Source organism: Arachis hypogaea, chromosome 2 (genome assembly GCF_003086295.3).
Source record: "Arachis hypogaea cultivar Tifrunner chromosome 2, arahy.Tifrunner.gnm2.J5K5, whole genome shotgun sequence".
Taxonomy (NCBI): Eukaryota; Viridiplantae; Streptophyta; class Magnoliopsida; order Fabales; family Fabaceae; genus Arachis; species Arachis hypogaea.
In genome coordinates, this window is record NC_092037.1 from 17,517,462 (window position 1) to 17,659,257 (window position 141,796).

The 141,796-nt window shown below is 38.4% G+C and overlaps 10 protein-coding genes, 3 long non-coding RNA genes, 1 other non-coding gene and 7 pseudogenes across 23 annotated transcripts; 11 read left to right on the top strand and 10 right to left on the bottom strand.

The window, feature by feature from the left end:
- The first annotated feature begins 10,110 nt into the window (after positions 1–10,110).
- LOC112740261 (small ribosomal subunit protein uS2-like) lies at positions 10,111–11,536 on the top strand (annotated as a pseudogene).
- A 7,281-nt stretch (positions 11,537–18,817) lies between these two features.
- LOC112740358 (uncharacterized) lies at positions 18,818–23,160 on the top strand (annotated as a pseudogene).
- Positions 23,161–23,288: 128 nt separating this feature from the next.
- Positions 23,289–24,160, top strand: LOC112740414 (germin-like protein subfamily 1 member 7). The gene is made up of 2 exons (XM_072215892.1): positions 23,289–23,416; positions 23,541–24,160. Exons 1-2 carry the CDS (start codon positions 23,329–23,331, stop codon positions 24,035–24,037), a joined length of 585 nt encoding a protein of 194 aa, XP_072071993.1. The 5' UTR covers positions 23,289–23,328; the 3' UTR covers positions 24,038–24,160.
- Positions 24,161–24,266: 106 nt separating this feature from the next.
- Positions 24,267–27,047, bottom strand: LOC112740371 (probable UDP-N-acetylglucosamine--peptide N-acetylglucosaminyltransferase SEC). 4 transcript variants are annotated; one of them, XM_072215900.1, is made up of 7 exons: positions 26,786–27,047; positions 26,244–26,285; positions 25,560–25,931; positions 25,151–25,256; positions 24,900–25,046; positions 24,685–24,797; positions 24,267–24,577 (listed from the first exon to the last, which is right to left on the bottom strand). In XM_072215900.1, the coding sequence occupies exons 3-6, from the start codon at positions 25,636–25,638 to the stop codon at positions 24,791–24,793; spliced, it is 339 nt and encodes a 112-aa protein (XP_072072001.1). In that variant the 5' UTR covers positions 25,639–25,931; positions 26,244–26,285; positions 26,786–27,047; the 3' UTR covers positions 24,267–24,577; positions 24,685–24,790. The 4 variants fall into 4 exon arrangements, 3 of the variants coding, with proteins under 3 accessions (XP_072072001.1, XP_072072003.1, XP_072071998.1); XM_072215902.1 differs by lacking the exon at positions 26,244–26,285; XM_072215897.1 differs by having other exon boundaries at positions 26,244–27,047.
- A 1,997-nt stretch (positions 27,048–29,044) lies between these two features.
- LOC112722585 (uncharacterized) lies at positions 29,045–30,470 on the top strand. Its single transcript, XR_011871701.1, has 2 exons — positions 29,045–29,438; positions 29,679–30,470. It is a non-coding gene; the product is annotated as an uncharacterized lncRNA (long non-coding RNA).
- An 825-nt stretch (positions 30,471–31,295) lies between these two features.
- Positions 31,296–32,847, bottom strand: LOC112740424 (uncharacterized). Its single transcript, XR_003171150.3, has 2 exons — positions 32,290–32,847; positions 31,296–31,809 (listed from the first exon to the last, which is right to left on the bottom strand). It is a non-coding gene; the product is annotated as an uncharacterized lncRNA (long non-coding RNA).
- A 1,256-nt stretch (positions 32,848–34,103) lies between these two features.
- Positions 34,104–36,459, top strand: LOC112722593 (O-fucosyltransferase 8-like; annotated as a pseudogene).
- A 389-nt stretch (positions 36,460–36,848) lies between these two features.
- On the bottom strand, positions 36,849–42,015 carry LOC112740430 (nucleobase-ascorbate transporter 2-like; annotated as a pseudogene).
- Positions 42,016–43,468: 1,453 nt separating this feature from the next.
- Positions 43,469–44,773, bottom strand: LOC112722601 (delta(3,5)-Delta(2,4)-dienoyl-CoA isomerase, peroxisomal-like). The gene has a single exon (XM_072215910.1). It carries the CDS (start codon positions 44,222–44,224, stop codon positions 43,667–43,669), a length of 558 nt encoding a protein of 185 aa, XP_072072011.1. The 5' UTR covers positions 44,225–44,773; the 3' UTR covers positions 43,469–43,666.
- An 806-nt stretch (positions 44,774–45,579) lies between these two features.
- LOC112740438 (receptor-like protein 51) lies at positions 45,580–47,867 on the bottom strand. The gene has a single exon (XM_025789148.3). It carries the CDS (start codon positions 47,559–47,561, stop codon positions 46,824–46,826), a length of 738 nt encoding a protein of 245 aa, XP_025644933.1. The 5' UTR covers positions 47,562–47,867; the 3' UTR covers positions 45,580–46,823.
- Positions 47,560–50,962, top strand: LOC140176665 (uncharacterized). Its single transcript, XM_072208200.1, has 8 exons — positions 47,560–47,576; positions 47,624–47,803; positions 48,405–48,786; positions 49,501–49,579; positions 49,660–49,721; positions 49,901–50,134; positions 50,565–50,607; positions 50,707–50,962. Exons 1-6 carry the CDS (start codon positions 47,560–47,562, stop codon positions 50,051–50,053), a joined length of 873 nt encoding a protein of 290 aa, XP_072064301.1. The 3' UTR covers positions 50,054–50,134; positions 50,565–50,607; positions 50,707–50,962.
- LOC112765223 (small nucleolar RNA snoR2/U65) lies at positions 49,318–49,428 on the top strand (annotated as a pseudogene).
- A 403-nt stretch (positions 50,963–51,365) lies between the features above and the next one.
- LOC112740450 (methionine S-methyltransferase-like) lies at positions 51,366–53,559 on the bottom strand. 4 transcript variants are annotated; one of them, XM_072215913.1, is made up of 4 exons: positions 53,089–53,559; positions 52,558–52,660; positions 52,407–52,483; positions 51,366–51,980 (listed from the first exon to the last, which is right to left on the bottom strand). In XM_072215913.1, the coding sequence occupies exons 2-4, from the start codon at positions 52,652–52,654 to the stop codon at positions 51,921–51,923; spliced, it is 234 nt and encodes a 77-aa protein (XP_072072014.1). In that variant the 5' UTR covers positions 52,655–52,660; positions 53,089–53,559; the 3' UTR covers positions 51,366–51,920. The 4 variants fall into 4 exon arrangements, 2 of the variants coding, with proteins under 2 accessions (XP_072072014.1, XP_072072013.1); XM_072215912.1 differs by having other exon boundaries at positions 52,558–52,719; positions 53,089–53,507; XR_011871706.1 differs by lacking the exon at positions 52,407–52,483.
- Positions 53,560–54,019: 460 nt separating this feature from the next.
- On the top strand, positions 54,020–57,289 carry LOC112740466 (2-carboxy-D-arabinitol-1-phosphatase-like; annotated as a pseudogene).
- A 5,552-nt stretch (positions 57,290–62,841) lies between these two features.
- On the top strand, positions 62,842–64,398 carry LOC112740475 (uncharacterized). Its single transcript, XR_003171187.2, has 4 exons — positions 62,842–63,360; positions 63,899–63,981; positions 64,088–64,163; positions 64,260–64,398. It is a non-coding gene; the product is annotated as an uncharacterized lncRNA (long non-coding RNA).
- Positions 64,399–65,896: 1,498 nt separating this feature from the next.
- On the bottom strand, positions 65,897–67,287 carry LOC112722611 (DEAD-box ATP-dependent RNA helicase 39-like). Of its 2 annotated transcripts, none has more exons than XM_072211155.1 (4): positions 67,148–67,287; positions 66,722–66,851; positions 66,560–66,607; positions 65,897–66,426 (listed from the first exon to the last, which is right to left on the bottom strand). In XM_072211155.1, exons 1-4 carry the CDS (start codon positions 67,192–67,194, stop codon positions 66,418–66,420), a joined length of 234 nt encoding a protein of 77 aa, XP_072067256.1. In that variant the 5' UTR covers positions 67,195–67,287; the 3' UTR covers positions 65,897–66,417. The 2 variants fall into 2 exon arrangements, with proteins under 2 accessions (XP_072067256.1, XP_072067255.1); XM_072211154.1 differs by having other exon boundaries at positions 66,544–66,607.
- On the bottom strand, positions 67,199–68,846 carry LOC140173123 (DEAD-box ATP-dependent RNA helicase 39-like; annotated as a pseudogene).
- Positions 68,847–70,438: 1,592 nt separating this feature from the next.
- Positions 70,439–72,094, top strand: LOC112740482 (receptor-like protein 51). Its single transcript, XM_025789171.3, has one exon. It carries the CDS (start codon positions 70,456–70,458, stop codon positions 71,548–71,550), a length of 1,095 nt encoding a protein of 364 aa, XP_025644956.1. The 5' UTR covers positions 70,439–70,455; the 3' UTR covers positions 71,551–72,094.
- A 1,333-nt stretch (positions 72,095–73,427) lies between these two features.
- Positions 73,428–102,810, top strand: LOC140178699 (uncharacterized). 2 transcript variants are annotated; one of them, XM_072215930.1, is made up of 3 exons: positions 73,428–73,594; positions 74,002–74,298; positions 102,199–102,810. In XM_072215930.1, the coding sequence occupies exons 1-3, from the start codon at positions 73,507–73,509 to the stop codon at positions 102,279–102,281; spliced, it is 468 nt and encodes a 155-aa protein (XP_072072031.1). In that variant the 5' UTR covers positions 73,428–73,506; the 3' UTR covers positions 102,282–102,810. The 2 variants fall into 2 exon arrangements, with proteins under 2 accessions (XP_072072031.1, XP_072072029.1); XM_072215928.1 differs by lacking the exon at positions 102,199–102,810 and adding an exon at positions 92,340–92,952.
- On the bottom strand, positions 74,440–77,915 carry LOC112722619 (small ribosomal subunit protein uS2-like). Of its 2 annotated transcripts, none has more exons than XM_072215923.1 (5): positions 77,571–77,915; positions 75,755–76,017; positions 75,426–75,610; positions 74,964–75,189; positions 74,440–74,749 (listed from the first exon to the last, which is right to left on the bottom strand). In XM_072215923.1, exons 3-5 carry the CDS (start codon positions 75,558–75,560, stop codon positions 74,673–74,675), a joined length of 438 nt encoding a protein of 145 aa, XP_072072024.1. In that variant the 5' UTR covers positions 75,561–75,610; positions 75,755–76,017; positions 77,571–77,915; the 3' UTR covers positions 74,440–74,672. The 2 variants fall into 2 exon arrangements, with proteins under 2 accessions (XP_072072024.1, XP_072072021.1); XM_072215920.1 differs by having other exon boundaries at positions 75,426–75,614; positions 77,571–77,901.
- An 18,407-nt stretch (positions 102,811–121,217) lies between the features above and the next one.
- On the bottom strand, positions 121,218–121,325 carry LOC112762833 (small nucleolar RNA R71). Its single transcript, XR_003182771.1, has one exon. It is a non-coding gene; the product is annotated as a small nucleolar RNA R71 (small nucleolar RNA).
- Positions 121,326–141,796: the final 20,471 nt, after the last annotated feature.

The window sequence follows — 141,796 nt, forward strand, 5'->3', positions numbered from 1 at the left end:
AGTCATGGGAGAAGGAGAGATTCATCTCCAAGAGCCACCAAGACCACTTCTATGATGTTGTGGCAAAGAAGAAGGTGATCCCCGAGGTCCCTTTCAAGCTCAAAAAGAATGAGTATCCGGAAATCCAACATGAAATCCAAAGAAGAGGTTGGGAAGTCATAACCAACCCCATGCAACAAGTTGGAATATTGATGGTTCAAGAGTTCTATGCAAATGCATGGATCACTAGGAACCATGATCAAAGTATGAACCCGAATCCAAAGAACTATCTCACAATGGTTCGGGGGAAATACTTAGATTTCAGTCCGGAAAATGTGAGGTTGGCATTCCATCTACCCATGATGCAAGGTGATGAACGCCCCTACACAAGAAGGGTCAACTTTAATCAAAGGTTGGACCAAGTCCTAATGGACATTTGTGTGGAAGGCGCCCAATGGAGAATAGACTCCAAAGGCAAACCAATCCAACTAAGAAGACTGGACCTCAAGCCTGTAGCTAGAGGATGGTTGGAGTTCATCCAAAGATCCATCATCCCTACAAGCAACCGATCTGAAGTTACTGTGGATCGGGCCATCATGATTCATAGCATCATGATTGGAGAGGAAGTGGAAGTTCATGAAGTCATATCCAATGAACTCTACAAAATAGCCGACAAGCCTTCATACATGGCACGGCCAGCCTTCCCCCACCTCATATGCCATTTATGCTACTCAGCTGGAGTTATCATAGATGGAGATGTCTCCATTGAAGAAGACAAGCCCATCACAAAGAAGAGGATGGAGCAAACAAGAGAAGTTCCTCACAGCCCTCAAGAAGAACATGAGGAAGTTCATCATCAACAAATGCCTCAAGGAATGCACTTTCCTCCCAACAACTATTGGGAGCAACTTAGTACCTCTTTGGAAGACTTGAGCCATAATGTTGAACAATTAAGGGTGGAACACCATGAACACGCCCTCACTCTCCAAGAAATAAGAGAAGATCAAAGAGCAATGAGGGAGGAGCAACAAAGGCAAGGAAGGGACATAGAAGAGTTGAAGAACATCATTGGTCCTTCAAGAAGAAGACGCCACTAAAGGTGGATTCATTCCTTGTTCTTTATTTCTTCTTGTTTTCGGTTTTTAAGTATTGTGTTTATCTATGTTTTTGTGTTTCTACTTCATGATCATTAGTGTGTAACCATGCCTTAAAGCAATGAATAAAATCCATTAGTCCTTCACCTCTCTTAAATGAAAAAATGTTTTAATTCAAAAGAACAAGAAGTACATAATTTTCAAAATTATTAGTAAATTTAATTTAATTAGATTGATGTGGTGGCAATAATTTTTGTTTTCTGAATGAATGCTTGAACAGTGCATATTTTTGATCTTGTTGTTTATGAGTGTTAAAATTGTTGGCTCTTGAAAGAATGATGAACAAAGAGAAATGCTATTGATGATCTGAAAAACATCATGAAATTGATTCTTGAAGCAAGAAAAAGCAGTGAAAAAAAAAAGTGGCGAAAATTTTAGAAAGAAAAAGCAAGGATCCAAGGCTTTGAGCATCAATGGATAGGAGGGCCCAAGGAAATAAAATCCAGGCCTAAGCGGCTAAAACAAGCTGTCCCTAACCATGTGCTTGTGTCATGAAGGTCCAAGTGAAAAGCTTGAGACTGAATGGTTAAAGTCGTGATCCAAAGCTAAAGAGTGTGCTCAAGAGCTCTGGACACCACTAACTGGGGACTTTAGCAAAGCTGAGTCACAATCTGAAAAGGTTCACCCAGTTATGTGTCTGTGGCATTTGTGTATCTGGTGGTAATACTGGAAGACAAAGTGCTTAGGGCCACAGCCAAGACTCATAAAGTAGCTGTGTTCAAGAATCAACATGCTTAACTAAGAAAGTCAATAACACTATCTGAAATTCTAAGTTCCTAGAGAAGCCAATCACTCTGAACTTCAAAGGAAAAAGTGAGATGCCAAAACTATTCAGAAACAAAAAGCTACAAGTCCCGCTCATGTAATTAAATTAATATTTATTGATATTTTGGACTTTATAGTATATTCTCTTCTTTTTATCCTATTTGATTTTCAGTTGCTTGGGGACAAGCAACAATTTAAGTTTGGTGTTGTGATGAGCGGATAATTTATACGCTTTTTGGCATTGTTTTTATATAGTTTTTAGTAAGTTTGAGCTACTTTTAGGGATATTTTCATTAGTTTTTATGTTAAATTCACATTTCTGGACTTTACTATGAGTTTGTGTGTTTTTCTGTGATTTCAGGTAAATTCTGACTGAAATTGAGGGATTTGAGCAAAACTCTGAAGAAGGCTGACAAAAGGACTGCTGATGCTGTTGGAATCTGACCTCCCTGCACTCGAAATGGATTTTCTGGAGCTACAGAACTCCAATTGGCGCGCTCTCAACGGCGTTGGAAAGTAGACATCCAGGGCTTTCCAGCAATATATAATAGTCCATACTTTATTCGAAGAATGACGACGTAACTTGGCGTTAAACGCCAAGTTCATGCTGCTGTCTGGAGTTAAACGCCAGAAAAACGTCATGATCCGGAGTTGAACGCCCAAAACACGTCATAACCTGGAGTTTGACGCCAAGAAATGCCTCTACTCGTGGATTGATCAAGCTCAGCCCAAGCATACACCAAGTGGGCCCCGGAAGTGGATTTATGCATCAATTACTTACTCATGTAAACCCTAGTAGCTAGTCTAGTATATATAGGACATTTATCTATTGTATTAGACATCTTTGGTCTCAGTTTTGTTTTATTCTTCATCTTAGGAGATCATTGATCACGTTAGGGAGGCTGGCCATTCGGCCATGCCTGAACCTCTTTTACTTATGTATTTTCAACAGTGGAGTTTCTGCACACCATAGATTAAGGGTGTGGAGCTCTGCTGTACCTCAAGTATTAATGAAATTCTATTATCTTTTATTCAAATCTCTCTTATTCTTATTCCAAGATATTCATTCGTACCCAAGAACATGATGAATGTTATGAGTCAGATTACCCTCATTATCATTCTCACTTATGAACGCGTGTGATTGACAACCACTTCCGTTCTACATGAAACAGAGATTGAATGCGTATCTCTTAGATTCCCCAACAGAATCTTCGTGGTATAAGCTAGATAGATGGCGGCATTTATGAGGATCCGGAAAGTCTCACCTTGTCTGTGGTATTCCGAGTAGGATCTTGGGAATCTGGAAAGTCTAACCTTGTCTGTGGTATTCCGAGTAGGATTCCGGTAATGAATGACTGTGACGTGCTTCAAACTTGTAACCTGCTGGGCGTTAGTGACAGACGCAAAAGAGGGATTCTATTCCAGTAGGGGAGGGAACCAACCGGTGATTAGCCGTACTGTGACAGAGTGCGTGAGCATTAGTTTTCACTGTGAGGATGGGATGTAGCCATCAGCCATGGGTGATGCCTCCAGACGATTAGCCGTGCGACTGATAACCGCATAGGATCATTTTCCCGAGAGGATGAAAGTAGCCACAGTTGATGGTGAACCCCTATACAAAGCTTGCCATGGAAAGGAGTAAGAAGGATTGAGTAGAAGCAGTAGGAGAGCAGGCGTCCTTGGGCTCTGCAGCATCTCCATCCGCTTATCTGAAATTCCCACCAATGAATCTGCATAAGTATTCTATCCCTTTTATTATTCCTTTTTATTATTTATTCCAATAATCACAATTCCCCTTTAATCTGCCTAACTGAGATTTGCAAGGTGACCATAGCTTGCTTCATACCAACAATCTCTGTGGGATCGACCCTTACTCACGTAAGGTTTATTACTTGGACAACCCAGTACACTTGCTGGTTAGTTGAACGGAGTTGTGTCCACTCGTGCCAATTTCTAAAATCCAATTACAATGAATATGATCACAATTTCGTCCACCAATGACCACCTTTGTGTTCAAAATAGCTTATTATCATAATTTTATGATAGAGCTTATGAAAGCATTTTTATGTTTGGTTGATTTTTCATATTCCTTGTTCCCAGGTATTTACATAATTATTGTTGATATCGAAAACCCGCAGGACATCATTGTTCAGTCTGCTAGGCCATATGGTCAGAGAGCTGTCCTTAAGTTTGCATAATACACTAGTGCGAATGCAATTGCTGGAAGGCACACTCCTGGAACATTCACTAATCAAATGCAAACATCCTATAACGAGCCTCGTCTACTCATTCTGACTGATCCAAGGACTGATCATCAGGTGCCACTTATGTTATTCACTTGTTTCACTATTAACTGTCAATATGTTTTTTTGTAGGAGTTTGAAATTCTGTTATTAATTGATCTCGTCTTGGGTTTGTTTTTCTTCTTTTTTTCAAAAAAAATATGTGCAGCCCATTAAGGAAGGTGCTCTTGGAAATATTCTGACTATTGCCTTCTGTGACACCGATTCTCCGATGTGCTATGTTGATGTTGGCATTCCTGCCAATAACAAGGGGAAGCACAATATTGGTTGTCTATTTTGGTTATTAGCAAGGATGGTTCTGCAGATGAAGGGTACTATTCGTCTGGGGCTTAAGTGGGACGTGATGGTAAACTAATTTTTTCTCTTAACGGATTGAACTATTATTATTTTGTAGCACTTTTAGATTTATTGTGTTTCCCAATGTCTGCATTGTAAGTGTCTGATCTCGTATGCACTTATTTAGAACAATCTTTCTTGCTGTACATACAGGTGTAAAAAATTTCATATTTTAACAAAAGATAGTAGTCTTATTATGTGGTTTCCTTTGAACCTTAGTTAAATTTGTCAACTTTTCATGTGTAGGTGGATTTATTCTTCTATAGAGAACCTGAAGAGGCCAAGCAACAAGAGGAGGAGGAATTACCAGCTGCCCCAGAATATGCCGTTCAAGATTTTGGTGCTGCTGGCATTGCCGGCTTCCCCGCAGCTGATGGGGAATGGGGGGCTGTTACAGCTGAACAATCCTGGACTGAACCAGTTCCTCAGCAACCCATTACAGCTGCTCCTGCTAACTGGGCCCCAAACGCCGGTATGAATAATTATTTTCACTCTGAATCTGTTAAATTTGATGCAACATAATTGTCGTATTTACTTCTAATATGTACTAGTCAAATAATTCTAGGTTGTTGTGTTGAATCATTCTCCCTCGATATATAAGAAAATCTGTGCGCCTTAACATAGTTCTGTCGAAAACTATGATGGCAATTTATTTGACCCAAGTTCTTTTGTATCCGCAGCTACAGGTGATTGGGAGCCAGTTCCAGCTCCACAGGCATCCGTTCCCGCACCTGGAGGTGTTGCTCCCACTGGCTGGGACTAGGCATCGAGTTTGGAATTTTGTTTCAATGTTTTCCTTACTTCCTGAGCAATTTTCCTTCCAGGATTATTTCTTTAGGAAATATACATATTTAGTATTTTGTAGTCTTAGTATTGAGTTTTAAAATTTTGTTGACGTATCGATGGATGCTTGTTTAGTTTCAACAATTTAAGAGGATTCGTAATGGAAGTTTGAGCAGTTAATTGACAACGACATGCTACTTTTTGCTAGGCATGGCAAAAATCCCCGGTGGGGCGGGTACCCGCAGGGATTTACCCGTCGGGGAGCAGGTATGGGGGGTAATTTTCACCCGCGGGGACGGGGGACGGGGCCCCGTATAATAAACGGGGCGGGTGCGGGGTAGAGGTCCCCGCCCTGTGGAGACCCGTTAAATCTCTGTTTGTATGAAAAGACAAAAATGCCCTGATATATATATATATATATATGTGAGCCACTCTCATTTGAACATAACCTAACCCTAGCCGTCGTGCTTCAGAGAGAGACAGAGAGCGAGAACTGAGCTGAGACCTGAGACTCTCGTCTCCACTCCTCCTCAAACCCTTAGACCCTCGTGCCTCCTTCCTGCTGACCACTGACCGCCGACCGCCGACCGTCACCGGCGCCATCCACCCTCTAGTCTCTCAGCGCCGCCTCCCACCCCAGACTCAGCAACGTCGTCGTCTTTTCCTGGTCGTGGTCGTCATCTTCTCTTGTTCGCATTGCCAGTCTTCGCTGGACGCTAGTCTTCCTTCCCCTTTTCTCCATCAGGTTCAGGTAAGTCAGCCCTGGTCTTCGCTGGTCTTCTATCTGCTTTTCTGTATTTAGATTTCTGAATTAGGGTAACGAATTTGGGTGTTCTGAATTAGTGAAATTCCTATTAATTTGAATTTTTGTGTTTTGAATTTCTGAATTTTTGAGTTTTGAGTTGCTGAATTTCTAATTAGGTTACTGAATTTCTAAATTTCTGATTAGGTTAATTAATTTCTGATTTGGTTAACGAATTTCTGAATTTCTGATTAGGTTAATGATTTTCTGACTATGAATTTCTGGATTCTGGTTGTGTAATTTATATTTCTGAGTTAGGTTGATATGAATTTGATTTCTGATTCTGATTAATATTTCTGAGTTAATATTGAGTTAATCTAAAGTTAGGTTAATCTGATTCTGATTATGAATTTTTGGTTGTGTAATTTATATTTCTGAGTTAATATTCTGAATTGGACTAATTTTTTGGGTCGTCCTAATTTTCAAAACTATGCCTCATAGTTTGTCGGTGCCATGTTTGTTTCTGCATAAAAGTTTATTATGCTAAGTCCAAATGGTTTCATTCTTTTTAAAAGTCATTGCAAAATAATTTGATAAACAATATTTGCATTTTTATTCCAGTGAAGAGTTGTTCCTATTTAAATATTTGATTACATTAGATATGATATTGAGTGGTGATTATTGTCTTGGCAGTTAAGTCTGAATGAATTAGGCCAAATAAATATATAAGAGCGAGGCACATAATATAATTTAAAAGGGATTGGAGTATTCGACATTATATATATATATATATATATATATATATATATATATATATATATATATATATATATATATATATATATATATATATATAAAGCTTAGAAGAAGGATAGAAACAGAATATAATCGAATTGGTTAATGACTTAGACTCTAACCTACTACCTTGCTTTCAGTTCCTTTATTCTTTGATCTGTTTCACTATATAAATAAAGGTTAGAAGAAGGATAGAAACAGAATATAACCAAATTGGTTAATGACTTAGACTCTAATTTACTACCCTGCTTCCAGTTCCTTTATTCTTTGATCTGTTTCACTAGACCAAACAGTTTTAACTAATATCATATTCATATCTAAGTAGTGTTATTTGAATAGTTTGGAGAGCTCAATTTTAATTTATAATTTATAATTTATATTTTTGAGTTAGGTTAACGAGATTCTAATTCATGATTTATATTTTAGATTAATATGATTTTGATTCATGATTTATTTTTCATGATTTATAAAATGTCTTCTTCGGATGCATTGAGTAATACTCTTGAGAAGAATGCTCCATCGGAAGAACCTATAGGCACTAATATTCAAACTACGCAAGAAGCTCCTTAATCTCAACCTCAAGAACCCCCAACGGATACCGCAACTACTAATGAAGGAACGACAAACTCTACAAGTGGTGTTCGAAAGAGGAAGTTAACCTCCAAAGTGTGGAATCACTTCAAGATTGTAGAAATCAAGGGAAAATTAAAGGTTGAATGTAATTATTGCAAATCGAAGCTACTTGGTGACCCAAAACAAGGCACTTTGCACTTATGTGATCACTTCAAAAGCTGCAAGATCCGCACCACTAGGGATATAAGACAATGTATGATGAAGACAACTCCAACAACTAGTGGAGAATCAGTTGTGGTTGGTGCATATACCTTTGACCAAGAAAATACAAGGAAAGAGTTATCAGTTATGGTTTGTCTTCACAAGTATCCGCTATCTATTGTGGACCACATTGGGCTTCAACGATTTTGCAATGCTTTGCACCCTCTCTTCAAGATGATTACTCGCAACACTTTAAAGAGTGACATCTTGAAGCTCTACAACGATGAGAGATCGAAGACAATGAATGTCCTTGAGCGTAATAAAAGTCGAGTTGCAATTACGACTGATATGTGGACAGCAAGCAACCAAAACAAAGGTTATATGGCTATTACGGCTTATTACATTGATGATTCTTGAAAATTGCAAAGCTGTCTTGTAATGTAATAATATTATCATTATAGGTTCTTCCGAATGTTTATATAATTGCAAAGCTGGTTATAATTGTACTAAATTGTCATTACAGGTTTATATATGTGCCGGCTCCACACACGGCTGAGGTACATTCAGAGGTTCTTGTGGATTGTTTGATGGATTGGAATCTTGATAGGAAGGTATCCACTTTGACTGTTGATAATTGTAGTACTAATGACGTTATGATTGAGAATATTTTGACTAAAATGTCACATAGAAACTTTATCTTGGGTGGTAAATTATTTCACATGCGATGTTGTGCGCATATATTAAATTTGATTGTCAAGGGTGGGTTACAACTTATTTCACTTGCTATTGAAAGGGTGAGGGATATTGTTCATTATTGGACTGCAACACTTAAAAGAGAAGAAAAATTTAAGGAAACATGTGCGCAACTTAAAATACCCTGCACAAAAAATCTTTGTCTTGATTGTAAAACTAGGTGGAATTCAACAATTTTGATACTTGAAGTTGCAATTATGTATAGAGATGTATTTGAAATATTGTCATTGCGGGAGATTCAATATAAATCTTTGCCTAGTGAAAAGGATTGGGATATGGCGGATGAGATTTTTTAAAGATTGAGGGTATTTTTTGATGTGACTGAATTGTTTTCTGGAACAACTTATCCTACATCAAATCTTTATTTTCCTAAGGTTTGTGTGATTAAGTTGGCTTTGATGGAGTGGAAAAATTGTGGAAATGAGATAATTGAAATAATGGCTACTAGTATGATAACTAAGTTTGAAAAGTATTGGGGTGTGATTAATACAGTTATGGCTATTGGGACTCTTTTGGATCCTAGGTACAAGATGTATTTATTGAATTTCTTTTTTCGTAAAATATATGGTGAGACAGAGGCATGTGTTGTAATTGGTCAAATGAAAAGGGTAGTGCAAGATTTAGTTTTAGAATATGCAACAAAAGGAAGAGAGAGAGACCAAGCTGCTCAATTAGATATGCCGCCACCACCATCAATTCCTTCAAGTTCAAAGGGGAGGAAGTTCAGTCATGAAGATTGGCAAGCTGATTTTGCTGCACATGTAAGTGACAAATCCGCATTTATTGATACAAAGAGCGAGTTGGATTATTATCTTGAAGAGAGACCGGTACCACAAACTGAACATGATTTTGATATCTTAAATTGGTGGAAGTCAAATGGAGCGAAGTTTCCTACTTTGCAAGCTATTGCTAGGGATTTTTTGGTGATTCTTATCTCTACCGTTGCCTCTGAATCTTCATTTAGTACGGATGGTTGATTTGTTACGCCACATTGTAGTAGGTTGAGTTTGGACACATTAGAGGCTCTAATGTGTAATCAAGATTGGCTTTGGAATGAACTTGGCACTACAACTAACATAGGATTTGAGTGCTACACAATTCATAACATTGAAGGAGATGTTGACGTAAGTAAACTATTAAATTACATATAAGACACTACGTTTTTATATTATTGACTTATTGAGTTATTATATGATTTTAACTTTAAATTGTTTTCATGTCAATGTAGGATTCAAGTAAGTCGGAATCTACCATCACTACCATTATGGGATGAAAGGAACATTGAGATGGTGGAATTATGTTTTTATGATGTCATGAACTTTATTTTGTTGTTTATGAATATGGTTGGTTGTTTATGTAATATTTGGTTGTTTATGGATATGTTTGGATGTTTATGTTTGTTGTTATTACTATTTAAGTCTTTAAAGACTATGGATATTATGTTTGTAATGACAATTGAAGATTATCTTTGATTTTCTCTAATTTTTTTCATTTTTTTTCAATTTTTACTAATTTTTACAAAAATCTGCGGATATCCGCGGAGACACAGGTCCCCAGCGAATACGTGGTCTTCGTTACCCGTCATGGGGATGGGGCGGGGATGGGGACAGATATTGGGATGCCCCCCGCCCCATGGGGACCCGTTGCCATCCCTAAACATGCTTACGAGGAGGAAGAAGAGGGCATTGGTGTCATTTCACAACAAAACTAGGGTTTAGAGAAACAGAAACGGATCCCCTTAAAATACCCTTCACTCCAAATAACTAGTTCATTTGATACTGCGGCTGCTACGTGTTGGAGCTTCCATTCTCTCCAAATATCTCAAGAGCGCAAATCTGCACCGCAACCATGGCCACTTCTGCCGCCGCCACAACTGCCGCATCGCCACGCCAGCTGTCGCAGAAGGAGCAGGACATCCAGATGATGCTTGCTGCTGAGGTCCACCTCGGAACCAAAAATTGCGACTTCCAGATGGAACGCTACGTCTTCAAACGATGAAATGATGGTCAGTCTTTGTGATCTTTTTTGTTTCTCCTTTTGGATTTTAAGTCTGAATATTATTGAAGAGTGTGTTGATTATGGCGAGTTTGAAGGGTTTTTTGCAAAATGTTATATCTTTTCAGTCTCAAATTGTTTATTCTGATATGGATTTTTTCATATTTACTCCAACTGTAGTGAGTAGTTCAGTTCTTGAAATCTAATGCAAACAACACAGATGTGCGTAGTTGTTTTTTTATAATATATTCCTTGCTCTTTTGTGAATTTTGTATTCGATTTTTTTACGTTTATCTTTTCCTGTATCCAAAGTTCCTTTTTTGATATATACTTTTTATAAATTTGTTATAATCTAGTGGTTTGTCAATTTTTCTTTATTTGTTTCGTGTTTTCTATTCAAAGAGTCAGTTTAATTTCTAATCAAGATTTTGATACGAGTAAGTATATTTTGTATGACCACCTTTGTGTTCAAAATAGCTTATTATCATAATTTTATGATAGAGTTTATGAAAGCATTTTTATGTTTGGTTGATTTTTTGTATTCTTTGTTTCCAGGTATTTACATAATTAACATTGGCAAGACATGGGCGAAGCTCCAACTTGCTGCTAGGATTGTTATTGCTATCAAGAACCCGCAGGACATCATTGTTCAGTCTGCTAGGCCATATGGTCAGAGAGATGTCGTTAAGTTTGCACAATACATTATTGCGAATGCAATCGCTAGAAGGCACACTCCTGGAACATTCACTAATCAAATGCAAACATCCTATAACGAGCCTCGTCTACTCATTCTGACTGATCCAAAGACTGATCATCAGGTGCCACTTATGTTATTCACTTGTTTTACTATTAGCTGTCAATATGTTTTTTGTGGGAGTTTGAAATTCTGTTATTAATTGATCTCATCTTGGGTTTGTTTTTCTATTTTTTTTTCAAAAAAATATGTGCAGCCCATTAAGGAAGGTGCTCTTGGAAATATTCCGACCATTGCCTTCTGTGACACCGATTCTTCGATGCGCTATGTTCATGTTGGCATTCCTGCTAATAACAAGGAGAAGCACAATATTAGTTGTCTGTTTTGGTTATTAGCATGGATGGTTCTGCAGATGAGGGGTACTATTCGTCCGGGGCTTAAGTGGGACGTGATGATAAACTAATTTTTGCTCTTAACGGATTGAACTATTATTATTTTGTAGCACTTTTAGATTTATTGTGTATCTCGATGTCTGCATTGTAAGTGTATGATCTCGTATGCACTTATTTAGAACAATCTTTCTTGTTGTCCATACAGGTGTAAAAAATTTCATATTTCAACAAAAGATAATAGTCTTATTATGTGGTTTCCTTTTAACCTTAGCTAAATTTATCAACTTTTCATGTGTAGGTGGATTTATTCTTCTGTAGAGAACCTAAAGAGGCCAAGCAATAAGAGGAGGAGGAATTACCAGCTGCCCCAAAATATGCCATTCAAGATTTTGGTGCTGCTGGCATTGCCAGCTTCCCCACAGCTGATGGAGAATGGGGGCTGTTACAGCTGAACAATCCTGGACTGAACCAGTTCCTCAGCAACCCATTGCTGCTGCTCCTGCTACCAGACGCCGGTAAGAATAATTATTTTCACTCTAGATCTGTTATATTTGATGCAACATAATTGTCGTATTTGCTTCTAATATGTTCTAGTCAAATAATTTTGGGTTGTTGTGTTGAATCATTCTCCCTCGATATGCAAGAAAATATGTGCTTCTTAACATAGTTCTGTCGAAAACTGTGATGGCAATTTATTTGACCCAAGTTCTTTTGTATCCGCAGCTGCAGGTGATTGGAAACTAGTTCCAGCTCCACAGGCATCCGTTCCTGCACCTGGAGGTGTTGCTCCCACTGGTTGGAACTAGGCATCGAGTTTGAAATTTTGTTTCTATGTTTTCTTTGCTTCCTGAGTAATTTTTCTTCCGGGATTATTTCTTTAGAAAACATGCATATTTAGTATTTTGTAGTCTTGGTATTGAGTTTTAAAATTTTGTTGACGTATCGATGGAAGCTTGTTTAGTTTCAACAATTTAAGAGGAATCGTAATGGAAGTTTGAGCAGTTAATTGACAACAATATGCTACTTTTTGCGTGGCAAATTTTTTCTTGGTGATTGTTCTTAGTTTGATTAGTATTGAAAAATATAGATAACTTCAGTATATATGCAAAAGTACAATAAAATAAACTTAGGTATTTTCTTAAAATATATGAAGATCTAAAGTTAATTATTAATTTATTATAAGTCATTTTGTAAACAAGAAATTTTCATAATGTTTACGGGCATAGTTTTGACATGGATTTTTTTAATTAAATAAAATAATCATAATTCACAAGTCATATTAAATATTTATTATTTTAAGGATAAATTTAAATTGGTGTTCAAAAAATTTTAGGTTGTGTACTTTGATCTCAAATGAATTCGTCTTTAGAGATTCTCGAAATTTAATTATAGAGTAATTATCAAATCAGTTCCCAAGAATTTTAAAATTGGACATTTTAGCCCCCCAAAAAATTAATATATAGAATCAATTATGAAGGTTTGTAAATAAGTTTGTAAATTTTAAAAACAGACATTTTAGTCTCCAAAAACAAATAATGTACAAGTCAATTCTCAACGTTTCTCTTCGACATAACAGTCTTTTGTCCAAAAATAAAATTATTATTATTATTATGTAACTGTTTTTTTATTTCAAGTTAGTTTGCGTTAAGAAGTTTAGCTATTTTGTTGGAGAAGACACCATAACTTGGCTATCTTTTAATGAAAATTTATTTTTATTTTCAGTTGTGTTGAATACTGAACTTTTAAACTTCTTTAATTGTCGTATTTGAATTTCTTTTATCGTTAAATTTCATTGGATCAAGACTTTGTTAGCTATTGTGTATTTGTGCTTGTTGATTTCAATGTTATGACTTTGTGAAATAGTATGGTAGTATATTTTTTGAATCGATTGAAAAAACCGAACAAACCGAACCAAACCAAACCGATTTTAATTAGTTTGGTTTGGTTCGTATGGCCTCGATAAAAAAACCGAACCAAACCGCACCGCGAACACCCCTAGCGCCCAACTCCACCAAAATTCCAAGTAATGGGCACCAAAACTCCAAGTGCACTTTTCACTCCCAACAATCCAAAGAGTTTCAAAGCCCATCACTAAGTACACCATGCCCACCGCCAAGTGCCTAACCAACTCCTAGGAAGTTTCAATTCAAATCAAGATTCAAGATTTAAATGATTTGTTAGCAACAACCTCTTCTAGAAAGATACGATTTGGTTGTTAGGATTTAGATTAGATTAAATTTAAATTTAAATAAGTTATCTTTCTCTTTAAAAGACAAGATTAGTTTTTAAATTTCAGATAGGTAGGAAGTTAGATATAAATAAATAAACAAGGTTCACAAAATAGAGATCATCTTTAACCGAATATTTCCTTCTTTAGTTTTAGTTATTTTCTTCTCTACCATGAGTAACTAAACCTCTCTTGTTAAAGGTTAGGAGTTCTATTTTATTTTTATAGGTTAGTAATGCAAGTGTTTTCTTTATTTTGATTCATGTTTTTCTACTTTTTCAGGATTAAGTTTCGTTCTTCATCTTTAATAGTTAGAAGTATTAGAAAATATTCTAATTTTGTCTTGGATTCCGTTATTACTTTAGAAAATTTAATATTGAAATTAGCTCTAAACTTTTTGTCATGATTTTTAACTTGACTAGGAATAGTATTTTGAAAATTGTGTGGCTTTAAATAAAAAACGTTCTTCATCTTTTCTCTTAATTAATTGACCAAGAAATTGGCAATTAATTAAGTTAAGAAAAATTAAATTGTCAAAGAATTAGAATTTGATTATAAATAATTTGTTGTGAAAAGATTTTTACTTGAGTCAAAGTAAGGAAACACAAGCATCGGGCAGGTTGGCCAGGTCTTTCCTTGTTGTTCTGTTCTCGCCACGAGAAAGACGCACAGAAGAGGTATGCCCAACGTGCGGAGGATCCATTGAGAGTGTGTCTGTTGTCTCGGTAAGGAACTTTACGAGATTTCCCCTATTGTATTGAATTAACAAAAAAAAAACTTGTCAGTGTTTTCTAAGAATATAACATCTCCGAAACCTTTAACATTCCCTATCCTTAATTACTTCCTAATTCTCTATGGTAGCGTTTGGTAGAAAGATAGAGATTGAAAAACTGAGACTGAGAGACAGAGACTAAAATAAATCTCAGTATTCTGTTTGGTACAAAGTGGGAGACATAAATTGAAACAAGAATAAAACTCTAATTTAATTTGTACAAAAGGTAAAATTGGAATTAATTAATTGAAATGAGGGTATTTTAGGTATAAAATGTTATTAAAATTTCAGTCTCCGTCTCTAAAAATTTCAGTCTCCTGTGTCCCCACTTTTTAGAGGTACTGAAATTTTGAAGACAGAGACAGAAATTTCAGTACCAGTCTCTGAGCCAAGAAACATGATTCAGGGTCTTCGTTTCTCAGTCTTTATTCCAGTACCTCAAAACAAATGCTACCTAAGCCTTCTCTCGTTCTCTCAATTCTCCTCTTCACTGTTCCTGCTTCTAATTCAAGATCCACAACCCTCTTGCCAATGTTTGATGGACCTAATTAGAGATTTAATTAGATATTGCTTGCTTTAATCCGTTAATCATCGTTAGGGGTGGGAAAACGGGATGAACCCGTCAGGTTAGGATTTAGAGCCCGCCAAATTAAAAAAATCTGCCAAACCCGCACCGCCAAATTGGTGCGTTTTGGCAGGGCGGGGCAGGCCGATCCGCCGGTCCGAATTTTTTATTTTTCTTTTTTTTTATTAAATAAAAAGTGATTACTATTATAAAATTAATAATTATACAATTTTCAAACACTTTTTTTGTTTTTGTTTTTATTCTTCTTTTAGTTATTAACTTTATTTATCTTATTTTACAATTTTGCATATTTGTTCAAATTATATGACTTATTTTTCAAAATAAAGATAGTTCTATTTTTATATTATTATTTTGAACAATTTTATTGAAGTTAAAAATTAAAAAAAAAAGATAGTAAAAAAACTTATATTATAATTTGACTATTTTTTATTTTTATTTAATTTTTTAATTACTATATTTTAGTTCACTTTAATGAGTGTTATTTAAAAAAAAAAGTCAAGCGGGCTAACCCGCCGACCCACCAATCCGCCATAAAATGGGACAGACTAGCATTTTGAACCCATTTTAGTTGGCGGGACGGGTCGGCCCGTCCCGTTTATGGGACGGCCTAGGCGGGGCGGGGTGAGTTGGGGCAGACTTGCCACGCGTAATCATCGTGAGAACGACATTCACTCACCGTAATATTACTTGATGTAATTTAGTCAACTTGCCAATAATACAAGCATATCAATTTTGGTTCAATAGTGTACTTTACATAAAAGTGTATTTGAAACTATTTTTAAAATCAATTTCATTTGGTTCGAAATGAAATAAATTAAAATGAAGTATATTTAAATTTATGTAAAATAAAAATTAAGTTGATTTAAATATTTATATAATAATTTAATTTTTATTTATCCCATAATTTTTCATCACCACTAATAAACACCCCAAAACTGCTACCTCAAACTTGATCTTAATTATATTTTAAATTTTATATATTTAAAAATCAAACCAATTCTTAAATTTTATCTATTCCAAATATAAGATTTGATTTACAAATTAAATTATTTCCAGTTATTTGAATTTCCAAAGACACCCTAAAGAAATACAAGAAATACTTCAGCAAAGAAAATTGATCATCAATGCAATATCAAAGAGAGTTGATATAAACATAATGTTCAGTTATGTCCATGCTACTTTAAAGGTTATGTTGATTAGAATGAAGAATGTCGGATATTGATCACTAATTTTCTCAATATATTGAGGGTGTGTTTGGCAAATCCGTTTGAGAAGAAAAAGCACGTTTAAGCTTATTGAAAGTTTCAATTTTTTGTTTGGCTAACTTTTGATTTGGCAAACGAGAAGTGATTTTGTAGTCAAAATCACGTTTACCAGAAGCAACAATTTCTAGCTTCTGCGTTTCACTAACTGGCTTTTAGCCATTTACACTAAACATCTATTTTTCCTTCACCAATTTTATTCTTTAAACATGTTATTGTATTATTTATGAAATTCTTATTATTTCTCTCTACATGAGCTCACTTTTTTTATTATTTATTATTTTTATTTTTTTATTAAATTTTTATTTGACATTATATACTCTTTTAATTGTGATTTTTGTATATTAACTCTATTTATTATTATCTTTTCATAATATGATTTATTGATCTCATTAGGTAAAGTAAATTAAACAAAAAATTAACCATAAATAATAATAATAGTAAAAAACTATAGATACTAAAAAAGAGTACTAAAAGCATAGTTATCAGAACTAGACCGGACCGGCCGGTTCGACCGAAAAATCGGTGAACCGGTGATCTGGCCAGTTCGGTTGATACTGTGGACCGAACACGCAATTGACTCGGTCAACGGTGGTCAAACCTGTTAAAAACCAGCCGATTCGTGTCTGAACCGCTGTTGACCCGTGCGAGTCCATGGATGCACTCGCGGGCCACAAACCACCGTAGGTGCTCCGCTGTCCCGAAATTGGTAAAAAGTATCGTTGAAGGGTTCGAACAATGGACCTACTACACGCAAGGTCTCCTCTTATGCCACTCTGCCAACACATTTCTCATTAACTTACACATAAAAAAATAATTATATACTAATTTTAAATGAATTTCATTTTTTATTTTTTTAAAACATGAATTCACATTAATACCAAGTTTTATTGTGTTATATTTTTTTCTCTGGTGTTCTTTTAAATTAAAAAATTATTTTATACTAATAATTAATTTATTATTTTTTTTGCATCATAAATTATATCTAGAAATTGATCTTTGATTGTTATTAATATATTTATTAAAACATATATTTTAAGTTTTAATTTTAATTTTATTTTTATAATTTTATTTAATTATGACCGGGTCAACCGGGTGAATTAGCGACTCACCGGTTGACCCAGTGACCCATGCTTCCTTGCTAGGCTTCAATAGGGAATGCCACTAAGCTAGTGCGTTCATTTGTAAATCTATGTGCTAATTATTCTATATATTATATACATGCACAACTGAATTATTTTATATTTATTTAATTTAATTTTAATTTTATACTCAATTTTTTTAATTCTTTAAAATTTATAGAATTAATAAAATAAGTATAAATTATTTTAATATTTACATTTACATATTAAAATGTTAGTAAAGATATTTATTTTAAATCTTTTAGAGTATTAAGTTAGTAGGTCTTCAAAGATTTCGACTTAGGACTAATTAGTAGGGACATATAAGCATTACCACTAAATTTCACATGATAAATTAATGGAGGGACATAATGTGTTCATCATTTACTATCTTGAAGGACCAAATTGGTACTTTATTTTTTTTTTCAAGGGCTAATTAATCTGAAATCAAAAATTTTAAGGACCTAATTGTCACTTTATTTAATTTTTTACTATTTTATATTTTTTATTTACGTACGACCGGTTCTATCGGTTCAACCAGTGACTCACCGGTTGAACCAGTAACCCAGTGACCCAGTAACCTGACCGGTTCGGTTCTGACAACTAAGACTAAAAGAACTAAAAATATACTATATAGGTGTTTGCTATGGTATGATGATAAATTCATACGTATCGATATATTTAAAATACGGACAAGTAATAACAAGCTATGTAAAATTTATTTTCTATATCATCATTTAATTTTTTCTTTTTTAAATATATATTATATTACCACTTTTACTCATACACTCCTTTAATTAAATTAAAATAAAAATATATTTTTTATATAATTTTATAAAAAGTCTTAAACATCATTTCTTTATTTGATTAGACAAAAATACCCTTTTAAATTAATCAAATTTTAAAATTCAATAATTTGATACGAATTTGTATCAAGAACTAGAGAGAATTAGAGATAATCAGAGAGAATAGTAGAGAAATCCCTACAATTAGGGCCAAAAAGAGAAAGTAGAATTTCCAATTATACCATGCATATCCCACATTATTACATCATACTTCTATTTATAGTATAGTTCTCTAATTGGGCTAGCCCAATACTAATTGTATCATTACCCTACCCTTCAAAACAACCTTGTCCTCAAAGTTGCGGAAAAATATATATTCTAACAAAAATTATAAAAGCTAATTACAAGTAATAAAAAAAATTAGTATTTCTAAAACAATATTTTCTATGCTACTCCTAAAAAAAATTTTAACCATTAGAATCCCATTGAAAAATTTTTTGTTCAATCCAAAACCAATAAAATATAATTCCTGTTGAAATTTGAAATTGGACTGAAATCCTTAGAATTGAGTTTAAAGTCATTATACCATCCATCACCTTCTGATTTTGGGCTTCAGAAGGTAAAATTTGGGTTAGCTCACAATAGAAGCCCAACACATTGTTAGGCTTCAGCATCTCTTCCTCATCCTCATCGAAGAAGATAGACGCGTTGTTATTTCTCTGCCTCGGAGGTGCAACCGTTGTTCGCTGTTCGAGTTCTCCCTACCTCTTCCCGAAGCCGCCACTCGCCCCTGCAAGTCCTCGCCGCTTCGTTCTCCGTTTCGATTCCAAGGAAAGACCGCCACCAGGAGTGGTGGTGGATTAGCCACGATTGGAGAGGCTCGACGGAACCCCCAAACTCCACGATCTCTGCCGCGGATGGTGGTTCTGATGGCGTGAGCACGCACCCCTGTTACAGGAGCACCATGGGCTTCTCCCTTCCACGCCGCGAAGGCGCCGATGTCGGCGTTGCTCCTCGCATTGTCATCAGTGGCGGTTGTCCGCGGGTTCGGCGCCTCCCAAGGAAGAAACCGCCAAGCGTCCTCCCCTCCCGCATCAGTGGCGGGTGCGTGCCCAATACAATACCTCTACCACCAGGTTTGTTTGTGACTTCTGTATTGTACTTGGTCATAAATCTTGTAATTGCACTAGAATCATTTGTCACTGAAATGGCCAGATCTGCTGTGGTTGGAAACCCTGGAATTGAGTTTTCAAATGCGTGATCTGCTGGTTGACATTCTACTTGAACTGCAAGTTCTGTTGATTCTTCAGGTAGAAATTCAAAATTGAAATTGAATTCTTTTTCTTCTGCATCTATCATTTTTGAATTTTGGCATGAATTTTGTCGTCGCTGAAATTGTGTTACTGCTTCTTTGTAATTACAAATTGACACTGGTGAGTGCTGAATTGTTGCTTGATCTGGAGTTTTTGTTGATTTTGCTTGTTGTTTCTGTGGTTGAACTAGGAAACAGAAAATTGATTCTTCTGCTTCTTCTTCCTCTTTTGTGTGAACTAGAGTCATGTTGAATTCTGGAAAATTGGTTGTTGCATTCTCTAATGCTGCCTTCTCATAATCTGATGCTGAATTCTGACATTGCAGAGCCCTAAGTGTAGAATTGTTTGTTTCTGGAGCTGTTGAATTATTGTTGAGTGGTTGAAAAGTTGAGGTTGATTTGGCTTGAATCTGAAAAATTGGAGGCTGCTGGAGTTGTTGATGATCGTGCAAGGTTGCACAAATTTTGTTGCAAGTTGCTTGAATTTCTTCTAGTAGCTTCGTCCGTTTTTGATAATCTGAATCCAAGCGTTGTAAACTAATTTCAAGCTGGTCCCAAATTGAATCCGGTGACTTATTATAGGAATTTGGCATCGTGTTCAATGAAAGCACCATTCGATATGAATTTGTATCAAGAACTAGAGAGAATTAGAGATAATCAGAGAGAATAGCAGAGAAATCCCTACAATTAGGGCCAAAGAGAGAAAGTAGAATTTCCAATTATACCATGCATATCCCACATTATTACATCATAGTTCTATTTATAGTATAGTTCTCTAATTGGGCTAGCCCAATACTAATTGTATAATAAATCCTAATTTTATAATTTCAAATAATTTAAACAACAAAACAAAAACATATTAAAAAAACAAAAAATCAAATTTGTTCTTCATCTGAATTAAACATATTAAAAAAACAAAAAATTAAAATTGTTCTTCGTCTAGGTTCAGAAACCCTCACGCCTCTAAAAGTTTTAGTATTCTTCATCTTCTTCTCTCCTCTTCCTATCCTCTCTCTGTCTCTCTCTGTTGGATCTCTCTTATCTGTCTCACTGTGCGTCGCATGCAAGATCTCTCCCTCTCTCCTCTCTTGTCTCGCAATGGAAGGTCATCGCCGGCGTTTCAACGTCTCGCGGCCTTCCTGGGCTCCTCATGTTTAAATTATGGCTTAAATTATGTTAATCTCTTTTATTTTACGGATTGTATGTACTATAGTTGTATTTTGGTGAAGAGGATCCCTTTCTTATGTGCAGATATCTGGCAAGAAAGACCCTCCGATCAGCTCTTCCAAGAATAAGTTAAAAACACTCAGCTGGCAAGAACGGCGGAAACTTGAAAGAGATAGAAAGCAGAAAGAAGAGGATGAGCAAACATTAGCATAAGTGGAAGCTCCAATACCACGATCCAACATTGGGTTTAAGCTGCTCAAACAAATGGGTTATACGTCCGGCGCTGCCCTTGGCAAAGAGGGTTTGGGTAGGGCTGAGCCAGTGGGGATTGAGATTCGACGATCGCGAGCTGGTATTGGCTTAGATGATCCTCACAAGGAGAAGAGGAAAAAGGAGGAAATCATAGCTGAGAGAAAAAGGAGGAAAGAGGAGGATCTAATGCAAGACTTTGGGTTGAGACAGAAGTAGCGATGGCAGAGTAAGAGAGTTGTAGCCAATTTCCATAAGGCAAAGGTTGCCCTTGATCAATTAGAGAATAGAGAAATCATTGAACCGGAAAAGAATGAGGATGATGAAGAAGAGGAAGATGAGGAAGAGGAAGAAATAACAGAAGAGGTGCGTAACTAAAAGGTTATATTTTTGGTTGAACGCACCTTTTAACCATGTTTTGGTATTGATTTATGTTGCATCCCTGAATAACACATGGAAACAGCGCAAATGCTTTTTTTTTCTCTTTATCTTAACTGCTCAGGCACACACATTAAGTCAATACACTTCCATTGCTGATTAATTTTCTCCTCGTTATACTCTAAATACCAAGCGATTTAAACAAATATTACTCATTGCACTTTGTCATCATTTTATCCATTTAAGCCGATCCTACCTAGCCATTGCACAAAGCTTACTTGTCGTTGTTGTATTTCTTATACTTTGAAATTCATTCTTGTTGAACTTTGTTAATCTATTCCTGCGTTCGTATTTGGTTGCGACTGTGATAGTGATACATGTAATCGATTCAGGATTTGCAAGAAGTTTTGATGAAACTGAGGGATGACCACAATTATTGCCTCTTTTGTGGATGCAAGGTGAGTAAACAACTCACACAGTTACTTTTTGTATATTTGTTTTGTAGTAATACTAAAAACCAAACTTTGACACTCTTGAAACTCATAATTATCTATAAATTAAATTTTGATTTTTATATGTTTCTTCAGTATGAATCAAAGGATGCTCTCTTGACCAACTTCCCTGGAACCAATGAAGATGATCACTAACTTGATGGTTTTTGAGATGAACACCTGACTGTGCTTTGTCATCTCTCTTCTTTTTTGCCAAGCACTCGTCCTCTTCTGGTGTCGGGTCCTCTTCGTCACCCAGTCGCCCTTGGTAAGTCCATGCTTCATCACTTCCCTTGTTGACTGATTATTTGATCTTGCCTAGATTGTTGAATGATTATTTGATCTTTCTCAAGTTTCCGTATAAGTTTTGGCCAAGTGGATCCGAAAAGGAATTCTTCATATATGCTCACGAGCGATGAGGGTACTACACATTTGGCAGGTTTTTTTTTGTAACTTCCCTCATTGGATGCCAGTTCATGTTTCCATAATGTAATTTAATACTGTGTTCTGTTTTGCTCTCTCTGTTTATGTTTTGTTTCTCATGTCAATGAAACTTGAAGCTATTGTCATCTGATCTACTGATTAGGATTAGGGTGAATAGATAACAAACTTTACAATATGTGTTCTATGTGAAATAGTTTGCATATGAAATACTTTATCCCACATGGTTGAGCGCTAGTTGGATCATTTGATGCTGTTGGTTACTTAAAAATTTTTGAACCATGTGGCCTCTCAACTTAAGATTCTGGCTCTGCCACTGTTAATAGGACTCTCACCTAATGTTTTCTGGAATGTGCTTATGTTGATAATGCATCTTTGCTTCTCCGGATGAAGGCTTATAATTTGATTTCAATATGAAGCCATGGTGGGTACTGACTTCTTGTTGTAACAGGGCACTGGCCTGGTGGCGTTGGTGGAATGTTAGCAGGGGGTGCTGCTGCTGCGGTCGCTATGTATGACTCATGGTCATTATGGTCATCATCATGGGTTCTTTGGTCAGGAAAAGTTTAAGCATGGGAAATTTAAGCATGGCAAATTCAGCAAGTGTTGGAAGCATGGCATGTTCAAGCGATGGAAGTGATACTGTGGCCAATATGGTGTATGGTCATGACTCATGAGGGTTGTATTCTGGGATGAATAATGTTTACTATTAGCAACTTAGTTTTTGTTGCAATGCATGCAATGAAATAGTTTATCACTATTTTGTCAATTATTTTTGTTTTGCCTTTTGTGATTACGTGTGTGATTCCTGTATATATGTATATAAGAAAGCCATCTTCCTTGATGAGTTTGTATAGAATGGTTCAGCAATTATTAGATGCAACAACGTTAATTTGCAGGCCAATTCAATGACTCCTCCCTTTAAATAGCAAGCTTCCCATTCAACAAATTCATCACAACTAAGCAATTAAATACATAGCATCATTTATAAGAGATCAGCGCTCACAAACATAGAGACAAAAGAAGAAGAAAGAAGAGGGCATCAATAGTAAAGTATACTACGAGGCACAAAATGAAAGCAATCTACTTCCTTGTTGGTTTGTTGACTTTGGCATCCTCTTTTGCATCAGCCTATGATCCCAGTCCACTGCAAGATTTCTGTGTGGCTCTCAATGACACCCAAAATGCTGCTATATATCATTACATACTCAAGTATCAAACTCCTTTCAATATATATGGTTAAGCATCGTTATAATTAATTCTTCTTAATTTCTTATTATGCAGTATTTGTGAATGGAAACATTTTCAAAGACCTTAAAGTTGTAGTAGCTGAAGATTTCTTCAAGCATGTAGATCCTGGGAATGTTGTCAACAAACTTGGCTCAAACGTGACTCCTGTCAGTGTTAACGAACTACCCGGACTTAACACACTCGGCATATCACTTGCTCGCCTAGATTTTGCACCTAAGGGTTTAATCCCTCCTCACACTCACCCTCGAGCCACAGAGATTTTGACTGTTGTTGAAGGCACCAACCGTCTTTTTACTAAAGTGCTCAATAAGGGTGATGTGTTTGTGTTTCCAATTGGTCTCATTCATTTCCAACTGAACGTGGGTTATGGCAACGCTGTTGCTATTTCTGGTCTTAACAATCAGAATCCAGGTGTTATCACAGTTGCAAATACTGTTTTTGGATCCACTCCACCTATTTCTCCTGAAGTTTTGACTAAAGCTTTTCAAGTGGATAAAAAAGTAATTAACTACCTTGAAAAACAGTTCTGATACGATAATAACTAATTTGATAAAGTGAAGCACCATCATTTCATTCTATTTGTATGATATATTACTTTGGCTCTAGCAATTCATATATGATAATAAATAACAAATTTGTTGTATTTGATTCAACTTTTGGTTCATTTGAGTTTTAGTGAAAAGTAATTAGTCCCCCCTTCTTTCTTTCTTTTTTTGTATATATTGTTAATGTTCTAGTTAATTAATCAAGAGCATTGCGAAGCCAAAACACAATAAATTACTCATCCATGATTGCTAGCAAAATAGATATGTTCGTGATTGCTATAACAGAATTACACTCATATTCATCAACATAGCAAGTACAAGATCGGTCTACTTTTTCTTGATTTTCTTATATGCATTCTCGTCTAACACCTATATCTATCTATCTATCTATCTATCTATCTATCTATCTATCTATCTATCATAAGGATATTCAAGATCATTTTTGGTGACCTGGAAATGTTGGGGACGTTGACCAGAGCAATGTAGATTCCACATTTTAAAATATCCTCTTTCAAGATTCCTCACCTACAAAATTCAGAACAATGCATCTTATAAACTACATACTATCTGTCACAAAAAAGAATTTGATACATTTATAATTTGAAGCAAAGGAGAGGGAGTATTAAACTCACCCAGCGAGTTGTGTCAAATAAAGGGCAAGTCATGCGAACAGACTTAAGCTTATTAGTGAGAGCTTGAAGCTTTGGGCGACTCAAGGCCAGTGATACTGCCCTCTCTTCATACTCTTTCATGTTACATGGTTCGTTTCACACACAACAGTTAGTTAGTTATAAACAGAAAGGTAACAATAACTGTCCATATCAGTAATCAAGAAAATATCTCTCACCTGGGAACGATCATCTCCTCCCCAAGTCCAGTAGCAAGACAGAGTGATCCGGCAACTCGAGTAGCCTTTTTCTCCAGAGGTAGAGTGATCATAGGCAAACTCGCCCATAATATATCTGTTCCTGTTGTGTGCGCATTGCATAAAGGCCTAAAACAATGCAACAAGAGTATTAAAACAAAGGAATCCGTAAGCAAATAACAGAAAACAATCTAGTACATCAAAGAGAGGACAAGAAGTAGACATGAAATTACATGTCAAGAAATAAGTCTGCTAAAGCACTTCGCCTGATATGTTCATTCTTCATTGCAACATCTGTGAAAATAATTTGGTCTGGTTGTAACCCTTGTGCAGCAGCATCTGAAGGAAGGCCAATGCCCATCGCTCATTTTGGAGCGATAATAAAAAACATAACAGACACCACTAATCACAATATATCATCAAGAGTAATATCATTACAGAAATCCACTAGAAGGAATGGAAGTATGGTTTCTCATAAAACACAATGGTGTTTCTTGAACAATGCACCCACTTCTGGGATAAGGCTTAGTTGTTGACAAGGTATGAAAAGAAAATAACTATATAACTAAATATGTGAGAATACTTTTTTTATTAGAAAAAAAATATAATCTAAACAGCCAATAAGCAGCATCCTGCTATTACCATGTACTAAATATCTCAGGATCCATCTTGTATAGTTGATTGAAGCATGCAAATACAAATTTATCTTCAGACAGCCCATAGTCTGATCGTTTGTGCTGACATTTTGGATTCAATTTCTACTTTCTTATTTGCCCTGCTATAATGATCTTTTTTGTCAATATCTTCAGGCTAATTTGTGCCGACAAATTGCATTTTCATATTATAAAAAGTTGCAAAAGGCTGCAATTGTTACTCAATGTGGCTGGAGGAAAAGGGTTGCAAAGGCCTCTGTATCATCTCTTGAGTTTGCTCCCACAGGGTTTCTAGATGAGGAAGATCGAGATGATGCAGTTCTATGCCAAGTTAAATACTTAACAGAGTTTTGAGCAGGTTCTGAGAAGATATTTGGAAAGGGGGGAATTAGGTATCAAATTTCATGCGCAGATTTAAACAAAAAGGAATGAATATCTAAATTACAAAAAACTAGATGTGGCATATTCCTTTTCTAAATATCATTTGCAATGGAAGACTTCCAACAATAACTAGATGTCATAATGTAATTTGCATTGCTCCTAGTTCTACAGGCGGCAAATTTGTACTCATGAAAAACCTTGAAAGACTAAGAAGACCGGTTCAAACCAACAAGGTTAGCCATGTCTAGAAAACATGAAAGATCAACAGGAAAAAAATGACAAAGAAATTTACCTTCTGGAACTTGAGTAGGGTCATCCCCGCAAGAGAAACATGCTTTCAAGAAAGACGATGCCACAGAATTAAGAGTATAAAAGAGTATAAAAGAACTAAATTTCAATCACCAAAAGAGTATAAATTCATACATAGTCAAATGTAGACATTAAATAATCCGGCAAACAAATACCAACACAAACGTAAACAAAATATAATGTCGTATGTCACTAGAGGGTTCATATGCCCACAAGAAAATAATAAAAACAAAAATAATAAAAAATATCCTATGTTGTAAATCTAATCTTGTGGAAATTCATAATCATCACGATGGTGATTATCATACAACTTATTATCATGAAGCATCAAACAAATTCATCATGAACAAATAACCTCAGGAAATCAAAAACCAAAATCATGAAGCAGCAAACAAATTCATCATGAACAAATAACCTCAGAAAATCAAAAATCAAAATCACAAACAAATAAATCATAAAATCAAGCACAGAAAATCAGAAGGCAGCAAGGAGGAATAACCGAATAAGTGAATAACAGAGTATTACCGGCGGCGAGTAACGGCGACGAAAGAAGAGGCGAGCTCGGCAACGACGCAACAGGAGGCGAGTTTGGCGACGAAACAGAACGCGGTGGTGGTTTCCGTGGTCAACACCGTCGCTGCTGTGGCTGCGGGATGCAGTGGCGATGGCGGTAGGCTGCTCGATTAGTGGTGGTGGGCTGGCTTTGCGACTTCGAAGAGGGGAGAGCAAGTTGCTGTGGCCTGTGGGTGCTGAACTGCTGATTCCTCTTCTCTTCTGGCTTCGTTTACGTTAGTTTAGCCGCTTTTTTTTTTAAATTGGAATTTTTTCTTTCAAAACAAAAACCGCTAAAAAATCGAACGGTTCTCCCGGTTTATCGGTTAACTGTCGGTTCGACTGGTTTCTTGTCAGACGGTTTCTGACTTTATTTGGATCGGCTAGATGATCGGTTTCTGGTTAATTTGGTTGAACCGATCGGTCCGGTTCGATTTTCAGAACCATGATAATTACACATTAGCCTTAATTACCTAAATATAAAAGAAAAAACGAAGGAAAAGATTAGTGCTTAATATTGCCTTTATATTAAAATGATCATCTTCAAAACAAGCTATCATCCAACTTGCAACCCACACACCCGCGTCACTCCTACATATCGAGGAAGCTATATTAGAGTATTATATAATTGCATAAATTTCATATCAATAACTACTAATTATACGATCTTACGATCCAGCTTCGAGGGTGGGAAGGACTTCTGGCTCTTCAAATTCAAACTGTGAAGAAATCAGATTTGGAGTGGTCTCAAAGTCATAGAATGAACGATCTTCCAATACCTCGTCCAAATAAATGGCCTGTTTATGTCTATGTTAGAGTTTTCTTTTTTAGTCATATATGTAGATAATTAACAAAAAAAGGAAAATATAGTTACTAATTTCAAGGTTGTCCTCTTTCGCTTGAACTGTTTCTCAATGGGTAATGGGTCTAGCAAAATGATTTGTCTTTTAACACGATCAATCACTACGAGGTACCAGTGTTCATGACCTTCATCAGTAGTTTCAGATACAGGGATAAAGACCTAATCAACAGAAAGTCATTTTAGTTATTAAAATTATTTTATGCCAATATTTGCTAATATGAATTTAAAATGATATAAACTTACTCTTTTTAAGCAGTCAACTTTGCCTAAATAAACATATGTGATACAAGACGGTAGACGGTTGGGATCCAATTTTGTCTTCTCTGACAACTACATTATTTCAGCCACTAGTTTATATGCGCAATACAAATAACAACTACCAATATTATTTTAGTATACACTCCTATATACTTACTGCAAAAGTTGTGGGTAAAAACCAATAACCACTTTCTCTGGTCAACCCTGTCTTCATCATATCTGCTACTATGTCTAGCACAAGAGAAACGATTGGCTTTCCTGGCATCAAGCTCCTGAATATATCTCTGCAAGCTGTAAGCTCTGAAAATACTATATCCTCCTCGTAGCTGCCAAAGATAATTTAACATAAATAAAAATAGCTAAACAAATTAACAACACCGTTAACAAATAAAATTCTAATTGAGTTTACTTACTTATCCATCAAATGATTACCATACAAGTATGCTGCAATTGCAAGTTAAGTATCGTCCAAACCTATTGAAACTGTTGGTCTAAAACAGACTTGCACCCACTAAATGTATAAAAAAACTGTTATAAGTGAAATAATAATAATAATAATAATAATAATAATAATAATAATAATAATAATAATAATAATAAACTACTTATTACTTAGTACTCACACTAGGTAGCTCTAATCCAGGAATATTGATTGGAGCAAGTGAATCTGTTCTCCTTTTTTTAGCAATGGAGAGATCTGTCTTGGCCGGTCGAACCGTGAACCGGTGAGCAAGATGGTTCGGCTAGAAGCTATAATCACTAAATTAAAAAATTGGTATTGAACCGTCGAATCGACTAGGAACCGATTGGTCGAACCGAACCAGAACCCGACCGGTTTTCAAAAAAACTTCACCAAACGGCGCCGTTTCGTTCATTGTGGAACAATGTTCTAAAAATCGGATCGGATCGGCCAGTTGAACCGGTTCAACCGAAAATCGGCGTAGAAAATGGTTTGCTCCTCCTACTAAAACCGTTGATGACAAAACCGCTAGAAAATCGCTGAACTGGCCGGTTGGACCGGACCGGGAACCGACCTGTTTGTATAACACGCCGTCGTTTTGATTTTGTTAAGGAAAAAAAAAAAGAAAACCCACCCACCTCAGCGAGTTACTCCCCTCACCCCACCAAAACACCCCCTCCTTTGAAAGACAACATAGAACACACAGCAAGAGCAAGCCTTAGCTCTTTCCTAAAATACAAACGAAGCACTCTGCCACTCTCTCACTCAAGCGACCATCCTCCTCCTTCCTCTCCAACTCGAGCTCCTCCTTCACTCCCACACATGCTTCATCCAGCCACCGCCGTCGAAGCCGGTCGTCTCCGGCACTGTTCGAACTTCGAAGCCACCGTCGTCGCTGCAACTGGTCTTGCCTCGTTCCTCCATCGCGCAACCACTGTCCCACCACGTCACCTCTGTTCCACCGCGTCAGCCCCACCGTCGTGCTTCTTGTCCCGCTCTGTGCTCTGTCTTGAAGGATCTAGTTCGTTCCTTAATTGATTGAGCAAGTAAGTACATTCATCTTCCCCCTTGACTAAGCCTGGTCGAGTTGGATTTTTCACAACGATACTACAATCTCTGCTTTCTTTAGAAGTTTTTTTAACTGTAATTCTTGTTTTAAACTTTTAATTGGTTAGTTAATCTATAAATTTTCATCTTGCTTCTTCAATTGTTATCATTGGTCATTACTGTGATTTAGGATTGTTAATGATCTTAAATATTGATTCTGATATGCTCTGATATGCAAGGGTTCTGAGAATTGTGACACTGTGAACTATGCAACTGTGGTCCGGGAAGTGAAAGAATATTTGAAGAAAGGTGTTGCAGTAAAGGAATTGCAGTCACATATTGCTGTATTTCCTGTATCTGCTCAGGAGAAGATGAATGCACTTCTTGAAGGATTATTTGATGTCGTCGAAAAGGCGTTTGGAAAAGAAGCTACCAAGAGGAAGAATCACCTTGCTGGTGCAGTTGCTGGAGATGACGAGGGATCGCAGCTGTTATTGCTCAATGCTGCTCCTTCTGTTACAAGAAAGGTAGCAATGAGTTGAATGAGGTTGCACTTATTCTGAAAGCCCTCTATGATGTTGATTTGGTGGAGGAAGAGCACGTTGTGCATTGGTATTCAAAGGGACTGAAGAGTGATAAGAAGGACTCTCAGATATGGAAGAATGCTCAACCATTCATTGATTGTCTTCGGAATGCTGAATCAGAATTGGAGGAATAATGAGAAAAGTTTGTGCTCAGTTATTGAATTAGTGGAACCGCATATTCAAGGGTTTAATGTGGATTTCAGTGTTTCTTTTAAGTATTTTCGTTTGTTGAATTGGTTTCTCTCTTAGAGATGAATCAGAATCAGAATGCTGTCCATCCAAGAGGGTTAAACTAGTTAGCTATATGTTATAGAACTCTGGTTTTGGTCGTTTCTGCTTCTCCTGTATAATACTTAAGTGGTTCTTGATGTTTGAAATGGCTTGTACTTGCTTCTTAAGCAAAACCATGAGATATAAATGTAACACTGATGTTAGTTTTGCAGTTTATTGTTGCTTCTTAGTCTTAGGCAGTGCCATATTTAAAAGGATAAAAATACAAACATGGAGAAGTGAAAGTAGTTGTGGAGATGCATATTTTTATGGTTTTAGGATTTCAACAAAACTAAACAAAAAGAAGCCATTTTTTTCGATTGACTAGGTTACAACTTACAACAAAACTTGATATTACAGCAGAAGTAGCATCACCTTGTCCTAACTACACACAACCAGTGTTGATATTACAGCAGAAGTAGCATCACCTTGTCCTAACTGCACACAACTAGTGACGCTACTAAAGTGATGAGAAAGGTTTTATGTGACTTTGATTGGTACCAACTTTGAATAAATATTGTTGAAATTTGGACTATCTTTTAAATGTGTTTTGGACTTGGTCTCATCATTCTGAAGCTGAGCAACTAAATCCTTGCACATGTACCACAAAGGTCATCATGTGTTTCACACCTTAATTACGCACTTCAGTAAATGTTAGTATGTACTAATCAAGAAGTGTATTTTTGGTATCTAAATAACACTGATATTTGAATAATAACCTTATCTAAATTATTCAAGTCCTTCCCCATTAATCAAGCCAATAAGTTTAAGAAAATAAATCATATACTAACAACATTTACACATTTCCAAATGATTTAAGTATACTACTAGTCCCCTACTTGTCAATAAACTTATCATAATGTAGTGGCAACAATTCAGTAGTTTTTGGATTAATCCTCATTGCTTCTAACTAGTATTGTCCTATCTGAAGAGGTTTAATCTTGATAAACAACTAAGTATTACCCTCATTGCTTCTGCTGGTATATAACAAATACTTCAATCTTGATATACAAAATGATATTTCATTAACCAACAAAATTTAGTGCAATGCTACAACAGGTTTAGTGCGGTTTTAGTCATCTTTAAGCCAATGACGGATCACAAATACAACAAAACAAATGCAAATTCCTGTAGAACTCGATAAACCAATGATCCTAACAAACAAAGAGGATTGATATGCATCCTGAATAAAAGCATTCCATAGCCAATACCACATAAGAGACATAATGGAACCAATTGTAGCCCCAACAACCACCTGGATGAAGAATGGGTATAGGCTGTGTATCTATCATTATACCCAGCAACATGGCCTCACGTATCATACCAGCATTCTCAAATTTCAGAACTAGAACAGAAGCATCAAACGACAAAGGACAACTAGCTATCAATTGTCCATAAAATGTAGGTTCATAACGGCCCCTTGGAGTCTTTTCCAGTGCACACATCTGAACAAGCGTGTTCCATGCATCTTCAACAACTTGAGGATCTGGTGCATCCAGAGATTTTTGAAGCAAAACTACCATCAAAACCATGCAATTGATCAATGTACAGAGAATTAAAGGAAAAAGCGGGAGAAAAAAGAGAGGAGGGAAGAAAGAGAAGGGGGGTGGGATAATGAAAATTACATCTACAATCAGTAAGGCATTTAAAATTATTAAATATTCTGCAACATCCAAGTTACAGTATTTAAAGTTATTGCCCACTCTAGATGAATAAACTCAAGCACTACTATAAGCAGTCTTAAAAATCAACTTAAATAGAGTCTCAACACTATGATTTGATAAAGCCCACAACTGTTAAGAGATATCAGAGCAATATTTGGTAAATATACAAATATTCAAAGTGCTATAGGGATAGAGTTTTTATATAAAAAGCATTAGTAACCAGAGTTTTTCTATAAAAAGCATTTATGATGATAATAATAATAACAACAACAATAACAATAATGATAATTACAACAGTTTCTGCTCAAGATATCAAGATCATATTAACTAACCTTTTGGATCATTGATAGCCTTAGATCCAGCACAGCACAGTGAAAGGGGTTGATAGAATTCTTTTAAGAGATTGTGATTAGGTGGTTACACATTCTATTTTTTCCTCCAGTTTTTGAGTTTAGGGTGGTAGTTATCTTTTCAGTATAGCCTTGTAAGTACTAGATTTTTGGTGGTGAACAAATCTATATATTTAAAAAAGTGAAACTTGTTTAGTGCAATTTTGATGAACAAGGTGCTTGTAGTTGGGAACTCAAATCTTCTATCCCATTTTTCTGTGTGAATGATTTTGAAGATGTTGGGTTTGAGAATCTTGGAATAGAAGAAAAAGGGAGGTCTCATAATTTTACAGGTGTTAGATTTTCATTGATGGAACTAAGGAGACAGGAAAATCCGAAAATGGGATAGAAGATTTCACTTCCCTAATGAGACTTGTACCTTACTCATTGATTTTCTTTACTAATGTCATATTCCCAATCCCCCCAATTTATGTCATGTGCAAGGAGTAATTGTTACTTGTTAGTTCCTATAAATAAATTAAAAAAGAAGAAAAAAAATTGTTTTTTATTCTACGGTCATCTTGAATAGCTTATTCTTGGTATAAAGTATAAACCACTTTTTGCTAGTTATCATACAAAATGCCTTTGTATTATAGATAGAGGTTCTTATACCCAAATAATTTTTACCAAGTTTTCAATGCCTAGCAAGTAAATATTGTAAATATGTATTATTTGGGGTCACTTTGATAAAAAGATAACATTATGTTGGTGTTGTAAAAACTGATTAAATTATAGTATCTGTATTCTAACCCTATCATGAAAATTTGTTCAAACACATTTGTCCCTCTCAAAGCAGCTTATTTCTTCTTTCTTTTTCATTTTTTCTTTAAGAAAAATAGTTTTGTAGACTTCCAAAGTATACTACAACTAATTGGGCTACTATAGTAATACTTCTAATTGAGCTACTCAAGGCTATTTGGCCCCATTTCTATTACAGAAATTTAAACTAATCGTCTCTCTTTCCTTTTTCTTTTTTAATTTATTTATTCTTTATCCTATTTTCTTAATACATTTTTTACCTCAGATAAAGAAAACGTGTTAAAATCAGATATTAAAATTCAAAGCAGGTTTGGTACTGGTTATTTCTTGTGTTTATTATGTACAAGAACAAATCAAACCTACATATAAAATGAAGAACCATGAACAAGAGGGTTTATTATTTGCTTGGAATGTGGAGTGTAAAAGTATCATTTTGGAGGGTGATGCAGAGTTATCGAGAGAGAGAAGACAAGAATTCAACCATTCTCACAATAGCACCACTACAGGATATCCTTAAATATGTTGGCTGGTTTATAGGTTTAGTAGTTGTATAGTTGTATTGTTTCTAGGGAATATAATAAAGCGACCAATTTTCTAGATTAGCAACATAATAAGCATAAAAGTATATCAAGCAATTAATCCTGCAAGAGAATCCAAGCATGCAGCTGTTACAAGGCATCCTTCCAAGTTTAGTAAGGAAAGCTTTGCAACCCTGAAATGAACCAGGACATCAACGAAAATTAATGAAGTATAGATAATTATAAAATACTGAAACTCAAGCCACTGCATCATCAAATAATTCAAGTGCATTTCTTCAGGTATAAGCAAATCATCCATGCATGCTTCTCAACACCCTCCTTGAATTTTCAAATAGAGCAAAGTAATTTAAGGTTAACTAGTGCAACTAAAATAAATAATATGATATTTTGCATTGATACTTGTTTGTAATTGCTACACATTTAATTTGATGGAATAAGGTTAAAGATTCTAACATCGACATGAAGCGATCGCCAATTCAAATGTATGATCGGCTTCTAAACATGGCTGGCAGTGCTCTTACTGAGGTTTGTATAAAACTTTCTTATTGGTATTTCTTGTGAGATAATTTGTCAAAATCAATAATTCATTAGTATATCATGTTACTGACTTTAATTTACTAATAGAAAGAGTTCAAGCAAGAGCCATCCAATTCATGGGCTAAACCATATCAGCAGGCATCTTTATGAAAACCATGTGCAGATAAAAATGTTAAATATAATCCAGGTAATTAGGATGAATATTTAATATAGTTTAATCTCTTAACATCACATAAGACTTGACTTAGTTTACAATCTGTGGCAGGGAACATTGTAAAAAGTAATGGCTACATATCAATAAGTGCAAATGGTGGCCTTAATCAACAACGAGTTGCTGTAAGTATTGGCACCTAGATAATGTTGTGTCATTTTAGATAATAATAAAATCAAGCCTATGGTTAAAATGTTATAACAATGATGTAAGTAACAAGACTGCTATAGTGATTACAGATTTGCAATGCTGTTGCTGTGGCATCACTCCTTAATGCGACTCTAGTCATGCCAAAGTTTCTCTATAGTAATGTATGAAAGGATCCAAGGTAAAATTTGTTTACCAGAATAATAGCTGAAAAGTTTGTTTTATATATATTTTCATCAAACCAAATTTGTTTAATTGAAAAAATGGGATAAATAAATGCAGCCAGTTTGGTGACATATATCAGGAGGACTATTTTATGAATATTCTGAAGGATGATATCAGAATAGTGAAGGAACTTCCACCTCATATGAAATCACAAGATTTAAATGCTGTTGGTAGCCAGGTCTATTATCTTAGCTAATAATCTCATTGCACTTAGAGAAGACTAATTGCAACTTTTATGATTCTAAATATTTGCATTTCAGATTACAGATGCAGATTTTCCAAGAGGCTACTTCTGCTGACTATATCAAAATTGTCCTTCCTATTCTGTTGAAAAATGGATTTGTTCACTTCCTAGGATATGGAAACAGACTTGGTTTTGATCCACTACCTTTTGATATTTAGGTCATAAAGCAACCTTATTTATCGTTTAGATGCTAAAAATTATTATAAATTTATAACTTTATATATGTTTGAAACAACTGCAGAGGTTAAGATGCAAATGCAATTTCTATGCTTTGAAATTTGCACCAAAAATTCAGCAAGCTGGGTCACTATTAATTAAAAGGATCAGACAATATAGTACTCCACCAAGTATGCTAGACACTCAGTTGCTGTGGAAGCTCATTGAGAAGGAGAGCCATGAATATGCCAGAGGCTCAACCAAATACCTTGCTTTGCACTTGAGATTTGAAATAGATATGGTAGCTTATTCACTTTGTGAATTTGGAGGTGGCAAAAATGAGAGAAAAGAACTTCAAGCTTACAGAGAAAGCCATTTTCCTCTGCTCCTTCAGCGCTTGAAGAATTCGACGTATGCATGATGTATCATATGCTTTTCTTTGAATATTATGTTGGTTCTTAATGAATTAAGTTATTTGTACATATTTATTTGGTCTCGTATACGTGGCAAAATGAATACACAAAATATTTCTGTTTGATAAAAATCCTTCGAAGTTAGTTTAGCATTCCTGTGACATGTATTATTATGATGTTTGTAGCTTTATTTCCGCGGCGGATTTGAGAAAATTCCAGAAGAAGCAGGTCTTGTTCTAGCAGGTCTTGGTTTCAAACGTAGTACATACATTTATTTGGCTAGTTCACAAATTTATGGAGGAACATCAAGAATGGATCCATTCACTAGACTTTATCCCAATGTGATCACAAAAGAGAATCTGCTCACACCTACTGAACTAGCACCTTTTAGAAATTTTTTTTCTCAGGTAAATTCATATATTAGCACAAACACAATCTATGAGGTGAATTGTTTATTTGGAAGTGGTTGACAATTAAATTTTGAATTATAATGCCTAAGAATATATATTTGATTATGTAATGCAGCTGGCTGCATTGGATTTCATTACATGTGCAAGTGCTGATGTGTTTGCTATGACCGACTCTGGTAACCAACTTTCATCATTGGTGTCTGGACTAAGAACCTACAATGGCAGCGGCCACGCTCCTATATTGCGGCCAAACAAGAAGAGGTTATCGTCAATTTTATGTGAGAACGGGACCATAGGATGGAATAATTTTAAAGATAGAATAAAGAAGATGATCCAGGAAGCTCAGAATTTTGGAATAAAGGGTTATGGTAAAAGCATTTATAGACATCCTAGGTACCAAGAGTGTATGTGTAAACTCCACGGTAAATTTGTGTTTCCCCTTCACATATTCTTTCACCTGAATCAATCTTAATTAGATTAATAATAGTTTAGTACCATTGTCATGTGTTAAAAGTCATCACGAGTGATTAAAAAATATTAAAATTTATTAATTCTACTAGAGTACTAAAGAGTATTAAAAAAATATATTAAAATTTATTTAAATATTTAAACTAAAATTATAAGATTACATAAAATAGTTATTTAAATTTATGTTCTTTTTTATAATTTTTTATCTAAAAATGATTTTAAATAATATAATTCAAATAATATTTAATTTATTATAAATTATTTTAAATAAAAATTACTAAATATAAACTACGTTAATACCAACTCAATTTTACAAAATCAATTTTATAAAATCAATTTTATATAAACATTCATTTATACCAACGATAGTCCAACCAGATGAGGCAACTTAGGTGGATGAAAATCCATTATTATATGATTATCAATATGGCATCCCTATCCACTGTGATTTATCACATAAATACAAAAAATGACATGATATGCAGAAGAAGACAGACACAGATAGGGTAAAGCTACAGCTGCTTCTCAACAGAGACAGAACATATTAGCAGTTCTTGATTGGCACTGAAACCATACATTACCACTGCCATCTTTTCTTTCTTTCTTAGCTTCAACTTCCAAAGATTCAAGTTACAAGTCAAACACACCTCATGCTGCACATACAGAATCCAAGGTTCTTTATAAGCATAGGAATAACTGCAAAATAGTAGATAATTAGATGTATTTCATCAAAGCTAATTCACATTCATTTATACTTGAAACTATAACAAAATGAATACCTTTTTTTCAACCCATATTAATAGTACCTTCTTACAAGAACTTTACTTGGTTCAAGGAAGTGTTTTTACCAGTCAAGGACTGAAAATTTAAAGCTTTTAAAGTTTCTTTTTGTTAAAAGTTTTTGACAGTAAATTCCAATAGATCAAAGTCAAGCAAGAAGCTGACTTGCTTAAATTATAAATTAAAAAAAAAGTTAAAATGAAATAATTTTAAGACTGATATAGGATGGCTTATTGGATTTTATTTTTTATTTTTTTAGCTTTAATGAGTGTAGAGTGCTAATACAGAATTTTTCAGAATTTTATCCAAGTTAATCTTTTAATGTTTGCTAATTTAAAACTTAATTCGAACTAGTAGTTTATCATTTCAATCTTCTTGACTTGCTTTAACAACTCTTTCCAAAATAGGTGAGAAAGAGGTCTAAGATAAACTGACAATAATTTACTCACAAAAATTTTCAGTAGTACACAATTGTCACACCAAAACATATACATCCCTCTGGGAATGATGCTTTTCCTTTTACATCTTCCTGTAAGATAGAACTTTCTTCTTAAGATGGAGGGAAAAACCGGTTGAGGTTGAAAGGAAGGGTGTAGAATTCTTCGTTCCTGGTATCTCCTTTGAATGATCTAAACTTGGCCCACCAAGGCATTCCTCTATCCTTTCCACTATCCTTGTAATCAAGTGTGTTGTCCAAGAATGCAGCAATAATCAATGCAACACTTGGTGAAGAGAAGAATATAGTATTAAGGAAATCATTAAACTGAGAAAAAAAAAAAACAAAAGGAATGAGAATTAGTAACATTTCTCATAAAGAATGACATGCTTTTAGGTTGTGTCAAGGACAAGCCATCACAAATAGAAGCAGAAGATGCATAGCTAGAACAGAAATCTTCATGACAATATTTAGTTCATGTCAATATATCACCATGATAGCACTTAGTTAATGTTTTGAGAAGACAACTTTCAAAGTTTCAAGTCTCTGGAAAATTTTTAATATAATTTATACACTTTCAAATAATTGAATCCTAATGGCTAATATAATAATATGGATGGAGAAACAGACTCACCCATCTAGCCTTTGTATGAGTAGGTCCATGAAGGGCCTTGGCAGTGTATTCTCTGAAATACTCAGGAATGGAAAGTCCTAAGAAAAGGGCAACACCAGTAATAAAGAGGTTCCTCAATGAGTTCATGTTAGTGAACTCCAGAAATGATAGTCCCACAGAAGCTGAAACATACAAAGAGCAATTGTCATCAAAAGATAGATGAATGAAGCATAGATAGGCTCCAATGAAATCGAAGGTGAAATGAATTAAACGGTTATAGCTTATACTCACCTACAAGACCAAATAGAATGCAGTGTGCAGCTGCAAAAATAGGTAAGGGTATTGATGCAAAGAAAGCTCCAAATTTTCCTGAAGAGGTATATTGTGCTTTGTAAGTAAAAATCATGAAATAAACTGTCAAAGTAAATTTAGTTAAGACTAATGTTGCCCCACAGTTTACTACTCACCTAACATTGAGAAGAATATCATAAAGCCAGCTGAAATTTGAATGACCCTTCGACTTCCAACGCGAGTGCTTCCAAGGAGTCCCACATTCTCTCTGTCATGATCCTAGGAGAATCAAATTTGTGTCCTATAATAGTGAAACTGGAAACTAGGAACATGAAGAATTGTACTTACACAGAAACTGATGAACCAGTTGCTGTTCCAAAAGTCCATTTAGCAGTATTCCAATTCCCTGCCAGCCAATACCACGGCTTAGAACATGTGAAGGAGGTGGTGTTGCACTTGCCAGTCTTGATGCACCTTTGTATGCCCCAGTTGACTGTGAAAGGTTTTTCCTAATTTAGTTAGTCAACTATGAAGCTCAAGTATTGATACAGAATATGAACATGATATTAGAAATTCCAAGACACCATAAAGCTTTAGTAGAACATAAATCACAAACTTTAACTACAAATGAGGAACACGAATTGAAGTATTAATATAAATTGTTAGAATAGAATTTCGGTATGAACTGTCATCTTTAAATACAATACCTCAATTAAGGAGACTAAAACTGCAGCTGTCATTGCAAAAGCATGACCAACATTGAATGTAGGAGCACCTCACTCAAGAGGGTATGGGATCTTTATCCTGCAAGAAACAATGTTCAAGAGTTAATGGCAATTGCTCATCAAGCTTCTCATTGCAACTATTCAAATGTGGGAGAGATGTTTTATGCACTAACCATGGAGCAGAAGAAATAAGATTGGCTCTGTCTGTTCTGCAATTATGTTGAATTAGTTCCGGGCGGTGTTTGTATGCTCCACTTGCTGTTAAGAGATGTGCATATGCCCAAATGATGGTGGTTGATATAAGTAGTGCAAACCTCTCTAGTATTGGTATTTGTCTGGTATGGAAGCTTTTCAAGTATTGCATAATGAAAATATTGTAACACAATTATTATACTTTGCCGAATTCGAATGTATAGAAAGTACTCTACATTGACATAATGAAGTTGAATTTGAGTAGTACCTGAGAGAAGGCTAGAAACAGAACTAACATGGGAATTCCAATCTCAACACAATGTCCAACCTTAAAGAAGATTCAAAACAACAAACAATGTTAGACAGAAAGAGAGAGTCTTAAATTTCTTGTATAGTCAGATAACAAGTACTATTGACACATGAGTTATTGTTATATATATATATATATATATATACCACAGGGAAACCCCGGTCAAATAATCCAAAACCAACTAATGCAATCACTGGAGCCATTCCAAGTGGACTGAAAAACCTGAAAGAAAAGGGGAAGGATAATACAGTAACGATATCAAAGCTTCATTCTTCAAATGCAAGAATATCTATGCATTTCAAATAGAAGAATTTTTACCTACCTAGAACAAATGGCCCATAATTGGCTAAAACCCAAAATAATTTGTATACTTGATGCTACTATCATTGCACCTTGGACTGCTCTCATTGTGTTAAGAAATCTCTGGAAATCAATGAAAGAGCGTTAATTTTTGCAGACATGGAGCATAGACATGACAAATTCAGGGCAAATTTCAAATTTGAATGCTTAAACTCACATTTTAAAGGAACTAAGATATAATTTCAACATAATAAATAGGACCATCAACTTATAAATGAACTTAAGGGAAAAACATTATGACCAAAGAGTAGAGACATGTACAAACCAAATGAGGGTCCTGTATCTTCATAAGTGATGAATCATGGATTATAGATATAATGGGGACCATGTATGCATAAGATCCTCCTACCACTGTTGGTAACCGGGTTCCAAAGAGTGTCTGTAGCAATGTATTAATCCCTTCAACAAAAAGCAGTGTCTGAACCACCCTAACTTTATCATCCTGAACCGTTGTATGAAACATCAATTCCCCCATTTAGACCAATGCAGACGAAAAATAAGCCAAGGTAATTTCATTTTCAGTCTGTATAAAATATTTTCTCTTCTGTGGGGCCCAACCAGCTCAATCAGTCAATTGTGATTTAGCAAATGATGACAAAATCCAAATATATAATTTCAATACAATCAAAAGCTGGACAAAAAAGAAAGAAAAAATTTTACTTCCTAGGGATTTCCTGATATCAAATAATATCATCAGAAATTCAGAATAAGAAAAGCCTGTAAAGCATATTTAATGCATATTTTAAAAGTATTTATAACTATTCATTCGGTTTTTTTAACTAATATACACTTTTTTAACATTAAAAATGAGAAAGAGTAGTTGTAAGTGCAACTGAAGCAGGGAAAAAATGTGCCCAAGCACACAAGAAGTTCTCAGAAGAAATACAAAAAATGAAGTTTTTGAAGATGGAGAAAGAAAAAGGAGTTGGAAGCATGGAATGGCTTACATCACTTCCTCCCATCAGAGGCACAAGAAAGGAAGGAATCATGACAGCAGTTCCTAAGGCCAGAATATAATGCTGGAAACCAAGAGCTATTGACTCCACTGTTAACAGTTTAGAAGCAAAGATATGACTGTCACGGAAAACCAAAATGGTCACAGAAACTGAAACTGAAAATGTAGTTGAGGAAAGGTGAAAGCTTTGCATACCCCAAGATGGGTTTGAGTCTATACAGTACTCCAAGCCTTGAAGCTGGTCCATTGGTGGGTGGTTTATCTCTTCTGGCTTAGAAGCTTCCATGATCTCTGACACAGCTTGTAACTCTTCTCTTCCTCAAAAACCTTGTTGCTAATGATGGATAAAAAGAAGAACAGCTTGAGAGAGAGAGAGAACTAGATGAAAATGTGAGAGAACTGAGGGAGTGGAAGAGAATGCAGTGGTGTAGTAGAGTCAATGTATGAACTATGAAGTTGAATAGCAGAAAGAAAAGAGACTAGAGAGAGAGAGAGAGATGAGACAGAGAAAAGAGAGAGAATGCGCAGTTGAAGTCTTGAAGAGACACAGAGAGTAGTTAGTGAGAACTGAGAACACAGCAACTGAGTAACAAGAGAAATTGCACTGTCTTCAACCCTTCAATACATCACTTTACTTTTGATTTTTATATTAGTAGTTAATAATTAATAATTAATAAAAAAAAGACTAAATTACTGGTCTTTTATACGCACGCACGTACGTCTTGGTATCTTACACCGAATTGATTTATTCTTCTTTACCATTGATCTAGTGATAAAGACAACAGTGAAGAGTGAGCTATTTTTTTTTGGTAAACAAAGTATGTTTTATTTCAGTATAGAAAACAAAAATATGGAGTTATGCTTTGTGTTATCTAATAATGTTTTGTGGTCGACGAAAACAATCCACAAAATCTGGAGTTATGCTTTGTGATAATAAGGCCTTGAAGCTTGTCATATTCTTATTATTTAAATATATGTAATGCTGTGCACTTAAATTATTAAAACGCTAAGCATGTTAAAGGAAGTTAAAAATACAAATAAATATCTGAGAAAAAGACAAATAGATCATTGATTTTTTGATTTGCAGATTTTTAAGTGATCGAGAATTTGAAAATATATTTAAATTCTTGACTTTTTCAAAATCTAAACATAATAATCCTTTATGTTTACTTGGGCCTGTTAGATTTAACGAAAAAATCATATGTGACTCCCGTTGTACTGACCTGATTGATACGGATGCACACGTAAGAGAGTTTTTAAAATTGAACAAATTAGATTCATATGTACAGATTTTAAAGAAGTCAAAAATTAAATATATTTTTAAATTCTCAAGAACTTAAATATTTGCAAACCAAAAAATCAGAGATCGAAAAATATAGATAATCTCAGTATATATGCAAAAGTACAATATGATAAACTTAGGTATTTTCTTAAAATATATGAAGATCTGCCATTATAACCAAGGCAATACCTTTCACTTGCTTCTTTGGTTCACCAAGAATATCTTGATCATATTCGGCTGAGGGCTTATCCTTGTATTGTGATTTACCCTTTGATATTGAAATCTGTATCCTTTTGAGTAGATCCATTATCTCTTCATGATGAGATGACTCTGTTTTCTCAACCTTGAATGATTTAGATCTCTTGTCTTCAGTTTTCCTACTTGTTTGAATTCCCTCGGTGTCTCCTTTCGATCTTATAATCTTTGAATTGGTAAATGGAGAGACAACCATTTTGAACGCAAAGGGTGAAGGTTGAACTTGAACCTCTACCACATTTTAACAAGCTGCATCATAGTATTATCCTCAGAACTTAGTCCGCACAATATCAGGGAACATTATCAACATATCACTACCCCAAATTTCATAAAGTTATGTATTGAAGAACAAATAAGATGAAAATTTTGCTCATTATGTCGCTGAAAGCCATGCGAAATTATTCTTCCCAAAAATTTGTTGTGAAGTGAACTCTTCTACCAATTTATAAGTGCCATTTAAGAATGAAGTTAAGCTACCAAGAGGTTGATGACTTGTTGGACTAATATTAAAAACATAAGAAATAAGAAAAGTTGAATGAATGAAATGAATCCAAGAAAAACAGCAATCAAATAAGATTTTCAGAAATCTTTAATACCTCACTCTCTCATAACAGAACAAGGAAAGAAAGTTGAAGTACCAGCTAAATAGCAGTGCTTGCGCAAAGAGAAACTCGTGGAGAAAGAGAAGCCAAGAACGCTATACGAATGAGAAGCAACCACATCCATCTCCCCAGAAAAAGAAAAAAATAATTGAAAAAACCAATTCTCAAACACAACTGATATTAAATCACAGTTCACAAAGACCCTCACTCCATTTCTTAAATGAACATACATATATTATATTATACTTTATACTCTTTTTATTTAGAGTAAACTACCATTTGTACCAACGAAAGTTGAAAATGCTGACATATCTACCCATAAAAAAAGAAAATTACCATTTGTACCCATGAAAAATAATTTTTACAAGAAAAATTATCCAAACCCTAAAAAATTAAATAAAATTCCTAAACTACCCCCTCTCTCCACCACTACCACTATCATCTCCTCTCCCCTCATCTCTCTCTCTCTCAATCTCGATGGAAGCGATGTGGGTGTTATGGCCATCGGAGTCCCTGGGAGAACGGTACTCAAGGGTGTCATTCATCTTGCCGTTGGTGGCCTCGTAGCAGGCAGAGAAGTAGCGAGCCCCAATAATCTTTCGGTTGCACAAGGCGGCGGGGAAGTCCCTTCCAGCGACGCAGCTGCCAGCTTGATCGAGGTCATCTTTGGAAGGGAAAGCGCGAGAAATGAGGCCCAACTGCTTAGCCTCAGAACGGGAAAACCGGCGAGCTGTCAAGGCCAACTCCATAGCATTACCGTAGCCAACAATTAATGGTAGTCTCTGAAGAGTGCCGAGATCAGCAGCCAGAGCCAAATCAACTTCCTTCACCGAAAAGAACGTGTCCTCCGTGCAATACCTTAAGTCACAGGCTGTCACGATGTCAATTGCACCACCGATGCAAGCGCCATGGATACCAGCAATCACTGGCTTCCGACACCGCTCCAACGCCGTGATGGAATCTTGCATCGCCAGGATCTGCCGACGGAGACTCTCCCCGGCATCGTGGTAGGACTGCGTGATAGATTTCAACTAGGAAATGTCGATGCCGGAGCAAAAGTGATCACCGGCGCCGGATAACACGATGACGTTGACGTCATGGTTGTGGTCCAGGGCATACAGGGCTTTGGGGAACTCAGTGAAGATATCATGCGTCAGAGCGTTGTGTTGTCTCGGACGATTCAAGTAAAGGTGGAACACCCCTGATTTGGGGTTCTTCTCTACTACCTCTAGGGTTTTGTATTTCTCCTCCACCATTGATTTCCCTAATTTTCCTTTCTAGTTGGGAGGAACAGGGCCGAGGTCGTGGTCGTTGAAACTCTTTCTGTCGAGGTGCTCTACTTCTCCGGTGAAGTGGCAATAAGTGTTGTTGTGACTGTGAGGATGAAAGAGAGGAGAGTGTGGCAAGGAGCCATTGGAGCAGTGGTGGGGAAGAGGGGTGGTGGTTGGGTGAAGAGGGTGGTGGTTGGGTGAAGAATGTGGTGGTGGGATTTGAGATTGAAAAGAAAAAGAGGGGTGGTGGCTGGGTGAAGAGGGTTAGGATTAGAAAGGTGATTGGGTGAAGGAGGTGGTGTGGTGGTGGAGATAGGGGTAATTTTGGGATTTTAAGTAATTTTTTAGTGTTTGGATAATTTTGTTATGCGAAATTCATATTTCATGGGTACAAATGGTAATTTTCTTTTTCTATGGGTAGATATGTCAGCATTTTCAACTTTCGTGAGTACAAATAGTAGTTTACTCTTTTATTTATTTATTTACTTATTCTTTCCCACAAGTAAAATAGCTGGTCCACAATTTTCTGTGATCTGTAACGCGTGCAAGCACGCGCAGATTCTGTGGCTAAATATCGCAACACCTTTCTTCATATAGGCTTTGCAACTTGCAAGAGGGTATTATCTGTTCATAACAAGCGAATGCATTCATTGAGAGTTTGAGACCAAATAAGAACATTCTACATGGCTAAACTATTTCAAAAGTAAAATAAAAATGGACCCAACAATCATAATCATGAAATAGATAGATCTGATCCAACCCCAATTGTTATGGTACTTGGCATGTGGGGTGCAGGGTAGGGATTCTTATTTCATAGGATAGTGCAAAGTTCGAACAAAGCTGCGTGCAGATCACGTGTAGTGACCAATCCACTCCACCGACTATTCCTCCTTCCTTGCAAATCAGGCACCTTAATTGGACAAAACCGCATTTATAACTAACAGCAGTCACTAGGAAAATCTTGGCTGTGTCTTTTCCATCACTATTTCATCAAATTATTCTTTATGCTCTCTCTCTCTCCCATGCAAAAAGATCACACTATACACATTGTATTCTTTTGCTATTTATCTTGATCACTATGTTAAGCAACTTGCAGTGTTGGATAGTTATTACTTATTACATTATACTATTTGAAACCTTAAGATATTAAGCTCGACTAATAATATTATTTTATCAGGATTCCAATCTAATTTGGAACAAGAATCGGTGTTCAAGTTCATTTAAATGAAAGTAGGAGAGACAGCTCATATCCAACCGTCCAAGACAGTATAGCACAGAACATGAAATTGGACCAAAGCCAGATATTATGGTTCTCCACTCAACAAATCATGTACACCAACCATCATCAACATGGGGCTGCTGTCCCTTTCTGCAAGTCTAGATAAAAAAGTTGTTTTTCCTCAAGTTGTGTGTGCCCAAAAATAATAGCATCACTGTTTTGTCCAATTGCTGCACAACCTGAAATCAATGTCACAACTGCCAGAGCTATCTTGCTCCAAAAATGAACAACAGCGATATGTCAAACAAAAGCCATAGAAGAGAGTTTCAAGACAACTGAAACTATATTCTATCATAGACTCAAATTCAGATACAAGGTATATAAAAAGGTTCAATTACACTAGACTAATCTTAAAAGTACACAAACAATGAGGGATTCCGAAAAACTCTGCTTGAGCTAATTGGGATGCAAATAAACACAATATGTAGCAAATAAAAAGGTACAAATCTACTGCAATACAAAGACCAAACAAATTAAACCATCAATTACGAAATTAAGTAGAAGCTGCTGGTATAGATAACAAATGTGAAAAATAAATGCTTGATATTGTACAAGTAAAAGAGAAAGCTTTAAGAATTAAGATGCCACATGCACCACCTACAATCTTTTACAGCATAAACAGCTAAATATACAGTGTCCAACCAAGCCTAGCATTCCACGTAAAATCATTCAGCTGCACATGCATTTATTGAAAAAAGCAACAAATATAGAACTTCAATTTGATCATAATCCCTTTCCTAATTCTTCCGTTTTTTTCTCCTCTTGGGCAACTTCTACAGTACACCCATATCCCCACAAAATCTTTTTTTTTTTTTTCAAACTTTTCTCTTTTCATTTCCTTTGTTTTGGCCAATATACCTTTTTCCATTTCTGTTCCTGCTTCTTGAATCTACTCTGTAGTATGTAGTGTAACACTATAATAAATAAATTAAACAAGCCTTCACCCAAAATTGTGAATTTTCCTAATCTATAATGTTAAGAAAAAAAAAGGGAAAAATGAAAAGAAAAGAAAACCCTTTAGCGGCAGCAGCATTTTGTGCATATTATCATGAAAACAATGAGAAAGACAATGGAAGAAAGTGCAATTGCCACACCAAGAACAAACTTGTTAGGGCCACTATGGTGCCCTTTCTTTTGATTGCTGCTACCATCACTGTCATTATAATCACTGCTATCATTAGCATAAGAAGAATCCTTTGATGGTGGAGACGCCGGCATCCCATACTTATCACAAGGTGAAATTCCAAGCTTCAAGTTTGAGGACAGAACCGAATGGTTATAGCAAAGGTTGCTATTCCCACCAACGTTGAACACATTCAAATTCTTAATGAAATTTTGATTAAAAGGCAGAACACCACGAAGGTTGTTGTTAGCAAGATTTAAGTGCCTTAAACTCTTCATCTGAGAAATAAACTTTGGAATAGTACTATTGAATTGGTTTGAGCTCAGATCCAAATGAAAAAAACCCGAAATAGAAGATATTGAACCTGGAATTTGGCCAAAGAAAGAGTTTGAAGCCAGAGACAAGGTTGTCAGAGAAGTCAAGTCCCCAATGGTAGCAGGTACCTCACCACTGAGATTATTATTGGAAAGATTCAAACTTTCCAAACCAGAAAGCATGGTAATCGAAGAGGGAATAGTCCCTTTGAGCTTGTTGCCAGAAAAATCTATATGGGTAAGGTCAGAATGAAGATGTCCAGGAAGAAAACCAGTGAGATTAGCGTTTGAAATGGTCAAAGTTTTGAGCATGTCCATGTGGGCAAGGATAACGTAAGGTCCAGAAGCTTTGACTTGGACATTCGTTACGGCGAGATCAGTGAGATTCTGAAGCTGAGAGAGCCAAATGCCGGAGACCTTGCGGAGGCTGTTGATGCATGTGAAGGTGTGGAGGGAGGAGGTGAGTTCGAGTGGGAAGCGAATGGGGGTGCGGGGCAGTTGAGGAGGTTGAGAGTTTGGAGTGTTGAGAGTGATTGGAGTGCGGTGAAGGAGAGTGCAACGTAGGAGGAGCAGTTTGAGAGTGTGAGAGAGATGAGGTGGTGGAAGGGTTTTGAGCTATCGCAGGTTGTGGCGTTGTGGAATGCGGATTTGGAACTTAAAGAAAAAAATGGTCATTTTCTCAACGTGATTGCTACCGTACGATGATAAATTCATACGTATCGATACGTTTAAAATATGGACAAGTAATAACAAATCACGTGGAATTTATTTTCCACGTCAGCATTTAATTTTTTCTCTTTTAAATATATATTATATCATCACTTTTACTAAAATACCTTTTTAATTAAATAAAAATAAAAAACATTTATTTATTTAATTTTATAAAAAGACTTAAATATCATTTTTTGTATATATTAGACAAAAATTACTCTTTTAGATTAAACAAAAACAAAAACAAAAACAAAAATACATTTAATAAAATTATTTGTCTCTTCATAAACCCTAATCAATTATTCATACCAAAAAAATTAAATAAATTTAAAAATTATTAAACAAAATCACTTTGTTCTTTATTTACTGGGTTCTCACACAACCCTCATCTCTAACTGTTCATACCAAAAAAAATCATCTGAAATTTTGAGAAAAAAAATAAAAGAACAGAGCTTCATGTCTTCATCTTTTTGGGTTTTTCACCAGCACACTCTCAACGAACTTCTCTCTCATTCCCAATTCTAAGACTCAAACTCTCTCCTCTCTGACTGCCACTAGAGTCTCTCTCGGTCTCACTAGAGTCTCTAATCATTCACACAATCACACTCACCAGCGTCTCGTTGCTCCTCTCCTATCGTCGCCGGCATTTCAACGTCTCGCGGCCTTCCCTGGGCTCCTCCTCGCCGGCGACAGAAGCACTCGTCGGATCGTCGTCGCTCGTCGTCTTCTGGTTTCAAGTACTCGTGGATCGTGGACCGTCGTAGGGTCGTCACTTGCTTCGTCGCTCGTCCTCTTCTGGGGTCGGGTCCTCTTCGTCACCCAGTTGCCCTTGGTAAGTCCATGCATCATCACTTCCCCTATACTCCCTTTTCCAGATTCCCTTCTCCCTGTATTTTGAGATGATGTTGAATTGGTAATCAATTAATTTGTTTGCGATTGAATCTTGAATTTGTTGCTGTCTTGCTGAATAATCATCGAGTTTAATTTTTTTTGTCTTTGCTAAAAATCATCAGAGTTGAATTTGTTACTGATTATCATCGAACCTTGAATTTGTTGCTGGCTTGCTCAAACACCTCCTATTATGTTTTCTATGCACTACTTGTGTATGTTACAGTTTTCATATGACCGGCTTACAATTTGTTGTTGTCTTGCTCAAACACCCCCTATTATATTTATCTCTACAGTTTTCATATTGCTTCATGATTTCAGTTTGTTTTTGCATGATATACTTCAACCAATAGCTTGTTTCCCCTGAATGAATTAAAATAAAAAACTGTAAACTGAACATATACCCCATTCGGGTATTTGGATCAAATAAAAGCAAACAAGCTAAACCCCCAACTGACAAAAGGAAAATACAGCCAGTCTTATGATTGGACCAAGAGCAAGAATGTTCATTTGTTTCACATTTTGATAGGAACCTGGGGGTCTTAATACACTGTGATCTGCAGAGCCGTTTTATGTGATTACATTCTATTTTATGTAATCCTTTTACCAAAAAAGGAAAAAGAATCTGTATCCCTCAACCATTTCTTAATGGATGCAGCGCTTTGAGATAGTTAATGGTGTTACTGAAGTTGAAGGAATAGCAGAGGAGAAAACTGCAGGTGCTGAAGAGGACGAAGGTATTAATTACAAGATCACACCTTTTCCTTAAATAGCATTTCAATTCATTCACTGATAACATTTTGATTTGGTTTTGTAGGAAAAGGAGTACCTGCTTTTTGGCTCAATGTAATGAAAAACAATGAAGTGTTAGCTGAAGAGGTTAGTTGGTGCTATCAATAGTAACTCCTTTTTTTTAAATGTTTATTTTATGTCTTGCAACCAAGTCTTAGTGTTAGCTTAAGAGGTTAGTTGGTTCTATTCAATAGTTACTCCTTTTTTCTTTTAAATGTTTATTTTATGTCTTGCAACCAAGCTAATTTTAAGTCTTTGTGAAATAGATTTTAGAGCATGATGAAGGTGCTCTCAAGTTTTTCAAAGATATCAAGTGGAGCAGGATAGACAACCCAAAAGGATTCAAGCTTGAATTTTATTTCGATACTAATCCTTATTTCACAAACACTATTTTGACAAAAAGCATATCACATGATTGATGAGGATGAGCCAATATTGGAAAAAGCAATTGGGTGAAGACCCCTTCAATGGAAATAATCAAATCCATCTCAGGCATCAAGGTTATTCCTCTTTTAGGCCTTTATTTACTTTATAGCAAAGTGTGTACTAAAATTTTTTGTTAATGAAAAATTTGTAAAGCCACATTGATCATATATAACCACAATTAGTTATTTGGAAAGTGTATTTTTGCGGCTTTCTCTTTACATCTCAAACTCAGTTTTTTTTTAAATATATATATTTTTTTGGAAGTTCGATGTTTGAGTTCTTTTTTTAAGTCAAACCATTATAAAAAATATGATAACTTTTATAGGAGGGAAGATTAGGCTCTGGTTAGGTCATTTGTTTTTTGCAACCCTGGTTGTCTCTCTTTATTATGATTTTCCCTTCCACCTGCTAACAGTATATAGGTTCTCACAATCTGTGATTACTTTTAAGCTCTGGTATTCACCTTCAATCCAAAAGATAAGATGTGGCTTGTTACTTTTGTAGGTTCAAGTCTGAAAGAAACCACCAACCCGATGATGAGGTCATGGTATGTGAATACACAAACTTATCTAGTTGCTTATGAATATTCCATCCTCTTTTGAAAACTAGGAGATTATTCAATTGATGAATTGGAATGTGGTTGCAGGTGCAGTGACTTTGGTGGAGCTGTCGGTTGATGGTTCTATTATGGGTACTGTTGAAATTAAGCTTCCTGAAGAAGGAGTAGGAGGCCTTGGTTCTATTATGGGAGAGGAACAATAACTATGACCTAGCTTTACTTACATTTTATTATTGTTAAGACATTGACCAATTTGCATTCGATGTTGTGAGTTTACTTTATTTAATTAAAAACAAGAAGTAAACAAAGTTGAACAAAAAGAAAAGACTTGCAATTTCCTCAATGATAAACCTTCCCTTGCATTTTTCTTGCTTAAAATGTGGAATCTACATTGCTCTGGTCAACGTCCCCAACATTTCAAGGTCACCGAAAATGATCTTGAATATCCTTATGACAGATAGATAGATAAATAGTAGATATAGGTGTTAGACGAGAATATATATAAGAAAATCAAGAAAAAGTAGACCGATCTTGTACTTGATATGTTGATAAATCTGAGTGTAATTCTGTTATAGCAATCACGAACATATCTATTTTGTTAGAAATCATGGATGAGTAATTTATTGTGTTTTGGCTTCGCAATTCTCTTGATTAATTAACTAGAACATTAACAAGATATACAAAAAAAGAAAGAAACTGGGGGGGTGGTCTAATAACTTTTCACTAAAACTCAAATGAACCAAAAGTTGAATCAAATACAACAAATTTGTTATTTATTATCATATATGAATTGTCAGAGCCAAAGCAATATATCATACAAATAGAATGAAATGATGGTTATCAAATTAGTTATTATCGTATTAGAACTGTTTTTCAAGATAGTTAATTACTTTTTTATCCACTTGAAAAGCCTTAGTCAAAACTTCACGAGAAATAGGTGGAGTGGATCCAAAAACAGCATTTGCAACTGCGATAACACCTGGATTCTGACTGTTAAGACCAGAAATAGCAACAGCGTTGCCATAACCGGAGAGATTCTAACCAACACCAAAGTCCAGTTTCCCCCATAACAAGAAACCAGTGCTTGGGGACTTCTAGAAGGGACCATACCTTAATCGGAAATTCACGATTTTCACTATAACCAATCCCATGGAGGCAACCTGATGCAAGCCAAGATCCTGATTTACAAGTTTCCAAGGGAAGTGAGACTTTGACAACAGCTTCAAAACCCTCCCACTCTGTATATGGTGAAATTGAGAAAAGGATTGCAGATCTTCAGTTTAAAAATTCAGGAAAGGATCTCAGATTTCTTCAACCGCCCTAGCAATTAAACCCAAGCCAAACTGATCCTCTACAAAACCCTAAATACAAAGTAAAGTAAATATGAGAATGCTGCATTAAATCATCTAATACATCAATCAAAGACATTTCTACAAAGCCAAAACATCTTATCACAAGAGTGTATCAAGGATAAGTTGTGCAAGTAGAAGTAAAATCTTATTAACAAGATTCTTCTAGACTTCTAGTGGCTTGGAACATTTATGAATTATTTCATGAATAAATGGAAAAGGCTTGCTCTAAGGAACAATACGAATATACAATAATAACTAAGCATGTGACTTAAAGAAAGTTGAAGCGAACCAAAAAATTCAGTGGTGTATAACTTTTTTCCTTTCAAATTGATGAGGTTCACATTAAAACACTTAGCATGAAAGAATGCAAGACATAATTGTCAAGCTCCAGCAAAAGAGCACATGACCATCATAATAGAATAAAGATCCATTTACCTGAAGTGCACAATAATTACTCAATGCATGAAGAAATTCTTCACTTGCATTTTCTGTTATCATCTTAGACATTGCATCTGGATTTGGATTAAGAATCTGTATAAAGCCAACTTTAGCTTCAAATTAATTCAGTTGGCTACAAAAAGCTTACCAAGCCAATTGCATATGAGATCTTCTTCTCCAGCATATACAAGAACCTGGATTCCATCCTCAAGAAGAGCCGAGATTCCAACTTCGAGATTTCTCATCCAGTCCTGCATCATAGCATCATAGACTGTGCTACTACACGAAACAAAGTCCAAATTCCCAACACCTAAAGTATAATTTCCATAAGTTCTTTTCTCATTGACTCGTTAGAATTTCCATTTCTGATAGTCAATAACAAAAGTAGAATTTCTATTCTGAAAATTTTGTCTCTAGTCTCAATTTTCATATAGTTTCTTTTGGAATTTGTCTTCTCTCATATATCGTGCTAACTTAATTATACGTATTTAATGCTTTCATTGTAAAGATGTCATTATTAACTTGCTTGGGCATTTCTTGACAACCAATATGCGACTTGTGTAATCAAATAATCATTCAATAAAAAATTAAAATACAAAACATTCAAATATTCAGTAATCAAATAATCATTGAACATGGCATAAATAAAAAACGCAGAAGAAGTTAGCAGTGAACTGACCGTCGAAGTCTAAGGTTTTTTTCTTGGTTGAACTTCTCCTCTCTGAACTCGAAGGAAGAAAACTGGAAAGGAGATGGGTTTTTCTTCTGAGCAGTCTGAGATGAGGGGGGCAAAATTGTGACCGAGACAGAGGCCAGGTGACGAACACAACTCAGAAGAGGGTGGTGGGTTGGAAGAATTTGCGACGACCAGACGAAGACGATGGTGACTGAGCGCCCAACGGACGGCGGCAGGAGCGCGATGGAGCAGATGAATACTAGGAACTGACGCGCCGAGCTCGAGGAAGAAGAAGCTGCGATTCTTGAAGGAGGAAGAAGCACGGACGACCAGACGACGATGGTAGTGCCTGAGAGCGACGGACGGCGGCAGTCCTTGTGGCGGTGGTGGAGAAGCTAGGGTTTCCTGTTTCAATTTTTTTTTTATTTGGGGAAAAGCTGTTAAGATAGGGGTATTCAAAGGGTATTTTTGTCTAATCATATAAATAAAGGATGTTTAAGTCTTTTTATAAAATTAAATAAATAAATATTTTTTATTTTTATTTAATTAAAAAGGTGTTTTAGTAAAAGTGGTGATATACTATATAAGTGTTTGCTACGGTACGATGATAATTTCATACATATCGATACGATTAAAATATAGACAAATAATAACAATAAGACATGTAGAATTTATTTTCCACGTTAGCATTTAATTTTTTCTTTTTTAAATATATAGTATATCACAACTTTTACTAAAACACTCTTTTAATTAAATAAAAATAAAAAATATTTATTTATTTAATTTTATAAAAAGACTTAAACATCCTTTCTTTATTTGATTAGACAAAAATACTTTTTTAAATTAATCAAATTTTAAAATTTATTAATCTTAATTTTATAATTTTAAATAATTAAAAAAATAAAACAAAAACATATTAAAAAAGCAAAAAATCAAAATTGTTCTTACGTATGGCCTGTGAAGATTTCAGTCTTCTTCATTTTTTTTCTCTCCTTTTCCTATCCTCTCTCTTTTCTGGTGGATCTCTCTCATCTGTCTGGCTGTGCGTCGCACGCAAGACGCCATCGTTTTGCTGGGATGCCCTAGCCAATTACACAACCCAGCAACCTTAGCTCCACACAACGGCTAAACGCGAACCCATCCCTCCCATCGCCCTCGAGCTCCTCCTTCCTCTCTCCGTCATCGATCTCACTCCCTCACCTCCGTCCATCTCCCGCCGCCGTCGCCGAAACGAGCTTCGAAGCCACCGTCGTTATCGTGCAGCTTTGTTCTACCATCGTGCAGCTACTGTTTCAGCTTTGAAAGCATCATCGCACAGCTCGGTTCCATCTTCGCCGGCGCTATCTCTGTTCCACTTGTCATCCCTTCGGTCGTGCCCTTGTCCCCCTCTTGCTCAGGATCTGCTCTGCTCTGTTCTAGGGCTTCTAGCTTCTAGGTATTTTTTTATAACAATTATTGAATAATTGTTGTTAGTTAATTTGTGAACTTGTTATGGGTTGAATAATTGTTGAATAAGAGTGTTAATTAATCTGTGAATCTTACTGTTTTTACTGTGAATTACTCCATTGTTAATGATTCTGATAATTCATCGAAGAAGGCTGTGTTTGATGAGGATGAGGAAGATAAATACAAGGAAAGGAATCCGGGAAATAGTTTGAAGAAAAAAGAGAGTGGTGGTGGAGGAAAGTCAACCTTGGAAGAATTATTAAGGGAAGAGGAGAAGAAAAAGGAGAAAATCAACAGGAAGGACTATTGGTTGCGTGAGGGAATCATTGTTAAGGTTATGAGCAAGGCCTTGGCAGAGAAGTGGTACTACAAGTAAAAAGGTGTGGTGAGAAAGGTGATTGACAAATATGTTGGGGAAATTGAGATGCTTGAAAGCAAGCATGTGCTGAGAGTCGATCAGAAAGAGCTTGAAACTGTGATTCCACAAGTTGGGGGCCGTGTAAAAATTGTCAATGGTGCATATCGTGGATCAACTGCGAAACTTTTGGGAGTGGATACGGATCATTTTTGTGCAAAGGTGCAGATAGAGAAAGGTGCCTATGATTTCAGGGTACTCAAAGCTGTGGAATATGAAGACATTTGTAAAATAGCACAATGAGTTTGAATATGGGAACGTGCTGGATGCTGGATGCTGCGAATTTCATCATCGATGGTCATTATCCAGTGAGAGAGCTATGGGAACGTGCTAGGAACTGCTGGACTAAAATCTTAGCACATGATAGCAGGTCTGTTCTTGTGGTTGCTCACAATGCCGTTAATCAGGCTCTTGTTGCTACAGCAATTGGTACCTGTTTTTCTCCTTCTAAGAAAATTCTGATGATGGAAAAAAAGAATCTTATCAACTGGAACATTATTCTCACCTTTTCTCTTTTGTACCAAACAATTAGGTTTAGGGGTGGAGTATTTTAGATGTTTACTTCAGAGCAATTGTGGTCTAAGTGTGCTGGATTTCATTCCCAGGCCTGAGGGCGGATCTCCGGACATTTGCCTCGATCGCTTAAATCAGGTATGTCCGAGTCTTGACTGGCTTCGGTTGTGGTTGTGGTTTTGGGTTGTGACAAAGCTTTAAATTAGAGAAAATGTGAATTTCTTCCCATTTGAGATTGTATTTAGTATTGTTATCAAACTATTTTATTAATGCAGACCCCTGGTTCACCAGTGGCTGGTGGAAAATCTGGAGGCAGAGATACAAATAAGCTGATCATACTTGTTTGTAATGGATCTACGCAGGGAAATACGGAGGTATGAACCATAGGCTAAAATTTATCTTGATAGAGGTAGCTGGTCAAATGTTATCAGTGAATATCCCAAAACTTTGATTTTTGTATTTGTTCCAATTTCTATGAAAGCTGCAGGTGATATGCAGAGGAATAAACTTTAAAACTTTGCAATAGACTTTATTTTAAGTACGTTTTTCATGTCAAGTTTTGTAACAAACTAGCTTATTTTGAGCAGAATGGTTTTCCTTTTGCTGGTGATCATCCAATGAACATGCTTGGTGTTATACAGGTACTATATTTAATCATCAGAAGTAGGTGTTAAAAAGTTATTTGTCTGACCTTTAAAAAATTTAATAGTCCCAGAAATCTGCAGAGCTACTTCTTGATTTGAAGGTGAGTTCCATAATTAGCAGTCCTAACAAGGGTTGTTTTGAGACTGCCATGACCATCTCCAAGGTATGCTATGGTTATTTCCTGTTTGATCAACCATATGCCTTTTTCTTGTTTAAATTGATTTATTGAAAGTATATATATCTACTTATGAACCGACTTTAGTTATAATATGTATATTGCATTGCATTCCTGAACTAGTCGATCTCGATTTCATTTATTAATTCGTTTGATACAACTTTAGGTACAAGAAGCTGCAGATTGCTTGGGTGCTGACTGTGTACCACGCTATGTTGAATTGAAGCAAATTGGTAGCCTAGATGTTAAAACAATCTTTTAGCAATCCAAAATGGTAAGCAATATAAACCTCACCAAAATACCAAGTGTTTGAACTAGCAAAGTATTTTACCAAATGTATGATACTGATGGTTGCTTATAATCTTGATGTACATAATTAGTAACTATGCTTCATTATTGCAGGATCTATCCAACTTCCCCCCAATTCAGCCTGGATGGTTAAATAGGATCGATGATGGGTTGAGAATAACATTATGGGATCAATCTGGAAAGGCATGGCAATCCTTGTTGGATGAAATATCCATGAATCGAGCAAAGGAGTCTTGGTCGCGGTTGCTCATCCAGCAATCCACATAGCACTAATGGGGCACTGCCTTAACATGACCAAGGAATGGTTAGGGTCATTTCATCTTGACGAAGGGAGTGTTAGTGTCCTTGACTTTCCTGATGGCCCTAAAGGAAGAGGTGTCATAAGGTGCATAAATTATACTGCACATTTGGGGAGATGGTCCATCCCTATTACAAGATCAACAGAGGATGGTGAAGAGTTTTAACTGTAAAATATTGCAAATGCATCATTCCATTTATCAAGCTGAAGTGACCCCATGTCCCCAGCATCCAAATTTTCAAGCATTATCGTGATGGTTAAATATTCAAAATAATGTAAAGACTCTTCATCATCTCTGAATAGGAAATAATATTTAAGTGTTTGGATGATTTTATATGTAATTAAAGAAGTAGATATATGAGATATGTGATTGATAAAATAAAAAATATTTAGTGATTTTATATGAACACAGGCAGGCAAGTCAGCGAGTGAACTAAAGCGCCAAGCATAGGCTGGCAGCATATTTCAACCATTAACCATACAAACAGATAAGTAGCAAGCCTAACACAAAGGATAAACAGAGCTGTAGAAAATGAAGTAAATGTGTCTTACTGTGGTTTACACGGTTTACTACGTGCAGCTTTGACTGCATTGTCCATATACGACGGTTTCTTGCGTTTAAGTAAATCTGAGCCAAAGTGAAGGGGATCAAATACTGAGAGAATCATTTAACAACTACAATCCTGTTAGGAATGGTAGCAATAGGATGAAGGGCCATACTGATGCTTTTAAGCTGCTCCTTTTCACGTTTTTGCATAGACACAGAATTCCTATCCTAAGAAAAACAAAAGTATTAAACAATTATACAGTGTAAAAAGTAAAAACAAGGACAGAGAAAATGTCAATTAATCACAACTTCAGAATTGTACCAGACCTTAATAATGGCGTCACCAACTTCACCATTGCCTAGTAGACGTTGTGAGTGCCAACCCCGCATAGCGCGTGCTGCAGCATCTCTACATGCTCTACCTGATGCTGAAGTCTGCATAGAAATTTATTTTATCTTAAACATCATCATTAAAAATACTAAATTACCTAACTCAAATTTTAGAGACTAATAGTTCAAATTTTAGAGACTAATAACTCAAATATGTACTCCTTCTGAATTTCTTAAATTGTTTCCAGAGAGAGAAGACAAGAATTCAACCATTCTCACAATGGCACCACTGAAGGATATCCTTAAATATGTTGGCTGGTTTATAGGTTTAGTAGTTGTATAGTTGTATTGTTTCTAGGGAATATAATAAAGCGACCAATTTTCTAGATAAGCAACATAATAGATATGTCACAAAATTTGATACCTTCTATCTACCAATATGCAACAATACAAAGGCTATGGGATCAAAGGCATACAGAGCACTACGACTTAGTGAGGAATATGAAAGAATATATTCACACATCAACAAACAAAATTACTAGGATCAACAAACAAAATTTCGATACCCAATTTAAAAAAGAAACTAAAAAGTTAATTCCTAAACTGGGACACAAGATTTACATCCTTAATCATCACAGGACCAACCTCAGACAGAAGGTCCAAGCATGGTGGTAGAATCTCTTTGGAAGCATGGATTGAGCCATACTAAACCAATAGGAGCAGTTTTAACATGGCAGGAGCAATTTTACCATGGCAAGTTTTCATCTTCCACTCAATGAACAATTTATTAAATCAACCACAACAAAACACAATATAATAATCAAAAGGTAGAGAACAACACCAAAACAATAATTTATCAAATTAACAAGTTAATAAGATCAGTTAAAACTGAAAATCAAAATAACAAGAAGAATTAACATTTTAAACTACAGCAAACTAACAACAAAATAAGCACTAGAAAACATACTAACCATGAAAACAACAATAAAAAAACAATAATTAATACAAGAAAGAACAAGAAGGAGGAAAAAAATCACCCTAGGATGGAGCAGTTCTGAAAGCAAAACAGTACAGGGAAAGGGAGGAGCTTTAAATCGCGACGGAGATGGCTGAATGGAGGCAGACAATGGCGGAACGGTGGCTGAAAGGCCGCGGAACAGAGGCTGAACAGAGGCTCGAACACGCGGCGTAGAAGACTGAACAGAGGGCTAAGCAGCTCGAACAAGGGTTGGCCAAAAAGGGCAGAACAAGGGTTGGCCAAAAAACAGACGCAGAAGCTTGGCCAAAAAGGAGGCGGATCGGCGGCGAACAAGGGCGATGTTGCGCCGAAGCTGTAGCAGCGGCGGTGGCTGGACGTTGAGGAACGACGACGAGAGATGGCTGCTTCGGTGCTTCCTCCAAGCTGCGTTCGAGTTCTCTTCTGTCTTCTCTGCGTTCTTCAGTGTGTTCGTTCAGAGGCCAGAGAGAGGGAAGTGAGGGAGTGAGGAGGAGGAGAGTGGCTGAGTGAGACTGTGAGAGAGGAGAGGCCAAGAAGGTGCTGCGCGTTTTGGTTGCTGGTTAGGGTTCCTCTAACCAACGGTACCGTTTTGAGCAAATTTTAGAAAATCGGTCGGGTCCCGGTTCGGTTCGACCGAATGGTTTTCGATTGGTTCAACGGTCCAACGATGTTTTTTAAATCTTTCGGTTTTAATATATGACCAATTCGTTTTTTATACCGGTTTACAGTTTGACCGACCGGTTAGAACGGATTTTCAGAAGATAGATTATAACCATTATCTCATGTTATTTTTATTTTAAAATGCTTAATATATTTTAGTATCAAATTTTCAATTAAGCTTACAACACAGAAGTGGTTCAAAGAATCAAAATGCTAAAGTCAAAATTAAGCTTCACCTAAATTCAACTAAAATTAAACGAAAGACAGAAACATTAATTTTCAACAAGAGTCCATAAAAATATAGTGCATAATAATTTTTTAAGTAAGAGATGAAACTAACAAGTCTTAGTAGTTAATATAAAGGATAAGTATTGTTTTGGTCCCTCACGTTGAGAGTCGGAATCGAAACCGTCCCCAACGTAATTTCCGATTTAGAATCATCCTTTACGTTTTTTTCGTATTAAAATCGTCCTTTTAATTTTTTTTGGACAAAAATACCCTCACCACTACCAGCACAATTACCACCACCACCAACACCACCACCAGCACCACAACCACCACCACAACCAGTACCACCACCACAACCACCACCACCAAACAACAGCAACAACACCAAACAACACCAAACCATACCAAACCAAGAAGCAGAAATAGAAAGCAAGATCACCACCACCACCACCACCAACACCACCAAGAACACCAAACAACAGCAACAACACCAAACAACACCAAACCAATAAGCAAAAATAGAAAGCAAGAAAACGGAAAGCAAGAAAGCAGAACGGCGAGGCGGTGGCGGCGAGGCAGAGGCGGCGAGGCGGCGAGGCAGAGGCGGCGAGGCGGCAAGGCAGAGGCGACGAGGCGGAGGCGGCGAGGCAGAGGCGATGAGGCGGAGGCGGCGAGGCGGCGAGGTTGCGAGGCGGCAGTGGCTCGCATCTCCTCTCTCCCTTGCGATCCCCAAGGGCGACGGCCACGACGACGGCGACGGCGGCTCCAAGCTTCGCTGCCGCTGCCGTCCCCCTTCCCCCTCCCCCTCTGATCTCCCCTTTCCCCCACCCCCACCCCGCGTCCTTTCCCCTTCCCCCACCCCGAACCCGCGTCCCCCTTCATTTTCTTTCTCTTCTTCTCCGGCTTCTTCCACTTCCCCTCCTCCCTCTCTTCGCCGCCGGCGCCGTCCCCCTCCCCCCTTCCCCTTCCCCCTTCTCCTTCCCCCCATCCCCCTTTCCCTCCCCTCCCCCTTCGAATACCCTTTTCTCCCCCCCCCAAACGTGTTTTCTTTTATTTTTTTAAAAATTTTATAATTTTTTTATTATAAGGGTAGTTTAGGAATAAATTAAAAAAATTTATTAGAAAGGACGATTTTAAATTTAAATACGACTTTAAGGATGATTTTAAATCAAAATATACATCAGGGACGAGTTCGATTTTGACCCTCAACATGAGGGACCAAAACAATACTTATCCCTTAATATAAACTAAACATGATTACATGACAATTACGATTATTTAATTTTTGTTTGACTCCTTTTGTTTATACTTATTGTAATTCCTGGTAGCAGATTCAATGACATTACGCAGCATCAAGTTGTGGGGCCTTAGAATCAAATCCAACGCAAGTCGCATCCTTTTACCGTCATTAACCTGAAAAATATAAATATTTTAGGTTATCAACAAAACCATACACATTAGCAATTGAAGTACTATTTTTTTAGCAAAAGAAAATTACATTTATTGTATAACTATACGTCTTCCTGTAGTTTGTCATCCAAGTTGCCACCCATACCCCACAATCATTACTGTGTTAAATAAGACGCGGTTAGCTTATGCAGATAAAAATTTGAAAGAGGAAAACAAAAATACAGATATTCCTTACGAGTCAGGAGCTTGTTCTCCTGTTTCTAGCATATCCACAAATGCGAAATCAAGTATCCTTGGCTTGAACGGAGTGTTGTATTTATAGAACAAGTCATACTTGAGCATATCTTCCAGATATTTTGCCTATTTATATAGGGAAAGAATTAAATAAAAGACGATATTTGAAACCTAAAAAAAATGTCATAAAAGTGAAAATGGGGAAAGTTAATTTACCAGCTTTACTATACTCGATCTCTTTTACTCTTTATCTGTAGCAATCGGTAGGAAGTCTAGCAGAATTGTTTGATGATTGCACAAATAAAAAACAACCAGATACCAATGTGTGTTGTTCTCGTTGACAGGTACAAAAATCTAGTACCAACTTTCACGTATTAGAATATTACTAGATACAATTTTTTTTTAAAAAAATAAAAGGTATAGATCAGTTCATAAAGATAAATTCCATTAAATAATAAAAAAAACTAAAAATACAATAAATCATATACCTTTTTTAGACCTTCATCAACTTTTCCCATAAATTATTTTTGATAATATTTCAATAGAACTTCAATTTTGGTATCATATTGCAGTATGAATTGTTGAATTTAATAGTTAGGGGCTAAGTCAGTGACACCAATTAAGTAATAAGATAAAATAAATAAAAACGGTAACAAGCCTGAAAAAGACATTGCGCACCGAAAACACAGCTGGCAAATACCAGTGTGTTTGACATCCTATTTCTTTCTCCTGCATGGTTAGCATAGTAGCCACCAAATCCAACACCTATGTGGTAAATAATAAATATATTAGGAATTAAAGTATGCTAGAGATAGCAGTTTAATTATGCACTTACATCCCCATGTACCCACTCCTTGGGAATTAATGACTTGAAATTGTCATGAGTTCCCCTAAATTTGTTTGTTGTTGCCAATACCTCATCACTACAAATACGAATCACATTAATATTGAATTATTTTTTAAATTTTTAGTAGATAGATAATGAGATATTTAACCTTCTTTTATTTGGTGCAAACACATAGGTTGCCATTTTAATATCTAAGCCATCCAAATCCATATATGCAGGAGGCTTAAATAAAATCGGGATCCACTGCAAAAAAAATGGTGAGATCACTAAGTTATGAAAAAAAAATCTTCCAAAATATTTTATTGTTATATATATATATATATATATATATATATATATATATATATATATATATATATATATATATAAAGGATGTGTATCGTTTTTTATAATCGGTCGGTCGAACCGAATCGTCACCTGGTCAGATTTTTTGAATAAGGGAAAAACGCAAAGTTCTGAAAACGATTCGAACCGACTGGTCGAACCGGTCAAATTGTGAACCAAAAGAAAAAGCAGTTCGGACCAAGATTCTGGAAACCCATTCGAACCGGTCAGTCGAACCGTAAACCGATATAAAAAATGAATCGGTTATATAAAAACCGAAAGATTCAGAAACCGTCGTTGGACCGTTGAACTAGTCGAGAATCGGTCGATCGAACCGAACCGAGACCCAATCTGTTTTCTAAAATTTGCTCAAAAGGGTGCCGTTGGTTAGAGGAACCCTAACCAGTAACCAAAATGCGCAGCACCTTCTTGGCCTCTCCTCTCTCACAGTCTCACTCAACCACTCTCCTCCTCCTCACTCCCTCACTTCCCTCTCTCTGGCCTCTGAACGAACACACTGAAGAACGCAGAGAAGACAGAAGAGAACTCGAATGCAGCTTGGAGGAAGCACCGAAGCAGCCATCTCTCGTCGCCGTTCCTCAACGTCCAACCACCGCCGCTGCTACAGCTTCGGCGCAACATCGCCCTTGTTCGCCGCCGATCCGCCTCCTTTTTGGCCAAGCTTCTGCGTCTGTTTTTTGGCCAACCCTTGTTTGAGCTGCTTAGCCCTCTGTTCAGTCCTCTACGCCGCGTGTTCGAGCCTCTGTTCAGCCTCTGTTCCGCAGCCTTTCAGCCACCGTTCCGCCATTGTCTGCCTCCATTCAGCCATCTCCGTCGCGATTTAAAGCTCCTCCCTTTCCCTGTACTATTTTGCTTTCAGAACTGCTCCATCCTAGGGTGATTTTTTTTCCTCCTCCTTGTTCTTTCTTGTATTAATTATTGTTTTTTTATTGTTGTTTTCATGGTTAGTATGTTTTCTAGTTCTTATTTTGTTGTTAGTTTGCTGTAGTTTAAAATGTTAATTGTTCTTGTTATTTTGATTTTCAGTTTTAATTGATCTTATTAACTTGTTAATTTGATAAATGATTGTTTTGGTGTTGTTCTCTACCTTTTGATTGTTATATTGTGTTTTGCTGTGGTTGATTTAATAAATTGTTCATTGAGTGGAAGATGAAAACTTGCCATGGTAAAATTGCTCCTGCCATGTTAGGCTTGAAGGATGGATGAAGCATTGGCCCCTTGACCTTGTATTGAAACATAATTATGTCTAGAATCAAAGTGGCAATTCATGCATTTTCTTAGAGTATAGCCTTGATCTAAAAGTAATATTAGAGTGCCCACTAAACTCTAGTTGCTGCCTTGCTTCGATGAATTCATAACACTTAATTCCATTGATAAATTCTTCGTTTCTGATTGATTATGTCACCCATGGAAGGTCTAGGCTCAGCATGGAATGTTGCTAATGTGACAAAAGGATCAACTGGGGTGATATTTGGTCTCGGAACTGTTGGCCTTTCTGTAAGTGCAGCGAACAACTCTGTCTGTCTTAACTTTTCAGTTCTCAATTGATTACTAATTATCATTTCCAAACTACAAGATAATTTATGGATTCTCCTTTAATTAGGTTGCACAAGGTGCAAAATTAAGGGGAGCATCTCGAATAATTGGCGTGGATAAGAATCCACATAAGTGTGAAAAAGGTGCCAAAATTAGTCCTGAAATTGATCTGAATATTATTTTTTCACCTAGAACAATCCTTGGTTCATTATTTGTTATTGTGTTTGTTGTTGCCGCAGCAAAAGCTTTTGGATTTATAGAAGTTGTTGACCCGAGTTCCTACCAAGAGCCTATTGCTCAAGTTACTATTCCTTTTTCAGTTATACCATCTGACAAGGGCTACTTATTACAAGTATCCAAAGCAAAAGTTTTCATTCCAGTGGCTAAATGGTGATTTATTTTCAAAATTGTAGACAGGGGTATTGCCTCCGTTTGTACCTTTTGCGCAAGCATTTGCAGCTGTACTCACAGCTGTTCTTACTGGTTCTCTCTATTATGTGGCTGCCTCGCCCAAAAGTCCTCTTCTTATTGCCCTTCAACATGTTTTCCCTTTGTATTGACTTATTTTTGTTTTTCAGGTTGCTTAACGATCTCTTGCTTGTTTGTTTACTTCTTTCAGATCCCACTTATGTTGTGGCACCTGTTTTGCAATCTCGCTCGCACCGTCAAGATTTGAAAAAGCTGTTTGAAGGTTCAATTACTTATCCCTGCAGCAAAGCATTAGAATCAGTTCATAGATTCATAGATTGAACAAAGTTTCATTTGGTTCAGAAAGTGGTGGAATAAAGTCATAAACTTATAAAGTTTCTCTATGATATAATATCTACTAGTCATTGATTAAGCAGTTTCTACTTATTATATCTGTTTCATGAGTCTGATTGCACTGCCTGCTTTCGGTTTGCAGCATGGTATGAGAAGCGCCAAATGAAAAAGATATATTCCCCTCTTCTTGAAGGACTTTTTGCCCTCTACTTGGGTTTTGAATGGATTAAAGTAATCTTCTTAGCTTTACATTTTATATAATCTTTTGAAAATATTTTTCTGTTTTGTGTAAGATTTTCAAGGATAAACTAATTGGCAATGGTTATGTGACAGACAAATAACATTCTAGCTCCCATTATCACACATGGCATATACTCAACGGTTATATTGGGACATGGCCTTTGGAAAATTCATGACCACCGGCGTAGACTACGGCAAAGAATCCAACAGCTCAAATCAGAAGAAAGATATTCCAAGTAGATTTTGAATTACCATCCATGGCTGACACAGCTTGATGAAAAATTGTATATGTATTAGAGTTGTTAATCTTGTAAAGGAAAGTTGTACAATTATGTTAGTTGAGATCTCTTATATACAGAATAAGCAAGTTCTGATTACAAAATTTTCCAGTTATGAATGTTTTCCAATAAAATGGGGGAAAATGTTTGGTGAAACAAATAGCACATTTACTGTTCCATTTAAATTATCCATGGAACGTTTTATTTGAACCACTAGCTATCATGGGGTGAATAATTCACCATGTGACGTAGTGGGGTAGTATATATCCTTTACGGCTTTACCCCAATGTTGACTGGGCTAAATAAGAGACAAAAAAGATATACAAGTTAGGTGCTGGTTAAAGTCAACCTGTAAACGCAAAAGAAAGTAGGTAAATAGACAAGCATCTAAACAATGTTACATAAGATTCTTCATAAAGAAAAGGAATTTATTTTGGGTAGATAAAACTGAAAATTTTAATTAAACATTTACTCGCATGGAGCGTTATATATCACCCAAAAAGGAAAAGAAAATACATATTAGTAATAGTATAAAACAACATATAAAAAAACTTAGATAATAGTGTACTAAGTCAACTATTTTGGTAAGACTAGTGTAGAAATCAATACCACCAAACTTCTACTTCATACATACAATGAATACAGAGTCACTTAAGGTCTTCCTTCAGCTTTAGCAGCAATGACATATTTATAGGCCGTAGAATGCTAGAATGAAGTTCAACTAGTTATAGTACTGAGTTTAGAATTTGTCGATTTGGTGACATCCTTTCACTTGTTTGCTTATACTCTGAAGAAGCTTTTCTCGAGCTATTTTCACTGGAGGATTTTACAGAATTTGAAACCTTAATCCCTTTCTTCATAGATTTTCCTGATGATGATCCTTTTCCGGATTTCAAATCCGATCCTTTATTCCCTAAACTGGCACGTCCACCAGGATTGTTCTTAACTTTAGAAACTTCAACTAATTTTCTGTCCTTCCCACTCTGCCCATTAACTTGGGTCCTGGCGATATCCCTTCGTACTCCTTCTTTCGTGATAGCCTCCAAACTCTCATTCTTCCTCATTGCCTCCTCTATTCTAGTGGCCAAGATCAAGTCCTTCTTTGTAACCAAACTGATTACTTTCCCTGCAATAAAAAAAAGAGTATTTATTCTTCAATGATTTTAAAGGGCATGTGCTCAAGTGTTTAGGGCTATTGTTCTAACAAAATAAAATATAAGAATTTGGCTGTACAGAGAAGTACATGATAAGATTTTAACCTTTGCACCCATACGAGCAGTTCTACCAGTCCAATGAAGGTAATCAATCTAAAAATTGAAAGGGAAAGTAAAGGTGAGAAACTAAGTAATATCAAGGAAAGAAGTAAAAAAGAGTGCAAGGTACTCAGACCCAAATTATAGAACCATGGCTATGATACTCACAGAGTTCAAGGGGAAGTCAAACATAACAACATGGTCTACATCCAAGTCCAGACCCCTAGCGGGCAAGTCTGTGCAAACTAATGTTGGACGATCATCAATGTCATTCTCAAATTTATTGAGGTTTTCAACCCTGTAAGCAAAAAGAAAAAAAATTGATGATGCAAATAAGTAAATGGGAATATAGAAGAGCAGGAAATGGGAGATCTCACTGTTGCCAAGATATGAAGACTATTTTATCAACACAACTATTCGAATTCTCATTAATACAATATATTTAATATTATTCCCTCTCAACAATCTATTTTCCAACCAATCCCTACAGTTTCAACAGTTGACAATATGCCTATTTCCAGGTAGCTTAACATAATTTTTGTGTGTGTGGGTGTTTTTTTTTTTTTGGGGTGGGGGTGTTTGTTTGTACTTCACCTTTGCTCTGCTGGTACTTCCCCATGGTAGTTGACAGTAGGAATCATATTTTCAACAAGGTAGTGATCCACCGCACGGCTAGAGTCCAAAGTATTGCAATAAGGGAAAGTCTAGGGGGCCAGCAATTTTAATGAATTTTGGCCAACATGTAACTAGCAGAGAAAGGTGAGCCATTAGATGAAATCTCACACCAATCTCACACCATTAAATCATCATTGATGGTTATTTGATGGCTACTAATCACAAAAGTTGCTGGCCCCCTAGCATTGCTCTTGCAAAAAACCTTCACCTTGTTGCCTTTTGCTCGGCTTGGCAGAAGTACCTGCCATCACATGATCGGAAAACAAAGATTGAAATGTATTGATATTTACTTGCTAAAAAATGAAAGAGAGAGAGAGGTTGTATTTTTATTGCTAGCACAGCACCAATATGCCAATATCTACTAACTCCTAACTCCTAACTAACACCAGCAACAAACGACGATTATTTCACTACCTAACATGAATAGAAAGTCAATTTGTGCTACTTCAGCTACAGTGATTCCCAAAATAAACCATAAATATCAATGTGTTTGGCGTGATGAGACTGGTGGAAAAATGCAGGATACCTGAAGTAATGCTTCCAGCTTGTTCTCAGAACCTGAAAGTTAAATAAAATCGTGACGAGCAGAAGAAATCTTTTTATGAAATGTTGATGTTCGCAGATGTACAATGCCCTGAAACTCCTCATCAATTAGCTTTTGCACAGCCTGCAAGACTTAAAAAAAAGTCAGATTGATGACTTACTCTTAACTTCTAGCTATAGAACGATTTCAACCAAGGGTAAACAAATGGAAGGTGAGTGAGCAACATTCTAAAACATAACCACTATATTGTTCCCCTTACAAAGATCATTACATGATATTTTGTTTCCAAATTCATATAAATGCACTTTATTTATTGTACATTTGTAGTATATTCTGAAAAGCCAGAAATTACGATTGAACACAAGCATGTGTTGGATTATATAGTTATATTATTGTAATAGGAAATATTATATCTTCACATGATAGAAGGAAGATTGAAGAGATTATAGTGATGCAATTATAAAAGAAAGAAATAAAACACTACCACTTCGTGAGAATTTTATTCCCTTAAATTTACTTGGCAGATTGTGGCACAGATCAGCATACCTTTGTCACTGTTGTGGTTACCAAGACGGTCAGAAAACCTAGGCCATCAGACTTTGATGCACGATGTTTCAATGGGGCCAGAAATTTGCGTATATCAGGACCAAAGCCACGATCAAACATTGTATCTGCCTCATCCAAGACCTGCAGAACAAATATATTAATTATTGTACCAATTCATTATTGTAGCAAATTATTGCATATTGGAATTAGTCAATTGTGGATTACTCACCAAGTATTTGAAGTCGCCATACACCAGGTTGCCCTCCTCAATATGTTGAATAATCCTTCCAAGGGTACCAACTACCATATCAATGGGGTTATTAAGTGAATCCTCTTGAGGCCTAATACAGCCACCACCACTTACCATTGTGCATCTAAACCGTGCATGATGACTAATTGATTTCACAACTCAAAAAACCTAAAGAAATTCCATTTGATATTAGTTCATGTAACTCAACATAAGAGAGTTTTCAGTAGCTGCACGATGGTGGAACAGAGCTGCACGATAACGACGGTAGGGGTGCACATGGGTCGGGTGAAACCGGGTTTGATGTGACCCAGACCCGGCCCGAAATATACACCGGGTCTATTTATTAGACCCGAACCCGGCCCTAGACCCGATGAAACCAATACACTTTCGGGCCACAATTATACCGGGTGAAAACCGGGTGAAAGCCGGGCCGTTAACATTACATTACGTTGATACCTTCTTGTAAACTAGCATGTAAAAATATCCAAATTTCCAAGGCTCCAACCAATAGTTAACATGGTAAAATTCACTTAGAAAAATATAACAAGAACCAACCATTCTTCAAAATTAAAGCATAACCACAATCAATATTAAAGCATAACCACAATCAATACTAATATTGTCTAATAATACCAAATATTTAAATCAATACAAATAACACAATCTTATGTATTAGTCTAAAATCTTATGCATTCTAAACATAAAAACATTAACTTATAGTCTTATAATGACTAATAACACAAAATATTAAGATTTACAATACTTAAATTCCACGTAAGAATAGTCATGATCCATCACTAATAACGCAAAATATTAATTGTGTATGATGACCGGGCCACCGGGCCGACTTCGGGTGACCCGAGCTACGGCCCGGACCCGACCCGAAATAATGACCGGGTCTATTTTTGAGACCCGTACCCGACCCTAAACCCGATGAAATCACTCCAAATTAGTTCCTAAAGTGTTCGTGACCGGGCCGGGCCTTCGGGCCGGGCCGGGTCTGTGCACCCTTAAACGACGGTGGCTTCGAAGCTCGTTTCGGCGACGGCGGCAGGAGATGGACGGAGGTGAGGGGTGAGATCGATGACGGAGAGAGGAAGGAAGAGCTCGAGGGTGGGAGGGATGGGTTCGCGTTTAGCCGTTGTGTGAAACTAAGGTTGCTGGGTTGGGTAATTGGCTAGGGCATCCCAGCAAAACGATGACGTCTTGCGGGCGACGCACAGTGAGACAGATGAGAGAGTTCGAGTAGCAGAGAGAGAGGATAGGAAGAGGAGAGAAGAAGACTGAAGAAGACTGAAGAAGACTGATTCGAGTAGCAGAGAGAGAGAGGATAGGAAGAGGAGAGAAGAAGACTGAAGAAGACTGAAGACTGAAACTTTCATAGGCGTGAACGAGAAGGTTTTTGAATGGAGATGAAGAACAATTTTGATTTTTTGTTTTTTTAATATGTTTAACACAGATGAAGAATAATTTTAACTTTTTGTTTTTTTAATATGTTTTTGTTTTGTTGTTTCAATTATTTGAAACTATAAAATTATGACTAATTGAATTCTAAAATTTGATTAATTTAAAAGGATATTTTTATCTAATCAAATAAAAGAAAGATGTTTAACTCTTTTTATAAAATTAAATAAATTAATATTTTTTATTTTTATTTAATTAAAAGGGTATTTTAGTAAAAGTGGTGATATACTATATATTTAAAAAAAAATTAAATGCCAACGTGAAAAATAAATACCACATATCTTATTGTTATTTGTCCATATTTTAAACGTATGGGTACGTATGAATTTATCATCGTACCGTAGCAAATACAGTTATTTAATTAGTTTGTGCGTACAATAATAACGGATTAATGCATATTCATGCTATTTATTGTTTGAGAAAATGACAATTTTTTTCTTATGTTCCAAATCCGCATTCCACAATGCCACAACCTGCGACAACTCAAAACCCTTCCGCCACCTCATCTCTCTCACACTCTCAAACTGCTCCTCCTACGTTGCACTCTCCTTCACCGCACTCCAATCACTCTCAACACTCCAAACTCTCAACCTCCTCAACTGCCCCGTCACCCCCATTCGCTTCCCACTCGAACTCACCTCCTCCCTCCACACCTTCACATGCATCAACAGCCTCCGCAAGGTCTCCGGCGTTTGGCTCTCTCAGCTTCAGAATCTCACTGATCTCGCCCTAACAAATGTCCAAGTCAAAGCTTCTGGACCTTACGTTATCTTTGCCCACATGGACAAGCTCAAAATTTTGACCATTTCAAACGCTAATCTCACTGGTTTTCTTCCTGGGCATCTTCATTCCGACCTTACCCATATAGATTTTTCTGGCAACAAGCTTAAAGGGACTATTCCCTCTTCGATTACCATGCTTTCTGGTTTGGAAAGTTTGAATCTTTCCAATAATAATCTCAGTGGTGAGGTACCTGCTATCATTGGGGACTTGACTTCTCTGACAACCTTGTCTCTGGCTTCAAACTCTTTCTCTGGCCAAATTCCAGGTTCAATATCTTCTGTTTCGAGTTTGATTCATTTGGATCTGAGCTCAAACCAATTCAATAGTACTATTCCAAAGTTCATTTCTCAGATGAAGAGTTTAAGGCACTTGAATCTTGCTAACAACAACCTTCATGGTGTTCTGCCTTTCGATCAAAATTTCATTAAGAATTTGGATGTGTTCAACGTTGGTGGGAATAGCAACGTTTGCTATAACCACTCGGTTCTGTCCTCAAACTTGAAGCTTGGAATTTCACCTTGTGATAAGTATGGGATGCCGGCGTCTCCACCATCAAAGGATTCTTCTTATGCTGATGATAGCAGTGATTATAATGACAGTGATGGTAGCAGCAATCAAAAGAAAAGGCACCATAGTGGCCCTAACAAGTTTGTTCTTGGTGTGGCAATTGCACTTTCTTCTATTGTCTTTCTCATTGTTTTCATGATAATGTGCACAAAATGCTGCTGCCGCTAAAGGGTTTTCTTTTCTTTTCATTTTTCCCTTTTTTTTTCTTAACATTATAGATTAGGAAAATTCACAATTTGGGGTGAAGGCTTGTTTAATTTATTTATTATAGTGTTACACTACATACTACAGAGTAGATTCAAGAAGCAGGAACAGAAATGGAAAAAGGTATATTGGCCAAAACAAAGGAAATGAAAAGGGAAAAGTTTGAAAAAAAAAAGATTTTGTGGGGATATGGGTGTACTGTAGAAGTTGCCCAAGAGGAGAAAAAAACGGAACAATTAGGAAAGGGATTATGATCAAATTGAAGTTCTATATTTGTTGCTTTTTTCAATAAATGCATGTGCAGCTGAATGATTTTAGGTGGAATGCTAGACTTGGTTGGACACTGTATATTTAGCTGTTTATGCTGTAAAAGATTGTAGGTGGTGCATGTGGCATCTTAATTCTTAAAGATTTCTCTTTTACTTGTACAATATCAAGCATTTATTTTTCACATTTGTTATCTATACCAGCAGCTTCTGCTTAATTTCGTAATTGATGGTTTAATTTATTTGGTCTTTGTATTATTATTGCAGTAGATTTGTACCTTTTTATTTGCTACATATTATGTTTATTTGCATCCCAATTAGCTCAAGCAGAGTTTCCCGAAATCCCTCATTGTTTGTGTACTTTTTCGATTAGTCTAGTGTAATTTAACCTTTTTATATACCTTGTATCTGAATTTGAGTCTATGATAGAATATAGTTTCAGTTGTCTTGAAACTCTCTTCTATGGCTTTTGTTTGACATATCGCTGTTGTTCATTTTTGGAGCAAGATAGCTCTGGCAGTTGTGACATTGATTTCAGGTTGTGCAGCAATTGGACAAAACAGTGATGCTATTATTTTTGGGCACACACAACTTGAGGAAAAACAACTTCTTTATCTAGACTTGCAGAAAGGGACAGCAGCCCCATGTTGATGATGGTTGGTGTACATGATTTGTTGAGTGGAGAACCATAATATCTGACTTTGGTCCAATTTCATGTTCTGTGCTATACTGTCTTGGACGGTTAGATATGAGCTGTCTCTCCTACTTTCATTTAAATGAACTTGAACACCGATTCTTGTTCCAAATTAGATTGGAATCCTAATAAAATAATATTATTAGTCGAGCTTAATATCTTAAGGTTTCAAATAGTATAATGTAATAAGTAATAACTATCCAACACTGCAAGTTGCTTAACATAGTGATCAAGATAGATAGCAAAATACAATGTGTATAGTGTGATCTTTTTGCATGGGAGAGAGAGAGCATAAAGAATAATTTGATGAAATAGTGATGGAAAAGACACGGCCAAGATTTTCCTAGTGACTGCTGTTAGTTATAAATGCGGTTTTGTCCAATTAAGGTGCCTGATTTGCAAGGAAGGAGGAATAGTCGGTGGAGTGGATTGGTCACTACACGTGATCTGCACGCAGCTTTATTCGAACTTTGCACTATCCTATGAAATAAGAATCCCTACCCTGCACCCCACTTGCCAAGTACCATAACAATTGGGGGTGGACCAGATCTATCTATTCCATGATTATGATTGTTGGGTCCATTTTTATTTTACTTTTGAAATAGTTTAGCCATGTAGAATGTTCTTATTTGGTCTCAAACTCTCAATGAATGCATTCGCTTGTTATGAACAGATAATACCCTCTTGCAAGTTGCAAAGCCTATATGAAGAAAGGTGTTGCGATATTTAGCCACAGAGTTTGCGCGTGCTTGCACGCGTTACATATCACAGAAAATTGTGGACCAATTATTTTACCCGTGGGAAAGAATAAGTAAATAAATAAAAAAAGAGTAAAAAGTAAAATATAATATATGTATGTTCATTTAAGAAATGGAGTGAGGGTCTCTGTGAACTGTGATTTAATATCAGTTGTGTTTGAGAATTGGTTTTTTCAATTATTTTTTTCTTTTTCTGGGGAAGATGGATGTGGTTGCTTCTCATTCGTATAGCGTTCTTGGCTTCTCTTTCTCCACGAGTTTCTCTTTGCGCAAGCACTGCTATTTAGCTGGTACTTCAACTTCCTTTCCTTGTTCTGTTCTGAGAGAGTGAGGTATTAAAGATTTCTGAAAATCTTATTTGATTGCTATTTTTCTTGGATTCATTTCATTCATTCAACTTTTCTTATTTCTTATGTTTTTAATATTAGTCCAACAAGTCATCAATCTCTTGGTAGCTTAACTTCATTCTTAAATGGCACTTATAAATTTGTAGAAGAGTTCACTTCACAACAAATTTTTGGGAAGAATAATTTTGTATGGCTTTATGTGACATAATGAGCAAAATTTTCATCTTATTTGTTCTTCAATACATAACTTGATGCAATTTTGGATAGTGATATGTTGATAATGTTCCCTGATATTGTGCGGACTAAGTTCTGAGGATAATACTATGATGCAACTTGTTAAAATGTGGCAGAGGTTCAAGTTCAACCTTCACCCTTTGCGTTCAAAATGGCTGTCTCTCCATTTACCAATTCAAATATTATAAGATCGAAAGGAGACACCGAGGGAATTCAAACAAGTAGGAAAACTGAAAACAAGAGATCTAAATCATTCAAGGCTGAGAAAACAGAGTCACCTCATCATGAAGAGATAATGGATCTACTCAAAAGGATACGGATTTCAATATCAAAGGGTAAATCACAATACAAGGATAAGCCCTCAGCCGAATATGATCAAGATATTCTTGGTGAACCAAAGAAACAAGTGAAAGGTATTGCCTTGGTTATAATGGCAGATCTTCATATATTTTAAGAAAATACCTAAGTTTATTTTATTGTACTTTTGCATATATACTGAGGTTATCTATATTTTTCAATACTAATCAAACTGAAGAACAATCACCAAGAACAAATTTCTCTTTCAAAAAGTAGCATGTCGTTGTCAATTAACTGCTCAAACTTCCATTACGAATCCTCTTAAATTGTTGAAACTAAACAAGCTTCCATCGATACATCAACAAAATTTTAAAACTCAATACCAAGACTACAAAATACTAAATATGTATGTTTCCTAAAGAAATAATCCCGGAAGGAAAATTACTCAGGAAGCAAAGAAAACATAGAAACAAAATTCCAAACTCGATGCCTAGTCCCAGCCAGGGGGAGCAACACCTCCAGGTGCAGGAACGGATGCCTGTGGAGCTAGAACTGGCTCCCAATCACCTGCAGTTGCGGATACAAAAGAACTTGGGTCAAATAAATTGCCATCACAATTTTTGACAGAACTATGTTAAGGCGCACAGATTTTCTTGCATATCGAGGGAGAATGATTCATCACAACAACCCAGAATTATTTGACTAGAACATATTAGAAGCAAATGCGATAATTATGTTGCATCAAATTTAACAGATATAGAGTGGAAATAATTATTCTTACCGGCGTCTGAGGCGCAGTTAACAGGAGCAGCTGGAATGGGTTGCTGAGGAACTAGTTCAGTCCAGGATTGTTTAGCTGTAACAGCCCCCCATTCTCCATCAGCTGCGGGGAAGCCGGCAATGCCAGCAGCACCAAAATCTTGAATGGCATATTCTGGGGCAGCTGGTAATTCCTCCTCCTCTTGTTTCTTGGCCTCTTCAGGTTCTCTATAGAAGAATAAATCCACCTATACATGAAAAGTTGACAAATTTAGCTAAGGTTCAAAGAAAACCACATAATAAGACTACTATCTTTTGTTAAAATATGAAATTTTTTACACCTATATGTACAGCAAGAAAGATTGTTCTAAATAAGTGCATACGAGATCAAACACTTACAATGCAGACATTGGGAAACACAATAAATCTAAAAGTGCTACAAAATAATAATAGTTCAATCCGTTAAGAGCAAAAATTAGTTTACCATCACGTCCCACTTAAGCCCCGGACGAATAGTACCCCTCATATGTAGAGCCATCCTTGCTAATAACCAAAACAGACAATCAATACTGTGCTTCCCCTTGTTATTGGCAGGAATGCCAACATCAACATAGTGCATCGGAGAATCGGTGTCACAGAAGGCAATGGTCAGAATATTTCCAAGAGCACCTTCCTTAATGGGATACAGATATTTTTTTGAAAAAAAAATAGAAAACAAACCCAAGACGAGATCAATTAATAACAGAATTTCAAACTCCCACAAAAAACATATTGACAGTTAATAATGAAACAAGTGAATAACATAAGTGGCACCTGATGATCAGTCCTTGGATCAGTCAGAATGAGTAGACGAGGCTCGTTATAGGATGTTTGCATTTGATTAGTGAATGTTCCAGGAGTGTGCCTTCCAGCAATTGCATTCGCACCAGTGTATTGTGCAAACTTAAGGACAACTCTCTGACCATATGGCCTAGCAGACTGAACAATGATGTCCTGCGGGTTCTCGATAGCAATAATAATCCTAGCAGCAAGTTGGAACTTCTCCCATGTCTTGCCAAGGTTAATTATGTAAATACCTAGGAACAAGGAATACGAAAAATCAACCAAACATAAAAATGCTTTCATAAGCTCTATCATAAAATTATGATTATAAGATGTTTTGAACACAAAGGTGGTCATACAAAATACACTTACTCGTATCAAAATCCTTATTAGAAATTAAATTGCCTCTTTGAATAGAAAGCACGAAACAAATAAAGAAAAATTGACAAACCACTAGATTATAACAAATTTATAAAAAGTATATATCAAAAAAGAAACCCTAGATACAGGAAAAGATAAATGTAAAAAAATCGAATACAAAATTCACAAAAGAGCAAGTAATGTATTACAAAAAATAACTACGCACATCTGTGTTGTTTGCATTAGATTTCAAGAACTGAACAACTCAACTACGCACATCCGTTTCTATTTCTCTAAACCCTAGTTTTGTTGTGAAATGACACCAATGCCCTCTTCTTCCTCCTCGTAAGCATAAATTATAAATTAAAATTGAGCTCTCCAAACTATTCAAATAACACTACTTAGATATGAATATGATATTAGTTAAAACTGTTTGGTCTAGTGAAACAAATCAAAGAATAAAGAAACTGGAAGCAGGGTGGTAAATTAGAGTCTAAGTCATTAACCAATTCGGTTATATTCTGTTTCTATCCTTCTTCTAAGCTTTATATATATAGTGAAACAGATTAAAGAATAAAGGAACTGGAAGCAGAGTAGCAGATTAGAGTCTAAGTCATTAACCAATTCGGTTATATTCTGTTTCTATCCTTCTTCTAAGCTTTATATATATATAAAGTCCAATGTCGAATACTCCAATCCCTTTTAAATTGTATTATGTGCCTCGCTCTTATATATTTATTTGGCCTAATTCATTCAGACTTAACTGCCAAGACAGTAATCATCACTCAATATCATATCTAAAGTAATCAAATATTTAAATAGGAACAACTCTTCGCTAGAATAAAAATGCAAATATTGTTTATCAAATTGTTTTGCAATGACTTTTGAAAAGAATGAAACCATTTGGACTTAGCATAATAAACTTTTATGCAGAAACAAACATGGCACCGATAAACTATGAGGCATAGTTTTGAAAATTAGGACGACCCAAAAAATTAGTCCAATTCAGACTATTAACTCAGAAATATAAATTACACAACCAGAAATTCATAATCGGAATCAGATTAACCTAACTTTAGATTAACTCAATATTAACTCAGAAATATTAATCAGAATCAGAAATCAAATTCATATCAACCTAACTCAAAAATATAAATTACACAACCAGAATTCAAAAATTCATAGTCAGAAAATCATTAACCTAACCAAAAATTCAAAAATTCGTTAACCAAATCAGAAATTCATTAACCTAATTAGAAATTTAGAAATTTAGTAACCTAATCAAAAATTCAGCAACTCAAAACTCAAAAATCCAGAAATTCAAAACACAAAAATTCAGATTAATAGGAATCTCATTAATTCAGAACACCCAAATTCGTTACCCTAATTCAGAAATCTAAATTCAGAAAAGGGGATGGAAGACTAGCGAAGACCAGGGCTGACTTACCTGAACCTGATGGAGAAAAGGGGAAGGAAGACTAACGTCCAGCGAAGACCAGCAACGCGAACAGGAGAAGATGACGACCACGACCAGGAAAAGACGACGACGTTGCTGAGTTTGGGGTGGGAGGCGGCGCTGAGAGACCAGAGGGTGGAAGGCGGCGACGACGGTCGGCGGTCAGCGGGAAGGAGGCAGGAGGGGCTAAGGGTTTGTGGAGGAGTGGAAATGAGAGTCTCAGGTCTCAGCTTAGTTCTTACTCTCTGTCTATCTCTGAAGCAGGACGGCTAGGGTTAGGTTATGTTCAAATGAGAGTGGCTCACATATTATATATATATATATATATATATATATATATATATATATATATATATATATATATATATATATATATATATATATATCAGGGCATTTTTGTCTTTCCACACAAACAGGGATTTAACGGGTCTCCACGGCCCTCCCCCGTGCCGTTTATTATACGGGGCCCCGTCTCCCGTCCCTACGGGTAAAAATTACCCCCATATCTGCTCTCTGATGGATAAATCCCTGCGGGTACCCGTCCCGCCGGAAATTTTTGTCATGCTTACTGAAAACTAAATCCGTAATCGAACCAGCAAAGCTAAAAATTAAACTAAAATTAAATTAAATTAAATTAAATATAATAAAATAATATATTTATGTAAAAAATATATAATTTTTTTAAAATAAATAATTTTTTATATTTTATTATTTTATATTAGTTTATTATTAAAAAATTAAATTGGTTCAACTAATTAATCATTATTTAATTAATTTTTTTATTTTTAATTAATTCATTACTAATCAATTTTTATCTTGAATTGAACTTGTTTGATAAATAATTCCTAATTAATCTGATCGATCCAATTCTCAGAATAATAATACAACACAATTTGCTAATACCTCAAATTTATGCCGTAAGAAACATATCAGAGCACCAATAGTATAACAGTTATTTAATTAATTTGTGCGTACAATAATAACGGATTAATGCATATTCATGCTATTTATTGTTTGAGAAAAGATGTTTGCTACAGTACGATGATAAATTAATACGTACCGATACGTTTAAAATATGGACAAATAACAATAAGACATGTGGAATTTATTTTCCACGTCAACATTTAATTTTTTTTAAATATATAGTATATCACCACTTTTACTAAAATACCCTTTTAATTAAATAAAAATAAAAAATATTAATAGTTTCAAAGATGAATTCGAAATCCTGTACTTCTTGTTCTTTTGTGATTAAAGCATTTTTCATTTAAGAGAGGTGATGGATTCATAGGACATTCATAGCTTTAAGGCATGAACTTTAAATTTTATTAATTATGAATTAAGAACAAGACTCAAAAATAGATATAAGATAAGACTAGTAGGAATAGAAAATAAAAAATTCAAATAGGCTCCTAATGATAGAGGTTATCATAGAGTTAGGACTCAACAACCTTGACTTTGAGAAGTGGATGCTCCCTCAACTTGAAAGGAGAGCTTTTGGCGTTTCAACTCTTGAAGTTCACGCCCCTGCTTCTCTTGTTCCTTCAGCAATTTGCAAAGCATGCAGTTCTGATTCTGCTGTTCTTCCTTAAGTTGCTCCATAGTTTCTTGCAACTTGGTGATAGATGCTTCTAGGCTGGTCCAGTAGTCAATTTTAGGGAGTTCAGGGAGGAACTCCTGCGCCCTCTTCTTGATAGAGTTGTCTTGCATTTGTCCTTCCATTGACTTCTTGGTGATTGGATGTTCAATGGGTATGAATTTATCCACTCCTATCTTCACCCCAGCCTCTTTACAGAGCAAGGAGATCAAGCTTGGGTAAGCCAGTTTAGCTTCAGTGGAATTCTTATTTGCAATTGTGTAGATCTCACAAGCAATCAGATGGTGAACCTCCACTTCTTTTCCAAGCATAATGCAATGAATCATCACTGTTCTCTTGACAGTGACCTCAGAACGGTTGCTAGTGGGCAATATGGAATGTCCAATAAAGTCTAGCCAACCTCTTGCAATTGGTTTGAGGTCTCCCCTCTTGAGTTGGTTTGGGACACCCTTTGAATTGGTTATCCACTTAGTTCTAGGGAGGCATATGTCCTCTAGAACTTGATCCAACCCTTTATCAGCTCTCACCATTCTCCTATTAAAGGATTCAGGATCATCTTGCAGTTGAGGCAATTTGAAGATTTCTCTTATTTTGTCCAGATGGAAGTAGATAACTTTCCCTCTGACCATGATTCTGTAAGTATGGAAAGCAGTTCCAGTCATTCTCTGCTTATCTGTCAGCCACAGATTTGAGTAGAATTCCTGAACCATATTTCTTCCAACCTTTATCTCAGGATTGGGTAGAACTTCCCATCCTCTGTTTCGAATTTGCTCTTGGATCCCCGGATATTCATCTTCTTTCAGATCGAATTTGGCTTCCGGGATCACTGACCTCAGACCCATTATTTTATGATAATGTTCTTCATGTTCTTTGGTTAAGAACTTCTCTTGATTCCAAAGATTCTTTGGATTATTCTCTTTCTTTCCTCTTAAATTGGTTTGTTTTCCCTTAGGAGCCATGATCTTGATAAATCTTGGCTTGAGTGATCACAGAAAAGCACACCAAACTTAGAGGTTTGCTTGTCCTCAAGCAAAAGAAAGGAAAGAGGAGAGAGGAGAGAGAGGAGAAGAGCAAATTCGAATGGTGTGGGGGAAGAGGGAGGCCGAACGTGTATTTATAGGGGGGAAGGAGAGATTTCGAAAATTTGGAGGGAGATTTGAGAAGATATGGAAAGAATTTGAGAGAAAGTTGAGTTTTTGAACAAGATTTGGGAAGGATTTGAGAGATATTTGAAGAATGATTTTAATTTTTTTGAAGATTTGAATATAAATGATGAAAGTTTGAAATGTGTTTGTGTAGAAAAGTATGGTTCAAAAAAGGAAAGTTTGAAAAAAATTTAATCAGAAAGCAAAATCTCTGTCCTCCACCTTTTTGGCGTTAAACGCCCAGAATGGCATCCATTCTGGCGTTTAACGCCCATTTGCTAGCCATTGTGGGCGTTTAACGCCCAGCCAGGTACCCTGGCTGGCATTAAACGCCGGAATCCCCTTTGTCACTGGGCGTTTTGTTAAACGCCCAGGATGCTGCACACCTGGCGTTAAACGCCCAGAATGGTGCCCATTCTGGCGTTTAACGCCCAAAATGGCACCCTTACTGGCGTTAAACGCCCAGAATGGTGCCCATTCTGGCGTTTAACGCCCAAAGTACCCCTTACTGGCGTTTTTTTGCCAGTAAGCTCTTTTTCTCTGCTTTTTGCACTGAATCTTTCTGTAACTCTGTGAATTCCTTCAATTTTGATAATTGCCCTTGTAGAAATAAAATATATAACCTGCTAATGACTGGGTTGCCTCCCAGCAAGCGCTTCTTTATTGTCTTTAGCTGGACCTTTACTGAGGATCATTCCAGCCTCAGTTTTGACAATTCCTGCTCAAAATTGCTTTCAAGATAATGCTTGATCCTCTGTCCATTAACAATGAACTTTTTGTCAGAATCAATATCCCGAAGCTCAACATATCCATATGGTGACACTCCTGTAATCACATACGGACCCCTCCACCGGGATTTAAGTTTTCCTGGGAACAATCTGAGCCTAGAGTTGAAGAGCAGAACTTTTTGTCCTGGCTCAAAGACTCTGGATGACAACTTCTTGTCATGCCACTTCTTTGCCTTTTCCTTATAAATCTTTGCATTTTCAAAGGCACTGAGTCTAAATTCATCTAGCTCATTTAGCTGGAGTAATCTCTTTTCACCAGCTAACTTAGCATCCAGGTTTAGGAATCTGGTTACCCAGTAGGCTTTATGTTCCAGTTCCACTGGCAAATGACAGGCCTTGCCATACACAAGTTGGTATGGTGAGGTTCCTATTGGGGTCTTAAATGCTGTTCTGTATGCCCACAGAGCATCATCCAAGCTCCTTGCCCAATCCTTTCTTCGGGCTATCACAGTCCATTCTAGGATTCTTTTTAGCTCTCTGTTAGAGACTTCAGCTTGCCCATTTGTCTGTGGATGATACGGGATAGCCACTTTGTGGCTAATTCCATATCAGACCATAGCGGAGTAAAGCTGTTTATTGCAGAAATGAGTACCCCCATCACTGATTATGACTCTGGCAACACCAAATCTGCTGAAGATGTGTTTCTGGAGAAATTTCAGCACGGTTCTAGTATCATTATTGGGTGTAGCAATTGCTTCTACCCATTTAGATACATAGTCCACTGTCACCAGAATGTAAGTGTTTGGGTATGATGGTGGGAATGGACCCATAAAGTCAATTTCCCATACATCAAACAACTCAATCTCTAAGATCCCTTGTTGAGGCATGGCGTATCCATGAGGTAAGTTACCAGCTCTTTGACAGCTGTCACAGTTACGTACAAACTCTCGGGCATCTCTATAGAGAGTAGGCCAGTAGAAGCCACATTGGAGGACCTTAGTGGCTGTTCGCTCACCTCCAAAATGTCCCCCATACTGTGATCCATGGCAATGCCACAGGATCCTCTGTGCTTCTTCTCTGGGTACACATCTGCGGATCATTCCGTCTGCACATCTCTTGAAGAGATATGGCTCATCCCATAGGTAGTACTTGGCGTCTGAAATTAATTTCTTTCTTTGCACTCTGCTGTACTCCTGTGGTATGAACCTGACAGCTTTATAATTTGCAATATCTACGAACCATGGAGCTTCCTGGATGGCAAAGAGTTGCTCATCTGGGAAAGTCTCAGAGATCTCAGTAGAAGGGAGGGACGCCCCAGCTACTGGTTCTATTCGGGACAGATGATCAGCTACTTGGTTCTCTGTCCCTTTTCTGTCTCTTATTTCTATATCAAACTCTTGCAGAAGCAACACCCATCTTATAAGCCTGGGTTTTGAATCCTGCTTTGTGAGTAAGTACTTAAGAGCAGCATGGTCAGTGTACACAATCACCTTGGACCCCACTAAATAGGATCTAAACTTGTCAATGGCATAGACCACTGCAAGTAACTCTTTTTCTGTGGTTGTGTAATTCGTCTGTGCATCATTTAGAACACTGCTGGCATAATAAATGACGTGCAGAAGCTTGTTATGCCTCTGTTCCAACACTGCACTAATGGCATGGTCACTGGCATCACACATTAGTTCAAATGGCAATGTCCAGTCTGGTGCAGAGATGACTGGTGTTGTGACCAGCTTGGCTTTCAGGGTTTCAAATGCTTGCAGACACTGTGTGTCAAACACAAATGGTGTGTCAGCAACTAGCAGGTTGCTCAAAGGTTTTGCAATTTTTGAAAAATCCTTTATAAACCTTCTGTAGAATCCTGCATGCCCCAGAAAACTTTTGATTGCCTTAACATTGGCAGGTGGTGGTAATTTTTCAATTACCTCTACCTTTGATTTATCCACCCCTATTCCCCTGCTCGAAATTTTGTGCCCAAGGACAATTCCCTCAGTCACCATAAAGTGACATTTCTCCCAGTTTAAAACCAGGTTAGTCTCTTGGCACCTTTTCAGGACAAGTGCTAGGTGGTGAAGACAGGAGCTGAATGAGTCTCCATATACTGAGAAGTCATCCATGAAGACTTCCAGGAATTTCTCCACCATATCAGAGAAGATGGATAGCATGCATCTCTGAAAGGTTGCAGGAGCATTACACAGACCAAAAGGCATCCTCTTGTAGGCAAACACGCCAGAAGGGCAAGTAAATGCTGTTTTCTCTTGGTCCTGAGGATCTACTACAATTTGGTTGTAACCTGAATAGCCATCCAAAAAGCAGTAATAATCATGACCAGCTAGTCTTTCTAGCATTTGGTCTATGAATGGTAAAGGAAAATGATCCTTTCTGGTGGCTGTATTGAGCCTCCTGTAGTCAATACACATACGCCACCCTGTGACTGTTCTTGTAGGAACCAGTTCATTTTTTTCATTACGAATCACTATCATGCCTCCCTTTTTGGGGACAACTTGGACAGGGCTCACCCAGGGGCTATCAGAAATAGGATAAATAATCCCAGCCTCTAGTAATTTAGTGACCTCTTTCTGCACCACCTCCTTCATGGCTGGATTTAGCCTCCTTTGTGGTTGGACCACTGGTTTGGCATTATCCTCCAACAGGATCTTGTGCATGCATCTAGCTGGGCTAATGCCCTTAAGATCACTTATGGACCACCCAAGAGCTGTCTTGTGTGTCCTTAGCACTTGAATCAGTGCTTCCTCTTCCTGTGAATTTAAGCAGAGCTTATAATCACTGGAAAAGTGTCACCCTCTCCCAGAAATGCATACTTCAGGGATGGTGGTAGTGGTTTGAGTTCAGGTTTGGGAGGCTTATCCTCCTCCTGAAGAATTTTCGAAAATTCCTTTGTTTCCTCTGGTTCTTCTTCATCAGGTTGAGTATCCTTGAAGATGTCCTCAAGCTCTGATTCTAGGCTTTCAATCATATTGATCTCTTCCACCAAAGAGTCAATAATGTCAGCGCCCATGCAGTCATTTGGTGTGTCTGGATGCTGCATAGCTTTTACAGCATTCAACTTGAACTCATCCTCATTGACTCTCAGGGTTACTTCTTCTTTTTGTACATCAATGAGAGTTCGTCCAGTTGCTAGGAAAGGTCTTCCTAGAATGAGAGTTGCACTCTTGTGCTCCTCCATTTCCAGCACCACAAAGTCAGTTGGAAAGGCGAATGGCCCAACCTTGACAATCATGTCCTCTATTATGCCTGATGGGTGTTTAATGGAGCCATCAGCAAGTTGAAGGCATATCCGGGTTGGTCTGACTTCTTCAGTCAACCCAAGCTTTCTGATAGTGGATGCAGGTATTAGATTGATGCTTGCTCCAAGATCACCTAGGGCTGTCTTGGTGCAGGCACCTTCTAATGTGCATGGTATCATAAAGCTCCCTGGATCTTGAAGCTTTTCTGGTAAGCTTTTCAGAATGACTGCACTGCATTCTTCAGTGAGAAATACCTTTTCAGTTTCTCTCCAATCCTTCTTATGACTTAAGATCTCTTTCATGAACTTAGCATAAGAAGGTATTTGCTCAAGTGCCTCTGCAAACGGAATATTTATTTCAAGAGTCCTTAGATAGTCTGCAAAGCGGGCAAATTGCTTATCCTGTTCCGCTTGGCGGAGTTTCTGAGGATAAGGCATCTTGGCTTTATATTCTTCAACCTTAGTTGCTACAGGTTTATTCCTTACAGAAGTGGTTGAAGAAGCCTTTTTAGAGGGATTACTGTCAGCACTCTCAGGTGTCTGATCCTCCCTTGACGTCTGAACGCCAGGAATGGGTGAAGATTGGGCATTTAACACCAACTTCTCTCCCTTTTCTGGCGTTTGAACGCCAGAACTGGGCAGGGAATGGGCGTTTAACGCCAGCTTTCCTCCCCTTTCTGGCGTTTGAACGCCAAAAGTACTCCTCTCTGGGCTCTTACTGTCCTCAGAGGGATTTTGGACAGTGGTTTGGTTATCCTCTGTCAATTGTTCCTTATTTGGCTTTTTGCTACTTTGAGCAGTGTTATTCAATGTCTTCCCACTCCTCAGTTGAACTGCTTGACATTCTTCTGTTATCTGTTTAGATATCTGCTGTTTTGCTTGATTCAACTGCAGTTCTATGTTCTTGCTAGCAATTTTAGTTTCATGGAGCATCTCTTTAAATTCTGCTAACTGTTTTGTCATCAGGTGTAATTGTTGATTAAGCTCAATCATCTGTTCTTGAGGATTAGGATCAGTGGCTACTACCATGACTTCCTCTTTTGGAGAGAACTCATTGCTAGAGTACAAATATTGATTTCTAGCAACAGTGTCTATAAGCTCTTGAGCCTCTTCAATTGTCTTCCTCATGTGTATAGATCCACCAGCTGAGTGGTCTAAAGACATCTGAGCTTTTTCTGTAAGCCCATAGTAGAAGATGTCTAACTGTACCCACTCTGAAAATATTTCAGAGGGGCATTTTCTTAGCATACCTCTATACCTCTCCCAGGCATTATAAAGGGATTCATTATCCTCTTGTTTAAAGCCTTGGATGTCCAGCCTTAGCTGTGTCATCCTCTTTGGAGGGTAAAAGTGATTCAGGAATTTGTCTGATAACTGTTTCTATGTCTTTATGCTTGCTGTAGGTTGGTTATTCAACCACCTCTTAGCTTGATCTTTTACAGCAAATGGAAATAGTAATAGTCTGTAGACATCCTGATCCACCTCTTTATCATGTACTGTGTCAGCAATTTGCAAGAACTATGCCAGAAACTCAGTAGGTTCTTCTTGTGGAAGACCGGAATACTGGCAGTTTTGCTGCACTATGATAATGAGTTGAGGATTTAGCTCAAAGCTGCTTGCTTTGATGGGAGGTGTACAGATGCTACTCCCATATGCAGCTGTAATGGGGTTAGCATATAACCCCAGAGTCCTTCTGGACTGTTCAATTCCACTTAGGTCCATGATGGATAAAGGGGAAATGATATGGATTGCAAGTAGATAATTTTTTTTTTAAAAATGACCGAAAATAATAAAATAAAACAAAAGGAAAATAAAATAAAATTTCGAAAACTAAAAGAAAAATAAAATCAAAGCAAATTGAAAACTAAATCAATCAACTAATTAAAAAGATTTTGGAATTGGCAATTAAAAAGATATGATTGAAAATTATTTTGAAAAAGATTTGATTTGATTTTTTTTTTGAAATGAGGAAAGAGAAAAACAACAAAATGACACCAAACTTAAAATTTTTAGAAAATCAAACACTAATTTTCGAAAACCTAAAGGAAAACACAAGGAAGACACCAAACCTAGAATTTTTAAAGATCAAAAAGGGACTAAGGACATGCAAATTCAAAAATTAAAAGAAAAACAAAATCATGCAATTGACACCAAACTTAAAATATGAAACTAAACTCAAATAAAAGACTCTAAACCGACAAAAACAGAACAGTCCTAATCTAAGCAACAAGATAGACCGTCAGTTGTCCAAACTCGAACAATCCCCGGCAACGGCGCCAAAAACTTGGTGCACGAAATTGCAATCACACTTTTGCAATTCCGCACAACTAACCAGCAAGTGCACTGGGTCGTCCAAGTAATACCTTACGTGAGTAAGGGTCGATCCCACGGAGATTGTCGGCTTGAAGCAAGCTATGGGTATCTTGTAACTCTTAGTCAGGATATCAATAATTATCAGGGTTGATTGTGAAAAGTAAAAGAACATGAAATAAGTACTTGTTTTGCAGTAATGGAGAACAGGTTGAGGTTTTGGAGATGCTCTATCTTCTGAATCTCTGCTTTCCTACTGTCTTCTTCTTCAAGCACGCAAGGCTCCTTCCATGGCAAGCTGTATGCAAGGGTTTCACCGTTGTCAGTGGCTACCTCCCATCCTCTCAGTGGAAATGTTCAACGCACCCTGTCACGGCACGGCTATCCAGCTGTCGGTTCTCGATCATGTCGGAATAGAATCCAGTGATTCTTTAGCGTCTGTCACTAACGCCCCACAATCGTGAGTTTGAAGCTCGTCACAGTCATTCAATCATTGAATCCTACTCAGAATACCACAGACAAGGTTTAGACCTTCCGGATTCTCTTGAATGCCGCCATCAGTTCTAGCTTATACCACGAAGATTCGGATTAAGGAATCCAAGAGATATCTACTCAATCTAAGGTAGAACGGAGGTGGTTGTCAGGCACACGTTCATAGTTGAGAATGATGATGAGTGTCACAGATCATCACATTCATCAGGTTTAGGAACAAGTGATATCTTAGAATGGAAGCAAGCATGATTGAATGAGAAACAGTAGTAATTGCATTAATCCATCAAGACACAGCAGAGCTCCTCACCCCCAACCATGGGGTTTAGAGACTCATGCCGTAGGAAGTACACAAAGAAACGTGTAAAGTGTCATGAGATACAGATACAATGTCAAAAGATCCTATTAATAGTAAGCTAGTAACCTAGGATATACAGAAATGAGTAAATGACGTAAAAATCCACTTCTGGGTCCACTTAGTGTGTGCTTGGGCTGAGCATTGAAGCTTTCATGTGTAGAGACTTTTTCTGGAGTTAAACGCCAGCTTTCATGCCAGTTTGGGCGTTTAACTCCAATTTTTATGCCAATTTTTATGCCAGTTCCAAAGTATGGACGATTATACATTGCTGGAAAGCCCAGAATGTCTACTTTCCAACGCCGTTGAGAGCGCGCCAATTGGGCTTCTGTAGCTCCAGAAAATCCACTTCGAGTGCAGGGAGGTCAGAATCCAACAGCATCTGCAGTCCTTTTCAGCCTCTAAATCAGATTTTTGCTCAGGACCCTCAATTTCAGCCAGAAAATACCTGAAATCACAGAAAAACACACAAACTCATAGTAAAGTCCAGAAAAGTGAATTTTAACTAAAAACTAATAAAAGTATACTAAAAACTAACTAAAATATACTAAAAACATACTGAAAACAATGCCAAAAAGCGTATAAATTATTCGCTCATCAATGCTCCATTACATAAGACCTTAATATATCTTCCAATGTTTGAATCGTTTGTTTTGATTTACCATCTGTCTGAGGATGATACGTCGAACTCATATGCAATTCTGTTCCAAATGTTTTCTGAAAAGCTCCTCCAAAACCTAAAAGTAAATCTTAGATCTCGATCGGAAACAATGAATGAAGGTATTCCATGCATTCATACTATTTTCTGAATATATATCCGTTCCTCTCCAAGGTATAATCAACTTGGATTGGAAGAAAATGCTCTGATTTTGTAAATCTGTCCACTATAACCCATATAGCATCGTGTCTGGTTGATGTTCTTGGCAACCCAGTGATGAAGTCCATCGTAATCTCTTCCCACTTCCACTGTGGTATCTCCAGAGGTTGTAGGGTTCTTGAAGGTTTCTGATGATCCCCTTTATCTTCTGAAAAGTTCGACACTTTGAAATGTAAGCAAGTACATCTTTGTTACTCCAGGATGTATAGAAAATCTGGTTTGATAAGCCTCTAACAAGATCTTCTATCATAACTTCAAAATTAGGCACACAAATTTTGTTCTTATATCTCCATAGCCTATCTTTGTCCTGGTATAAGTCTTCTGTTTTCTCTGTCCTCATGCGCACCAGTAAGGTTGTCATTTCTAAATCTTGCGCTTGTTAAACAATAGTCTTAAAATTCGACGTCACATGAAGTTGTGGCATACAAACTCCATGTGAGGTTTCTATCATGCCCAACTTTAGGTTTTCAAACTCTGTAAGCAACTCTTCTTCTTTTATCATAATCCAAGAAACACTCAAACTTTTTCTGCTTAGAGAATCTGCCACTACATTTGCCTTCCCAGGATGATAGCTCAGCCTAAACTCATAGTCTTTCAAAAATTCCATCCACAATCGTTGTCTCATATTCAGGTCCTTCTGATCAAATATATACTTTAGACTCTTATGATCAAAGAAGACTTCAAATTGAGCACCATATAAATGTCTCCATATTTTAAGAGAAAAAACCACTGCAGCTAATTCCAAATCAAGCGTTTGATAATTCCCTTCATGAGGTCTTAGTTGTCGTGATACGTAAGCTACTATGTTCCTGTCTTGCATCAATACACACCCTAACTCCTTGAAAAAAGCATCACAATACACTTTAAAAGGTCTCTGCGGATCTGAAAATGTTAATACATGTGCCATCGTTAACTTCTCCTTTAGCATCTCAAAACTCCTTTCAAATTCAGTCATCCGTACAAATGGTACTTCTTTCCAGGTAAGTCGTGTTAAAATCCTTTGATAAACTTCCGGTAGTATCCAGCTAGTCCAAGAAAACTCCGAACCTTTGTGATAGTTGTAGGCTGTTCCTATTGCACCAATGCTTCGATCTTGGAATGATCTACTAAAATTCCTTCTAGTGTAACAACATGCCCTAAGAATGCAACTTCCTTTTCCCAGAATTTACACTTCAACAATTTTGCGTACAACTTTCGGGTCCTTAGTATCTGCAACATGATCCTGAATTATTCTTCATGTTCCTTTTCTGTCTTCGAATAAATGAGGATGCCATCTATAAAGACCACTACGAATTGGTCTACATACGGATGAAAGATGCGATTCATATAATCCATGAATACAGCAGGAGCATTAGTTAGTTCAAATCACATAATTGTATACTCATAATGACTATATCTAGTCTAAAACGTAGTCTTTGGTATATCTAAATCCTTTACACGAATAACCTGAACAGATCTATCTTCAAAAACTCGAGGAAGCTGGTACTTGTTTATAATGGTGATCTTGTTCAACTGTCAGTAGTCCACACATAATCTTATTCCACTGTCCTTCTTTTTTATGAGTAGTATCGAAGCTTTCTGTTCATACCCTGGGTCAAGCTATGCAACCCGAGTTGACTGAAGACACAAGCGACCGACCTCTTCAGGCTGGATCGCCACCGACCTCTTCCTAAAGAGTTCAGCCAAATCACCATAAAGGCCCAAGCAGGCCCGAATGAAGGAACAAAGCTCATTCTAAAGGCGGCAAGTCCAAGAAAGATAAGGCAGTTCCTCTAAAAAAGATAAGATAAGATAACTATCTTATCTCAAAAGAAGGTCACTCTACACTACTATAAATATGCTGGAGCACCCAAGTATAACTCATACTCTGATTCTACACAAAATTCTGCCAAAAGTACGTGCTAACTTAAGCATCGAAGTCTCTTGCAGGTACCACCACCCTCCGGTGACGAAGGATCAACAGCACCGCCAAGTCCAACAAGTCAGACACGACAGCTCCGACCACAACAGTAGATCTCATCCGAGATCGACCTTCAATTTCAGGTAACCCCCGGAACATTGGCGCCGTTGTCAGGGACTTAGAAGTCATCCCATCACCATGGCGGACAACCTCGACAACGATCACAATTCTGACTTAGAAAATAGAATGCCACTTAAAAACACGGATACCACATCTAAGGATACGCCTCAACCCAAGGGAGACAAACAGTCTTCGAATGCAGAAATTCTAGATACCCTACAAGCTCAGTAGGATTGCCTTAAACAGCTCGAAAAAGAAGCCGAGCATCAACGGAAAGCTGAGAAAGACCTCCGAAGGGAGACGAGACGACGTCGAGAGCTAAAGGATAAGCTCTTGAAACTCGAGGTTGATCTCAAAACTAGAACCATTCGATCCGACTGAGAAGATAGCTTCCATAAGGACCAAGATCCATTCACCAAAGAAATCATGAAAGCTAAAGTCCCAAAGGATTTTAAAGCTCCCGACATGACCCCCTACGATGGTACATTCGATCCAAGCCATCATCTCAGCAATTTCAGAAGCAGGATGTATCTCACTGACGCTTCAGACGTTGTTTGATGCAAAGCTTTCCCAACTACTCTAATCAAAACGGCAATAAAGTGATTCGACAGTCTGCCGCCAAGATCAATTGCAAGTTTTGATGACCTCGCCAAAAATTTCCTAGCTAGATTCTCCATACAGAAAGATAAAGCCAAGCACGCCCCTAGCCTGTTAGAAATTAAGTAAAGAGATCGAGAAAGCCTCTATAACTACATGAAAAGATTCAACAAAGTATGCCTGGACATACAAAGTCTGCCAACAGAAGCAGCTATCATGGGTCTCATCAATGGCCTGCGAGAAGGACCTTTCAGCCACTCAATACCCAAAAAATACCCAACAACTCTGAACGAGGTACAAGAACGGGCAAAAAAGTATATCAACATAGAGGAGGACTCTCGACTAGGAGAAAAATCAAAATCTGGATTCTCATACCTTCCTCGGGACAAGGATAAAGAGTCTAGAAAAAAAGAAGACCAATCTACTGAAAATCCTAGAAAATACCACAACTACACTCCACTAAGAGTGTCCCTCGTAGATGTATACAGAGAGATATGCAACACTGAGAAGATACCACCACCTCACCCAATTAAACACAAAAGAGGAGGGGGGAGTCGGACAGAGTACTGCGAATACCACTGAATCTACAGACACTCTACCAACGAGTGCTCCGACCTGAAGAATGTCATAGAAAAATTGGCACGAGAAGGGCGACTAGATCGGTACTTAGCCAATAAAATGAAAGAACCGAGGAAAAGAAGAAGAGATGAAGAGGTCAGAAGAGCTGAGCGTCCACCTCGTACCCCCGAGAGGCATAACCACATGATCAATGGAGGATTCGCAGGAGGAGGGGTCTCTAAATCATCTCGCAAAAGATACCTTAAAGAGGTATATCATGTCGGAGAAGAAGACAGGCCGCTCAACCTCCCCACTATTACCATTACCCAAGAAGACGCAACAGGCATCATCCCGGGGCATGATGATCCCATGGTCATCACTATTATACTCGCCAACGCTAATCTCCACCAAACATTGATAGACCAAGGGAGCTCTGTAGATATCCTATTCAAAGTCGCCTTCGACAAGCTCGGCTTACAAGAGAAAGAGCTTAGAGCATATCCGAATAGCTTATTGGGACTGGGGAACACCCCAATTCAACCGTTCGGATACATCTCACTACATACAACTTTTGGAAAAGGAACCTGGTCAGGGACATTGAGCATAGACTATATTGTCATCGACGTGAGCTCGGCTTATAACGCCCTTATAGGTCGGACAACATTGAACCAGTTCGCTGCAGTAGTGATGAGCAGATAATTTGTATGCTTTTTGGCATTGTTTTTAGTATGTTTTTAGTATGATTTAGTTGGATTTTAGTATATTTTTATTAGTTTTTAGCTAAAATTCACTTTTCTGGACTTTACTATGAGTTTGTGTGTTTTTCTGTGATTTCAGGTATTTTCTGGCTGAAATTGAGGGTCCTGAGCAAAAATCTGATTCCGAGACCAAAAAGGACTGCAGATGCTGTTGGATTCTGACCTCCCTGCACTCGAAGTGGATTTTCTGGAGCTACAGAAGCCCAATTGGCGCGCTCTCAACGGCATTGGAAAGTAGACATCCTGGGATTTCCAGCAATATATGATAGTTTATACTTTGCCCAAGATTTGATGGCCCAAACCGGCGTAGCAATTCGGCCTCAGAAATTCCAGCGTTAAACGCCGGAACTGGCATAAAACTTGGAGTTAAACGCCCAAACTGGCATGAAAGCTGGCGTTTAACTCCAGAAAAGGTCTCTACACGAAAATGCTTCATTGCTCAGCCCAAGCACACACCAAGTGGACCCAGAAGTGGATTTTTACGTCATTTACTCATTTCTGTATACCCTAGGATACTAGTTTACTATTAATAGGATCTTTTGACATTGTATCAGTACCGAATGACCTCATGACACTTTACACCTTTCTTTGTGTATTTTCCACGGCATGAGTCTCTAAACCCCATGGTTGGGGGGTGAGGAGCTCTGCTGTGTCTTGATGGATTAATGCAATTACTACTGTTTCTCATTCAATCATGCTTGCTTCCATTCTAAGATAATACTTGTTCTTAATCCGGATGAATGTGATGATCCGTGACAATCATCATCATTCTCAACCATGAACGTGTGCCTGACAACCACCTCCGTTCTACCTTAGATTAAGTAATTATCTCTTGGATTCTTTAATCGGAATCTTCGTGGTATAAGCTAGGACTGATGGCAGCATTCAAGAGAATCCGGAAGGTCTAAACCTTGTCTGTGGTATTCTGAGTAGGATTCAATGATTGAATGACTGTGACGTGCTTCAAACTCCTGAAGGCGGGGCGTTAGTGACAGACGCAAAAGAATCACTGGATTCTATTCCGGCCTGATTGAGAACCGACAGATGAATTCCGCTATGCTGTGACAGAGCATATGCAATCGCTTTCACTGAGAGGATGGGAGGTAGCCATTGACAACGGTGAAACGCTACATACAGCTTGCCATGGGAGGAGACTTGCGTGTTTGAAGAAGAAGACAGTAGGAAAGTAGAGATTCAGAAGATGGAGCATCTCCAAACCTCAACTTATTCTCCATTACTGCAAAACAAGTAATCATTTCATGTTCTTTTGCTTTTCACAATCAATCCTGATAATTTCTGATATCCTGACTAAGATTTACAAGATAACCATAGCTTGCTTCAAGCCGACAATCTCCGTGGGATCGACCCTTGCTCACGCAAGGTATTACTTGGACGACCCAGTGCACTTGCTGGTTAGTTGTGCGGGATTGCAAAAGTGTGATTGCAATTTCGTGCACCAAGTTTTTGGCGCCGTTGCCGGGGATTGTTGAGTTTGGACAACTGACGGCTTATCTTGTTGCTTAGATTAGGACTGTTTTATTTTTGTTGGTTTAGAGTATTTTAGTTGAGTCTAGTTTCATATTCTAAGTTTGGTGTCAATTGCATGCTTTTGTTTTTCTTTTAATTTTCGATTTTTGCATGTTCTTAGTCCCTTTTTGATTTATAAAAATTCTAAGTTTGGTGTCCTCTTTGTGTTTTTCCCTTAAAAATTTTCGAAAACTGTGTGTTTGATTTTCTAAAAATTTTAAGTTTGGTGTCTTTTTGTGTTTTTCTCTTTCCTCTTTTCAAAATCAAATCTTTTTCATAAAAATTTTTCAATCATATCTTTCTAATTGCTACTTTCAAAATCTTTTTGATTAACTCATTGATTCAGTTTTCAATTTGCTTTGATCTTATTTTCTTTTTGATTTTCGAATTTTTATTTTAATTTTATTTTGTTTTATTCTATTTTTTTTCGTAAATTCAAAAAAAAAAAAAAAAACAAAATTTATCTCCTTGCAATCATTATCATTTCCCTTTTGTCCATTATGGACTTAAGTGGGATTAATCAGTCCAAAAGGACTCTGGGGTCATATGCTAACCCCATTACAGCTGCATATGGGAGTAGCATCTGTACACCTCCCATCAAAGCAAGCAGCTTTGAACTAAATCCTCAACTCATTATCATAGTGCAGCAAAATTGCTAGTATTCCGGTCTTCCACAGGAAGAACCTACTGAGTTTCTGGCACAGTTTTTACAAATTGCTGACACAGTACATGATAAAGAGGTAGATCAGGATGTCTACAGACTATTACTGTTTCCATTTGCTGTAAAAGATCAAGCTAAAAGGTGGTTGAATAACCAACCTACAGCAAGCATAAAGACATGGAAACAGTTGTCAGACAAATTCCTGAATCATTTTTACCCTCCAAAAAGGATGACACAGCTAAGGCTGGACATCCAAGGCTTTAAACAAAAGGATAATGAATCCCTTTATAATGCCTGGGAGAGGTATAGAGGTATGCTAAGGAAATGTCCCTCTGAAATGTTTTCAGAGTGGGTACAGTTAGACATTTTCTACTATGGGCTTACAGAAAAAGCTCAGATGTCTTTAGACCACTCAGCTGGTGGATCTATACACATGAGGAAGACAATTGAAGAAGCTCAAGAGCTTATAGACACTGTTGCTAGAAACCAATATTTGTACTCTAGCAATGACTTCTCTCCAAAAGAGGAAGTCATGGCAATAGTCACTGACCCTAGTCCTCAAGAACAGATAACTGAGCTTAATCAGCAATTGCTCCTGATGACAGAACAGTTAGCAGACTTTAAAGAGATGCTCCTTGAAACTAAAGTTGCTAACAAGAGCATAGAACTGCAGTTGAATCAAGCAAAACAGCAATTATCTAAACAGATAACAGAGGAATGTCAAGCAGTTCAATTGAGGAGTGGGAAGACCCTGAATAACACTGCTCAAAAGAGTAAAAAGCCAAACAAGGAACAATTGACAGAGGACAACCAAACCACTGTTCAAAATCCCTTTGAGGACAGTAAGAGCCCAGAGAGGAATGTCATTGGCGTTCAGACACCAGAAAGGGAAGGAAAGCTGGCGTTAAACGCCCATTCCTTACCCAGTTCTGGCGTTCAAACGCCAGAAAAGGGGGAAAAGTTGGCGTTAAACGCCCAATTTCCACCCAATTCTGGCGTTCAGACGCCTGGGGAGAATCAGACACCTGAGAGTGCTGACAGTAATCCCTCTAACAAGGCTTCTTCAACCACTTCTGTAAGGAATAAACCTGCAGCATCTAAGGTTGAAGAATATAAAGCCAAAATGCCTTATCCTCAAAAGCTCCGCCAAGCGGAGCAGGATAAGCAATTTGCCCGCTTTGCAGACTATTTAAGGACTCTTGAAATAAAGATTCCGTTTGCAGAGGCACTTGAGCAAATACCTTCTTATGCTAAGTTCATGAAAGAAATCTTAAGTCATAAGAAGGATTGGAGAGAAACTGAAAAAATGTTTCTCACTGAAGAATGCAGTGCAGTCATATTAAAAAGCTTACCAGAAAAGCTTCAAGATCCAGGGAGCTTTATGATACCATGCACATTAGAAGGTGCCTGCACCAAGACAGCCCTATGTGATCTTGGAGCAAGCATCAATCTAATACCTGCATCCACTATCAGAAAGCTTGGGTTGACTGGAGAAGTCAAACCAACCCGGATATGCCTCCAACTTGTTGATGGCTCCATTAAATACCCATCAGGCATAATTGAGGACATGATTGTCAAGGTTGGGCCATTTGCCTTTCCAACTGACTTTGTGGTGCTGGAAATGGAGGAGCACAAGAGTGCAACCCTCATTCTAGGAAGACCCTTCCTAGCAACTGGACGAACTCTCATTGATGTACAAAAAGGGGAAGTAACCTTGAGGGTCAATGAGGATGAGTTCAAGTTGAATGCTGTAAAAGCCATGCAGCATCCAGACACACCAAATGACTGCATGGGCGCTGACATTATTGACTCTCTGGTAGAAGAGATCAATATGGCTGAGAGCCTAGAATCAGAGCTTGAGGACATCTTCAAAGATGCTCAGCCTGATTAGGAAGAACTAGAGGAGGCAAAGGAATTTTCGAAAATTCCTCAGGAGGAGGATAAGCCTCCCAAGCCTGAACTCAAACCACTACCACCATCCCTGAAATATGCATTTCTGGGAGAGAGTGACACTTTTCCAGTGATTATAAGCTCTGCCTTAAATTCACAGGAAGAGGAAGCACTGATTCAAGTGCTAAGGACACACAAGACGGCTCTTGGGTGGTCTATAAGTGATCTTAAGGGTATTAGCCCAGCTAGATGCATGCACAAGATCCTATTGGAGGATAATGCCAAACCAGTGGTCCAACCACAGAGGAGGCTAAATCCTGCCATGAAGGAGGTGGTGCAGAAGGAGGTCACTAAATTACTAGAGGCTGGGATTATTTATCCTATTTCTGATAGCCCCTGGGTGAGCCCTGTCCAAGTTGTTCCCAAAAAGGGAGGCATGACAGTGGTTCATAATGAAAAAAATGAACTGGTTCCTACAAGGACAGTCACAGGGTGGCGCATGTGTATTGACTACAGAAGGCTCAATACAGCCACCAGAAAGGATCATTTTCCTTTACCGTTCATAGACCAAATGCTAGAAAGACTAGCTGGCCATGATTATTACTGCTTTTTGGATGGCTATTCAGGCTACAACCAAATTGCAGTAGATCCTCAGGACCAAGAGAAAACAGCATTCACTTGCCCTTCTGGCGTGTTTGCCTACAGGAGGATGCCTTTTGGTCTGTGCAATGCACCTGCAACCTTTCAGAGGTGCATGCTCTCTATCTTCTCAGATATGGTAGAGAAATTTTTGGAAGTCTTCATGGATGACGTTTCAGTATATGGAGACTCATTTAGCTCCTGTCTTAATCACCTAGCACTTGTCTTGAAAAGGTGCCAAGAGACTAACCTGGTTTTAAACTGGGAGAAATGTCACTTTATGGTGACTGAAGGAATTGTCCTTGGGCACAAAAATTCAAGCAAGGGAATAGAGGTGGATAAGGCAAAGGTAGAGGTGATTGAAAAATTGCCACCACCTGCCAATGTTAAGGCAATCAGAAGCTTTCTGGGGCATGCAGGATTTTACAGAAGGTTTATAAAGGATTTCTCGAAAATTGCAAAACCTCTGAGTAACCTGTTAGCTGCTGACACACCATTTGTGTTTGACACACAGTGTCTGCAGGCATTTGAGACCCTGAAAGCTAAACTGGTCACAGCACCAGTCATCTCTGCACCAGATTAGACATTGCCATTTGAACTAATGTGTGATGCCAGTGACCATGCCATTGGTGCAGTGTTGGGACAGAGGCATAACAAGCTTCTGCACGTCATTTACTATGCCAGCCGTGTTCTAAATGACGCACAGAAGAACTACACAACCACAGAAAAAGAGTTACTTGCAGTGGTTTATGCCATTGACAAGTTTAGATCCTACCTAGTGGGGTCCAAAGTGGTTGTGTACACTGACCATGCTGCTCTTAAATATCTACTCACAAAGCAGAATTCAAAACCCAGGCTTATAAGATGGGTGTTGCTTCTGCAAGAGTTTGATATAGAAATAAGAGACAGAAAAGGGACAGAGAACCAAGTAGCTGATCATCTGTCCCGAATAGAACCAGTAGCTGGGGCGTCCCTCCCTTCTACTGAGATCTCTGAGACGTTCCCAGATGAGCAACTATTTGCCATTCAGGAAGCTCCATGGTTTGCAGATATTGCAAATTTTAAAGCTGTGAGGTTCATTCCCAAAGAGTACAGCTACGTGCAGAGAAAGAAATTAATTTCAGATGCCAAGTACTACCTCTGGGATGAACCATATCTCTTTAAGAGATGTGCTGACGGAGTGATCTGCAGATGTGTACCCAGAGAAGAAGCACAAAGGATCCTATGGCACTGCCATGGATCACAATATGGAGGACATTTTGGAAGTGAGCGAACAGCCACTAAAGTCCTCCAATGTGGCTTCTACTGGCCTACTCTCTATAAAGATTCCCGAGAGTTTGTGCATAACTGTGACAGTTACCAAAGAGCTGGTAACCTGCCTCACGGATATGCCATGCCTCAACAAGGGATATTAGAGATAGAATTGTTTGATGTATGGGGAATTGACTTCATGGGGCCATTCCCACCATCATACTCAAACACTTACATTCTGGTGGCAGTGGACTATGTATCTAAGTGGGTAGAAGCAATTGCTACACCCACTAATGATACAAAGACCGTACTGAAATTCCTCCAGAAAAACATTTTCAGCAGGTTTGGCGTTCCCAGAGTGCTAATCAGTGACGGGGGCACTCATTTCTGCAATAAACAGCTACACCTTGCTATGGTTAGATATGGAATTAGCCACAAAGTGGCAACTCCGTATCATCCACAGACAAATGGGCAAGCTGAGGTCTCTAACAGAGAACTAAAAAGAATCCTGGAACGGACTGTGATAGCCCGAAGAAAGGATTGGGCAAAGAGCTTGGATGATGCTCTGTGGGCATACAGAACAGCATTCAAGACTCCTATAGGAACCTCTCCATACCAACTGGTGTATGGGAAGGCCTGTCATTTGCCTGTGGAACTGGAACATAAAGCCTACTGGGCAACCAGATTCCTAAACATGGATGCACAGTTAGCTGGTGAAAAAAAGATTGCTCCAGTTAAATGAGCTAGAGGAGTTCAGACTCAATGCCTTTGAAAATGCAAAAATTTATAAGGAAAAGGCAAAGAAATGGCATGACAAGAAGTTGTCAACCAGAGTCTTTGAGCCAGGACAAAAAGTTCTGCTCTTCAACTCTAGGCTCAGACTGTTTCCGGGAAAACTCAAATCCCGTTGGAGGGGTCCGTATGTGATTACAGGAGTGTCACCATATGGATATGTTGAGCTTCAGGATATTGATTCTGACAAGAAGTTCATTGTTAATGGACAGAGGATCAAGCATTATCTTGAAGGAAATTTTGAGCAGGAGTGCTCAAAACTGAGACTTGAGTGATTCTCAGTGAAGGTCCAGCTAAAGACAATAAAGAAGCGCTTGCTAGGAGGAAACCCAGTCATTAGGAGGTTGTATGAATTGTTCTTACAGAGGCAAGTATCAAAAATGAAGGAATTCACAGAGTTACAGAAGGATTCAGCTCAAAAAGCAGAGAAAAAGAGCTTACTGGCGAAAAAACGCCAGTAAGGGGCATTTTGGGCGTTAAACGCCAGAATGGGTACCATTCTGGGCGTTTAACGCCAGGAATGGTGCCATTTTGGGCGTTAAACGCCAGAATGGGCACCATTCTGGGCGTTTAACGCCAGGTGTGCAGCATCCTGGGCGTTCAGAAAAACGCCCAGTGCTGAAGGATTTCTGGCGTTTAACGCCAGCCAGGGCACCTGGCTGGGCGTTAAACGCCCAAAAGGGGTGCCAATTGGGCGTTAAACGCCAGAATGAGTGCCATTCTGGGCGTTTAACGCCAGAAAGGTGGGGGGACCACAACTTTGTTTTCAAATCAGATTTTTTCAAACTTTCCTTTTCTCACCCCTCATTCCCCACACCATTCGAATTTCCTCTTCCTCTCTCTCTCTCTTCTCTTCTTTCTTTTCTTTTTGTTTGAGGACAAGCAAACCTCTAAGTTTGGTGTGCTTTTCCGTGATCACTAAGCCAAGATTCATCAAGATCATGGCTCCTAAGGGAAAACAAACCAATTTAAGAGGAAAGAAAGAAACTAATCCAAAGAATCTTTGGAATCAAGAGAAGTTCTTAACCAAAGAACATGAAGACCATTATCACAAAATAATGGGTCTGAGGTCAGTGATCCCGGAAGTTAAATTTGATCTGAAAGAAGATGAATATCCGGGGATCCAAGAGCAAATTCGAAACAGAGGATGGGAAGTTCTGACCAATCCTGAAATAAAGGTTGGAAGGAACATGGTTCAGGAATTCTACTCAAATCTGTGGCTAACAGATAAGCAGAGAATGACTGGAACTGCTTACCATACCTACAGAACCATGGTCAGAGGGAAAGTTATGTACTTCCATCTGGACAAAATAAGAGAAATCTTCAAACTACCTCAACTTCAAGATGATCCTGATTCCTTCAATAGGAGGATGGTGAGAGTAGATAAAGGGTTGGATCAAGTTCTAGAGGACATATGCCTCCCTGGGACTAAGTGGATAACCAATTCAAAGGGTGTCCCAAACCAACTCAAGAGGGGAGACCTCAAGCCAATTGCAAGAGGTTGGCTAGACTTTATTGGGCGTTCCATACTACCCACTAGCAACCGTTCTGAGGTCACCATCAAGAGAGCAGTGATGATTCATTGCATTATGCTTGGAAAAGAAGTGGAGGTTCATCATGTGATTGCTTGTGAGATCTACACAATTGCAAATAAGAATTCCACTGAAGCCAAACTGGCTTATCCAAGCTTGATCTCCTTGCTCTGTAAAGAGGCTGGGGTAAAGATGGGAGTAGATGAGTTCATACCCATTGAACACCCAATCACCAAGAAGTCAATGGAAGGACAAGTGCAAGACAACTCTATCAAGAGGAGGGCGCAGGAATTCCTCCCTGAATTCCCAAAAATTGACTACTGGACCAGCCTAGAAGCATCTATCTCCAAGCTACAAGAGACTATGGAGCAACTGAAGGAAGAACAGCAGAATCAGAACTGCATGCTCTGCAAATTGCTGAAGGAACAAGAGAAGCAGGGGCGTGAACTCCAAGAGTTGAAACGCCAAAAGTTCTCCTCTCAAGCTGAGGGAGCATCCACTTCTCAAAATCAAGGTTGTTGAGTCCTAACTTTGTGAAAACCTCTATCATTAGGAGCCTATGTTTGCGTTTTTTTTCCCTTTGTTTTGTTTTTATTTTTCGTTTTTCTAGTCTCATTTTATATCTATTTTTTAGTCTTGTTTTAATTCATAATTAATAAAATTGAAATTTTATGCCTTAAAGATATGAATGTTCTATGAATCCATCACCTCTCTTAAATGAAAAATGCTTTAATCACAAAAGAACAAGAAGTACAGGATTTCGAAATTTATCATTGAAACTAGTTGAATTAGTTTGATGTGGTGACAATACTTTTTGCTTTCTGAATGAATGCTTGAACAGTGCATATGTCTCTTGAATTTGTTGTTTTGAGAATGTTAAAAATTGTTGGCTCTTGAAAGAATGAGGAAAAAGAGAACTGTTATTGAGGATCTAAAATCATTAGACTGATTCTTGAAGCAAGAAAAAGCAGTGGATACAAAAAAAAAATTTCGAAAAAAAAAAGAGAAAAAGAGAGAAGAAGAAAAGAAAAAGAAAAGAAAGAAATAAAGTTGTGCTCCAAGGCAACAAGAGTGTGCTTAAGAACCCTGGACACCTCTAATTGGGGACTTTAGCAAAGCTAAGTCACAATCTGAAAGGGTTCACCCAATTATGTGTCTGTGGCATGTATGTATCCGGTGGTAATACTGGAAGACAGAGTGCTTTGGGCCACAGCCAAGACTCATACACTAGCTATGTTCAAGAATCATTATGCTCAACTAAGAGAATCAATAACACTATCTGAGTTCTGAGTTCTTATAGATGCCAATCATTCTGAACTTCAAGGGATAGAGTGAGATGCCAAAACTGTTCGGAGGCAAAAAGCTACTAGTCCCGCTCATCTGATTGGAGCTATGTTTCCTTGATATTTTGGAGTCTATAGTATATTCTCTTCTTTTTATCCTATCTTGATTTTTAGTTGCTTGGGGACAAGCAACAATTTAAGTTTGGTGTTGTGATGAGCGGATAATTTGTATGCTTTTTGGCATTGTTTTTAGTATGTTTTTAGTATGATTTAGTTGGATTTTAGTATATTTTTATTAGTTTTTAGCTAAAATTCACTTTTCTGGACTTTACTATGAGTTTGTGTGTTTTTCTGTGATTTCAGGTATTTTCTGGCTGAAATTGAGGGTCCTGAGCAAAAATCTGATTCCGAGACCAAAAAGGACTGCAGATGCTGTTGGATTCTGACCTCCCTGCACTCGAAGTGGATTTTCTGGAGCTACAGAGACCCAATTGGCGCGCTCTCAACGGTATTGGAAAGTAGACATCCTGGGCTTTCCAGCAATATATGATAGTCCATACTTTTCCCAAGATTTGATGGCCCAAACCGGCGTAGCAATTCGGCCTCAGAAATTCCAGCGTTAAACGCCGGAACTGGCATAAAACTTGGAGTTAAACGCCCAAACTGGCATGAAAGCTGGCGTTTAACTCCAGAAAAGGTCTCTACACGAAAATGCTTCATTGCTCAGCCCAAGCACACACCAAGTGGACCCAGCAGTGGATTTTTACGTCATTTACTCATTTCTGTATACCCTAGGATACTAGTTTACTATTAATAGGATCTTTTGACATTGTATCAGTACCGGATGACCTCATGACACTTTACACCTTTCTTTGTGTATTTTCCACGGCATGAGTCTCTAAACCCCATGGTTGGGGGTGAGGAGCTCTGCTGTGTCTTGATGGATTAATGCAATTACTACTGTTTCTCATTCAATCATGCTTGCTTCCATTCTAAGATAATACTTGTTCTTAATCCGGATGAATGTGATGATCCGTGACAATCATCATCATTCTCAACCATGAACGTGTGCCTGACAACCACCTCCTTTCTACCTTAGATTAAGTAATTATCTCTTGGATTCTTTAATCGGAATCTTCGTGGTATAAGCTAGGACTGATGGCAGCATTCAAGAGAATCCGGAAGGTCTAAACCTTGTCTGTGGTATTCTGAGTAGGATTCAATGATTGAATGACTGTGACGTGCTTCAAACTCCTGAAGGCAGGGCGTTAGTGACAGACGCAAAAGAATCACTGGATTCTATTCCGGCCTGATTGAGAACCGACAGATGAATTCCGCTATGCTGTGACAGAGCATATGCAATCGCTTTCACTGAGAGGATGGGAGGTAGCCATTGACAACGGTAAAACCCTACATACAGCTTGCCATGGGAGGAGACTTGCGTGTTTGAAGAAGAAGACAGTAGGAAAGCAGAGATTCAGAAGATGGAGCATCTCCAAACCTCAACTTATTCTCCATTACTGCAAAACAAGTAATCATTTCATGTTCTTTTGCTTTTCACAATCAATCCTGATAATTGCTGATATCCTGACTAAGATTTACAAGATAACCATAGCTTGCTTCAAGCCGACAATCTCCGTGGGATCGACCCTTGCTCACGCAAGGTATTACTTGGACGACCCAGTGCACTTGCTGGTTAGTTGTGCGGGATTGCAAACGTGTGATTGCAATTTCGTGCACCAAGTAGTCTCCACTCTACATCTATGCATGAAGTTCCTAACTCCAAAAGGAATCGCTACAGTAAAAGGAGATCAAAAGCTCGTGCGACGTTTCTACAATGAAAGTTTGAACCTTAAAGGCAACCCCGGAAAGAAATCAACACCATTGAACTAGGGGGAGTTCGAGCTCGCGAAGAACTTCGTCCACAACCCGAAGGTGAGACCGAAGAAGTCCAGATCAGGGATGCTCAAGATAAAACAACAAACATAGGGACAACCTTGAAAGAAGACTTAAAGGAGCCACTAATACAATTCCTAAAGGATAATGCCGATCTCTTTGCATGGAAGGTAGTGGACATGCCTGGCATAGATCCCAAGCTAATGTGCCATAAGCTGGCAGTATACCCTGGATCTCGGCCCGTGCAACAAAAATGCTAGAAGCTTGGGCCAGAAAGATCCCAAGCTGTGGAAGAGCAAGTGCAAGCTTTACTGGAGACAGGGTTCATAAGGGAGGTTAAATACCCATTATGGCTAGCCAACGTTGTCTTGGTTAAGAAGTCAAATGGCAAGTAGAGAATGTGTGCCGACTACACCGACCTCAATAAGGCATGCCCAAAAGATCCCTACCCGCTCCCGAACATAGACATGCTCGTAGATGCCTCTTCCGGATAGAAGTACCTCTCCTTCATGGATGCCTATTCAAGATACAACCAAATTCCAATGTACTCACCTGATCAAGAAAAGACCTCATTCCTAACCCCAAAGGTGAACAATTGCTATATAGTTATGCCCTTCGGACTCAAAAACGCAGGAGCTACCTACCAAAGACTGATGAATAAAGTCTTTGCTGACCATATCGGAAAACTCATGGAGGTTTACGTAGACGACATGCTGGTAAAAACACAAGGTGAGGAATCACTGTTGTCCGACCTCACCAAAGTGTTCGACACCATAAGAAAGCATGGTATGCGACTTAATCCTGCAAAGTGCACCTTCGCGGTAGAAGCTGGCAAATTCCTGGGCTTCATGCTCACACAAAGAAGAATTGAGACGAACCTGGATAAATGCCGAGCTATACTTGACATGAAAAGTCCGAGCTGCGTCAAAGAGGTACAACAACTAAATGGAAGACTTGCAGCCCTGTCCAAGTTTCTAGCCAGATCAGCCATAAGATCTCTCCCCTTTTATGCAACATTAAGGAAGGGAGAGAGGTTTGAATGGACAGCAGAGTGTGAGCAAGCATTCCAAGATTCCAAAAATTCTTAGGGCAACCACCCATTCTTATCCGACCACGGGAAGGAGAAGCACTCATATTATACCTCGCAGTGGAAAGTCGGGCAATAGCCTCAGCACCAGTCAGAGAAGACGAAAGTGAGCAACAACCCATCTACTTCATCAGTAAGGCTTTACAAGGGGCCAAACTAAACTATCAAAAGATAGAAAAGTTCGCCTACGCCCTCATACTCACTTCTTGATGACTCCGCCCATACTTCCAAGCTCACACCATCAGGGTTCGGACCAACCAGCCCATAAAAGGCATCATACAGAAAACAGACTTAGCTAGAAGAATCTTACAGTGGGCAATCGAGTTGTTCAAATTCGATCTTCAATATGAAGTTCGGACAGCCATCAAATTATAGTATCTGGTTGACTTCATTGTCGAGTACACCGACATCCCAGGAACTCCCATAAAATGGAATCTCTACGTGGACGGTTCTTCAAACAAAACCGGGAGTGGCGCAGGTGTAATTATAGAAAGTGATCAGGGAACCCAAATCGAGCTCTCGCTAAAGTTTGAATTCCCTACTTCAAATAATCAAGCTAAATATGAGGCACTACTGGCTGGTTTGAGGCTGGCTAGGAAGGTAGGGGTTCAAAAGCTTGTCATCTTCAGCGATTCACAAGTAGTTACCTCACAAATAGAGGGGAGCTACCAAGCTAAGGATCTCACCATAAAAAATATCTGGACAAGACCAGAGAACAGCTCAGACAATTCGGGGAATATGAGATCCAACATATACCTCGGAAACAGAATGCTCGAGCTGATGCACTCTCAAAGCTAGCTAGCACCAAATCAGGAACCAATAATAGAAGCCTCATCCAAGAAACATTGCAAAGTCCATCGATCTCAGAGGAGGAAGAGGTCCTAACCATATCAGGTCAGAATCAAGGGTGGATAACCCCCATAATCAACTACCTCAAATAAGAGATACTTCCCACAGATAAGAAGGAGGCAAAAAGGCTAATACGAGAGGCAAAATATTACACCATAGTGGGCGACATCTTATATAGGAGATGGATCTCAATACCCCTCCTAAAATGTGTGCCAACCTCCAATACAAGGGAAGTCTTGGAAGAAGTACACAGTGGTATGTATGGCAACCACCTGGGGGCACGAGCTCTTTCTAAAAAGGTACTCCAAGCCGGTTTCTTCTGGCCAACCTTGCAAAAAGAGACAACAGAGTTCGTCAAAATGTGCCTACCATGTCAGAAGCATACTAACTTCCATATCGCTCCACCAGAGGAGCTCATCAGTGTTACGTCACCCTGGCCATTCGCAAAGTAGGGGCTCGACCTCCTTGGACCCTTTCCCCAGGGGTCAAGACAAGTCAAATTTCTCATTGTATGCATAGATTACTTCACAAAGTGGATTGAAGCAGAGCCACTAGCTACTGCTACCGCCTAAAGAAGTCAGAAATTCCTGTATAGAAACATTATCACGAGGTTTGGGGTTCCTTACTCCATCACCACAGATAATGGCACTCAGTTCACTGACACAAATTTCAGGAATCAGGTAGCTGACTTGAAAATAAAGCATCAATTCACATCTGTAGAACACCGACAAGCCAATGGACAGGCGAAAGCTGCCAATAAAGTCATACTGGCTGGGTTAAAATAAAGACTACAGGACGCCAAGGGAGCTTGGGCTGAAGAACTCCCGCATATCCTATGGGCATATCGGACAACTCCACACTCCACCACAGGAGAATCACCCTTCAGACTTGCTTATGGAATGGAGGCAATGATTCCAGTGGAGATAGAAGAGAGATCCCCCAGAATAATCCTCTACAATGAAAAGGCCAACTCCCAAATTCAAAGGGAGGAGCTCGACTTACTGCCAGAAGTCCGAGAAAGATCTTGGATTAGAGAGGAAGCATTAAAGCGTCGAATGGCTTTAAGGTATAATCAGAAGGTAGTCCAACGAAGCTTTACCACCAATGATCTCGTCTTAATCTGAAATGACATCGGAGCAGGTCGATCAAGAGATGGAAAGCTAGCAGCTAACTGAAAAGGACCCTATTGAGTTATAGAGGTACTAGGGAAAGGTTACTACAAGGTGTCCGACCTCGAGGGGCGAGAGCTACCAAGGTCATGGCATGCCTGTAACCTAAGAAGGTACTATAGTTAGAAAATAATAAAGACCTTAGGTCAAAGGGTACTCTTTTTCCTGAAAAGGTTTTTTAATGAGGCGCCAGGCCAAGATCTACGAAATTGCCAGACCTAGAAGGGTAAGCACTCATATGTATATATTCTTGTTTATATTTGGTGCGCGAAATTGTGATCAATACTTTTCACAAATCAAATAATCCCCGGTAATGAATCCAAAAACTTGGTGTTCAATACCATGGCATAAACACAACTTCGCACAACTAACCAGCAAGTGTACTGGGTCGTCCAAGTAATAAACCTTACGCGAGTAAGGGTCGATCCCACAGAGATTGTTGGTATGAAGCAAGCTATGGTCACCTTGTAAATCTTAGTCAGGCAAACTCAAATGGATATGGGTGATATACGAATAAAACATAAAGATAAAGATAGAGGTACTTATGTAATTCATTGGTGGGAATTTCAGATAAGCGTATGAAGATGCTTGGTCCCTTCCGTCTCTCTGCTTTCCTACTGTCTTCATCCAATCCTTCTTACTCCTTTCCATGGCAAGCTTATGCAAGGGTTTCACCGTTGTCAGTGGCTACCTCCCATCCTCTCAGTGGAAATGTTCAACGCGCCCTGTCACGGCACGGCTATCCATCTGTCGGTTCTCAATCAGGCCGGAATAGAATCCAGTGATTCTTTTGCGTCTGTCACTAACGCCTCGCCTTCAGGAGTTTGAAGCACGTCACAGTCATTCAGTCATTGAATCCTACTCAGAATACCACAGAAAAGGTTAGACCTTCCGGATTCTCTTGAATGCCGCCATCAGTTCTAGCCTATACCACGAAGACTCTGATCTCACGGAATGGCTGGCTCGGTTGTCAGGCGAGCGCTCGGTTGTCAGGCGATCAACCATGCATCGTGTATCAGGAATCCAAGAGATATTCACCCAATCTAAGGTAGAACGGAGGTGGTTGTCAGGCACACGTTCATAGGTGAGAATGATGATGAGTGTCACGGATCATCACATTCATCAAGTTGAAGAACAAGTGATATCTTAGAACAAGAACAAGCGGAATTGAATAGAAGAACAATAGTAATTGCATTAATACTCGAGGTACAGCAGAGCTCCACACCTTAATCTATGGTGTGTAGAAACTTCACCGTTGAAAATACATAAGAGATAGTGTGATCATTGGCTTCGGCCCCAGAGAGGGAACCAGAAGAACCAAGATGAAAATACAATAGTAAAAGGTCCTATATATAGAGAACTAGTAGCCTAGGGTTTACAGAGATGAGTAAATGACATAAAAATCCACTTCCGGGCCCACTTGGTGTGTGCTTGGGCTGAGCATTGAAGCATTTTCGTGTAGAGACACTTCTTAGAGTTAAACGCCAGCTTTTGTGCCAGTTTGGGCGTTTAACTCCCATTTTGGTGCCAGTTCCGGCGTTTAACGCTGGAAAATCTGAAGGTGACTTTGAACGCCGGTTTGGGCCATCAAATCTTGGGCAAAGTATAGACTATCATATATTGCTAGAAATCCCGGGATGTCTACTTTCCAACGCCGTTGAGAGCGCGCCAATTGGGCTTCTGTAGCTCCAGAAAATTCACTTCGAGTGCAGGGAGGTCAGAATCCAACAGCATCTGCAGTCCTTTTCAGTCTCTGAATCAGATTTTTGCTCAGGTCCCTCAATTTCAGCCAGAAAATACCTGAAATCACAGAAAAACACACAAACTCATAGTAAAGTCCAGAAAAGTGAATTTTAACTAAAAACTAATAAAAATATACTAAAAACTAACTAGAACATACTAAAACATACTAAAAACAATGCCAAAAAGCGTACAAATTATCCGCTCATCACAACACCAAACTTAAATTGTTGCTTGTCCTCAAGCAACTGAAAATCAAATAAGATAAAAAGAAGAGAATATGCAATGAATTCCAAAAACATCTATGAAGATCAGTATTAATTAAATGAGCGGGGCTTTTAGCTTTTTGCCTCTGAATAGTTTTGGCATCTCACTCTATCCTTTGAAATTCAGAATGATTGGCTTCTTTAGGAACTCAGAATCCAGATAGTGTTATTGATTCTCCTAGTTAAGTATGATGATTCTTGAACACAGCTACTTATTGAGTCTTGGCTGTGGCCCAAAGCACTCTGTCTTCCAGTATTACCACCGGATACATACATGCCACAGACACATAATTGGGTGAACCTTTTCAGATTGTGACTTAGCTTTGCTAGAGTCCCCAACTAGAGGTGTCCAGGGTTCTTAAGCACACTCTTTTTGCCTTGGATCACAACTTTATTTCTTTCTTTTTCTTTTTCCCTCTTTTTTCTTTTTTTTTTTGTTTTTCTCCTCTTTTTTTTGTTTTCACTGCTTTTCTTGCTTCAAGAATCATTTTTATAATTTTTCAGATCCTCAGTAACATGTCTCCTTTTTCATCATTCTTTCAAGAGCCAACATTCATGAACCACAAATTCAAGATACATATGCACTGTTTAAGCATACATTCAGAGAACAAAAGTATTGCCACCACATCAAAATAATTAAACTGTTATAAAATTCAAAATTCATGCAATTCTTCTCTTTTTCAATTTAAGAACATTTTTTATTTTTAAGAGAGGTGATGGATTCATAGGACATTCATAACTTTAAGGCATAGACACTAATGATCACAAGACACAAACATAGATAAACATAAGCACTAAAATTTGAAAAACAGGAAAATAAAGAACAAGGAAATTAAAGAACGGGTCCACCTTAGTGATGGCGGCTTGTTCTTCCTCTTGAAGATCCTATGGAGTGCTTGAGCTCCTCAATGTCTCTTCCTTGTCTTTGTTGCTCCTCTCTCATGATTATTTGATCTTCTCTAATTTCATGGAGGAGAATGGAATGTTCTTGGTGCTCCACCCTTAGTTGTCCCATGTTGGAACTCAATTCTCCTAGGGAGGTGTTTAGTTGCTCCCAATAGTTTTGTGGAGGAAAGTGCATCCCTTGAGGAATCTCAGGGATCTCATGATGAGTGAGATCTCTTGTGTGCTCCATCCTCTTCTTAGTGATGGGCTTGTCCTCATCAATGGGGATGTCTCCCTCTATGTCAACTCCAACTGAATAACAGAGGTGACAAATGAGATGAGGAAAGGCTAACCTTGCCAAGGTAGAGGACTTGTCCGCCACCTTATAGGGTTCTTGGGATATAACCTCATGAACTTCTATTTCTTCTCCAATCATGATGCTATGAATCATGATAGCCCGGTCTATAGTAACTTCGGACCGGTTGCTAGTGGGAATGATTGAGCGTTGGATGAACTCCAACCATCCCCTAGCCACAGGTTTGAGGTCATGCCTTCTCAATTGAACCGGCTTCCCTCTTGAATCTCTCTTCCATTGGGCGCCCTCTTCACATATGACTGTGAGGACTTGGTCCAACCTTTGATCAAAGTTGACCCTTCTAGTGTAAGGATGTTCATCTCCTTGCATCATAGGCAAGTTGAATACCAACCTTACATTTTCCGGACTAAAATCCAAGTATTTCCCCCGAACCATAGTAAGCTAATTCTTTGGATCCAGCTTCACACTTTGATCATGGTTCTTGGTGATCCATGCATTGGCATAGAACTCTTGAACCATTAAGATTCCGACTTGTTGAATGGGGTTGGTAAGAACTTCCCAACCTCTTCTTCGGATCTCATGTCGGATCTCCGGATATTCACTCTTTTTGAGTGAAAAAGGGACCTCGGGGATCACCTTCTTCAAGGCCACAACTTCATAGAAGTGGTCTTGATGCACCCTTGAGATGAATCTCTCCATCTCCCATGACTCGGAGGTGGAAGCTTTTGCCTTCCTTTTCCTCTTTCTAGAGGTTTCTCCGGCCTTGGATGCCATAAATGGTTATGGAAAAACAAAAAGCAATGCTTTTACCACACCAAACTTAAAAGGTTTGCTCGTCCTCGAGCAAAAGAAGAAAGAAGAGAGTAGAAGAAGAAGAAATGAGGAAGAAGGGAATGGCTTTGTGTTCGGCCAAAAAGGGGGAGAAGTGGTGTTTAGGTTGTGTGAAAATGAAGGAGTGAAGATGGGTTTATATAGGAAAGGGGGGCTTGGTTCGGTCATGTATGGGAGGGTTTGGGAGGGAAAGTGGTTTGAATTTGAAGGGTGAGGTAGGTGAGATTTTATGAAGGATGGATGTGAGTGGTGAAGAGAAAGATGGGATTTGATAGGTGAAGGACTTTTGGGGAAGAGGTGTTGAGGTGATTGGTGAATGGGTGAAGAAGAGAGATAGTGGTAGGGTAGGTGGGGATCCTGTGGGGTCCACAGATCCTGAGGTGTCAAGGAAAAGTCATCCCTGCACCAAATGGCATGCAAAATTGCGTTTTTAGCCAATTCTGGCGTTAAACGCTGGGCTGGTGCCCATTTCTGGCGTTTAACGCCAAGTACTTGCCCTTTTCTGGCGTTTAACGCCAGTCTGGTGCCCCTTTCTGGCGTTAAACGCCCAGAATGGTGCCAGACTGGGCGTTAAACGCCCAACAGCTAGCCTTACTGGCGTTTAAACGCCAGCACGCTCTCCTCCAGGGTGTGCTGTTTTTCTTTCTGCTTTTCATTCTGTTTTTGCTTTTTTCATTGATTTTATGACTTCTCATGATCATCAACCTACAGAAAACATAAAATAACAAAGAAAAATATATATAAAATATAATATTGGGTTGCCTCCCAACAAGCGCTTCTTTAATGTCAGTAGCTTGACAGAGGGCTCTCATGGAGCCTCACAGATACTCAGAGCAATGTTGGAATCTCCCAACACCAAACTTAGGGTTTGAATGTGGGGGTTCAACACCAAACTTAGAGTTTGGTTGTGGCCTCCCAACACCAAACTTAGAGTTTGACTGTGGGGGCTCTGTTTGGCTCTGTTTTGAGAGGAGCTCTTCATGCTTCCTCTCAATGGTGACAGAGGGATATCCTTGAGTCTCAAACACAAAGGATTCTTCATTCACTTGAATGATCAATTCTCCTCTATCAATATCAATCACAGCCTTTGCTGTGGCTAGGAAGGGTCTGCCAAGGATGATGGATTCATCCATGCACTTCCCAGTCTCTAGGACTATGAAATCAGCAGGGATGTAATGGTCTTCAACTTTTACCAAAACATCCTCTACAAGTCCATAAGCTTGTTTCTTGAGTTGTCTGCCATCTCTAGTGAGATTTTTGCAGCTTGCACCTCAAAGATCCCTAGCTTCTCCATTACAGAGAGAGGCATGAGGTTTACACTTGACCCTAGGTCACACAAAGCCTTCTTGAAGGTCATGGTGCCTATGGTACAAGGGATTGAGAACTTCCCAGGATCCTGTCTCTTTTGAGGTAATTTCTGCCTAGACAAGTCATCCAGTTCTTTGGTGAGCAAAGGGGGTTCATCCTCCCAAGTCTCATTTCCAAATAACTTGTCATTTAGCTTCATGATTTCTCTAAGGTATTTAGCAACTTGCTCTTCAGTGACATACTCATCCTCTTCAGAGGAAGAATACTCATCAGAGCTCATGAATGGCAGAAGTAAGTCCAATGGAATCTCTATGGTCTCAGTTTGAGCCTCAGATTCCCATGGTTCCTCATTGAGGAACTCATTGGAGGCCAGTGGACGTCCATTGAGGTCTTCCTCAGTGGCGTTCACTGCCTCTCCCTCCTCTCCAAATTCGGCCATGTTGATGGCCTTGCACTCTCCTTTTGGATTTTCTTCTGTATTGCTTGGAAGACTACTAGGAGGGAGTTCAGTAATTTTCTTGCTCAGCTGACCCACTTGTGCCTCCAAGTTTCTAATGGAGGACCTTGTTTCAGTCATGAAACTTTGAGTGGTTTTGATTAGATCAGAGACCATGGTTGCTAAGTCAGAGGTGTTCTGCTTAGAACTCTCTGTCTGTTGCTGAGAAGATGATGGAAAAGGCTTGCTATTGCTAAACCTGTTTCTTCCACCATTATTGTTGTTGAAACCTTGTTGAGGTCTCTGTTGATCCTTCCATGAGAGATTTGGATGATTTTTCCATGAAGGATTATAGGTGTTTCCATAGGGTTCTCCCATGTAATTCACCTCTTCCATTGAAGGGTTCTCAGGATCATAAGCTTCTTCTTCAGATGAAGCTTCCTTAGTACTACCTGATGCATTTTGCATTCCAGACAGACTTTGAGAAATCAAATTGACTTGCTGAGTCAATATTTTGTTCTTGAGCCAATATGGCATTCAGAGTGTCAATCTCAAGAACTCCTTTCTTCTGATTAGTCCCATTGTTCACAGGATTCCTTTCAAAAGTGTACATGAATTGGTTATTTGCAACCATTTCAATCAGCTCTTGAGCTTCTGTAGGCGTCTTCTTCAGATGAAGAGATCCTCCAGCAGAGCTATCCAAAGACATTTTGGATAGTTCAGAAAGACCATCATAGAAAATACCTATGATGCTCCATTCAGAAAGCATATCAGTGGGACACTTTCTGATTAATTGTTTGTATCTTTCCCAAGCTTCATAGAGGGATTCTCCTTCCTTCTGTCTGAAGGTTTGGACTTTCACTCTAAGCTTACTCAATTTTTGAGGTGGAAAGAACTTTGCCAAGAAGGCATTGACTAGCTTTTCCCAAGAGTTCAGGCTTTCTTTAGGTTGTGAGTCCAACCATATTCTAGCTCTGTCTCTTACAGCAAAAGGGAATAGCATAAGTCTGTAGACCTCAGGGTCAACCCCATTAGTCTTGACAGTGTTACAGATTTGCAAGAATTCAGCTAAAAACTGATGAGGATCTTCCAATGGAAGTCCATGGAACTTGCAATTCTGTTGCATTAGAGAAACTAATTGAGGCTTAAGCTCAAAGTTGTTTGCTCCAATGGCAGGGATAGAGATGCTTCTCCCATAGAAGTCGGGAGTAGGTGCAGTAAAGTCACCCAGCACCTTCCTTGCATTGTTGGCATTGTTGTTGTTTTCGGCTGCCATGGGTTCTTCTTCTTTGAAGATTTCTGTTAGGTCCTCTACAGAGAATTGTGCCTTAGCTTCTCTTAGTTTTCGCTTCAAGGTCCTTTCAGGTTCAGGATCAGCCTCAACAAGAATGCTTTTGTCTTTGCTCCTGCTCATATGAAAGAGGAGAGAACAAGAAAATATGGAATCCTCTATGTCACAGTATAGAGATTCCTTGAGGTGTCAGAGGAAAAGAAAAATAGAAGGCATAAGTAGAATATTCGAACTTATCAAAGAAGAAGGAGTTCGAATTGTGTATTAAGGAATAGTGTTAGTCCATAAATAGAAGGATATGAGAAGAAGGAAAGAAGTTTTCGAAAATTAAGTAAAAGATTTTAAAAATATTTTGAAAAAATAGTCTTTAATTTTCGAAAACTAGTAAAAAAAATGATTTTTGAAAAAGATTTTGAAATTAGAAATTAAAAAGATTTGATTGAAAACTATTTTCAAAAAGATGTGATTAAAAAGATATGAATTGAAAAACATTTTAAAAAAAGATTTGATTTTAAAAATTAATGACTTGGCTATCAAGAAAAGATATGATTCAAACATTAAACCTTTCTCAACAGAAAAGGCAACATAATTGAAATGTTGAATCAAATCATTAATTGATAGCAAGTATCCTTGAAAATAGAAAGAAATTGATTTTGAAAAAGATTTGATTGAAAAGATATGATTTGAAAAAGATTTGATTTTGAAAAGATTTTGAAAACTTAAAAAAAAAATTGATTTGAAAACAAAATCTTCCCTCTTGTGCCATCCTGGCGTTAAACGCCCAGAATGGTGCACATTCTGGCGTTTAACGCCCAAAACTCTACCCTTTTGGGCGTTAAACGCCAATTTGCCTTCTTCACTGGGTGTTTTGAACGCCCAGCTTTTTCTGTGTAATTCCTCTGCAGTGTGTTCTGAATCTTCAATTCTCTGTATTATTGACTTGAAAAGACACAAATTAAAAATATTTTTAGATTTTTAATAATGAGGAATAATCAAAATGCAACTAAAATCAAATAACAATGCATGCAAGACACCAAACTTAGCAGTTTGTATACTATTGACACTAACAGAATGAGAATGCACATGACAAATAACAAAACACTCAAGTCAAGAAAATTTAAAGATCAGAGCAAGTAAATCATCAAGAACAACTTGAAGATCACTGAAGACAAATGCATGAACGCAGGAAGAACAGAAACATGCAATTGACACCAAACTTAAGATGAGACTCTAGACTCAAACAAGAGACATAAAATATTTTTGGTTTTTATGATTTTGTAATTTTTTTGGATTTTTGAAAATTAAGTGGAGAATAAGGATATCAAAATTCTTAATGAGAATTCCAGGAATCATTGCAATGCTAGTCTAAGACTCCGGTCCAGGAATTAGACATGGCTTCACAGCCAGCCAAGCTTTCAAAGAAAGCTTCGGTCCAAAACACTAGACATGGCCAATGGCCAGCCAAGCCTTAGCAGATCACTGCTCCAACAGCAAGATTGATAGAAATCAACAAGCTCTTGTGATGATAAGTTGAAACCTCGGTCCAATAAAATTAGACATGGCTTCACAGCCAGCCAGACTTCAACAGATCATCATGAAACACTAGAATTCATTATTTAAGAATTCTGAAAAATACCTAATCTAAGCAACAAGATGAACCGTCAGTTGTCCAAACTCAACAATCCCCGGCAACGGCGCCAAAAACTTGGTGCGCGAAATTGTGATCAATACTTTTCACAAATCAAATAATCCCCGGTAATGAATCCAAAAACTTGGTGTTCAATACCATGGCATAAACACAACTTCGCACAACTAACCAGCAAGTGTACTGGGTCGTCCAAGTAATAAACCTTACGCGAGTAAGGGTCGATCCCATAGAGATTGTTGGTATGAAGCAAGCTATGGTCACCTTGTAAATCTTAGTCAGGCAAACTCAAATGGATATGGGTGATATACGAATAAAACATAAAGATAAAGATAGAGGTACTTATGTAATTCATTGGTGGGAATTTCAGATAAGCGTATGAAGATGCTTGGTCCCTTCCGTCTCTCTGCTTTCCTACTGTCTTCATCCAATCCTTCTTACTCCTTTCCATGGCAAGCTTATGCAAGGGTTTCACCGTTGTCAGTGGCTACCTCCCATCCTCTCAGTGGAAATGTTCAATGCACCCTGTCACGGCACGGCTATCCATCTGTCGGTTCTCAATCAGGCCGGAATAGAATCCAGTGATTCTTTTGCGTCTGTCACTAACGCCCCGCCTTCAGGAGTTTGAAGCACGTCACAGTCATTCAGTCATTGAATCCTACTCAGAATACCACAGACAAGGTTAGACCTTCCGGATTCTCTTGAATGCCGCCATCAGTTCTAGCCTATACCACGAAGACTCTGATCTCACGGAATGGCTGGCTCGGTTGTCAGGCGAGCGCTCGGTTATCAGGCGATCAACCATGCATCGTGTATCAGGAATCCAAGAGATATTCACCCAATCTAAGGTAGAATGGAGGTGGTTGTCAGGCACACGTTCATAGGTGAGAATGATGATGAGTGTCACGGATCATCACATTCATCAAGTTGAAGAACAAGTGATATCTTAGAACAAGAACAAGCGGAATTGAATAGAAGAACAATAGTAATTGCATTAATACTCGAGATACAGCAGAGCTCCACACCTTAATCTATGGTGTGTAGAAACTCCACCGTTGAAAATACATAAGAGATAGTGTGATCATTGGCTTCGGCCCCAGAGAGAGAACCAGAAGAACCAAGATGAAAATACAATAGTAAAAGGTCCTATATATAGAGAACTAGTAGCCTAGGGTTTACAGAGATGAGTAAATGACATAAAAATCCACTTCCGGGTCCACTTGGTGTGTGCTTGGGTTGAGCATTGAAGCATTTTCGTGTAGAGACTCTTCTTGGAGTTAAACGCCAGCTTTTGTGCCAGTTTGGGCGTTTAACTCCCATTTTGGTGCCAGTTCCGGCGTTTAACGCTGGAAAATCTGAAGGTGACTTTGAACGCCGGTTTGGGCCATCAAATCTTGGGCAAAGTATGGACTATCATATATTGCTGGAAAGCCCAGGATGTCTACTTTCCAACGCCATTGAGAGCGCGCCATATGGGCTTCTGTAGCTCCAGACATTCCACTTCGAGTGCAGGGAGGTCAGAATCCAACAGCATCTGCAGTCCTTTTCAGTCTCTGAATCAGATTTTTGCTCAGGTCCCTCAATTTCAGCCAGAAAATATTTGAAATCACAGAAAAACACACAAACTCATAGTAAAGTCCAGAAAAGTGAATTTTAACTAAAAACTAATAAAAATATACTAAAAACTAACTAGAAGATACTAAAAACATACTAAAAACAATGCCAAAAAGCATACAAATTATCCGCTCATCAATATTCCTATTCTCTATTTGAATAAAGCTTTTGATGAGCGGATAATTTATACGCTTTTTGGCATTGTTTTTAGTATGTTTTTAGTATGTTCTAGTTAGTTTTTAGTATATTTTTATTAGTTTTTAGTTAAAATTCACTTTTCTGGACTTTACTATGAGTTTGTGTGTTTTTCTGTGATTTCAGGTATTTTCTGGCTGAAATTGAGGGACCTGAGCAAAAATCTGATTCAGAGACTGAAAAGGACTGCAGATGCTGTTGGATTCTGACCTCCCTGCACTCGAAGTGGATTTTCTGGAGCTACAGAAGCCCAATTGGCGCGCTCTCAACGGCGTTGGAAAGTAGACATCTTGGGCTTTCCAGCAATATATGATAGTCCATACTTTGCCCAAGATTTGATGGCTCAAACCGGCGTTCAAAGTCACCTTCAGAATTTCCAATGTTAAACGCCGGAACTGGCACCAAAGTGGGAGTTAAACGCCCAAACTGGCACAAAAGCTGGCGTTTAACTCCAAGAGGAGGCTCTACACGAAAATGCTTCAATGCTCAGCCCAAGCACACACCAAGTGGGCCCGAAAGTGGATTTTTATGTCATTTACTCATCTCTGTAAACCCTAGGCTACTAGTTCTCTATAAGTAGGACCTTTTACTATTGTATTTTAAGCTTTTGATCATGTTTTTATGATTGAACCCTCTTTGGGAGGCTGGCCATTCGGCCATGCCTAGACTTTGTTCTTATGTATTTTCAACGGTGGAGTTTCTACACACCATAGATTAAGGTGTGGAGCTCTGCTGTACCTCGAGTATTAATGCAATTACTATTGTTCTTCTATTCAATTCCGCTTGTTCTTGTTCTAAGATATCACTTGTTCTTCAACTTGATGAATGTGATGATCCGTGACACTCATCATCATTCTCACCTATGAACGTGTGACTGACAACCACCTCCGTTCTACCTTAGATTGGGTGAATATCTCTTGGATTCCTGATACACGATGCATGGTTGATCGCCTGACAACCGAGCGCTCGCCTGACAACCGAGCCAGCCATTCCGTGAGATCAGAGTCTTCGTGGTATAGGCTAGAACTGATGGCGGCATTCAAGAGAATCCGGAAGGTCTAACCTTGTCTGTGGTATTCTGAGTAGGATTCAATGAGTGAATGACTGTGACGTGCTTCAAACTCCTGAAGGCGGGGCGTTAGTGACAGACGCAAAAGAATCACTGGATTCTATTCCGGCCTGATTGAGAACCGACAGATGGATAGCCGTGCCGTGACAGGGTGCGTTGAACATTTCCACTGAGAGGATGGGAGGTAGCCACTGACAACGGTGAAACCCTTGCATAAGCTTGCCATGGAAAGGAGTAAGAAGGATTGGATGAAGACAGTAGGAAAGCAGAGAGACGGAAGGGACACAGCATCTTCATGCGCTTATCTGTAATTCCCACCAATGAATTACATAAGTATCTCTATCTTTATCTTTATGTTTCATTCGTATATCACCATATCCATTTGAGTCTGCCTGACTAAGATTTACAAGGTGACCATAGCTTGCTTCATACCAACAATCTCTGTGGGATCGACCCTTACTCGCGTAAGGTTTATTACTTGGACGACCCAGTGCACTTGCTGGTTAGTTGTGCGAAGTTGTGTTTATGCCATGGTATTGAACACCACGTTTTTGGGGTTCATTACCGGGGATTATGAGAGTTGTGAAAAGTATTATTCACAATTTCGCGCCCCAAGTTTTTGGCGCCGTTGCCGGGGATTGTTCGAGTATGGACAACTGACGGTTCATCTTGTTGCTTAGATTGGGTATTTTTTTTCAGAATTCTTAAAGAACGAATTCTAGTGTTTCATGATGATCTGTTGAAGTCTGGCTGGCTGTGAAGCCATGTCTAATCTTATTGGACCGAGGTTTCAACTTATCATCACAAGAGCATGTTGATTTCTATCAATCTTGCTGTTGGAGCAGTGATCTGCTAAGGTTTGGCTGGCCATTGGCCATGTCTAGTGTTTTAGACCGAAGCTTTCTTTGAAAGCTTGGCTGGCTGTAAAGCCATGTCTAATTCCTGGACCGGAGTCTTAGACTGACATTGCATGATTCCTGGAATTCTCACTAAGAATTTTGATTTTCTTAATTTTCGAAAAAAAACAAAAAAAAATTACAAAATCATAAAATCCAAAAACATTTCTTGTTTGAGTTTAGAGTTCCATTTTAAGTTTGGTGTCAATTGCATGTTTTTGTTCTTTTTGCATTCATGCATGTGTCTTCAAGTTATTCTTGATAATTTCATTGCTCTGATCTTTGAATTCTCTTGACTTGAGTGTTTATGTGTCTCATATGCATTCTCATTTTGTTAGTGTCAGTAGTATACAAACTGCTAAGTTTGGTGTCTTGCATGCATTGTTATTTGATTTTCGTTGCATTTTGATTATTCCTTAGTATTAAAAATCCAAAAATATTTTTAATTTGTGTCTTTTCAAGTCAATAATACAGAGAATTGAAGATTCAGAACATACAGCAGAGGAATTACACAGAAAAAGCTGGGCGTTCAAAACGCCCAGTGAGGAAGGCAGACTGGCGTTTAAACGCCAGCCAGGGTGCCTGGTTGGGCGTTTAACGCCCAAAAGGGTAGTGATTTGGGCGTTAAACGCCAGAATGTGCACCATTCTGGGCGTTTAACGCCACGATGGCACAAGAGGGAAGATTTTGTTTTTAATGCAGATTTTTTTTAAGTTTTCAAAATCTTTTCAAAATCAAATCTTTTTCAAATCAATTTTTCAATCAAATCTTTTTCAAAATCAATTTCTTTCCATTTTCAAGGATACTTGCTATCAATTAATGATTTGATTCAACATTTCAAGTATGTTGCCTTTTCTGTTGAGAAAGGTTTAATGTTTGAATCATATCTTTTCTTGATAGCCAAGTCATTAACTTTTAAATCAAATCTTTTTAAAATGTGTTTCAAATCATATCTTCTCAATCACATCTTTTTAAAACTAATCATATCTTCTTAACCACATCTTTTTCAAAATAGCTTTCAATCAAATCTTTTTTATTTCTAATTTCAAATTCTTTTTCAAAAATCACTTAATTTCTTTTCCACTTTTATTTTCGAAAATCAATTAGTGTTTTTCAAAATGTTTTCAAAATCTTTTACTTAATTTTCGAATACTACTTCCCTTCTTCTCACATCCTTCTATTTATGGACTAACATTATTCCTTAATGCAAAATTCGAACTCCATCTTCTTTGATAAGTTCGAATTTTCTACTTCTGCCTTCTAATTTTCTTTTCCTCTGACATCTCAAGGAATCTCTATACTGTGACATAGAGGATTCCATATTTTCTTGTTCTCTTCTCTTTCATATGAGCAGGAGCAAAGACAAAAGCATTCTTGTTGAGGCTGACCCTGAACCTGAAAAGACCTTGAAGCGAAAGCTAAGAGAAGCTAAGGCACAATTCTCTGTAGAGGACCTAACAGAAATCTTCAAAGAAGAAGACCCTATGGCAGCCGAAAACAACAACAATGCCAACAATGCAAGGAAGGTGCTGGGTGACTTTACTGCACCTACTCCCGACTTCTATGGGAGAAGCATCTCTATCCCTGCCATTGGAGCAAACAACTTTGAGCTTAAGCCTCAATTAGTTTCTCTAATGCAACAGAATTGCAAGTTTCATGGACTTCCATTGGAAGATCCTCATCAGTTTCTGGCTGAGTTCTTGCAAATCTGTGACACTGTCAAGACTAATGGGGTTGACCCTGAGGTCTACAGACTTATGCTATTCCCTTTTGCTGTAAGAGACAGAGCTAGAACATGGTTGGATTCTCAACCTAAAGAAAGCCTGAACTCTTGGGAAAAGCTAGTCAATGCCTTCTTGGCAAAGTTCTTTCCACCTCAAAAATTGAGTAAGCTTAGAGTGGAAGTCCAAACCTTCAGACAGAAGGAAGGAGAATCCCTCTATGAAGCTTGGGAAAGATACAAACAATTAATCAGAAAGTGCCCCACTGATATGCTTTCTGAATGGAGCACCATAGGTATTTTCTATGATGGTCTTTCTGAACTATCCAAAATGTCTTTGGATAGCTCTGCTGGAGGATCTCTTCATCTGAAGAAGACGCCTACAGAAGCTCAAGAACTAATTGAAATGGTTGCAAATAACCAATTCATGTACACTTTTGAAAGGAATCCTGTGAACAATGGGACTAGTCAGAAGAAAGGAGTTCTTGAGATTGACACTCTGAATGCCATATTGGCTCAGAACAAAATATTGACTCAGCAAGTCAATTTGATTTCTCAAAGTCTGTCTGAAATGCAAAATGCACCAGGTAGTACTAAGGAGGCTTCATTTGAAGAAGAAGCTTATGATCCTGAGAACCCTTCAATGGAAGAGGTGAATTACATGGGAGAACCCTATGGAAACACCTATAATCCTTCATGGAAAAATCATCCAAATCTCTCATGGAAGGATCAACAGAGACCTCAACAAGGTTTCAACGACAATAATGGTGGAAGAAACAGGTTTAGTAATAGCAAGCCTTTTCCATCATCTTCTCAGCAACAGACAGAGAGTTCTAAGCAGAACACCTCTGACTTAGCAACCATGGTCTCTGATCTAATCAAAACCACTCAAAGTTTCATGACTGAAACAAGGTCCTCCATTAGAAATTTGGAGGCACAAGTGGGTCAGCTGGGCAAGAAAATTACTGAACTCCCTCCTAGTACTCTTCCAAGCAATACAGAAGAAAATCCAAAAGGAGAGTGCAAAGCCATCAATATGGCTGAATTTGGAGAGGAGGAAGAGGCAGTGAACGCCACTGAGGAAGACCTCAATGGACGTCCACTGACCTCCAATGAGTTCCCCAATGAGGAACCATGGGAATCTGAGGCTCAAACTGAGACCATAGAGATTCCATTGGACTCACTTCTGCCATTCATAAGCTCTGATGAGTATTCTTCCTCTGAAGAGGATGAGTATGTCACTGAAGAGCAAGTTGCTAAATACCTTGGAGCAATCATGAAGCTAAATGACAAGTTATTTGGAAATGAGACTTGGGAGGATGAACCCCCTTTGCTCACTAAAGAACTGGATGACTTGTCTAGGCAGAAATTACCTCAAAAGAGTCAAGATCCTGGGAAGTTTTCAATACCTTGTACCATAGGCACCATGACCTTTAAGAAGGCCCTGTGTGACTTAGGGTCAAGTGTAAACCTCATGCCCCTCTCTGTAATGGAGAAGCTAGGGATCTTTGAGGTGCAAGCTGCAAAAATCTCACTAGAGATGGCAGATAACTCAAGAAAACAAGCTTATGGACTTGTAGAGGATGTTTTGGTAAAAGTTGAAGACCATTACATCCCTGCTGATTTCATAGTCCTAGAGACTGGGAAGTGCATGGATGAATCCATCATCCTTGGCAGACCCTTCCTAGCCACAGCAAAGGCTGTGATTGATGTTGATAGAGGAGAATTGATCATTCAAGTGAATGAAGAATCCTTTGTGTTTGAGGCTCAAGGATATCCCTCTGTCACCATGGAGAGGAAGCATAAAGAGCTTCTCTCAAAACAGAGCCAAACAGAGCCCCCACAGTCAAACTCTAAGTTTGGTATTGGGAGGCCACAACCAACTTCTAAGTTTGGTGTTGAACCCCCACATCCAAACTCTAAGTTTGGTGTTGGGAGGTTCCAACATTGCTCTGAGCATCTGTGAGGCTCCATGAGAGCCCTCTGTCAAGCTATTGACATTAAAGAAGCGCTTGTTGGGAGGCAACCCAATGTTATATTTTATATATATTTTTCTTTGTTATTTTATGTTTTCTGTAGGTTGATGATCATGAGAAGTCACAAAATCAATGAAAAAAGCAAAAACAGAATGAAAAGCAGAAAGAAAAACAGCACACCCTGGAGGAAGAACCTACTGGCGTTTAAACGCCAGTAAGGCTAGCTGTTGGGCGTTTAACGCCCAGTCTGGCACCATTCTGGGCGTTTAACGCCAGAAAGGGGCACCAGACTGGCGTTAAACGCCAGAAAAGGGCAAGTACTTGGCGTTAAACGCCAGAAATGGGCACCAGCCCGGCGTTTAATGCCAAAATTGGCTAAAAACGTAATTTTGCATGCCATTTGGTGCAGGGATGACTTTTCTTTGACACCTCAGGATCTGTGGACCCCACAGGATCCCCACCTACCCCACCACTCTCTTTCTTCTTCACCAATCACCTCAACACCTCTTCCCCAAAAACCCTTCACCTATCCAATCCCATCTTTCTCTTCACCACTCACATCCATCCTTCATAAAACCCCACCTACCTCACCCTTCAAATTCAAACCACTTTCCCTCCCAAACCCACCCATACATGACCGAACCATGAGCCCCCCTCTCCTATATAAACCCTTCTTCACTCCTTCATTTTCGCACAACCTAAACATCACTTCTCCCCCTTTTTGGCCGAACACCAAGCCATTCCCTTCTTCCTCATTTCTTCTTCTTCTACTCTCTTCTTTCTTCTTTTACTCGAGGACGAGCAAACCTTTTAAGTTTGGTGTGGTAAAAGCATTGCTTTTTGTTTTTCCATAACCATTTATGGCATCCAAGGCCGGAGAAACCTCTAGAAAGAGGAAAGGGAAGGCAAAAGCTTCCACCTCCGAGTCATGGGAGATGGAGAGATTCATCTCAAGGGTGCATCAATACCACTTCTATGAAGTTGTGGCCTTGAAGAAGGTGATCCCCGAGGTCCCCTTTTCACTCAAAAAGGGTGAATATCCGGAGATCCGACATGAGATCCGAAGAAGAGGTTGGGAAATTCTTACCAACCCCATTCAACAAGTCGGAATCTTAATGGTTCAAGAGTTCTATGCCAATGCATGGATCACCAAGAACCATGATCAAAGTGTGAACCCGGATCCAAAGAATTGGCTTACTATGGTTCGGGGGAAATACTTGAATTTTAGTCCGGAAAATGTAAGGTTGGCATTCAACTTGCCTATGATGCAAGGAGATGAACATCCTTACACTAGAAGGGTCAACTTTGATCAAAGGTTGGACCAAGTCCTCACAGTCATATGTGAAGAGGGCGCCCAATGGAAGAGAGATTCAAGAGGAAAGCCGGTTCAATTGAGAAGGCATGACCTCAAACCTGTGGCTAGGGGATGGTTGGAGTTCATCCAACGCTCAATTATTCCCACTAGCAACCGGTCCGAAGTTACTATAGACCAGGCTATCATGATTCATAGCATCATGATTGGAGACGAAATAAAAGTTCATGAGGTTATAGCTCAAGAACTTTATAAGGTGGCGGACAAGTCCTCTACCTTGGCAAGGTTAGCCTTTCCTCATCTCATTTGTCACCTCTATTATTGGTGCGCGAAATTGTGAACAATACTTTTTCACAACTCTCATAATCCCAGGTCATGAGCCCCAAAAACGTGGTAGCTCAATACCATGGCATTACACAACTTCGCACAACTAACCAGCAAGTGCACTGGGTCGTCCAAGTAATAAACCTTACGCGAGTAAGGGTCGATCCCACGGAGATTGTTAGTATTGAAGCAAGCTATGGTCATCTTGTAAATCTTAGTCAGGCAAACTCAAATGTATATGATGATGAACGAAAATAACACAAAAGATAAGGATAGTGATACTTATGTAATTCATTGGTAGGAACTTCAGATAAGCGCATGAAGATGCCTTCCCTTCCGTCTCTCTGCTTTCCTACTGTCTTCATCCAATCCTTCTTACTCCTTTCCATGGCAAGCTTAAGCAAGGGTTTCACCGTTGTCAGTGGCTACCTCCCATCCTCTCAGTGAAAGCGATTGCATATGCTCTGTCACAGCATAGCGGAATTCATCTGTCGGTTCTCAATCAGGCCGGAATAGAATCCAGTGATTCTTTTGCGTCTGTCACTAACGCCCCGCCCTCAGGAGTTTGAAGCACGTCACAGTCATTCAGTCATTGAATCCTACTCAGAATACCACAGACAAGGTTAGACCTTCCGGATTCTCTTGAATGCCGCCATCAGTTCTCGCCTATACCACGAAGACTCTGATCTCACAGAATGGTTGGCTCGTTTGTCAGACGAGCACTCGGTTGTCAGGCGATCAACCATGCATCGTGCAATCAGGAATCCAAGAGATATTCACTAGGGCCTTGATCGCTTGTAGAACAAGAGTGGTTGTCAGTCACTTTGTTCATGGGTGAGAATGGTGATGAGTGTCAATCATCACCTTCATCAAGTTGAAGAACAAGTGATATCTTGGAACAAGAACAAGCGGAATTGAATGGAAGAACAATAGTAATTGCATTAATACTCGAGGTACAGCAGAGCTCCACACCTTAATCTATGGTGTGTAGAAACTCCACCGTTGAAAATACATAAGCATAAGGTCTAGGCATGGCCGAATGGCCAGCCTCCCAAAGTGATCAAAAGATCTAAAGAAAAAGGTTCCAAAGATCCAAAGATTCTTAATACAATAGTCAAAGGTCCTACTTATAGAAAACTAGTAGCCTAAGGTGTACAGAAATGAGTAAATGACATAAAAATCCACTTCCGGGCCCACTTGGTGTGTGCTTGGGCTGAGCAATGAAGCATTTTTCGTGCAGAGACTCCTCTTGGAGTTAAACGCCAGCTTTTATGCCAGTTTGGGCGTTTAACTCCCATTTGGGTGCCAGTTCCAGCGTTTAACGCTGGGATTTCTTGAGGTGACTTTGAACGCCGGTTTGGGCCATCAAATCTTGGGCAAAGTATGGACTATCATATATTGCTGGAAAGCCCAGGATGTCTACTTTCCAACGCCGTTGAGAGCGCGCCAATTGGGCTTCTGTAGCTCCAGAAAATCCACTTCGAGTGTAGGGAGGTCAGAATCCAACAGCATCTGCAGTCCTTTTTGGTCTCTGAATCAGATTTTTGCTCAGGTCCCTCAATTTCAGCCAGAAAATACCTGAAATCACAGAAAAACACACAAACTCATAGTGAAGTCCAGAAAAGTGAATTTTAACTAAAAACTAATAAAAATATACTAAAAACTAACAAGATCATACCAAAAACATACTAAAAACAATGCCAAAAAGTATACAAATTATCCGCTCATCACAACACCAAACTTAAATTGTTGCTTGTCCTCAAGCAACTGAAAATCAAATAAGATAAAAAGAAGAGAATATGCAATGAATTCCAAAAACATCTGTGAAGATCAGTATTAATTAGATGAGCGGGGCTTTTAACTTTTTGCCTCTGAATAGTTTTGGCATCTCACTCTATCCTTTGAAATTCAGAATGGTTGGCTTCTTTAGGAACTCAGAGTCCAGATAGTGTTAATGATTCTCTTAGTAAAGTATGATGATTCTTGAACATAGCTACTTATTGAGTCTTGGCTGTGGCCCAAAGCACTCTGTCTTCCAGTATTACCACCGGATACATACATGCCACAGACACATAATTGGGTGAACCTTTTCAGATTGTGACTCAGCTTTGCTAAAGTCCCCAATTAGAGGTGTCCAGGGTTCTTAAGCACACTCTTATTGCCTTGGATCACAACTCTTTATTTCTCTATATATATATTTTTTTCGTTTTTTTTTTTCGTTTTCTTTTTCTCTTTTTTTTTTTTGAATAGCTTTTTCTTGCTTCAAGAATCATTTTAATGATTTTTCAGATCCTCAGTAACATGTCTCCTTTTTCATCATTCTTTCAAGAGCCAACATTCATGAACCACAAATTCAAGATACATATGCACTGTTTAAGCATACATTCAGAGAACAAAAATATTGCCACCACATCAAAATAATTAAATTGTTATAAAATTCAAAATTCATGCAATTCTTCCTTTTTCGATTAAACACATTTTTATTTAAGAAAGGTGATGGATTCATAGGACATTCATAACTTTAAGGCATGGACACTAAGATACTAATGATCACAAGACACAAACATGGATAAACATAAGCACTAAAAATTCGAAAAACAGGAGAACAAATAACAAGGAAATCAAAGAACGGGTCCACCTTAGTGATGGCGACTCTTTCTTGCTCTTGAAGATCCTATGGAGTGCTTGAGCTCCTCAATGTCTCTTCCTTGTCTTTGTTGCTCCTCCCTCATGATTCTTTGATCCTCTCTAATCTCATGAAGGATGATGGAGTGTTCTTGATGCTCCACCCTTAGTTGTCCCATGTTGGAACTCAATTCTCCTAGGGAGGTGTTTAGTTGCTCCCAATAGTTTTGTGGAGGGAAGTGCATCCCTTGAGGAATCTCAGGGATTTCATGATGAGTGGGATCTCTTGTGTGCTCCATCCTCTTCTTAGTGATGGGCTTGTCCTCCTCAATGGGGGTGTCTCCCTCTATGTCAACTCCAACTGAATAACAGAGGTGACAAATGAGATGAGGAAAGGCTAACCTTGCCAAGGTAGAGGACTTGTCCGCCACCTTATAGAGTTCTTGGGCTATGACCTCATGAACCTCTATTTCTTCTCCAATCATGATGCTATGGATCATGATGGCCCGGTCTATGGTAACTTCGGACCGGTTGCTAGTGGGAATGATTGAGCGTTGTATGAACTCTAACCATCCTCTAACCACGGGCTTGAGGTCATGCCTTCTCAATTGGACCGGCTTTCCCCTTGAATCTTGCTTCCATTGTGCGCCCTCTTCACATATGACTGTGAGGACTTGGTCCAACCTTTGATCAAAGTTGACCCTTCTAGTGTAAGGATGTTCATCTCCTTGCATCATAGGCAAGTTGAACGCCACCCTCACACTCTCCGGACTAAAATCCAAGTATTTCCCCCGAACCATAGTAAGATAATTCTTTGGATTCGGGTTCACACTTTGGTCATGGTTCTTGGTGATCCATGCATTGGCATAGAACTCTTGAACCATCAAGATTCCGACTTGTTGAATGGGGTTGGTAAGAACTTCCCAACCTCTTCTTCGAATCTCATGTCGGATTTCCGGATATTCACTCTTTTTGAGTGAAAAAGGGACCTCGGGGATCACCTTCTTCAAGGCCACAACTTCATAGAAATGGTCTTGATGCACCCTTGAGATGAACCTATCCATCTCCCATGACTCGGAGGTGGAAGCTTTTGCCTTCCCTTTCCTCTTTCTAGAGGTTTCTCCGGCCTTGGATGCCATAATGGTTATGGAAAAACGAAAAAGCAACGCTTTTACCACACCAAACTTAAAATGTTTGCTCGTCCTCGAGCAAAAGAAGAAAGAAGAGAGTAGAAGAAGAAGAAATGAGGAAGAGGGAGATGGTGGTGTGTTCGGCCAAAGAGGGGGAGAAGTGGTGTTTAGGTTGTGTGAAAATGAAGGGTTGAAGAAGGGTATATATAGGAGAGAGGGGGGTAATGGTTCGGCCATTATGGGTGGGTTTGGGAGGGAAAGTGGTTTGAATTTGAAGGGTGAGGTTGGTGGGGATTTATGAAGGATGGATGTGAGTGGTGAAGAGAAAGATGGGATTTGATAGGTGAAGGGTTTTTGGGGAAGAGGTGTTGAGGTGATTGGTGAATGGGGGAAGAAGAGAGAGAGTGGTGGTAGGGTCTTGTGGGGTCCACAGATCCTGTGGTGTCAAGGAAAAGTCATCCCTGCACCAAATGGCATCAAAATCCACGTTTTGAGCCATTTCTGGCGTTAAACGCCGGGCTGGTGCCCATTCCTGGCGTTTAACGCCAGGTTCTTACCCTTTCCTGGCGTTTAACGCCAGTCTGGTGTCCCTTTCTGGCGTTAAACGCCCAGAAGGGTGCCAGACTGGGCGTTAAACGCCCAACTGCTAGGCTTACTGGCGTTTAAACGCCAGCAGCATCTTCCTCCAGGGTGTGCTGTTTTTCTTCCTGTTTTTCATTTTGTTTTTGCTTTTTTTCATTGTTTTTGTGACTTCTTATGATCATCAACCTACAAAAAAGATAAAATAACAAAGGAAAATAATTAATTATAAAACATTGGGTTGCCTCCCAACAAGCGCTTCTTTAGTGTCACTAGCTTGACAGAGGACTCTCATGGAGCCTCAGAAATGCTCAGAACCGTGTTGGAACCTCCCAACACCAAACTTAGAGTTTGAATGTGGGGGTTCAACACCAAACTTAGAGTTTGGTTGTGGCCTCCCAACACCAAACTTAGAGTTTGACTGTGGGGGCTCTGTTTGGCTCTGTTTTGAGAGAAGCTCTTCATGCTTCCTCTCCATGATGACAGAGGGATATCCTTGGGCCTTAAACACCAAGGATTCTTCATTCACTTGAATGATCAACTCTCCTCTATCAACATCAATCACAGCCTTTGCTGTGGCTAGGAAGGGTCTGCCAAGGATGATGGATTCATCCATGCACTTCCCAGTCTCTAGGACTATGAAATCAGTAGGGATGTAATGGTCTTCAACTTTTACCAGAACATCCTCTACAAGTCCATAGGCTTGTTTTCTTGAGTTGTCTGCCATCTCTAGTGAGATCTTTGCAGCTTGCACCTCAAAGATCCCTAATTTCTCCATTACAGAGAGGGGCATGAGGTTCACACTTGACCCTAAGTCACACAAGGCCTTCATGAAGGTCATGGTGCCTATGGTACAAGGTATAGAAAACTTCCCAGGATCCTGCCTCTTTTGAGGCAGTTTCTGCCTAGACAAGTCATCCAGTTCTTTGGTGAGCAAAAGGGGGTTCATCCTCCCAAGTCTCATTTCCAAATAACTTGTCATTCAGCTTCATGATTGCTCCAAGGTATTTGGTAACTTGCTCTTCAGTGACATATTCATCCTCTTCAGAGGAAGAATACTCATCAGAGCTCATGAATGGCAGAAGTAAGTCCAATGGAATCTCTATGGTCTCATCTTGAGCCTCAGATTCCCATGGTTCCTCATTGGGGAACTCACTGGAGGCCAGTGGACGTCCAGTGAGGCCTTCCTCAGTGGCGTTTACTGCCTCTTCTCCCTCCCAGAATTCGGCCATGTTGATGGCTTTGCACTCTCCTTTTGGATTTTCTTCTGTATTGCTTGGGAGAGTACTTGGAGGGAGTTCAGTAATTTTCTTGCTCAGCTGACCCACTTGTCCTTCCAAATTTCTGATGGAGGACCTTGTTTCAGTCATGAAACTTTGAGTGGTTTTGATCAGATCAGAGACCATGGTAGCTAAGTCAGAGGTATTCTGCTTAGAGCTCTTTGTCTGTTGCTGAGAAGATGATGGAAAAGGCTTGCTATTGCTAAACCTGTTTCTTCCACCATTATTGTTATTGAAACCTTGTTGAGGTCTCTGTTGATCCTTCCATGAAAGATTTGGATGGTTCCTCCATGAAGGATTGTAGGTGTTTCCATAGGGTTCTCCCATGTAATTCACCTCTTCTATTGAAGGGTTCTCAGGATCATAGGCTTCTTCCTCAGATGAAGCTTCCTTAGTACTGCTTGGTGCATTTTGCATTCCGGACAGACTTTGAGAAATCATATTGACTTGTTGAGTCAATATTTTGTTCTGAGCCAATATGGCATTCAGAGTGTCAATCTCAAGAACTCCTTTCTTCTGACTAGTCCCATTGTTCACAGGATTTCTTTCAGAAGTATACATGAATTGGTTATTTGCAACCATTTCAATCAGTTCTTGAGCCTCAGTAGGCGTCTTCTTCAGATGAAGAGATCCTCCAGAAGAGCTATCCAAAGACATCTTGGACAGTTCAGAGAGACCATCATAGAAAATACCTATGATGCTCCATTCAGAAAGCATATCCGTGGGACACTTTCTGATCAATTGTTTGTATCTTTCCCAAGCTTCATAGAGGGATTCTCCTTCCTTCTGTCTGAAGGTTTGGACTTCCACTCTAAGCTTACTCAATTTTTGAGGTGGAAAGAACTTTGCCAAGAAGGCATTGACTAGCTTTTCCCAAGAGTCCATGCTTTCTTTAGGTTGGAAATCCAACCATGTTCTAGCTCTGTCTCTTACAGCAAAAGGGAATAGCATCAGTCTGTAGACCTCAGGGTCAACCCCATTAGTCTTGACTGTGTCACAGATTTGCAAGAACTCAGCTAAAAACTGATGAGGATCTTCCAGTGGAAGTCCATGGAACTTGCAATTCTGTTGCATTAGAGAAACTAATTGAGGCTTAAGCTCAAAGTTGTTTGCTCCAATGGCAGGGATAGAGATGCTTCTCCCATAGAAATCGGGAGTAGGTGCAGTAAAGTCACCCAGCACCTTCCTTGCATTGTTGGCATTGTTGTTGTTTTCGGCTGCCATTTGTTCTTCTTCTTTGAAGAGTTCGTTCAGGTGCTCTAAAGAGAGTTGTGCTCTGGTTTCTCTTAGCTTTCTCTTCAAGGTCCTTTCAGGTTCAGGATCAGCCTCAACAAGAATGCCTTTGTCTTTGCTCCTGCTCATAAGAAAGAGAAGAGAACAAGAAAAAGTGGAATCCTCTATGTCACAGTATAGAGATTCCTTTAGGTGTCAGAGGAAAAGAAGAGTAGAAGACAGAAGTGGAAAATTCGAACTTAACAGAGAAGATAGAGTTCGAATTTTGCATTAAGGGATAGTGTTAGTCTATAAATAGAAGGATGTGAGAAGGAGGGAAGTCATTTTCGAAAATCAAGTGAAAATTTTGAAAACATTTTTGAAAAACATTACTTAATTTTTGAAAATGAAGATGGAAAAGAAATCAAGTGATTTTTGAAAAAGATTTTGAAATTAGAAGTCAAAAAGATTTGATTGAAAACTATTTTGAAAAAGATATGGTTAAGAAGATATGATTGATTTAAAAAAAATGTGATTGAGAAGATATGATTTGAAAAACATTTTAAAAAGATTTAATTTGAAAATTAAAAACTTGACTAACAAGAAAAGATATGATTCAAACATTAAACCTTTCTCAACAGAAAAGGTAACATACTTGAAATGTTGAATCAAATCATTAATTGATAGTAAGTATCTTTAAAAATGGAAAGAAATTGGTTTTGAAAAAGATTTGATTGGAAAATTGATTTGAAAAAGATTTGATTTTGAAAAGATTTTGAAAACTTGAAAAAAAATTTGATTTGAAAACAAAATCTTCCCTTCTAGCCATCCTGGCGTTAAACGCCCAGAATGGTATCCATTCTGGCGTTTAACGCCCAAAATGCTACCTTTTTGGGCGTTAAACGCCCAACCAGGTACCCTGGCTGGCGTTTAAACGCCAGTCTGTCCTTCTTCACTGGGCGTTTTGAACGCCCATCTTTTTCTGTGCAATTCCTCTGCTGTATGTTCTGAATCTTCAATTCTCTGTATTATTGACTTGAAAAGACACAAATTAAAAATATTTTTGGATTTTTAATAATGAGGACAAACCAAAATGCAACAAGAATTAAATAACAATGCATGCAAAACACCAAACTTAGCAGTTTGTATACCACTGACACTAACAGGATGAAAATGCATATGAGACACACAAAACACTCAAGTCAATAGAATTCAAAGATTAGAACACGAAAATCATCAAGAATTTACTTGAAGATCCTTAAGACTCATGAATGCATGCAATAGACACCAAACTTATGATGAGACACTAGACTCAAACAAGAAATATTTTTGGATTTTATGATTTTGTAATTTTTTTGTGTTTTTCGAAAATTAGGTAAAAAAAAGTATCAAAATTCTTAATGAGAATTCCAGGAATCAGTGCAATGCTAGTCTAAGACTCCGGTCCAGGAATTAGACATGGCTTCACAGCCAGCCAAGCTTTCAAAGAAAGCTTCGGTCCAAAACACTAGACATGGCCAAAGGTCAGCCAAGCCTTAGCAGATCACTGCTCCAAAAGCAAGATTGATAAGAAATCAACAAGCTCTTGTGGTGATAAGTTGAAACCTCGGTCCAATGAGATTAGACATGGCTTCTCAGCCAGCCAGATTTCAACAAATCATCATGAAACTCTAGAATTTATCTTCAAGAATTTCGAAAAAAATAAATACCTAATCTAAGCAACAAGATGAACCGTCAGTTGTCCTAATCATCATGAAATTCTTACCAACCCCATTCAACAAGTCGGAATCTTAATGGTTCAAGAGTTCTATGCCAATGCATGGATCACCAAGAACCATGATCAAAGTGTGAACCCGGATCCAAAGAATTGGCTTACTATGGTTCGGGGGAAATACTTGAATTTTAGTCCGGAAAATGTAAGGTTGGCATTCAACTTGCCTATGATGCAAGGAGATGAACATCCTTACACTAGAAGGGTCAACTTTGATCAAAGGTTGGACCAAGTCCTCACAGTCATATGTGAAGAGGGCGCCCAATGGAAGAGAGATTCAAGAGGAAAGCCGGTTCAATTGAGAAGGCATGACCTCAAACCTGTGGCTAGGGGATGGTTGGAGTTCATCCAACGCTCAATTATTCCCACTAGCAACCGGTCCGAAGTTACTATAGACCGGGCTATCATGATTCATAGCATCATGATTGGAGACGAAATAAAAGTTCATGAGGTTATAGCTCAAGAACTTTATAAGGTGGCGGACAAGTCCTCTACCTTGGCAAGGTTAGCCTTTCCTCATCTCATTTGTCACCTCTATTATTGGTGCGCGAAATTGTGAACAATACTTTTTCACAACTCTCATAATCCCAGGTCATGAGCCCCAAAAACGTGGTAGCTCAATACCATGGCATTACACAACTTCGCACAACTAACCAGCAAGTGCACTGGGTCGTCCAAGTAATAAACCTTACGCGAGTAAGGGTCGATCCCACGGAGATTGTTAGTATTGAAGCAAGCTATGGTCATCTTGTAAATCTTAGTCAGGCAAACTCAAATGTATATGATGATGAACGAAAATAACACAAAAGATAAGGATAGTGATACTTATGTAATTCATTGGTAGGAACTTCAGATAAGCGCATGAAGATGCCTTCCCTTCCGTCTCTCTGCTTTCCTACTGTCTTCATCCAATCCTTCTTACTCCTTTCCATGGCAAGCTTAAGCAAGGGTTTCACCGTTGTCAGTGGCTACCTCCCATCCTCTCAGTGAAAGCGATTGCATATGCTCTGTCACAGCATAGCGGAATCATCTGTCGGTTCTCAATCAGGCCGGAATAGAATCCAGTGATTCTTTTGCGTCTGTCACTAACGCCCCGCCCTCAGGAGTTTGAAGCACGTCACAGTCATTCAGTCATTGAATCCTACTCAGAATACCACAGACAAGGTTAGACCTTCCGGATTCTCTTGAATGCCGCCATCAGTTCTCGCCTATACCACGAAGACTCTGATCTCACGGAATGGTTGGCTCGTTTGTCAGACGAGCACTCGGTTGTCAGGCGATCAACCATGCATCGTGCAATCAGGAATCCAAGAGATATTCACTAGGGCCTTGATCGCTTGTAGAACAAGAGTGGTTGTCAGTCACTTTGTTCATAGGTGAGAATGGTGATGAGTGTCAATCATCACCTTCATCAAGTTAAAGAACAAGTGATATCTTGGAACAAGAACAAGCGGAATTGAATGGAAGAACAATAGTAATTGCATTAATACTCGAGGTACAGCAGAGCTCCACACCTTAATCTATGGTGTGTAGAAACTCCACCGTTGAAAATACATAAGCATAAGGTCTAGGCATGGCCGAATGGCCAGCCTCCCAAAGTGATCAAAAGATCTAAAGAAAAAGGTTCCAAAGATCCAAAGATTCTTAATACAATAGTCAAAGGTCCTACTTATAGAAAACTAGTAGCCTAAGGTGTACAGAAATGAGTAAATGACATAAAAATCCACTTCCGGGCCCACTTGGTGTGTGCTTGGGCTGAGCAATGAAGCATTTTTCGTGCAGAGACTCCTCTTGGAGTTAAACGCCAGCTTTTATGCCAGTTTGGGCGTTTAACTCCCATTTGGGTGCCAGTTCCAGCGTTTAACGCTGGGATTTCTTGAGGTGACTTTGAACGCCGGTTTGGGCCATCAAATCTTGGGCAAAGTATGGACTATCATATATTGCTGGAAAGCCCAGGATGTCTACTTTCCAACGCCGTTGAGAGCGCGCCAATTGGGCTTCTGTAGCTCCAGAAAATCCACTTCGAGTGCAGGGAGGTCAGAATCCAACAGCATCTGCAGTCCTTTTTGGTCTCTGAATCAGATTTTTGCTCAGGTCCCTCAATTTCAGCCAGAAAATACCTGAAATCACAGAAAAACACACAAACTCATAGTGAAGTCCAGAAAAGTGAATTTTAACTAAAAACTAATAAAAATATACTAAAAACTAACAAGATCATACCAAAAACATACTAAAAACAATGCCAAAAAGTATACAAATTATCCGCTCATCAGTTATTCAGTTGGAGTTGACATAGAAGGAGACACCCCCATTGATGAGGACAAGCCCATCACTAAGAAAAGGATGGAGCACACAAGAGATCCCACTCATCATGAGATCCCTGAGACTCCTCAAGGGATACACTTTCCTCCACAAAACTATTGGGAGCAACTAAACACATCCCTAGGAGAATTGAGTTCCAACATGGGACAACTAAGGGTGGAGCATCAAGAACACTCCATCATCCTCCATGAAATTAGAGAAGATCAAAGAGTCATGAGAGAGGAGCAACAAAGACAAGGAAGAGACATTGAGGAGCTCAAGCACTCCATAGGATCTTCAAGAGGAAGAACAAGCCGCCATCACTAAGGTGGACCCGTTCTTTAATCTCCTTGTTCTTTATTTTCTGTTTTTTGAATTTTAGTGCTTATGTTTATCTATGTTTGTGTCTTGTGATCATTAGTGTCTTAGTGTCTATGCCTTAAAGTTATGAATGTCCTATGAATCCATCACCTCTCTTAAATGAAAAATGTTTTTATTACAAAAGAACAAGAAGTACAGGATTTCAAATTCATCTTTAAAACTAGCTTAATTAGTTTGATGTGGTGACAATACTTTTTGTTTTCTGAATGTATGCTTAAACAGTGCATATGTCTTTTGAATTTGTGGTTCATGAATGTTGGCTCTTGAAAGAATGATGAAAAAGGAGACATGTTACTGAGGATCTAAAAAATCATAAAAATGATTCTTGAAGCAAGAAAAAGCAGTGAATACAAAAAAAAAGAGAAGGAGAAAAACGAAAAAAAAAAAGAGGAAGAAAAGAAAATGAAAAAAAGAGAGAAAAAGAAAGAAATAAAGTTGTGATCCAAGGCAAAAAGAGTGTGCTTAAGAACCCTGGACACCTCTAGTTGGGGACTCTAGCAAAGCTGAGTCACAATCTGAAAAGGTTCACCCAATTATGTGTCTGTGGCATGTATGTATCTGGTGGTAATACTGGAAGACAGAGTGCTTTGGGCCACGGCCAAGACTCAATAAGTAGCTGTGTTCAAGAATCATCATACTTAACTAGGAGAATCAATAACACTATCTGGATTCTGAGTTCCTAAAGAAGCCAATCATTCTGAATTTCAAAGGATAAAGTGAGATGCCAAAACTATTCAGAGGCAAAAAGCTAAAAGTCCCGCTCATCTAATTGGAGCCAAGTTTCATTGATAATTTGGAGTCTATAGTATATTCTCTTCTTTTTATCTTATTTGATTTTCAGTTGCTTGAGGACAAGCAACAATTTAAGTTTGGTGTTGTGATGAGCGGATAATTTATACACTTTTTGGCATTGTTTTTAGTATGTTTTTAGTATGTTCTAGTTAGTTTTTAGTATATTTTTATTAGTTTTTAGTTAAAATTCACTTTTATGGACTTTACTATGAGTTTGTATGTTTTTCTATGATTTCAGGTATTTTCTGGCTGAAATTGAGGGACCTGAGCAAAAATCTGATTCAGAGACTGAAAAGGACTGCAGATGCTGTTGGATTCTGACCTCCCAGCACTCGAAGTGGATTTTCTGGAGCTACAGAAGCCCAATTGGCGCGCTCTCAACGGCGTTGGAAAGTAGATATCCTGGGCTTTCCAGCAATATATGATAGTCCATACTTTGCCCAAGATTTGATGGCCCAAACCGGCGTTCAAATTCACCTTCAGAATTTCCAGCGTTAAACGCCGGAACTGGCACCAAAGTGGGAGTTAAACGCCCAAACTGGCACAAAAGCTGGCGTTTAACTCCAAGAGGAGGCTCTACACGAAAATGCTTCAATGCTCAGCCCAAGCACACACCAAGTGGGCCCGGAAGTGGATTTTTATGTCATTTACTCATCTCTGTAAACCCTAGGATACTAGTTCTCTATAAGTAGGACCTTTTACTATTGTATTTTAAGCTTTTGATCATGTTTTTATGATTGAACCCTCTTTGGGAGGCTGTCCATTCGGCCATGCCTAGACTTTGTTCTTATGTATTTTCAACGGTGGAGTTTCTACACACCATAGATTAAGGTGTGGAGCTCTGCTGTACCTCGAGTATTAATGCAATTACTATTGTTCTTCTATTCAATTCCGCTTGTTCTTGTTCTAAGATATCACTTGTTCTTCAACTTGATGAATGTGATGATCCGTGACACTCATCATCATTCTCACCTATGAACGTGTGACTGACAACCACCTCCGTTCTACCTTAGATTGGGTGAATATCTCTTGGATTCCTGATACACGATGCATGGTTGATCGCCTGACAACCGAGCGCTCGCCTGACAACCGAGCCAGCCATTCCGTGAGATCAGAGTCTTCGTGGTATAGGCTAGAACTGATGGCGGCATTCAAGAGAATCCGGAAGGTCTAACCTTGTCTGTGGTATTCTGAGTAGGATTCAATGATTGAATGATTGTGACGTGCTTCAAACTCCTGAAGGCGGGGCGTTAGTGACAGACGCAAAAGAATCACTGGATTCTATTCCGGCCTGATTGAGAACCGACAGATGGATAGCCGTGCCGTGACAGGGTGCGTTGAACATTTCCACTGAGAGGATGGGAGGTAGCCACTGACAACGGTGAAACCCTTGCATAAGCTTGCCATGGAAAGGAGTAAGAAGGATTGGATGAAGACAGTAGGAAAGCAGAGAGACGGAAGGGACACAGCATCTTCATGCGCTTATCTAAAATTCCCACCAATGAATTACATAAGTATCTCTATCTTTATCTTTATGTTTTATTCGTATATCACCATATCCATTTGAGTCTGCCTGACTAAGATTTACAAGGTGACCATAGCTTGCTTCATACCAACAATCTCTGTGGGATCGACCCTTACTCGCGTAAGGTTTATTACTTGGATGACCCAGTGCACTTGCTGGTTAGTTGTGCGAAGTTGTGTTTATGCCATGGTATTGAACACCACGTTTTTGGGGTTCATTACCGGGGATTATGAGAGTTGTGAAAAGTATTGTTCACAATTTCGCGCACCAGCTTTTCAGATTCCCTAAAAAATTTCCTACCAAGACGCATTAATCTAAGCTCACAAAAACGCTAAAATTCATCGTCCGATTACAAAAAGGTCTACAAGGTGAAAATCAAATTCATCGTCCGATTACAAAAAGGTCGGCAAGGTGAAAATCAAATTCATCGTCCGATTACAAAAAGGTTGGCAAGTGAAAACCAAATTCATCATCCGATCACAAAGAGGTCGGCAAGGTGAAGGTGTAAAAGCATATTAATGCAAGAAGTTATAAAAAGTAACCATAAAAAGTGACCTGACAAGGTTTGACTAAAAATGAATTATTAAAAATAACTTAGGAAGGCCCGACAGAGAAGTCAGACCAGTGAAAGGAACACTAAAATGGACAAAGACATCTTGCAAAAGGCTAAAGAAAGGCCGGAAATGCTTTGCTAAAAGGTACTAAGTCTTGAAAAAAGACACTACTTAAAAAGCAAACACATAAAGCAGAGTGGAGCTAAAAAGTCATACAAACAAACTATAAAGGAAAGGTTTCCCTTGGAACACTACCTAAAAAGTTGTTGGAACATGACTAAAAATCCCAGACAATGAAGCAAGATAGGTCAATGTCGGCTAAAGGAGCGACCAAAGGAGCCCAAGTACAAACCTCAAAGAAAGAAGGAGGCCAAAAAGGTGGAAAAACAACCTGAGGCACAAAAATGTGTGCTAAAAGGGACACAACTCTGCTCGAAAGGCCACGATTCCGAGACAAGGCAACCAAAATTGTTCAAACAAACTAAAAAAGTTCGATAAGGACGCTAAAAAGTTGTCGGACAAGTTAGCCCCAAGGATCACCTTGCCCAAACAAAACAAGAGTCGATCCAAAAGAGGTCGGACAGAAAACTACCAACCCTCTATAACAATCCGCAAAGGTTGCAAAGGTATGATTAACATGTCAGAAAAGCATATCCATAAAAATATTAAAGACTCAAAAGGCCACATAAAAGGCGGCCTCAGAGTTTAAAAGTGTTTTTTAAAGTTGCATAAAAGCAACTAAGTATCAAAAGAGTCAACCACTTAAAAAGTTACAAAAAACCAAAGTGCAAAAGTCCACAAGCCGGAATATAATATAAGTACAGAAAAGCTGTAAAGCATTCAAATTCTCCCCAGTAGAAGCATCCTGGGTTGAAGGAGGAGGAACAGTGGAGATTGGGACAGCATCAACAGTTCCATCCGCCCGGTTCGGAATTTGCATATCGGGCTCGGGCTCTGGATGGTCGACCTCAGCTGAAGGGGTCGAAGAAGCTGAGGCTGCAGAAGCTTTAGCCGGCGGCGCAAGAGGAGGACCCTCATCCTCATCATCTGAGATAGGTACGATCTTGTCGTCTTCCACAATATTGTCCAGACTGAATAAAGTCAGGTCGAGTTCAGGGGCAAGAACGCAAACTTGAGCCTTCAAAATTTCATAGGCGTTGGTCACACTATCCACCATGAGACCTTGGAGCTCGGCATAATCCGATTGGGAAGACTGGATTCTCTCCTTGGCCTCCAACAGCTCGCCATAAGTGTGGGTATAGCTCTCCTTATATTTTTTGCCGCCTCCTCAGCCAGGTTCGTAGCAGCCTTAGCAGCAGTAGTCTCGAGTCTTCTCCCTCTCCATATCTTGCTCCAGCTTAATTACCTTCGTATCATGCTCATCCTTCAAGCTCTTGATTCTGTCATATTCAGACTTCACATTCTCCATAAAGGCTTTAGTAGCTCGAACAGGAGATTCCATAACAACCCGCGATAAGGCCGCACCAATATTTGCCATTCGAATGCTATTACTCGTAACAAAATCAAGGGGATGAAGGATAGATACATCGTCCAACGGAAGCTTACCATGAGGGCAATCAGTTCGGTAGTAAAACCCATACCATCGAAATCCTTATCATTCAGATCATAAGAACCAACAGTTTTTTGACGTTTTGGGAGAAGACCAGCAGCAGCACCAGAAGTCAGCTGAACAGGATCAGAAGGAATCATCTGGAATCGAGGATTTGAAATGATCTTCCTCGGTCCAGAAGCATCAGAAGTTGGCTTCTTCGGATCAACCTAAGAAGATCCTTTCCCCGATGCCTTCGTCGAGATGTTTTGTGCAGTAGTCGCCTTCTTGGCCTTACGAAAGGCTTTCATAGAGTCCGTAGACTTCACCATCTCTGCAAACAGAAATCAAGGAAATAAGTTGCAATTAAGGAAGGGCTAAATCAGCAAATAAGAAAGAAAGGCCATCAACGAAGTCGGATACTACCAAGCTCAGCACGGAGAAGAGAAGGATCTCCTAAGAACTTCTTTGTGTCAAGATGAAGAGGTTCCCCCCAGTTCTCCTCTAAAACACCTACGAATGCTTGTTCAACCTCATCCAGGCTCTCCCAAGAATACTTAGTAGCAACTACATCTTTTTGCTAACACAAAGGAAAAGTTGGCTTGTTATTTTCATCTAAAAAGAAAGGGTGGACGTCTTCAACAGCTCGAACTTTGAAGTAGTAATTCTTAAAGTCCTGGAAAGATTCATCATACATAGAAAACACCTTTTTTTTCCTGGGTAGTTCGGAACGAGATCCAAGAAGCCTTTTTCTTGGCTACTCCAAGTTGGGTCAACATGAACAGATAAAGGAAGAGAGATATGGAAGGTCGGACATCCAACTCTTGACACAGCAGCTGAAAAATCTTAATGAAGGCCCAGGAATTTGGATGAAGCTGAGAAGGGGCTACGTTACACGACCACAGCAGGTCGATCTCAAAGGCAGAAAAAGGGATAGTGATACCCATTTGACTAAAAAAGTAGTCGTAAGCATAGAAAAAGGGTCATTCCCCCTGAGTCAAAGAGGGAAAGCTAACCTTCTCCTCAGGGTCAGGTGACACCAATTCATACTTCTTCTCCTCGTCCCTATCACTACAGATCCTATGGAACCTCCTAAGCCTTACACAGTATTCAGGGTCAGCCACGGTAACACACATTAATACTATGGAGTCCAGCCAATCAGACATGCCTTCAGGAATCTTAGTAGACATCTCAACAATGTTTTTTTTTTCGAGAAGACATAGGCCAACTATCCCTACAATAAGAAAAAGAAAAAATGGATTACTACCAAGCAACTCGGGCAAGTAAAAGAAACAACTTGGACAATAAAAAGTAGTCAGCAAAGTATCAGATATAAGGGAAACCCCAAGACTCACGCTAAAGTCCAGGGGCACCCTTTGGAGACAACAACAAAGCAAGAACCCAGAAAAGGGGAAGTCGACAATCTATGCCCTAAAA

Bases quoted from the DNA above. Each gene is read 5' to 3' on its own strand.
- LOC112740414 (XM_072215892.1), top strand. From the start codon at position 23,329: ATGAAAGCAATCTACTTCCTTGTTGGTTTGTTGACTTTGGCATCCTCT. The intron at 23,417-23,540 runs GTGTGGCTCTCA...CTTATTATGCAG, and splicing joins CAGTCCACTGCAAGATTTCT to TATTTGTGAATGGAAACATT.
- LOC112722601 (XM_072215910.1), bottom strand. From the start codon at position 44,224: ATGCAAGATTCCATCACGGCGTTGGAGCGGTGTCGGAAGCCAGTGATT.
- LOC112740482 (XM_025789171.3), top strand. From the start codon at position 70,456: ATGACAATTTTTTTCTTATGTTCCAAATCCGCATTCCACAATGCCACA.
- LOC112740450 (XM_072215912.1), bottom strand. From the start codon at position 52,669: ATGATGCAGGACTGGATGAGAAATCTCGAAGTTGGAATCTCGGCTCTT. The intron at 52,484-52,557 runs GTAAGCTTTTTG...ATCCAAATCCAG, and splicing joins TCTCATATGCAATTGGCTTG to ATGCAATGTCTAAGATGATA. The intron at 51,981-52,406 runs GTAAATGGATCT...CTTTGTATTTAG, and splicing joins GTAATTATTGTGCACTTCAG to GGTTTTGTAGAGGATCAGTT.
- LOC112722611 (XM_072211154.1), bottom strand. From the start codon at position 67,194: ATGATTCCTACTGTCAACTACCATGGGGAAGTACCAGCAGAGCAAAG. The intron at 66,852-67,147 runs GTGAAGTACAAA...TTTTGCTTACAG, and splicing joins GAAGTACCAGCAGAGCAAAG to GGTTGAAAACCTCAATAAAT. The intron at 66,608-66,721 runs GTGAGTATCATA...TTCAATTTTTAG, and splicing joins TTGACTTCCCCTTGAACTCT to ATTGATTACCTTCATTGGAC.
- LOC140178699 (XM_072215930.1), top strand. From the start codon at position 73,507: ATGGATGTGGTTGCTTCTCATTCGTATAGCGTTCTTGGCTTCTCTTTC. The intron at 73,595-74,001 runs GTACTTCAACTT...AAAATGTGGCAG, and splicing joins CAAGCACTGCTATTTAGCTG to AGGTTCAAGTTCAACCTTCA. The intron at 74,299-102,198 runs GTATTGCCTTGG...CTGTGATTTCAG, and splicing joins ACCAAAGAAACAAGTGAAAG to GTATTTTCTGGCTGAAATTG.
- LOC112722619 (XM_072215920.1), bottom strand. From the start codon at position 75,817: ATGCAAACATCCTATAACGAGCCTCGTCTACTCATTCTGACTGATCCA. The intron at 75,615-75,754 runs GTGCCACTTATG...TATCCCATTAAG, and splicing joins ATCCAAGGACTGATCATCAG to GAAGGTGCTCTTGGAAATAT. The intron at 74,750-74,963 runs GTAAGAATAATT...CCGCAACTGCAG, and splicing joins TAACTGCGCCTCAGACGCCG to GTGATTGGGAGCCAGTTCTA.
- LOC112740438 (XM_025789148.3), bottom strand. From the start codon at position 47,561: ATGGACATGCTCAAAACTTTGACCATTTCAAACGCTAATCTCACTGGT.
- LOC112740371 (XM_072215902.1), bottom strand. From the start codon at position 25,638: ATGGGCTGTCTGAAGATAAATTTGTATTTGCATGCTTCAATCAACTAT. The intron at 25,257-25,559 runs GTAATAGCAGGA...GCCTTCCTTCAG, and splicing joins CCTGAGATATTTAGTACATG to ATGCTGCTGCACAAGGGTTA. The intron at 25,047-25,150 runs GTAATTTCATGT...GCATTGTTTTAG, and splicing joins GCAGACTTATTTCTTGACAT to GCCTTTATGCAATGCGCACA.
- LOC140176665 (XM_072208200.1), top strand. The intron at 47,804-48,404 runs GTAGGAGGAGCA...ATAAAAGAACAG, and splicing joins GCGGTGAAGGAGAGTGCAAC to AGCTTCATGTCTTCATCTTT. The intron at 48,787-49,500 runs GTAAGTCCATGC...TAATGGATGCAG, and splicing joins TCGTCACCCAGTTGCCCTTG to CGCTTTGAGATAGTTAATGG.